At 47.0% G+C, this 143,644-nt stretch overlaps 2 protein-coding genes across 3 annotated transcripts; one reads left to right on the forward strand and one right to left on the reverse strand.

Moving 5' to 3' along the window:
* The first annotated feature begins 408 nt into the window (after positions 1-408).
* YWHAE (tyrosine 3-monooxygenase/tryptophan 5-monooxygenase activation protein epsilon) lies at positions 409-33,203 on the forward strand. 2 transcript variants are annotated; one of them, XM_060259467.1, is made up of 7 exons: positions 409-644; positions 4,625-4,824; positions 10,188-10,294; positions 26,961-27,167; positions 29,941-30,077; positions 30,829-30,871; positions 32,241-32,489. In XM_060259467.1, exons 1-6 carry the CDS (start codon positions 581-583, stop codon positions 30,834-30,836), a joined length of 723 nt encoding a protein of 240 aa, XP_060115450.1. In that variant the 5' UTR covers positions 409-580; the 3' UTR covers positions 30,837-30,871; positions 32,241-32,489. The 2 variants fall into 2 exon arrangements, with proteins under 2 accessions (XP_060115450.1, XP_060115448.1); XM_060259465.1 differs by lacking the exon at positions 30,829-30,871 and having other exon boundaries at positions 32,241-33,203.
* Positions 33,204-37,726: 4,523 nt separating this feature from the next.
* MYO1C (myosin IC) lies at positions 37,727-95,672 on the reverse strand. The gene is made up of 32 exons (XM_060259050.1): positions 95,528-95,672; positions 80,452-80,607; positions 78,232-78,347; positions 75,316-75,514; positions 71,610-71,690; positions 70,481-70,660; positions 67,844-67,942; positions 67,609-67,722; positions 65,276-65,347; positions 64,031-64,150; positions 63,778-63,863; positions 63,121-63,226; positions 62,127-62,207; positions 60,180-60,271; positions 59,315-59,409; positions 59,134-59,180; positions 58,130-58,210; positions 57,902-58,007; positions 56,802-56,919; positions 56,203-56,316; positions 55,757-55,833; positions 55,560-55,628; positions 52,695-52,779; positions 51,577-51,736; positions 48,416-48,499; positions 47,705-47,798; positions 46,716-46,771; positions 45,404-45,539; positions 44,675-44,745; positions 42,697-42,794; positions 41,260-41,359; positions 37,727-39,681 (listed from the first exon to the last, which is right to left on the reverse strand). Exons 1-32 carry the CDS (start codon positions 95,543-95,545, stop codon positions 39,655-39,657), a joined length of 3,138 nt encoding a protein of 1,045 aa, XP_060115033.1. The 5' UTR covers positions 95,546-95,672; the 3' UTR covers positions 37,727-39,654.
* Positions 95,673-143,644: the final 47,972 nt, after the last annotated feature.

Below are 143,644 nucleotides of genomic sequence, written 5' to 3' on the forward strand. Positions count from 1 at the left end.
CCTGGGCAGCGATCAAATGCAATAAATAAAATAGCTTAGGTCTGTGAGAGTTTACTGACCAGAGCAGGGCAAGGTGTCTCTTGGGAAAGCAGCAGCCACGCTTGTTTTAAGCATGCTTCTCGTGCGTGTTCTTCTCCCTGCATTTCAACTGGGCATTTCTGGCGTTTGCAGAAGCCTCCCTGCGAGCATTACATGAGCTCCTTCCTCTTTATATGAGCTCCTTCCGCGTCGGGCACAAGTAATGGAGCTGAGCCGCCTCCTCCCTTGGTTGGCAGGCAGTATGGTGACTCCCCGCCTTTCTTTCCCGGGCTGCGGGTGGGGGCGGAATTCGAACTCACGCCCTCGTCCAGGTCACTCGAGCGCGCTTTCCTCCGCACTGCTGGTTGCCAGGGGAGCCGCTGTTGCTACGGGGGCGTGGCGTGCGCATGCGCGCGCCGCCTAACCTACCCGGATGTAGCGGGACGAGGCGCTACCGCCATCTTTGCCCGGAGAGCAGTGAGCTGATCGTGGCTGAGCCCCCCCGCCAGACCCATCGGTCTCCATCCACCCGCGCAGCCCCCGCCGCCCTCACTCGCCGGACATGGACGATCGGGAGGACCTCGTCTATCAGGCCAAGCTAGCCGAGCAAGCTGAGCGCTACGATGGTGCGAGGGGGACGCGCGGACGGACCGAAGGCGGAGGGGGGGGGAAGGCGGAGGGGAGCGCCTACAAAATGGCGGCGGCCGGCCGGTCGGGGGCGGGGGGCGCACACAAAATGGCGGCGGCGGGGCCCAGCGGGAGGGTCAGAGGCGGGAGCTGGGAGAGGTTGAGCCCGAGACCACCGCGGCGGCCGGTCCGAGGGGAAGGGAGGACGGAGCGAGAGCTCGGGAACTGCCCTGGGTGAGGCCGCCACGAGCGAGGAGGGGTGTGGCGCTGAGGGAGGAGGCAGGGGGCCTGAAAAAGCAGGCCTCGGGGAGGCGCCCCCCTTGCTCGCCGCGCGCGGGAGGAGCTTCGGCCTCCGCATCCCCTTTCGCCGCAACCCATGGCGTCCCCGAGCGGCGGGAAGAGCTGGCTGCTGGGGCGCCTTCGAGGGAAGCCGTCGTTTCGCTCCCCCTCCCCCAGCAGCCCTCGCAGTCAAACCCGTGCGGCACCCGGTTTCCTTTTTTAGTGCAGGCGGGTCCGATGCGATCCGTAACCAGCTTACGCTTCCAGGTCCTTCAACGGCTGCCCTTGGAAGCAAGACCTAGGGATGGGTGGGAGTTAGTGTTTTCCCTTTAAGCTGAGTTCGCGCGAGCTAGCTCACAGGTTTTTAGCCTCCAGCTCACACATTTTTGTCTTAGCTCAGGAAAGATGACCCCAGAGCACGATGATTGATGCAGTAGCTCACAACTTGAAAGCCAGTAGCACACAAAGTAGAATTTTTTGCTTACAAGACCCACCCTGCAGCTTAGAGGGAACATTGGTGGGAGGCTGATCGGTGGACAAGGTGGCCACCCATGGAAAAGTTAGAAAGTGGGTTTTATATATTTTATATAACTGGGTGGTTTGTTTGTTTTTAAAGTAAAGCACCAAAAAGAATCTCGAGGTCAAGTGAACAGGCATTTGTAAGCCTCATGACTTATTGGAGGTTGCTGAAGAATAATTTTCACACCTTTGTAATACTACCAATTTAAATATTTTTTGTGTGGAGCCACAAAGCAAACCAGAGGTCGTTGAGAAGGGAAAATGCCAAATTTCCTTGGTGGAAAGGCTGTCATTAGCTCTCCAGTAGATTACAGGTGTCACTTGGTCCATGGAATTACCTGTACTATTTCCCCATGTTTGTAGCACATGTCTGTGTGGCTCTCAGTATAGCGCCGCTAGGATTATAGTAATATTGAGGTCTCTTGTGTTGGACTGCCCCATCTCAAGCAAGATGAGTCTGGCAGAAAGACCTTGGAAAAAATAGGATTATTATTTTTTTAACAGTAAGAGTAGTTCAGCAAGGGAATCAGCTGGCCTAGGGAGGTGGTGACTTCCCCCCACTGGTATTCTTCAAGCAGCGGATGGATGAACATTTGTCAGGGATTCTTCCGGGTGATCCTGCATACAGCAGAGGGTTGGACTAGATGGCTTATATGACCCCTTCCAAGTCTATGATTCTGTGGCATCTTTGGGGAGGCGCAGTGGTTTAGTGGTAGAGCATCTTTGCTTGGCATGCAGAAGATCCTGTGTTCAGTCCCCAGCACTTCCATTTAAAAGGATCAGGTGACGTTAAAGACCCCTATCAAAAATCCAGGAAAGCCCCTGCCACTCTCAGTACTGAGTTAGAAGGACCAGTGGTCCGATATCAGTACAAGACACCTTGTGTGATCCCTGAAGAAAGATCCCTGGCTTATGTTTAAACATTGATTCTTGAGATCTCTTCCTGAATGTCTGTGATTCCCCTGCATTTATTTTAAGGTACCTTTGCCCTGGTTGGGATAGTTTGGAATAGGATGCCTATTGGGAGTATTACAGTCCTTTTGTCCTAGCTTCCTTCTTGCAGTGTTGGTGTGAAGTGCTTGTTAGCATGAAAGTCCTAACTGCTTACTCCTGGGCCAGTGAAGCCACACTCCTTGGTTTTAGTTAGTTTTTAGCTGTAGAAATGTGTTCACCTTTGCCATGCTATTTTCAAAGTTGTGTTTGGCATGTACAGTTTTATCTTGGAGGGAAAAGATGAATTGGGTTTTCTGAAATCCTCTCACATGTTGTCTTCTCAAAAATTTCTCAAGAATGCTCCAGCATGTGCTTGGCTTGGCCTATTTCTGGTTCTCAATTGAATTGCTCAGAAAGACAAACCTTAGCAGGCACATCATATTTCCCTTGTGTATCACACAACAGATGCACAACAGATATATATGCTTCCTTATGGAAATTGCCTAAATAGACATCAGAAGCTGAACATCCTTAGTAAAAAATCAGATTTTCATATCCGAAATAAGATTTTTCCATGCCTATTGGCCTTACTGATTTGGGGAAGAAAATACAGGTGTATAAAGAAATGTCTGGGAATTCTCACACAGCAGTAGCTTTTCTTGACTTGGAAATCAAAATTTATAATTTTGAATTGGTTGGAGGGGGGAATCTGCTTCTCAGTGTGACAGGAGCACGGGATGTATTGAGTTGGTCCATGGGCATATTGCCAGACTGCAGACCAGATTATTAGCAGCAGCTGTTGTCTACCAGCACAACTCTGGTGTGTGGGACTTCTGTCATCTTGTACTCTGGTGGAGCTCTTCATCTGATAAAAAATACTTCATCGTAGGGCGTTTCCTTGTAGACTGGTAAACCTGTGATGACTGTATCCTTGGCGGATGGATAGGTTATCTTTGACTAACTGGTCAGCTTTATGCTGATTGCAGAGTAACAATCTGAGTATGCCCTTTGGGGATAAATCTATGCTTTCTGTTCATCAATGGAATTGACTCCCAGGCTTTAGTCAGTAACAAAATGTTAGCTTTTGTCACGCAGAGCAGTTTGTGGCTAGCATGTGGTAAAGAAGCAGAAACTGGATGGAGTCTAGGCAGGGCTGGCTTCACTTTTACCACATGAGGAGGTTTGATCTGTGGTTGCCACAGATCCTTATTTTTACCCTTATGCCTTCTTCTCTTTCCCTCCAAATTAAGAAGCCTGAATTTTGGAGGGACATAAAATTATACATGTGAGTGCAACCTAACAGATATTGGTACTGGATCTAATATTTTTGTTCTCAACTATTGCTCTGATTGTAACATGGAATGACTATATAGCATACTAGGTTTCCATGCAGTTGGCATCCATTGATAAATGAGTGGTTGTTCTTCCAGGGCAGGCAGGAATATGCCAAGATTGTGCTGGCAGCATAAGAGAGTGTCAAGTCTTCAACAGTGATGGATTCTCTGAGCTCCCTGTACCCTGTCTGGCATTGGGGATGTGTATCGGCATGACTTTTTTTGTAGCAGGAACTCCTTTGCATAGGCCACACAACCCTGATGTGTAGCCAGTTCTCCAAGAGGTTACAGTAGGCCCTATAAGAAGAGCCCTTTAAGCTCTTGGAGGATTGGCTACATCAGGGAGGTATGGCCTAATACGCAAAGAAGTTCTTGCTACAAAAAAAGCCTTGTGTATTGGTGGTGTTGTGACCCTTGTTGATGTGTTACAATGATGTAGATTACTCTCCCCATTGTCATAATTCCTCTGTGGTTCAGGTGTGTGCATGTTGAAGGTTGACACAAATATTTGATACAGACCTAATCCATCTAGTTGACTTGGAAACACAGTCCTGGCAATGTGTAGTTCAGCGTGGATGTGTTGCGGTTTTACTTTGAGTAGCACTGTTATGTTTTTTTGTGAAAAGAAGACCTATGCTCTTTTCTGGTTCTGCCTCCTGGAAATGTGAGGTGTGATTCCTTAAAATACAACCTATAAAATTGCTTTAGACAGTACTTCAGGGCTTTCACTTCCTGTGAAAATGCCTGTTAGATGTGGAACAAGCTAGTCTGATAAATTGGGTTCCAACTGAACTCAATTTGTATGGAAAGTAAGAAATTCTAGACTTGGATCACCAGTTCTTGTCTTAGTCTGTAAGACTGAAATGAACCCTGGGGTTGAGCCAACAGTACTCACATCTATATTTCTCCTTTAGAAATGGTTGAATCAATGAAAAAAGTGGCTGGAATGGATGTGGAGTTGACAGTTGAAGAACGAAATCTGCTGTCGGTTGCATACAAAAATGTGATTGGAGCTAGAAGAGCTTCTTGGAGAATAATCAGCAGCATTGAACAGAAAGAGGAAAACAAGGGTGGAGAAGACAAATTAAAGATGATCCGGGAGTATCGGCAAATGGTGAGTTCTACAGAAGATGTGGGTTACCTGTTCTAGTTAAGAGAAGGGTGTAGGCGGTTGCTTGTCCACTTCAAAAGAGCTATCATGTGGAAGGCTTTTAGGATGCCTACCAGGATATAAAGCTGCTTTGAGAATGAATGTTTGATTTTGGATTGCAGAATGTGAATTGGTAACTGCATAGTATGTATAGAGTGATGGTGTCCTTTGATAACTTTCTGCTGGTCAGAGTTGCTGGTGATTTTTTCCTATGCTGCTTCTCATTATTCCCTCTCTTGTCTGAAGGCATCCACAATGCCCTATTAAGTTATTTACCACGGAAGCTTTCAGGGTATTTGAATTGTACATTATTATTCCTTCAGTGATTGAACACTGTATTGATTGGAGCTGCTTCCTGGAGGGTTGCTGGTTTGTGAGGCAGGTTCTAAGCAATGTATTAACACCAAAGATGTAGAACTTGTGTAAGATGTAAAACCTTGAGGAAAAGTCAGAGTCTTCCTGGGTAACAATGGAAATTTGGGATAAAATTGAAATACACGCAATACTTAAATCTAAACTTACTTCAGTAATTTAATAACATGATACATAATTTATCACTTAGCACATAAAATGGTACTATATGTCATACTAATAGACTTAAAGGTACAGTTGCCCTAGTTTTCTTCTACTAGGAAAGCTGCAGAGATACCTGGTACCTGAGAGAGAGTTGCAAACCATTGCATCCTATGCTATTTTAGCACATGCACCGTAATTTATGGGATAGGGTAAAAAATGAAAGATGAAATTAGAAAATTTATGTGAAAATGTATTGTTTGGATGTAGAATTCATACAGTCACAAAAGATAGGATTACCAGCATTTTCAGCTATCAAGTTAAAATTTATAAGATTTGACTCGGCATATTGTTGCCAAAATATTCACATTTAGATAAAATATATCCCTTAAAATACAAACATCTACAGTGCGCATTGGAATTATTGTCTAATGTGTAGATTTACATAAACATTTTCATGCAACACATTTGGAGGGAATAAAACTTTATTTTGAAAAGCATTCTACCCCATTTCTAATTGTTTTCCCAAGTCTCAAATTTTTCCTATTGGAAACACTGGGGGAAAGTAATCAGGAAGACCTTTTTCCTAAATCTGCCCTGGCCTTCACATCTCTAATAGGTAAGATTACTACCCACAGCTATAGATTATATTACATAAAATGTCATACTACACATTTTGAATGTGTAAAATCTCATTTTAAAAAGCACTTCATTTCAAAAAGAGGAAGTTCCATAATTTATTTTTCCACTGCTCCCCTAAACTTTCCAATTTGGACAAATGTGGTGGTAGACCTCCCACCTCATCTGGTCAGTGGGACAAAGACTAAAATACCCCCGCCTTGCTTTCACATGTTCAGTTAGGAGCAAACCTGAAGGCAGGAATGAGGTGTTAGAAGTTAGATGGAGGTTTTGACCAAGGCTTGGGGGAGAGCTGTAGGCTTCTTCATCCCTGTTCTCAGTTCATCTTTTACTTCTTAGGTATCGTGCACACTTCCTCTTCTCTGCAATAAAGCAGTTTGGTTGTTTGAGGTTATGTCCACCTAAAGTTCAGTTGGTCACTGGATAAGACCAACCCTGATGGTGAAACTTCTCTGTTTACACAGGTGGCCATTGGATTTTTAAGAACGGAATATAAAATAAAATAAAAAAAATTTATGTTAGGTGCTTACCAAGAATATGTTAGGTGCTTACCAAGAATCGAAATTACATCATGATACAGAAACCAGTAGAGCGAAGATCAAATTCACAAGCATTTTTGTTAGAGCGAAAAGTGTCCATGGGAGAACTCATAGGGAACATTTGGGGTTTTCAAATTTAATCTGAGGTTATTTGAAGTATGAATTATATGAATGAATTTATTCTGAAAGTACAGTATTATATTTGTTTATGCTTGCAATATGGCTCAGAGAATGTTCCACGCAGGATTTGTCCATGCAGATCTCATGCTTCCAAATGTACCTTTCGGGTAGTCAAAGAGGAAACTTCTTCCCTTTTTGACCAGCTGGAAAAATTGATTGCATACAGCTCTTTGTACTTCCACTGAAATTGGCTGGAAGATACTACCAAAAAAAATTGTTTCTGAAAATACTAGAAAATTCCAAAAAGTTAGAAAACCATTAAAGCTTCCTCTCCAGAGGAACCGTCTCAAGGCAGCTTGCAAATGAAACATAATTTTAAAAAATTAGGCTCCACAATGAGAATTGTAGGCACCACGATGACTTGCAGCATAGGATTTGTTGAGTCATAAGATCATTTATAAGCATGTAAAATTGTACTAATTGGAATATTAGTGATCATTAAATTACACAGTTCTGCTCAGATGCAGAGTTACTCCAGTCTAAACCTGTGGATTTCAGTGGGTTCAGACCGGAGTACACATCCCCATGTGGTTATGCACAAGTGGATAGACCTTAGAAGTCTGCTTCAGATTGCACTGTTAGTTTTCTGCAAGCAATATATATATATGCCTAGTGTAACAGGGAGAGCAAGAACTGTAAACTTGTATGCCCTGTATTACCTTAGTGCACACATCTTAATTCTTTCTATCTGAGCAATAGGAAAAAGTAAAATAGAAAGCATAGATATTATGCACAGGAATTGCTATTGCCTAGTGGTGTAGCTTCTTATATAAAAATATTCACACAACACATTTTCACTGAGTAAACCTATTGGGAAAAACTTGGGGGGGGGGGGGAACAGTCCTGGGGTGTGGCTGAGGGATCCTTTCCTGAATTTCCTGATTTCTTTTATGGGCCTCCTTTAGGTATTACAACACTCTGCTTTTGGGAGAGAAGGTGTCATTTGGGTTTGCCCTTATTTCCCTCTTTCAGCTTTATGTTATCCTATTTGAAGAGGACTATAGTATAAATCTAAATGAAGGCATGATATTTGTATTTTTCTTTCCTGTCCATTTCCTAATTTTATTTTTCACTGTCAAATTGACGTTTTAATTGAGCTATCCACAACTCCATGATCTCTTCCCCAGGTAATTGCAGCTCATACAAAAACTTTTGTTAAGCCTTTCCTTATATTTTGGTCACTCTCATTGTGCACAAAACTTCAACTAGAATAATGCTTATCTGTGGGGTATGAATTGTATCCAAAGACTTTCAGTGTTTGTTTTACATGCTAAATGTGCTCTTCATAGGAATATATATAAGGCTCCTGGTCTGTTGAATGGCGACCTGTTGCTTTCAGTCAGTCCTTGAGGGAAAGTCCTGGACTGCTCATGAAATCTGTGCAGTTGAGGGCTGCAACCTCAAGTTAATCTGCACTGCTTTCCAGTTAAAAAAAACATGTTGGGTGTCTTCTCAACATTGAAAAGTATTACCTTTTGACACAAAACTATGTTAAAGGCATTTGGAGTGAGTCTCCTGGGAATCTAGAAGTAGAAGGGATCATTGGATGGGGTGTGGGTCAGTGGTAGAGCATTTGCTTGGTATGCAGAAGGTCCCAGGTTCAATCCCCAGTATCTGACAATAGGTGATGTGAAAGACCTCTGTTGGAGACCTTGGAGAGCCACTTCCAGTCTGAATAGACAATACTGACTTGGATGGACCAAGGGTCTGATTCAGTATAAAACAGTTCCATGTGTTCATTGTATTGCACAGTCAATTGAACCAGCTGTAACATATACAGAATAATGGATTTTTGAGATTGGAACTGGTTTCAGAACTCAAAACAGTTTAGGGTCTTTTGCTTGGGCTTAGTGAGTTATTCTAACATATAAATAAAGTGAAGATAATGTGGATGTTGACCCTAACTTTTCATCCAGTAGTTGGTTTCTGAGTCACTTGCTCCAGTTAAAAATCAATACAAATATCAGTTAGAGCTGTGCATCCACAAGTATGGGAAGACCTGTCTCCTCCCCACCCACCCCGGCCTTGCTACTGTTAAAGGGTTGCCAGAAAAACTGGCAAAAGTAGACAGCCTTGTATGTTTAGCTACGTGAAGCACATGATAAAGATTGTACCCAGGCATAAAGCATTGCTAAACTGCCTTTGGTGCTGAATTATGAAATAATAGCCCAGCTTGGGCTCAGAAGAGTCTTGAGTAGGTCCATTGATACCTCTAGTGTGTGAAACGTTCTGCTACTAGCAGAGAAATGCAGTTTCTAAACATTTTGATGCTTCAGGAGGCATCTTTTGAGAGAACTGGTGCTTATTTTCCCCCTGAAACCTAAACTTACTTTAGTGACTTGATAACATAAAGTTAATCATCTATAAGTATCTGAAACTACAGTTTGGCATATTTATGAAATGTAAAAGTGTAACTGCTGTAGTTTTATGGAAGTAAAATCGTGAGTATACCCAGTGCTAAAGAGTGACAACTGTAAACTGCTGCACTCCATGCTACCTTAGCACATCTTTTTTTTTTTTTTTGCCATCTGAAAGGTCAGGGGGGAAACATGAAAGTTGGAATTAGTGCATTTAATAGTAAACAAAATGTCCTAAGTTGAACATAACTTGGGCCAGTCATAATGAGCCTATCAGCATATTTGGGTATTATCAGCATATTTGGTATTGCTGAACTTGAAGACATTGAAAAATAGTGCATTGGCATACTCTGGACAAACTTAGTAAAATTTAACAAATAAATACATCTTTGTTAATACTGTTTGTCTACAGTGTATACATGATTACCTAGTGCTATAATTGTTTTACATGAAACATTTCACACTATAGCTCTGAAGAGAGCAAAACCTTGTTTGACAAATTTCACTCATTTCAAAAGATAAAATACTTCGTAGGGTTTTCTTTTCAGTGCTCTCAAAAAAATTCCCCTTTTCCTTCAAAAAATTGAACAAAGTCTTCAGAGAAAAACTGTCCCTTCAATTTTCCTAGTATCCCTCCCCCCCCCCCCCCCCCCCCAGCCTTCACATTTAACTACCAGAAGCTTTGGGGGGGTAATTGCACTTGGAAAAGAGCAGCCCAGTCAATGATTCACCGTCTACCATTACTAAGAAATGTGAAGGCTAAAACTGAGCCACCAATTTTTTTGACCAGACCTCCCGATTTAATATGTAAATCTACATATTAGACAAAAATTGTCTAGTTACAGAGAAAAATGCTGCAAGTGCATGAGGGGCAGGTAGAGGGAAGTCAGGTGGGGTGTATACTTATTCATAGTTGGAGTGAGGAAGCAGCTGCCATCCCAGATAGTCAAGGATGCCTGTGAAGGGATACTTTGTACTTGCAGAGTATGATGAATTTGGAAATGTGATGTAATGTGATGCAATTTGTGTGTGTGTGTTAAAAGCTAATGTTTATTCACTAACAGCTCTCTTGAATTTGCCATTCCTCTTCCCTCAAAAGGTTGAGACTGAATTGAAACTAATCTGTTGTGACATTCTGGATGTACTGGACAAACACCTCATTCCAGCAGCCAACACTGGCGAATCCAAGGTTTTCTATTATAAAATGTAGGTTGCTACTGGTGTGTGCTGTATGAAACAGTGGAAGGCGTCTTACTTTGATATTTACCAGTATAATAGATGGGCTCTTAACTGCATTGTCTGGTCTGTGGGAGTGGAGTGGGAAGCCATGTTAGTTTTTAACCAAAGCAAGTCTTGTGTCCCCACTAAAAGGCATAACAATTTATTGTGGGACAAGCTTATGGGAGAGTCTGAACTTCCTTTGAGACCAGCCACTGAGTGTAATGCTTCACACATCTGGCACAATGGACTTAGGCTCATAAAATCTGATGCCGTGATACATTAGGCAATCTTTCAAGGCGTCTCTACTTGCAGTCTGGCTCAGAAAACAGTTTAAATTCAGGCAAATGGCAAGAAAAGCATTCATGAGACAAAAATGCTGTGGAAGATGTTCTCCATCACCTCCTGGAGTACTCCTGTTTTGTGCTTTTTCACTCTTCTTGAGAAACAGCCAGAAGCTGTGTGAAATAGCAGAATCCATGCTTCAAGCTTGAGCTGGGACTTGCGTACAATTCAAGATATACTGTGGCCAGAATAAGTTTGAGATTTCATTTTTAAAAACTGTTGAGTGTTGATATTTTCTCATGGAATGGTCTTAGATATAATGGGTTGAGTATAATTTTAAGTACATGTGGGTGTATAGTGTGTAACTCCTCTTTAAACTCTAAGAATTTGGGTTTCTTGATGCATATTCCCATTGCCTATTCTTCCGGCTTTCTTAAGCCTGCAACGGGGTTATAGGTGGAGAGGGGCTAGCTTCCACTCCACAATACTGGAGAGCATGTAGAATATGTGGCCAGATAGGGTGTGACTTTCTCCATCCTCCCATCAACTTCAGATGTGGTAGAGGCTTCTCAGGGGAATGGGAGAAAAACGCCTTGGGTCTGCTAGGAGAAAGGTCAGTTAAACATTACAGCCAGAAGCTGTGTGAAATAGCAGAATCAAGCTTGAGCTGGGACTTGCGTACAATTCAAGATATACTGTGGCCAGAATAAGTTGAGATTTCATTTTTAGAAACTGTTGTGTTGATATTTTCTCATGGAATGGTCTTCGATATAATGGGTTGAGTATACTTTTAAGTACGTGTGGGTGTATAGTATGTTATTCTAACTTCTCTACAGAAAGCGAAAACTTGCATCCTATACATTGTATTTAGGAAAAAAGGTATATAATTTCATTGCTGTATTAATGCTGATACTGACGTCCCTTTGTGACTAGATCTGTTCGGCAGAGTGTACAGAGTTTATTTCACACCTAAGTGGATATATCTCTTCCACAATCATGTTAATGTCTTACAAGCATACTTGTGGGGAACATACTTTCTGTAGTCATCATTGTGATTATCCTTGTCACTTTCTTACTAGGAATATTTTATTTGATCAGTTAGCTACTTGCCACTTGCTACAAAGACAAGTACAGTAGAGAGCTGACTTGCTGTAATAACATTTATTGTGTTTTGCATGGTTAACTACTTGTTGCATTTAAACTGAAAACGCTCTTAGGACTTAAAGGTGGAGGAATAAAAAAATAGTCTGAATAGCCTGAGGTAGGGTGGGTGGGAAGCTGGCTCTGATCCGGCCTCCTGACTCTTGATTATAGTATTCCAGGAACCACCTGTATTCAGCAGTCTCAGGCACCATGACTTGCAGTATTGCTTTGCGTTTGCAGCGAGTGGCTTTCTGAAGACTCTCTAATAGTGATTCTGAGACTATTTCAGGCCCACAAGCGTTCCCATTTTAAAATTACATTTAAAAGAATAGCGTGCCATAGTTTTAGTGTTACTATGTGCACCGTTCCAATTAGGAACTATTGAGACAATCAAAATGGCATAATAATACAAACAGCCCATCCTGCTAAAGCAATTATTTCAAGCAGTCTTTAAAATCCAATAAGGTTTTATTTTGGCCTGTCAATAAGCCCTGCGAGATCAGAACATACAGAAAGGGCCTTAGAACACAAATGGCCTTAGAAATAAACAAGGTTTTTGTTTGTTTGTTTTGGCTTGGCTTAACAGGCTTGGTGTCAGACAGATGGTTGTGCAGAGAGTTGGGGCAGTCAAGGTGCCACAACAGAAAGGCCCCATCCCTAATGCTCACCACTCACCTGTGAAGCTGATCTTTAGCCCATTCATTAAGGCAGGGTGTCAAGACCTCCAGCAGTTCAAGGATCACAAATAATGCAGTTCATAAAAGGTTGTTTATTTGATTCCTGACAGGCATGTATAGACAAGACGATCTTTGCAAAGACTGTTGTGGTGGGCTTTCTGCCCCCTTATATAGATTCACCTTAAACCATTACATTTTCAAAGGAAAGCGGGAAGCAGCAATCCCTCCCCCCAAGACATTCCCAGGCTCCTTTTTGCAGATGCTCCTAATCTGGAAAAGCAACCTTGGTTCCCCTAGTAACCCTTCAGATCAGTGTGGAAGACTTGATAACTAGTTACAAGGATAGACGCAGCAAAGCAGACAGTAAAAATGAAAGCACTTAGGAAACAAATAAAAATGGCAGGGCACTTGACACAGGGGTCCCAAAAGCTTTTGAGCCTGAGGATGCATTTGGAATTCCCACGTGGCATAGTGAATGCAGCAACAAAATGGCTGCCACAGGAGGTGGAGCCTGCCACAAAATGATTGCCACAGCTTAACTTCAGCCACATGCTAAAGATCCATGTGCTGTGATGGCAGCTGCTGCCAAAGGAGCATTTTACAAAATCTGCACAGCCAAGCAAATCTCCAGCAGTCAGTCAGTCAGTCAAGCTTTGCTCGGCAAAAACTCTACCCTGGCCTCACCCACTTCCTAAGAGCATTTGGTGGGTGCAAGAAGAGTTATTGGGGGGGACTTCTGCATTATGGTGTCACTTAGCATCGCTGCTGATTCATACTTTGTAAGAGCATTTGCACATGATGGTACCAAAGAGTTGACGTTAGCTGTCTGGCTCATTTTGAGGTTGCTGCCTACTTCTGTGAAATCGCAGACAATTCTTTTTATTGCTAGAGTTGTAAATTTGAATTGTATTTTGCTCTGCAGCCTTCATTGTTCTTCTAGTAACAAGTAACTAGTTGGCATAGAAGATAAACTGGTTTTGCAGAAGATTCTTTATTTTTGAACTGTAGAGTTAAACATCAATAGAAAGGAAAAATGCATAATACTGCAGCCCCAAAATGCATGGGCCAAAAATGTGATTGCACAAATATTCCGAAGCATACCTCATTATTCATCTATTTGTTGGAAACTTTTGTATGGAATTCACTATTTCATGGGCTTGATTTACTTGTAGTGGATAGGCTAGTGTGAGATCATTTGTTCAAATATCCTTGTCCTGTGGCTTCAAACGTACTGATCAGCATTTTTGGACACTCTTCAGTATTGCAGCAATCTAATTTTGAAGTGAGAGCAGTAGTACTCATTTTGCAGAGAGCCATGTAGGCAGTTGCTGTCAATTAAAAGAGCCAGATTACTACTGCATGCAACCTCACAAAGCCCATGCATAAAGTAATATGGTATAACAATATTTAATATGTAGCTTAAGTTTTCTAGAGTTGCCGGAGTGTGTGTAGGTTGGTCTCTGCCCTGCTGCTGTTGAATGCTAACCAGGCCTTGTGTATCTAAATACACAAGGTGTATATCTACCTTTCTCCTTTATAGTCCCATCCTTGGTACAAGGCCTGGAGCTCTGGGAGGCTGAGAGTTTCAGTCCCTACAACAGCAACTGTTTCAAGCTGCAAAGCACCTTCTCATCTGCAATCCCAAGAGGCCCAGTGGCCTTTCCTCCTTTTGTGGAACAGGTGGCAGATGCAACATTATCACTGGATTAGAGTATGGATAACTTGGACATGATCTTGCTTCTTGTCAGGGAAAGGCTAGTAGCTGGCACACCAGCCGTAGTTGGGCAGAGGGATAGGCAAACCCCCTGCCATGTGTGTCTAGAATGGAACACTGAGCCATTCTGCTTGGTATTAAATGCCAGGTCTCCACCCAGGCAACCAAGGCAGTATTACAAGCAATATTCCCTCGAAGTCTTATGAGCAAAAATTCTGTTTCATGAGCTACTGCATAAATTCATTTGCTCTGGATCTGTTTTTCCTGAGCTGTCAAAAAATGCGTGAGCTGAAGGCTAAAAACTGTGAGCTAACTCAGCTTACAGCCAGGAGAAGACAACAGGCATGGTTTATGCCAGAACTGAATGCAAGACAAATCTCTGAGATGCTAGCTGTTCTGCTGGGACTTGGTTTGTCCCAACTGTACCCTACCCCATTTTGCTTGCTGGTACATCTTTTATGCCATCATGTCTCATGAAGACATTTATTCATACCTTCTTTTCTCCCCAGTGGGGACACAGAGTGGCTTGCATGTAATAGCCAACCACCAACAATAACATAAGAACATTCTGTTGGTCCTGTTTGTCATGTTTTGGGTGGCATGAAGGGCATACAGTAGTCATGTGGCTCTTTTGGTTGTTGGGAATTGTGAAGGCGGCTTTCCATGATTCACAGTGAATGCTCTGCTCTAGTCCTTCTTGACTATCTGCCACCCACACATTGCTCATTTGTGGCACATTTTAGTCTTTAGCAAGTTTTGCTGTGTAGCATTTATATCTGGCAGTCTGGCATTGATTAAAAGCCCTTACAGTTTCTTGTAACTTGGTCATGTTTCTGTCACTTTTCTTCAGAATTCTCACAGTGGCAGAACAGGCCTGCTGCAGCTTGAAGACCCTGTTCTGCCCTGCCCTGCAAGGTCTTTGTAACACCTGGAGAGGCCTTTTTCTCTCTCAGTAACCCACCGCCGCCACCTGACCTTTGAAGGAATTACCCACTGGGGGGAGGATCAGGGCTCCCAGCTTCCCTTCCAAGTTCTGAGGCCTTTTCTCTGTAATCTCCTGCCGCCTGGTCACCACAGGGTGGGCTCAGCACCTGGTCACCCCGGCCACTGTTCACTGCCTTGTGCACCTCTGGAGGAATAGCCGCTTGCCAATTGCCAGCCTCCCCCCCCCCCCCCGGAGGTCTGTGTGATACAGAGAACTGTTATAAAATATTTATTAAGAAGAAAATGTTCACTAGCCTACTTTTTGTACAGCACCGGATTGAGCAAGGGATTCAGAAGTAATGGGGAAAACGCAAATCCTCTGTCTCTCTGTTTATGTGCCTTGATGTTAAAATATAGAACAGGTGCCTAAAGCTTAGGGAGTTACAATTCTTTATAGAGTTTGCATTACCTTGAAGCTTTTTGTAGCTTTCCAGGACAGCACATGGTTATAGGGCTGCCTCCTCCAGACCCCAGTTAAAAGTTCTGTCTGCTCTGATGGACTCAGCACAAAAGAGAGCTTCCTGCTTGTGCCTCTGAGTTTTATCACCTCTCTTTTCTCCACCCACTGACAAGGTTAGGCAGGGTCAAAGAGGCTTTTCCTGGTGATCTTCTGAAGTCTCTCTAGTCTTCAATTCTTCCCAATCTCCTGCTTGGAGGGGGAGGAGGAGACTAGACCAGGGGTGTCAATCATGCAGTCCAGGGGCTGAATCAGGCCCTTGGAGAGCTATCAGGCCCCCAAGCAACTGCTCTTTTCTGCTTCCTTCTGCATCTCAGTTTGCTTTACAAGACTTGCTCAATTGCACAGGAGCTACAGAGCAAAACCTCGATTTTCTCCATTGGTTGAGGCTTCTCCTCCTCCAGGTCCCCTGGGGAAGGAGGGAAAGAGACAGAGCTTCCTTTGCCCAGTTCCCTGGATCCCATGGAAGAAATACAAAGAAAGCACCTTTAAGACCAACAAGTGCTAATGTTTTCGGGATGTTTTATTTTAAGGTATTTTTAAAAATTCCCAACAAGGTCTCAGGTCCTCATAACAAATGAGTTGGACACCCCTGGACTAGACCCTCCTATTGTCTCTAGCTAGACCTATTAGCATTTATTAAGAGGTAGCTGAGGTGAGCCTGGAAAGCCATTGACTGATTTCCTCCATGCCTGTAGTCTGCCCAGAGAGGGGAAAAAACCCTTTAAAATACAGTTAAGGTTTTGCTTGTTTCAGACCTCTGAAGAAGGAAAGGTCTTTCTTCTCAAGCAGGTATTCTGTAACAGCTCAGGGAACAAACCAGTCCAAAATGTGTGAGAGGGAAAACCTTTAGGCAGGCATCCGCAGAGTTGTATGTGGACTGCTTCTTCATTTGTTGAAAGTGAATCATACTATCATAAACCAAATGTGGCAAAGAAAGAGACCAATTTCGCACTAAACATTTAATCCTGGTTTAACTCTGTCCCCAAGCTGACATTCTACCTGAAAATCATAGAGTCATAGGAGTTGATTTCTCTGATTCTAGTGTAGAATATCAGTTTGGCGACAGAGTTAAATCAGGATTAAAGGTCTAGTGCGAAATTGGTCAGAGTGTTACTTAATTTAGCGTTCAAGGATAGATATCAGTTTTCTTTCAGATTTATGCTGTGTTTCAGAACACTAACCAGGGAGCCTTACTACTTTGTGTCCCTTATTGCACTTAACTGCATCTCCCCAGACCAGCTTAATTTCTAATTTTAAGTAGCCGTGAAGCCTGCCGTAGTAAATGTATGTTCCACTCAGAGTCATTGGTTGTTAACAAAGGCAAATTTGCTTGATATTTACTCTGATCACGTTTTATTTAATATATAGTCCACCATTCTCTCTGAGAATTAAGGTGGATTACATAACATAAGCAACATTTGCAGCAGTAAATCAGTTTCAGGTTCTCTTTGCTGTTGCAATGTCATGAGAAAGGCAGATTTTAAAAAAAAAAAAAACAGGTGCGATTATTAAAGAATTTTCATTGTGTGAAAGTAATGACCTATTTGGTTTGCAACAAATATTATGAGATCTCCTGGAGAAAGCTGTGGCATGTAATGACTTCAGTCCATAGCAACAGGTTTTCATACGGCACTTCTCAGGACATTATGATAGGGTGAGCAGAAACCTATGTGCATTCAAAGACTGGTCAAGGATTTTTCATCCCCATTGATGATGACCTTGTACAGCAAGCACCCTCTGCACTATAGCTGTAAAAGGGCTAGTAGGTTTGGAGTGAAGGCTGCAGAAGGAAGGGGGAGGACTTTCTGTCACTGGCCAGTGTCAAGGAGTCAGAGATTAGATTAATCTCCATCCAAGGACCAGCACCAGCAAAAGATAAACTCTTGTCAATGAGGTGTTCCCTCCTCTGCCTTTTCTGTCCACTCCAGTTACCTTTTGTGTGTTGTCTTGGAAGCCTGTGGGAGGATTTGTCTCTGATCATTGTAAGTTGCTTTGAGAGACAGTGGTCTGAAAAACCTCTGACAGTTTGGTGCTGGTGCCATTTCATGACCTCAAATGGAATTGCCGGAGGTCCCAGTTTTCCAAGACTTGGAATGCTGCTTGGTGGTTTCGCCCTCCATCCCTCAAAGCTAGACACATCACTGAATCAGTGACTTAAATGTGCTGCTGAAGCAGCAAAGGTTCCATGGAGCTGATTGTCGTAAGGCTTAATGTTAATGAAAAATAAAAATAATATTTTTAAAAAATTATCATAAGGCATTGTGTGTAGTATGGCCAGAAGATCCTAAGATTGTTTGGCAGTCTGCATTCTAGCTCTTTAATGTTATACACCACTAGGTGGTGACCTATACTTATTTTTCAGGATTGTGGAATTAAATCCAGTTCTCCAAATTAAGAGTCTGTTGCTCTTAAGCATTTCACCACACTGGCTCTTCCTTTAGATATAGGACATACAAACCAACCAGGTGGAGGTTTTCTAATCTGACATTCAGATTGGATTCCCTCACAGCTACAGGATGAAACTGGTCCATTAGCTATATAGGTCGCTATCCTGTTCTCATGTAGGGGACACGCATAACTTTCCCTACCTCGGGTGCCAGTGCAACAAGCAATACATGGTTGTTCTGCATTCCTCTGATTTAGGCATGAGAATGATCAGAGGATGAATTTCACGTTTCAGACAATCCTAATAAACTTTTCTGCTTGGAACTTTGTCTTCTGTTCCTAGCTAAGTGTTCTCAGTTCTTTTAACTTTCCGGTGCATGCCAGAAAAGGATGCAGGAACCCATTGCCAAACTCAGAGAGGATTTTCCCAAGTCTTCTTCCAGTCCCCAGTTACTCCTTACTAGGTATCCTTTGAGGAAGTAATTTATTCTGGCCAGCAGGAATATGCTGAACCAGGGGATCCTCAACTTTGTTGAGTCTGTAGGCACTTCTGGAAATTTGAGAACTTCCAGAAACTCTTCTTCTTCTTGTCTGTAACCTTATGGAACAGGGAGATATAAAAAGTATTGGTTTTGGCTATAGCTAGATCTGTTATTTATATTTTTAGTTGTCTATTTTTTTTGTAGTAAGTTTGTTTAAATCTGATTCTGGGGAGCAGCAGGTGAGAATGCTCTAAATAAATACATTTTGCCTTGTGTAAGATTAGTGATGCTGATGCCTTAAGCTTTTTCTCTTGAGCAATAACTTAGTGAGCAGAGCAGCTGCTTCAGGACTTTTATCCTGACTCGCCAAGACTGATGTAATCTGTTCTCCGAAGCTGCTGCCTTCACTGCAGATTTCAGCTTGAATAGCATGCAACACACTGCACAGTCTGTGGCTCTCAACATTCTTATAAGGAGAAACCTTTGGCTAAAACTAACATGAATAATGCTTCCAAGTAGGGATGTGCAAAAAAAAAAAAATTCGGTAGTACATGGATTTGGAAATATACGGGGGGGATACGGAATCCCGTATATTTCTGAATTACGTAGTTTGAATAGCCGCATATACGGTAGATGCGCGGCTATTTCCGAATATACGGCCCCATTATACCCTATGGGCCATTGAGATCAATGGCAAATACGGTATATTTGAAGCCGCCTGGAGAAGAAGATGATGATATTGGATTTATATCCCGCCCTCCACTCTGAAGAGTCTCAGAGCGGCTCACAATCTCCTTTACCTTCCTCCCCCACAACAGACACCCTGTGAGGTGGGTGGGGCTGGAGAGGGCTCTCACAGCAGCTGCCCTTTCAAGGACAACCTTTGCCAGAGCTATGGCTGACCCAAGGCCATGCTAGCAGATGCAAGTGGAGGAGTGGGGAATCAAACCCGGTTCTCCCAGATAAGAGGCCGCACACTTAACCACTACACCAAACTGGCTCTCCAGGGGAGAGGAGGAGGTTTGAGGGAGAGCCCCCAAATTTGCAGGGGCCTCTCCCCTACAAACCCCCCAAGTCCCAAAAAGACTGGGCCAGGGGTCCAATTCCTGGGGCACCCAAAGCCAAACCTAACTTCACACCAGAGAATCTCTATAGGACCCAAATGCACTATATACATCTATCTACTCTATGAACCCTGCCACACAAAACACAATCTGCTCAAGGTCTGCTCTGCAGACCTGGCTGCAGCAAACCCAGATGCCAGCTCTCCAGCCCTGCCCCAAAGAACGCAGGGAGAGCTGGCTAAGCACAAGCCTGCTGGCTCTGGGTCTCTCACCCAGGTGCCAGCTTCCCTGCCACAGAACACACAATCTACAGATGCCAGCTCTCCAGCCCTGCCCCAAACAACATGGGGAAAGCTGGCCAAGCACAACAAGCCTTCTGGTTCTGGGTCTCTCACACAGTTGCCAGCTCCCCCCCCCCAAAAAAACCAGAACCAGAAAAAGGGACAACAGGAGAAGGCCAAGAAACTCAACTGTTAAAAAAGTGGCCTTTTCACCAATAAGAAACCTCAGGCCAAATCAGTCAACAACACCCCCCCCCCAAAAAAACCCCCCCAGAACCAGGAAAAGGGGGACAACAGGACAGGAGGATGCAAAACCTACAGCAATAGAGAATAGATCCAAACAGAAGGCCAACACAAACTCAACTGTTAAAAAGTGAAATGAAAATTAGGCCAAACAGCACCCCACCCCCACCCCCCAAGAACCAGAACCAGAAGAGAAAAGGAACAACAGCAGCACAACACAGCAGCAACAAATCAAACACAGAATCCTTTTAAAACACTAAAAAACTTAACTTTTAACAATACAGGAACTTTACCAACCCCTCCCCCCCCCCAAAAAAAACCCCTTCACCCTAACCCCAAGAAATCCAAGCCACGCAAATCAGGAAAAGTAAAAGGACACTGCACTTTTAAAAGTCCGCTCACTAAAGTAAGATATGAGCAAATTGGCAAAAAAAAAAACCCCACCCCACCCCTCCCCCAGCAGAACCCCCTAACCCCAAATAAGCTACCCACCACCCAAATCTGGATAAGTAAAGGGACTCTGAGTCTTAAAAAGTCCTTTTACCAACTAAAATAAAAACAAAAACCCCAAGACTATCTTACCTTAGACGTCTTCTCTACTCCAGGCAAGTCTGGTAAGGCTGACAGAGAGCAGCAGCAGCTGAGGCCAAGGGCCAGCACAGCACAATCTCTATCTCACACCAACACAGCAGCAATGGAGGAGTCCAGCCAGGCAGACTCCTTAAAAAGGTTCTCTGGCCCTACAGAGAGCAGTTTCAAAAAATAGCACTGCTCTGTGATTGGCTAGACAACAGTGCTTACTTGGATACCCAAGTAAGCAAAAGATCAAAAGAACAACAATGTTGCTGATGGCTGGGGATCAGCTACACAACAGCCCTGCAAAGCATGCATTTGGATTGGCTGCTGGGGCTTCTCTTCCCCCTCCCCCCCTCACTGATCCCACGGAGGCTATGGGAGAGGCGGGAAAAGGCTACCAAAGGCGGGAAAGGAGGCAAGCAGCTCCCCTGAGGCTGCAGAAGCCCCTTTCCCCCCTTTTACATTGAATTCCATATACTTCCGAATATCTATACGAAAGTATACGGGGAGCCATACTCAGCTCCCGCATAATGGGCCCCCAATTGGATTCGGCTGTATGTGATTCCGTATACAGCCGAATCGGGTGATTCGGCGGTTGATTCGGTTCGGTCGAAACGAATGCACATCCCTACTTTCAAGGCGAACATCTCTTCATCCCTTTTCCGTGGAGGGTTTTTGCAGATGCTGCACTGGCTAAAACAAGACCAGCATGCCATCCAAAGCCAAGATGGATGAAAGTAAAATGGGCAGGCCAGGGGCTTTCTCCTTTTTACCCCTTCATGTCCATTTTCAAGGCTTGGGACTTGAGAGACAGCAAGTCCTTAAAGTCCTCGTAGAACAGGGCTTTAAGTCTGTGTGTCTCTTCCTGTCTGTGTAGTAGTAGAACTGAACAGAAGCCCTTCAAGCATGTCATCCAACCTCCATTTTGGGGAGGGGAATGCTCAAGCAATTGAGCATGATGACAAGAACTGCCTGATTCACAGCTTTCTAGATAGCTGCGTGGCCTTTCCACACATCTGGACACCAGAGAATGTAACATTAGAAAGTTTTCCTAACTTATCTTGGTCCTGAAGTAATAGAGCAAATTCTTGAGATGCAAACATTCTAAGGTCATGGCTAAGAAACACACAGAATAGAGGGTGATACTGCCTTGTTGGAGAAGAGGAAAGTCCAAGTGGAGACCTTGCAAGTTGTGTATGATAAGGACTTCCTAAACTTTGCCCATTCTACTGGAATATTTGTATTCCTATTATTCCACAGCACAGATAATGCCTCAAGTTCTCATATAACTGGTTGCAGCAGTAGTACAAGATTCTCTTTGGACTCTCCTCAACCCATAACTCTTCATAAAGGTCATAGTTGCCCTTAGTCACATAATTTCACCTTCACTGAAGTCATATTTACCCATACTAGGTGATCTGTGCCCTCCTTCCAGTCAAGAGCGTTCTCATGTCTATGTATTGTATTCATGGCTAGGAATATATTCCTACTCAACTACAAGCAAAAATTGTCTCAAACCATAGTCATTAATACATCAGGGCAGTTGCATAAAATTAAAGCAGCCAGATTGTTATCTTCTGCCTGACAGGATAAACAAGTTACAAGATGCTATCCTACAAGCACACAAAAAGGCCACAGTGGGCCATACGATCATTGAAAAATCCATGATCTCATGATTGCATGCATTAGCATAGTATCATGGACCCAGCTGTGCTCCTGATTGGATATTTCAAAATAATACATATCCCAAAGATACCAAATCATTCTATGTGCCTCCAGAGATTCATCATAATCTCCGTTGGTGGCACCAAATTCAGAACCTTCAGCTGGTCAAGGCCATTCAGGGATTCAGTCTTAATTGAAATTATCCTCATATTAACAGAACACCAGGACAAAGGCATGTGTCAACTACCAGGAGAGACTAGGCCCTGCTCTCTCCAACAGGAGATCATTCTGCTGGTGCATTGAGTAGCACAGCATTTATTTTGGGGGGAATTTCTGTGCTGCCTCTCCAGGGCACTTGTCCCAGGCAACTTTAAACTGAGCAAAAACACACCCAGAGCACAAAATATCTAATCTTAAAATGCATTTAAACATTCTTTAGGCTAAAAACAGACTGCAAAGTGATACTTCTTTTTTTAAAAAAAATCCCCTTAATTAAAAACCTTCTGTAAACAGAATTGTTTTTGGTCTGCCACCCACAAGAAGATAGTATACATATCAGGTGAGCCTCAAAGGGAAGGACATTCCATATGTTAAGTGCCACCACTTAAAGAGCCCTGCCTCTAGTCCAGGGGTGGCCAAACTTAGATGAAGATGAAGATAAATATATTGGATTTATATCCCGCCCTTCACTCCGAAGAGTCTCAGAGCGGCTCACAATTTCCTTTACCTTCCTCCCCCACAACAGACATCCTGTGAGGTGGGTGGGGCTGGAGAGGGCTCTCACAGCAGCTGCCCTTTCAAGGACAACCTCTGCCAGAGCTATGGCTGACCCAAGGCCATGCCAGCAGGTGCAAGTGGAGGAGTGGGGAATCAAACCCGGTTCTCACAGATAAGAGTCCGCACACTTAACCACAACACCAAACTGGCTCTCCTAGTTAGTTAACATAAGAGCCACACATAATAAACGTCAGATGTTTGAGGGCCACAAGACGTGAGCGTCAGATGTTTGAGGGCCACAAGACGTGAGCGTCAGATGTTTGAGAGCTGCAAGATAGGGAGGCAGGCAGGCAAATAGATGGGGAGGTTGAGGTGGAAAGAAAGCAACTTTAACTTTACGTTTTTCAAGCCGCTGGCTTGGCTTGGAGAAGTGATTTAAAGAGAGAAATGTCTTCTCCAAGCTGGTTGATGGGGCAGTGGGGGCTTTGAGAGCCACACAGTATGAGTAAGAGCCACATGTGGCTCCTGAGCCACAGTTTAGCCACCCCTGTTCTAGTCACTACCCATCTCATCTACAAAAGTAGGGGCACACATAGTAGGATTTGTGAAGAGGATCTTGGCTAGCTGGACAGTATGAGAGGAAATGGTCCTTTAGGTACTCTGACTCCAAGCCATTTATAACCTTGAGCCAGCAGTTTGGATTGTGCACAGAAACAGATGGGCAGATAGTGCAGATCTTTTAGTCCATCCCAGTATTCAGCAACTGACAGCAGCTTGGCTGCCATGTTTTGGACCAGCTGAAGTTGTTCGCAGAGGCATCGCCTTGTAGCTCACACCAGTAATGTAGCCTGGTTCTCAACAGAGCATGAATAGCTGTCCAGATCATGCCTTTTGAGGAAGGGACATAGCTGCTGTTATTAGTGAAAGCTAATAAAAGGTGCTACGTGCAGCAGAGGAGAACTAAGCCTGGAGGCATAGGCCAGGATCCAGCAGCACCCCGTGAGCTATCTCCACTGACCTTGAGCAGATTCTTTGTTGGCCAACCATACGCCAGTTTTCTCTGGATTGAGCTTTGGTTTATTGGCCCTCATCCATCCCATTATTGTCTCAAGGCATCTATGTTCAGGACTTCCACAGACTCACTTGACTCCGCTGACAGGAAAAGTAGAGGTAGATGTCATCTGCACGTTGGTAGTGCTTTACTCCAACTCCTCTGATGATTTGTTCCAGCAGTTTCATGTAGATACAAATAGCATGGAGATTACAGGATGGATCTCCCAGTATAAATGCCACAGACCTAGCAGCTGTCCCACAGCAGCACTTTGTGGAATCAGTTCACAGCAGAACCAGTGACGTGGTGCTCCCCACTCCCAACCTTAACCAGCCTCTCCAGAAGGTCAGTGGCATCAAAGACTGCTGTGAAAGGTGCAGGAGAGCCAGCTTGCCCTGTCACTGTCCCAATGAAGATTGTAAGTCATGGTGACTACTCAAGCATGGTTGGAAGGGCCTTTGTTCCAGCACACCACCTCAGTATTGGCTGAGCTGCTGGCTCCAGAAGAGTGAAGCCTTAAGTCAAAAGATTTTTCAGGTAATACCTAGACTGAGGGTTCAGTTATTGGACCTCTTTCCCTCAGTTTCCATGGCAGAGGCACACTTTATCACACTCACTCTTTACACAAGAAAGCCTCTTGTGTATCTTCTACAGGTACTCTGTGGCATGACAAACCAACTCCGCCTTTATTGTTAGAGTGGGTAAACTCTTTCCTGGAAACTGTTAGTTTAGTGCCCCCGTCATTTTGCTTTTGCCAGAACCACTCTCACAAAAGGGCAAGACATAGATTGCACAGAGCAATCAAAACTTACATCAGATGTACAGGAGTATTCTGATCCTTCCTTCATCACTCATCCATCAGAAGAAGGGTCTCGAGAACTAAAATTGGCAGATGGATAAACAATGTATGTTTCCCTGATAAGTGAGATGCTTCCTATCTGCCTTTTTCAAGGGGTTACATAGCCAGGGAAACAGCAACCTCCACAGCCCTTTCTGCAGACTTTTCCTGAAGGGGATTTGGGAGCAGCCCCCCAGGCCCACCTCTTCCATTGTCTGCAGACTCTGCAGTCCGGACACTCGTATCTCAGTCAAAGCTGAATTCAGCAGAAGAATGCTTCCGCAGGTTCTTCATTATTAGACTCCTTGGACCTTTCCCACCCAGGATAACACAGCTTCCCAGCATTAGTTGCAAGGATGTCCTTCTTTGCTGATGGAAAACACAACACTGGGCTTACCCATGAGAGTTTTGTCTCATTGCTTCATTTGAGGAGGTCACTTTCCACCCAGGTATGACCAAAAGTCTGTCGATGAACCAGGACCTGTTTGTCTAAAATATGCATTGTAAACCAAAGCAGTAGAGGATGTTGTTCTGTTGATAGTTGAGTCTGTCATCTGTACATGCTAAGTATTGCTCAGTTTCTTCTGTACTTATACAAGACATACTCTGGTGATCCATCTCCTAGAAGCAGGAGGAGATCTTCAAGAAGAATATTGGATTTATATCCCGCCCTATACTATGAATCTCAGAGTGGTCACAATCTCCTTTACCTCCCCCCGCCCACACACACAACAGACACCCTGTGAGGTAGGTGAAGCTAAGAGAGCTCTTACAGCAGCTGTCCTTTCAAGGACAACTCCTACTAAAGCTATGGCTGACCCAAGGCCATTCCAGCAGGTGTAAGTGGAGGAATGGGGAATCAAACCCGGTTCTCCCAGATAAGAGTCTGCACACTTAACCACTACACCAAACTGGTTTAGCTGTGAAGCGTAGTACAGGGATACTCCCCAGTCCACCAATGAAAAGAAAGTCTCGTTTAGTCCCAGTGTTTTAATCTTTACCTGCTTGAATAATGGAACTTCTCCATGTACTTGAAATAACATGCAATCTTAGAATTCTGCCTTTAACTCCTTGAAGCAATTAGAGATTTGCACTTTTGTATCATTGTCAGCTCCATTTCAGTATTGATCTAAACAAAAAAAGTGGCCTCAGTATAAATCTGTTGTGCAGTTTTAATATTAAACTATGTGGAATATAATATTTTGCACATTTTTTTTTATCCCAGCTTTTCTCCAGGGAGTTCAGGGTAGCATACATTGTCCTCCAGCCTCAAGTCAAGCTGAGAGAGAATGACTGGCGCAGGGTCACACATTGAACTTCATTACTAGCGGGGATTTGAACTCGGGTCTCTCCAGTCCTAGTTCAGCACTCAGCCCAATGTTCTTAACTGTGACACTACAGGACTCAAAATGCATAAGAATGTAAAGTTAATTGGGGGGGGGGGAGTCACTAATAGGTCAGACTACATTTTGTATGCTGAAATGTGCCCACAGTGTACTTGACAAATAGAATCTAAAACCATTCCATGAGAAGACTGGGGTTCAAAGGTTGATTTTAATAGTTTAAGAAAGACTTCAGTGTGTCCAGGTTAGATCGCAACTTGAAAACTGTATGTCGTTCCTGATTTCTGTGTTTGAGTTAGAAGCTGTTCTCTTTCCGAACATTTTAAATTCTTAAGTATTTTGCTAAAATTTGTTGTATATAGCAAGAGGGGGGGTGGGATGAACGGGGCCGAGGAAGGTCTGGAGGTGATCTCAGAAGACTCAGTGGTGTGAAATGGAGCCCATCTTCCTCAAGCATGCTTCTGTTTTAGGCTGTTGTTTCTTGAGTTGTACCTCCTCCTCTGTTTGTGTTTATAGGAGTTAGCAGAGTAACAAAGATATTTTACTCAACTGCTAAGTAGGTTTTCTGGTAGCTCCCAGAATTGGCATTGGGCCTTATTAACCAAAGATCTTCTTATCTGATAGAAGTTATCCATGTCATTATTAATATAGCTCCTGGTCTCTATTGGGGTAATATATTTGTATCAGAAGTAGTTGCTGGCAGAAGCAGTGTTTCAATCCTTTTTTCTGCCCCTTCCCCTCCCCAGGAAAGGGGACTACCACAGGTATCTTGCTGAGTTTGCCACAGGAAATGACAGAAAGGAAGCTGCTGAGAACAGCCTGGTGGCTTATAAAGCTGCTAGTGATATTGCAATGACAGAACTTCCACCAACACATCCCATCCGCCTAGGTCTTGCCCTCAACTTCTCTGTTTTCTACTATGAAATTCTTAATTCTCCTGACCGTGCCTGCAGGTGAGTGCTTCGAACACGGGAGAGCATGTCGGGGTGTGGGCATCAGCTACCTGAGTAATATCTTTCCTCCCTTTTCCATGAATACTGGAAGGCTTAGATAGCACTCTAGAGCTATTGATTTGTTTCTGAGGCCATCACTTCAGGCCTCTGAAACTTATGTCCGTATACATCTGTGCTCTTTATTAATGAGTTGTTAGAAGCTTCTTTCGTTGTATTATATTTATACCTTGCCTTCCTCTTGTGACTCAAAGCACCTCACAGTTCCAAGGTTAAAACCATACAAAATGCAGTAAAAAAAAACCCCTCCCCTTACCCCCGGGGAAATCCCTCCATGAAAAGCCCACAGCACATAGGTCAAACTCTCCCCCCCCCCTCCCCCGGTGAGGTTTTCTTCATAATCTCTAGGACAGAATTTGCCCTTTTCACTATGTATTTAGACTGTTACTATGCCAACTTGCTACCCAATTCAGAGTCCCCAAGGCAGGAAGTATTAAAACATGTCAAATATTTAAAGTGGCATTTAAAATACAAATACATGAGTATTTTAAACCATTAAACACAGGAATGGGGAGGAGAGCTAGTAAGAGTTAGTGAGTGAACACTAAACCAAACAAAGTCTTCGTCTTCTGGTGGAAGACAACCCATAGAGGGAAACAGATGAACTTCCCTGGGGAAGGCGTTCCAGAGTTTTTAGCACCACAACTGAGAATTGGATTACGCCATTAGGCAGCTGTGTTCGATAGTGTGAACCAAGCTGCTGTTAGAAACAGATTAAAACTATATAATATGGCCAGCGAACAATACAGCATGATGATCCAGGAGCAGAAGACGAAAGAAAAGTGCCTTCCCAGTATTTATACAGAAGAATTAAAAACTACAAGCCAACCTTATTCTAGATATAAAAAGTACCCCCCATTAATCGTTTTACCCACATTCTTGTTCCTTTTGTGAAAAGGCCATCCGGAACAGTTCTGCCATTTAACTGACTTGGGGCATTGACATCGGCGTCAGGCACTCCAGACAAAAGAAATCCAGAGCTGAATGACATCAGCCTACTGGTGACAGTCAACTCAGAAATAACAAATGATGTCTTCCAAAGGCTTTCCATTGAGACCGAACTGCACTGAAGAGACAATCAGCCTTTATTATTTATTTGAAATATTTATATCTCACTGTGATGGCCAGGTGTTTTCTCAGCTCCTCACCCACCCCATCACACCTTCCAGTAGCAATGATTGAGTTGACTTTAATTATGACATGAATTGTGAGTGGTAATTTTAACAAATATCTGTGCTGGATTATGTGCTGCTATTACAGAAGAAGCCTGAGGGAGGTAGAATAGCAACCTGAGGTAATTTCTGGTACTTTCCCCCTTCCCTTCCCGTCGTCATTTTTTCACAGTATAAATCATAAGTTTATCTCTTCTTTAAAAGAGCTCAGTTGGTTAGTGCAATAAGGGACAACAGGACTCTGCTTTAAAACAGTTACACTTTCACGTACCCAAGGCTTTGCTGAAACGACAGAGAGAAAGAATGATTTCATTTGGAGCTCCTCCTTAAACTCAAAGAATTTGGGTTTCTTCATGCATACTCCCATTGCTTACGCTTCCGGCTTTCTTAAGCCTGCAACGGGGTTATAGGTGGAGAGGGGCCAGTTTCCACTCCGCAATACTGGAGAGCATGTAGAATATGTGGCTAGATAGGGTGTGACTTTCTCCATCCTCCCATCGACTTCAGATGTGGTAGAGGCTTCTCAGGGGAATGGGAGAAAAACGCCTTGGGTCTGCTAGGAGAAAGGTCAGTTAAACTTATCTTTAAAACATATCTTTAAATGGTGGTGTACATTTGCTGGCAGGCGCTGGATGGCAAAGTTCTACTTCTCAGATCTCTATTTGAATGTGCCGAGCTGTCTTACCTACATGGTGTGAGGTGTCTGTTTCTTAACACCAGCTCTTGACCAACTCCCAGAGTTAAATGTTTGGCTTTAATCTTTAAGGACGAAGCCCATAGATTTCCAAAACGCTTGGGTAGCTACAGCTGCTTTCAGCAGAAGGGGTCCCTCCTCAAGGGGGCTGCCTAAGTACAGCCTTCTGACTTTGTGATGCAGTACACCTTTAAATTGCTTCTTGAGCTAGAGCTGGGTAGAGCATAGCACTCTCACTCTTTTCTGAACCTGCACCCATACATGCTTCGGGTCTAGCTTTCTAGTCTGTGCTAATCTGTATAGAAACTGCAAAGTACAAACCTGTTGCTTACCTGTGCATTCACATGACCCCATCCACCGTATCTGCAACCAGTGTTTTCCTCTTGTTGCATTGGCCCCTTCTCGAAGGAATTAAATTCTGCGCAAGCCTACCCATTATCCCCTTAGATTGGGCTTGGAGCAAGCTGTCTTGTCTCCATTGCTCTTCTCTCACTCACAATAATTGTACCCACCCACTGCTTGGGTATTACAGTTATCCATGCCAGCTAAAGAATGCAGACACAAAATCCTACACACACACACACCCCCAGCCCCGTTCTCAAGTAGCGTAGCTGTTCACCAATGGGACATTGTCCCTGATGTAATCTACATTGCTGTGGCAGGAGGAACAGGAGGAGCTCCACTGCGGGGAAGTGCTCATCCCAGACCACTCTGAAATGGAACAGATAGTCTCTTCCAGGGCCGGGTGCAGGCCCTTTTCGATCTCCCTCAAGGTGTTTCGCTCACCGCCCAGCTTCTGGTGCGCTGAGGAGTTTTGCCGCTGTGTAATGATGCGTTGTATTTATTGCAGGTTGGCAAAAGCAGCTTTTGATGATGCTATTGCAGAACTGGATACACTGAGTGAAGAAAGCTATAAGGATTCTACACTTATCATGCAGTTGTTACGTGATAATCTGACACTATGGACTTCAGACATGCAGGGTGATGGTGAGTAACCAGTTGAGGCTCTTGCTTAATCTGAGGTTGGAGTTTCTAGCTAGATCGCAGAATGAGGACAGCACAACATGAGAGTTAATTGTGCCCTTTTTTCGAAGTTCCCTACTGCAAACCTAACAGGGAGTCTTGTTTCTGTCGAGATAATCAGCCCGCCTGCCTTTTCTTTCTCTGCCTGCAAGTACTTGCAGGAAGTCTTTTTGCCTTTAATGCAAGCCCTCCTGTCCAGAGACTAAATGATGCTTGGGCAGGTTGCCATATCCCACCAGTGACTTTTCTTGTGCATCATTAGTTCCATGCTAAGAATGGGGCCTAGACATGAAAAGTTGGAAGTCTGGCCATACTTTCCACAAGATAATATTTCAGGAAGGTAGGGAAATCACTGTCAGGAGTAATAGTCACCCTAATTGCTCCTACTTAGGAAAGACAGTGTACTGGTTCATAATTGCAAATTCCCTTGGAGGTTTGGTGTGTGTGTGTCCTATCTCCAAGTTACTGGAGAGGAGTTTCTTTTGACAGTATTTCTAGTAATGACCAAACAACTGTGTGAAACGACTGAGGTGGTCTTAGCTAGGCATACTTATGAGCTTCCCGTTTTCTGGTCTGTTTGCCATCTGATGCCTGCAGAAGCAGAACTACATTTCCCTCCCTCCCCATTTCACGCCACTCAAATACTCATGTTCGTCATTTCTTACGTTTGTATCTTCTCTGTAATTCCTGGTTTTTCCCCTTTTCTGTTGTGTAGATTCCTAAAGGATTTCACCTGTTCATTTTCTAAATCCTACTTTGTAAGTCTTCAATGATGACTCTGTGAACCTCTCAGTTTTCATCTCGGTCACTAATCCTGCTTGTGTCTTGGGTCCATTCTGGGGTTGAGTGCACTCCAGCCTCCTTGTAATTAAAGACCAGTAGCCCAGGGTAGCTCAACCTCATCAGATCTGGTTGGTGCTTGTATGCGAGACCACCAAGGAAGAGGTAGCTGACCATTGCCTGCCTCTGCATAGCAATCTTGGTCTTCCTTGGTGGTCTCCTATCCAAATACCAACCATGGCTGACCATTTCAATGCTCTGATGAGCTTGGTCTAAACTGGGTTATTCTAGCTGCTAGGACTATGGGCATTCAGGAATGTTTGGTTGTTCACCTAGTATTCTGGTGATGGGACACTAGAGCATGCTTGGATTTTCTATTCATCCCCTAACAGTAAACATTAAATTCTGGTTTATAGATTTCTCCTGGGCTTGCCCTTTCATGGGCTCCAGTAACAGTCCTGATGGTCACATTCTCTGCAGTGACAAGCTCCTTGTAACTGTTGAGAGGACTGCCTTGGAGTGCCGACTGTGGTACTTCTGCATGACTTGGGCTTGTCTCAAGCAACATTTGATGTGTGTTCACTGGTATTAGGGAACTGTGTGTGTGTGGCAAGAGTGTGTGTGTGCGCGCGCGTTTGGCCGGGCATGACTTTGTCCTTGACAGAGCACAGCAGAATAAGCTGGTTTTTTTTTTTCATTGCATGCTCCAGTCTGGTCAGGTGACTCCAAATTAATAGGAAGCACATGAGGATGACAGTAACCGTACATGTCCTTGGGCCCCGGGTTCCTTGGCTGCCCTCCCATGCGTGGGGCTTGCTTGCAAAGTTGCAGGTTTGTAGGCTTGACTAACATTGTATTGCTTCCAAGACACAAGTCACCAAAACTGTGTTTTTCTTCTCTCATTGCAAGTGGTTTCTTTTGATGATGGAAGCAAGGTGACTTGGGGGAAAAAAACTTCAGTGGCTTGCAAGCTTTTCCAAGACAAAAAAGCTGGGGCTTTGTACCTTGTATTCTTCCCTTGACTGTTCATTGCATTCCCACGGGGTCGTTTCTTTGTCCACATATCAGTTACTACAGCGCTGAATATCCTGTCCACATCTGTGGCAGGCTTTCTCTGGAAAATGTCATGAACCAGCAGGAAAGCAGAGCTTACCCACAATTTGCACAATACCTTTTGTTAGGAGCAACTGGAAAGTTTACTGGGGTTGGTCACAATAAAAGGTATTTTGTGGATTGTGGTCTGGGTTTTTGTTTTTTTATTTTGGACAGGCATGGCTGCTAACATTCTTTCTCCGTTTATCTTCTCCTACAAGCGTTTGGATTTGACGATTTTTTTTTCCTTTCCAGGTGAAGAACAGAGTAAAGAAGCGCTGCAGGATGTGGAAGATGAGAACCAGTGAGACATAAAGGCCAATAAGAGATCCCCCCATCTCTGTCCCCTGTCACCTCTCCCCCCCCCCCCGCCCTCCCCAGCCCCTCAGTGTCACTGGGAACCATCCAATCGATTGTTTGCGATGCCTCCCAGAATTTAGGTTCCTGCCCTTGTTGGTTTAATTTTTTTTTTTTTTACACAATTGAAAATTTCTTTAAAGGCAAGAGTGAATGTCTGTGGATTTGACTGGTGCCAGCGTCCAGTTTCTTTAAGACACTAACCAGACTGGCTGCATAGAGGCTTTTTTTCTCCCTTGTCACTCTGTGGTCTTCTGTCAGGGGTCGAAGGTGACATCTGGAAGCCGTTAGAAATCCTAGAGAGGGAGGCTTGTTGCGCTGTGCAAAGGGTGCACGCAGTGGCAATTTTTTTCCTTTTTTTTATAATTGTTTAAACAATTTTATACCAGTGTTTAAAATTAATTGGGTGTTTAGCTTGAAGTTACAGGTTGCATTGAAACAGTTCTTTGTAATGGTTTTGCTGTAAAAGAGAACAACACCAACAAACACACACACACACACACAGACAAAAAAAAAACCAAACTGTGCTGAGATCTTGCTACAAGAAGACAGTGCTGGTAACAGTTCAGCAATCCGTGGCTGCTCATTCTTGCCTTCTCATTTTCCCTCCAAGCAGGTTAGCATTGAAGGTGGCGTTTAAAAAAAAAAAAAACAGCCTGCATGTGTGTTCAATATTTTTCTCTCCCCTCCCCCCCCCCCCTCGCTAGCTCAACCTCTTTTGTTCAGTATGTGTAACTTGAAGCTAATTTGTACTACTGGATATCTGACTGGAGCCACAGATACAGGATCTGTATTGTTCTTACTGAAACACAGCATGGAATTAACATTAAACTTAAATAAAACAACCCTAAATTAAAACGATGCCAAATACTACCACTGCTTTTCCCGGGTAGCAGCCGTTTTAGAGATGCAGGTAGAACAAAGGAGCAGGGGAAAAGAGAAAAAGAGATTTCAGGGAGAGCCGCTGCCAGGAACTTAATCAGAACGTCCCAGATGAGAGTGTGCAGATCTAAATGTGTAGCCGTATGTCACGCACAAACCTGGGCACTGAACTCACCTCAGGCGGCTCGCCTGCTTAAGCGTTGCAACCCAAGGGAATACTGTCCCAGGGAAGCACAGAGGCGTACCCCCCTCCCCCAAGGCCACTTGTCAGAGCTTGCATTCAGGTTGAGCTAGATCACGCCCTCGAAAACCCGCCTTCTCTGATTTACGCCAGCTCTTTCCGTTCAAAAGTTCTCCGCTGTAAGCAGTGTTCAGTCCCCTTTAGCCATGGGCTGGCAAGACCCTGCAGGGATTGTGGGGAAAATCCTACGTAACACCCCCCCCCCCTGGAAAGTGTTTTCTTGTGTCGCTTTATTCTTCTTTCCTGGTAATCCCTTGCACCGTCCACCTTGTCTGAACTATCTCCTTGCCTTTTAGTTTCCTCTGGGCTTTCCCCTTGAACTGAGCGGTGAGAGTGTTGGATAAATAAAAATGCTGTGTAAAGATTCTGCACCTCTGACTCTCTTCCGAACCGGGAAAAGGCTTCCACTGCTGGCCAGCCCCCTTTCCTAATAGCGCTTGGCGTCCATCTGGGTCAAACCAAGGGTGAAGCTGTGGAAGAGCTCCAGCACCAGATGCTATGCCAGCATCTTCTAGTGAAGAGAGCTCCTGGCTCTCAGGGCTTTGGAACTGCCCATCCTCTCCCTGGGATTCGGGGGACAGGCTTGTGTGCATGTAGGGCTCATATACATTTGGTAACCCTTTCCTTTGGTGGAGATGCTTCAAATGTCGTTTCCCTCTTTGAGACGCTATGGTCATGTGGGTCAGTGCTGCACGGTCCAGTTTGCTGTCTCTCAGCAGCTTCAGTGTGTTCGGTGTTCCCAGGCCACATTTTGTAAAGAAGATGCCCTCCTTGATCTTTGCCTGGCAAACTTTTCCCGACCCTCTTGGCCCCCATCCTTGACTGGCTTGTCTCCAGCTTAAGGGCCGGACGTGGAGCAGAAAGACGGAGAGTGAGTAAGCCTTTGGGCACAGGTTGCTTGAATTCCAGATGATACCTGGGCAGAACCGCGAGAGTGATGCAGCAGCAAAGTGGCCCGATCAGGTCCAAATCCATAAGAGGCCCGAGTCAGGTGGGAGGTAGCGGCAGCGTTGCATTTTTGTGGCGGTGGAGGGAGGCTTTTGCAAGAAGTACCCGCGAAAAAAGGGGGCGCCCTGGTTCCTTGATGCTTCCCCATTGTGCAGGGTGACAGCTGCCCTCCCTCTCAGAAGCAGCAGCTGCACTCCTAAGCTAACGAGCCAAGTGGGCTTGAGCCTTAATAGCCCTTTCTCTCCTTCACAGCAAACATTTCTCAATCCAGCCAGGTTGCTAAACTGGTTTAAGGCTGCTTGCTTTCACTTTACTGCACTGTCCCTCTCCTTGTACTTGTTTCTAAGACCCCTTTTAGCTATTTTTATGTGACACTTGCGTTTCAGATGGCTGTTAGTGTGTTGGTATCTGTCCCCCCCCCCCCAGACAAACTTACTACTTCATGCGCTCAGCTTTTGTTCCCATAGGCACAGGATAGGAAATAGCTGGTGCTTCCTTACTCTGAGGATGACACCGCACAGGTTCAACAAGAAGGTTTAAGAATAAAACATTTTCCATACATTTTTCCCTGGGGGGGGGGGGGGGGACCTGAAACTTCTGCTGCATCAACATAACATGCATTATCTAAACCACACAAGAATTGTACTGTTCAGTTATATTTATGAAATTTTAAGCTTCGTTTTTCAAGAAATAATTTCAAATATTTGTGGTGTCACAGGTGAAGCAAATATCTTAGTGCAGTTGGAAAAATAAAAAAAAAATTAAAAATGGAAACGTCAACAGTTGGGGCATTTTTATTACTTGGGCTTAGAAACAGGCTCCTTGCCCTGCAGTCAGAGTTACCTAGAACATCAGGGAAACCTGCAGTCTCTCTCTTCCAGAGGTGACAGTGTGAAACAAGGAGCAAATGCACAAGCAATGCACTCTTTCAAATGGCTTCCAATTCTTGGAGCAGAAAGCAGACAAAATGGTAGCATCGGCCTGCCTTCTGCCTAAATAGGGGTGCCCTGTGGTGCAGAGTGGTAAAGCTGCGGTACTGCAGTCGGAGCCCTCCGCTCACGACCTGAGTTCGATCCCGGCGGATGCTGGATTCAGGTAGCCAGCTCCAGGTTGACTCAGCCTTCCATCCTTCTGAGGTCGGTAAAACGAGTACCCAGCTTGCTAGGCGGGAGGTGGGGGGAGTGTAGATGACTGGGGAAGGCAGTGGCAAACCACCCCGTAAAAAGTCTGCTGTGAAAACGTGAAAATCTCTGGCCTAAAGGGATGGAAGGGACAGCTTGCATGGTTTGAAATAAGCTCAGATTGGGGGGGGGGGGATCTCCCCACAGGGGGGGCTCAGAAAGAATTTTTCCTCAGCCTTTCCATTTGTCCAGCTGCAAAATCATTGTGTTAATAAGAGCTAGATGGCCTTAGGTTTGCCTGATCTCGTGAGATCTCAGAAGCTCATCGGGGTCAGCCCTGGTTAGTATTTGGATGGGGGACCGTCACCAAGGAATATGCAGAGGCAGGGAACGGCAAACAACCTCAAGAACATCTCTTGACTTGAAAACCCTGCAGGGCCGGCAGAAGCTGGCGGAGATCTGATGGCACTTGACACGCACACAAGAGCAGAAAGACCACTACAGAATTCCCGGGGAAGTGCTATATCACCTTATCTATGTGGCCAGCATCCATGCCCTTGCTATTTGTGTTGTTTACCTGCTCGATGAGCAAGTCAACATTGGGGTGGTCTAGAGTTGCTTTTGTGCAAGTTGTGGCTGCTGTTTGTCCATTTACGTAATTTTATACCTTGCCTTTATCGCCAGTGGGTGGTTTTTAATCCATATATCTTGAAACAATCATCTGAGAAGTTTCATTTGTGGGAGAATACAGGAATCCTTGGAACGTATGGAGACAAGAAACCTGCCGCCAGACTGTAACATACGGGGCTGCTTTGTGGCAGGAGATGGGCAGCCTTGATATGCACAGAGGACTTCATGTGGGACTTCGGAAAGCAGCCCCAGGAGGACATAATCTATGCTGGGATAACTATAAGGAAGAAGATGGCTGCAGATTTATACTCCGCCTTTCTCTCTGAATCAGTCTCAGAGCAGTTTACAATCTCCTCTATCTTCTCCCCCCCCACAACAGACACCCTGTTAGGTGGGTGGGCTAAGGGCTCTCACAGCAGCTGCCCTTTCAAGGACAATGTCTGCAAGAGCTCTGGCTAACCCAAGGCCATTCCAGCAGCTGCAAGTGAAGGAGTGGGGAATCAAACCGGTTCTCCCAGATAAGAGTCCACACACTTAACCACTACACCAAACTGGCTCTAAAGCAGCTTTCTTAGCCATGCCCTACAATTAGTCAAGAGTGGAAAGGCTGCTTCTGTTCAGGTGGGCACCTAATTAACAAATCCAGTAAACATGGGTGGGTCTTACTGGGACTAAAATACAGGTTAGAACCTTGTCCATCAGCCTTTGAATCCTCTAGATCTAGGGCAGGTTTAGAAACTTGCAAATAGGTTCCATGCGCATTTTTGAAATAGCATGTGGGAGAGTTTCACTCCCTCATCATACGTAAAAACTTTTTCTTGTGATTGCTTAATCTGATTTGATGCCCATCTAATTAATTAGGGGATGCCATAATACATAGCACTAAATGTATTCTTTTTGTAGGGGGCCAAATAGGCTCTTCTGCAAAATGAACATCTGATTTTCCTTCATAATATCACTCACTCAGCTAGTATTTGTTTATAAATTCTTACAATTTATGGAGCGTTGTCCAACCTCCCTCCCCCCTCATTTTTTTGGTTTAATAAAAACAAGTGTGATAGTAGTAGAAGAAAAGTTTGGATTTTTACCCCAACCTTCACACAGAATATCAAGAGCAGCTTAGAATCTCCCTTTGCCCACAAAAGACACCCTGTGGAGATAAGGTGGGACTGAGAGAACTCTGGCTGACCCAAGATAACCCCAACACGTGCATGTGTAGAAGTGAGGAATCAAACTTGTTTTGCCCAGATTATAGAGTCCTTGCACTTAACTACTACACCAAACTGCCTTAGTAGAGCTAAGAACAGTCTCATAATAGGACTAGCACACCTGGGGGTGTTGAGCAGAATTCCTGGTTTCCCTTGTGTTCCTTACAAACGCAAAGCGTTTGTGTTTGTGGAAAGGCCAAACTTGATGGGCCCACAGGACGGCTATTTCAGTGGTGTCTGGCTTGAGCAGAAGGTGGCATTTGAGTGTGCAAAAAGACAATTGTTGATACAGTTTTCTGCATGTGCCAATTAAAGCAGGATACTTTTAAATCAGTCACTGTTAACACCCAACCAAAATTTTAGTAAAAATTTATTTGGCAAGTAATAATCTTGATTTACCTAGCACAGTGCATAGAGCATTATATCTTATATACACGACACCATAAAACAGCATTTATCCCCAAAAAGGAAAAGAAAACCCACTGGGCCTTTGGAGAGACCACTGGCACTAGTCGGGGGCTTCAGCAGAGAAACAAGAATGATACATCATGCACAAGCTTTCTAGCTGGTGATGCAACTCGACCTGCCTTAAAGAAACCTCTTGCAGGTGGGACCGTGGAAGAAGCTTGTTTCCAGGTTTTTGTACCAAAGTTGTTTCCTGCCCAATGAAGGATGGATGAACACGGCGAGGGGGGCGGGACAGCTGAACCAAAAAAAAAAAAATCACAACCCTCGGTTGTCTTAACGGGATGTGGCAGCGAAAACTTCATTATTCTCTGGCTAATTGTCCTATGAAAAAAGTTAGAATGAATCAAGCGCAAACAGGCGATTAAAAAGGCAGAACGTCTGAATCCATCAGCATTGTGTGCATCGATCGCGTGCGCCAAAAGAACTATTTGACATAAAAGTGCTAGTAAATAAAGGGGGGGGGGAGAAATAATCGGTGAATGACATCCGTCGTCTTAAAACGGAGATTAGTGTTGTAGCAGCAATAATGTTGCTTTTAAAAAAAATTATCTTTGAAGCACTTGTGACTGGAAGGTGGGGCTCCACCGGCAACAGCTAAGCACTACTATTTGGGGAGTGGCGTTTTGCAGAGGCGTTCCTGAAGTGAACTGAGAATGGGGTTTAAGAAAGGGCAGGCTGGCCTGGAGAAATGCTGGCCCCTGGGTTCCCAACTTTTGCAATCCTGTCGGGGCGCCTTTGGAATTGAGGTCGAGTATGGCTCCCAAATGACTAGCTTAGAATGGCTGCTGGGGGAAGTGGAGTCAAATGTAAGACTTCTCATGTTCCAAGTATGCCACAGAAGGAATAAAAGGGAACGAAGGAAGGTCCAGCGGGGAGGAAGGGAGAAAGAGAAGGAATGAAAAGGAGAGCCTGAAGGGGGAGGCTGGAACCACAAATTAATGAAAGAACATCCAGGTGCTCGCTTACCACTTCTTTCAGCGGCTGCTGCTGCTGCTATTGCAACTGTGGAAAACCCTTTCATTCGAACGAGGGCAGCCAATAGCAAGCCCCTGCATCGCAACAGTCTCACCCGCTTTCTGAAAAGCTCAGCGGGCACCAAGGGAAGCCTCAGTGAGCATCATGATGCCCGTGGACGCCACGCTGGGGAACCCTGAACTAGATCGGGACAGGATTGCAGAGCGCAGGTACGCAGCCAAGCCATTCGAGCAAAAGGCTCCGGAGGTGTGGGAAAGAAATGGGCGATGGAGACGTTGCAGCTGGCAGAGCCCCCGTGAACCTAGGAAAGGCAACAAAAACATGGGAGCGCCGCGACCCTCCCAATCCCAAATAATGACCTCCGTAGTGCAAACATCCCATACTGTGAGCTAAATGGACATTATTTACAAAATGTACTAATTTATACATTATGGCTTTTAGTATTTTCATACGAAGCATCAAAAATCTTTAAAAGAAAAAAAAAAATTCTTCATAGAATATTTTGTAGTATAAAGTTTGGCATTTTGCTCAGTTGGCTGATCCAACTCTGCAGATTCCCCCCCTCTCGCTGGCTGATGTGCAAACAGGAGTCAGTGGGGCCGCACAGGCCACACGCGCTACAAGGAAGGAGGCGGGCGGCTTTTGCCTCGTGGGATGTAAACCAAGGATATGATTAAAAGGTGGATTCTTTGGATGTGCAGGTCTTTGGTAGCGATCAAGGATTTCAGTAAAGCAGCCCCGCATCTCCTCCGGGAAGGGTGGCGGCGGCAGGGGAAAAGTCCAGCCAGAGATCACAGGAAGTAGTCAAGAGGGAAGTCCATCCAAACGGGCAGCTTTCGTCATCGAGAATTCAAACGAGGGGCCACCTGAGGAAGAGACGCAGGTAACAGAAGTGATGGCAGGTTTTATGACCGCTCTCAACCATTAGTCCAAAGCACGTCACCTCCCGGGATGGCTTTCCCTTATCCTAGCTAACAGGAAGCTCTGCTCCGTTAAAATCAGTAATCTGGGTTCATAAGCCAGGAAGACAACTAAATATTGAAGACAGCAGTTTGGGGAAATTTTCTTTAAAATAGATAAACCAGTTTATTGGGCAATAAATGAGTTACATCAAAACGCATATTGAAGCATAAATATAGCCACAGAAATGCCTACTGAGCCTGCTTCGGTGGGGAGGGCGGGATACAAATCAAATTAACTAACTACTCAATACATAAAGGGGGTGCATTACAAAATAAATAAATAATCAAACAGGAAACAGATTTGAGTGGTTGAGACCATTTAAGCAACAGGAAAGAAAAGTTACCAAGTTTCATTAGATACGTTCTAGTCTTATGATGATGATATTGGATTTATATCCCGCCCTCCACTCCGAAGAGTCTCAGAGCGGCTCACAATCTCCTTTCCCTTCCTCCCCCACAACAGATGCCCTGTGAGGTGGGTGAGGCTGAGAGGACTCTCACAGCAGCTGCCCTTTCAAGGACAACCTCTGCCAGAGCTACGGCTGACCCAAGGCCATTCCAGCAGGTGCAAGTGGAGGAGTGGGGAATCAAACCCGGATCTCCCAGATAAGAGTCCGCGCACTTAACCATTACGCCAAACTGGCTCTTAAGACAACCTAGCATAAGACTAACAATGAGAGGTATTTTTCATGGGTTAGTGAGGATGAGGCACAGGAGGGACTGAATTTCCAATTCACGGAGGGCTTCCACTTTCGTAGTATTGATTTTCTTCTCCTGAGATGTATGGAAGAACTATGGGAACTTGCTACTTTGTCTAGGAGGAAATATTCCCACAGTTTCAATGCCCAAGTCTGTACGGATGGAGATTCAGCAGTTTTCCATTTTAGCGGATTAATTGGGGGAGAGAATGGTACTACCTGTCCAGTGAGTCTTGCAATTCGAGAGAGAACGGATCGCCAGAATGCAGCGATAATTGTGCACAGCCACCAACTTTGTAAGTAAGAACCTACCGCACCGCAGCCTTTCCAGCAATCTAAGGAGCCTCCAGGAGATAAATGTTACAGGCGGATAGGGGTTAAATACCATCGTGAGGCTACCTTATATTCTTGAAGTATAATATTTAGGGACTTAGATAAGAGATTTGGCGGGGGGGGGGAGAAGGAATTTTGGTAGGATGGGACTCTCCTTGGTGGCTACACATTCCAGGTCACGGTGGAATAAGCATTTTGCTGATCCACAGACAACAGAATAGACACAAGGCAAAGGAAGTTAGTGACAAACCAAAAGGGGTAAGTTTTGGACTTGGGAGGAGGGGGCAGGGTCTTTCCTGTTGTCAGCACAGGTGCACCAGATGGGGGAAACAGAACAGGAACTGCACATGCTGGCCAAGAGAATGAAGCAATCTATCGAAAGCGGCTCAAGATGAGGTGGAATGGCCCTCCTTTCGACATACAAACAGGCGCCGAGCAACTCGACACTCACCACAGCAAGATGGCCATTCTTGGCTTTGGCTATGAGTAGTTCAGATCCTGATGTGAAGTCAATGATGCCTTCTTTGCCTTGCCCAACTGTGAATTTTATGCTGCGGAGAAGGAAGAAGAGTTCACAGCTACTCCCCAACGAAGGCGTTCCAACTCTGCCTTAGCTAAGTTTTGCAATATTTGGAAGATGCCACAGTGTGGGCAGCTACTGCGTCAATGGGCACAACCTCCAGTCCTTGCACAATCGACACAGCTCTGGCAAGCTGAGATGAGAATGATGAAATGAACGCACTGCGGAGTGCTTCCCTTCCCTGTCCCCGCAATTCCCAAAGTGCTTCATCTACATCAGGGGTGGCCAGACTTGCTTAATGGAACAGCCACATAGAATAAACATCAGATGTCTGAGAGGTGAAAGACATGAATGTCAGATGTTTGGCCACAAGGAAGGAAGGAAGGAAGGAAGGAGTTGACTGCAGATTTACCCCCCGCTCTTCTCTCTGAATCAGACTCAGAGCGGCTTACAATCTCCTCTATCTTCTCCCCCCACAACAGACACCCTGTGAGATGGGTGGGGCTGAGAGGGCTCTCACAACAGCTGCCCTTTCAAGGACAACTCCTACGAGAGCTATGGCTAACCCAAGGCCATCCCAGCAGCTACAAGTGGAGGAGTGGGGAACTGAACCCGGTTCTTCCAGATAAGAGTCCACACACTTAATCACTACATCAAACTGGCTCAAGGAAGGAAGGAAGGCAAATAGAATTGAGGAGGAAGAAGGGAAGGGAAGCAAAGAAAGCAAAGTTAATTTTAAATGCATTCTCCACGCCGCTGGCTGGCTTGGCTTAGAAGTGATTTAAAGAGACAAGCACCTTCTCCAAGCTGGCCAATGGGGTGGTGAGGGCTTTGAGAGCCACGCAATATGTGTGATGGAGCCAGATGTGGCTCCTGAGCTGCAGTTTGGCCACCCCTGTTCTACACCGTCGCCCTGTAGATTAGGTCACTGCCGTTAATGCAACATTACAGACACGAGAGTGAGTTACATCCCAGAACTCGGAACTTTCAGTTAACAGCAGCCTTTGACTCACGATGATAATGAGGATTCAGAAAAGACACGAAAGTACAGTCGAGTCACAACAGACCCTGGCAACTCCATTCATGTGGTGTTCCAGGCAAGAGGTGAGCAGTGGTGGTTCGCCGTTGCCTTCCTCCCAAGTACCAACCACAGGCCCACCTAATCCTGCTTAGGTCCCAAGCTCGAGCTAAACTGGTCTCTTTGGGCTCTTATTATGATACAGAGCCAAATGCTGAACCGCAGCCAGAGAAATCCACAAGCCTCAGGCACCGGGTTTTCTTAGTTGTAAAAGCAGCAAGCAGACACGGCCAAGAAATGCCTAGCCCCGAGAGCTCCCGCAGGCTCCTCCCTGGCCACGGGCAACTCACCTGCCCTGGTTGATGTTGACATTATTCACTTTGTTGGCACAGATGGCAACCTTGGTCAGCGTCTCAATTACAAAATCGCTCTGCAGCACAACATCTCCCTGAAAGGCAAACCCGACAGGTCTTTCCAGGTAGGTTCAGGGACTGCCAAAAAGTACAGGAAGGAGCCACTGCCAGTTCCCCATCCCCAAATCAAACACCCGCCCCCAAGTTGTAGACACAATGGTTGCAGGGGTCATTCTGTAGGAAAAGAGGGGCTGGGCCTCATTAGCACAACTCATTTGCATATGTCACACAACCCCTGCCATCACCGGAAGGCGTACTAAATTATATCAGCTCAGCATCTCCCTTAAAATGCTTCTGGAATTATAGTTGTCAAAATGAAACCTTACTCCTATCCAATGTTCCCTCTAAGCTGCAGAGTCCTGTGAGCAAAAATTCTGCTTTGTGAGCTGCTGGCATTAAAGTTGTGAGCTGCTGCATAAACTAGTGTGCTCTGGGGTCATCCTTCCTGAGCTAAGGCAAAAAGGTGTGAGCTGGAGGCTAAAAATCTGTGAGCTAGCTCACGCTAACTCAGCTTAGAGGGAACACGGCTCCCATCATACTTCTAGAATGACTTTCTCCTATGTGGCCACAGTGGCATGAGGAAGATTTCCATCTCTCTGCTTTATATGTTTTGGGTTATTTTCCCATTTTTTGTGAGGGCAAATATTAGAAAGTTTGTCAGATCTTAAGAGATCAGCAAAATTCTCACAGGGGGGTTTGAACAATGGTGCCCAGAAGCAAGATTTTCTGGGGGGAGGGGGTAGGAACAGAAAGAGCACAATGACATTCAGAACTTCCGGAGCTCCTGTGAGCTCCTGCCCCAAATGAGGCCTGGTTGAAGAAGACGACGACATTGGATTTATATCCTGCCCTCCACTCCGAATTTCAGAGTCTCAGAGTGGCTCACAATCTCCTTTATCTTCCTCCCCGACAACAGACACCCTGTGAAGTGGGTGGGGCTGAGAGAGCTCTTGCAGCAGCTGCCCTTTCAAGGACAACTCCTACAAAAGCCATGGCTGACTCAAGGCTAAGCTAGCAGGTGCAAGTGGAGGAGTAGGGAATCAAATCTGGTTCTCCCAGATAAGAGTCCGCACACTTAACCACTACACCAAACTGGTTGCACATCACAAAGTGCAGGCCCAGCGTGTGGGGTTCTGCCATCCGAGGCAGAACCCCAACACATGTCCACCCCCAAGGAAAACATTATCATGCGCGGCATGGTGATGTCACCCAGAGGTGACGTCATCATGCTGGGCACTCAGTGCTTCCTCTCACCAGCGCTCTCCAAGTTTATATAAGGGATGGGGATTCTAAGGGCCCTCACTTGACACCCGGGCCTCCCTTTCTCAGGTGCCGGTTCACATAAGCCCTTCTGGCTTTCTTCCAATCGCCCTTTCCTTGAGAAAGACCAAGATCGTCACTACATTTCACCTCTCCTATAGGGCCCTCTGCACTGCACCTGTGACCGCAGCATCTTATGCTGGCTTGAAGGAACTAATGACAGTGGCGTTCGGCTGAGAAATGTTTGAATTAAAATGCTCGATATCCCCAATAGACATTTGGAGTGTTTATCATATACAACCAACAATAACTTCAGGTTTAAAGGCATACACGGGGAATTCCTCCGACCCCTCAGCGCCCAGAAAGAACACGCAGCGCTTCCCCTCCCAGGTGCTCTCTGAGTTCAGAGGGCACTGAGGATGGGAAGCACTGTTCTTTCCGGCCGCTGAGGAGTTCCTCTGATCCCTCAGAGCCCAGTCAGAGGTTCAGGGACGGTGCGAGCGGGCAGGGGGCACCCGACACTCGCCCCTGCTGGGAGCTGGCGCCCTAGGTAATCGCCTAGGTCTCTGACTCCCACGCGCCGGCCCTGACAAGATGCCAAGTCAGAGTTCAACATGCAATGTCCCGGCTGTTTTCCGAGCATGCAAACTGTTACCTTCTGCTTGTTATCTTGCTGGACGACGTGAAGAACAAAGAGGTTGTCGCTCAGGCTGCTGAGCGAGATGCCTGCAAAGCAAAGGAAGGGTCGTGTGACTCAGAGAAGCTCTCCTGCGGGGCAAGGCCAGCTGCCTGTTTCTGCCCCTATGTTGCCAAAGGGTGCGCAAGAACCACCCCGTAAGACAGCACGTACGGCTACATGATTACTGAACCAGAAAAGCATCCCAAGTCGAGGAGGCAGACAAAAGCCAGGGCAGAGGCCAGTGGATACGGACAGACAGCCATCTCACCTGCCCAATGCCACCAGGGACGGTGAGGGACGGACAGTGGCTCAGTGGTAGAGCATCTGCTTGGGAAGCAGAAAGTCCCAGGTTCAATCCCTGGCATCTCCAAAAAAGGGTCCAGCCAAATAGGTGTGAAAAACCTCAGCTTGTGACCCTGGAGAGCCGCTGCCAGTCTGAGAAGACAATACTGACTTTGATGGACCAAGGGTCTGATTCAGTATAAGGCAGCTTCATATGTTCATATGCACCAGCAAATCAGATGGAGGTTATTCTTAACATCTCAGAAGCAAACAAACAAAGACTATCTGGGGTGAGAGGGCAGGGTGCCACAAACAGCCAACCTTGTTTTATGCAAGGATAACAGAGAAAGCAGAAGAGGAGTACAGCCAAGAGGTTACACCCCAGCCTCCCAGCTAGCCAACCCGCCACCCCTCTTTGCTCACCCGTCAGGTTGGCATAGTCGATCCGCTGCTTGATTTTGGACTCTTCGACGAGCACAACTGCATTCTGGGTGAGCAGCAGCTGGCGAGCTCTGGCCTTGTAGCCTTTCCGGTCGTACTTGATCACAGGAACTGCATACTGAAAAAGCACGGTCGGTTTTATTTTTAAAAAGTCTTTTTGGTGCAACGAAACAGCAGCAGCTAACCCTTAACCAACAGCCAGGCTATGAGGGATGGGGATTCTAAGGGCCCTCACTTGTTACCCAGACCTCCCTTTCTCAAGCGCCAGTTCACGCAAGCCCTTCTGGCTTTTTTCGAATTACCCTTTCCTTGATAAAGACCAAGACTGTCACTACATCTGACCTATGCTATAGGGCCCTCTAAGCAGCCCCGTGGCGCAGAGTGGTAAAGCTGCAGTACTGCAGTCGGAGCCCTCTGCTCATGACCTGAGTTCGATCCCAGCGGAAGCTGGTTCAGGTAGCCGGCTCCAGGCTGACTTAGCCTTCCATCCTTCCGAAGTCGGTCAAATGAGGGCCCAGCTTGCTGGGGGGAAAGTGTAGATGACTGGGGAAGGCAATGGCAAACCACCCCGTAAAAAGTCTGCCGTGAAAACGCTGTGATGTGATGCCACCCCAGAGTCAAAAACGACTGGTGCTTGCAAAGGGGACTGCCTTTACCTTTTTATAGGGCCCTCTGCACTGCACCTGTGACCACAGCATCTTATGCTGGCTTGAAGGAAATAATGACAGTGGCGTTCGGCTGAAAAATGTTTGAAAGTGCTCGATATCCCCAGTAGATATTTGGAGTGTTTATCATATACAACCAAGAATAACTTCGGGTTTAAAAGCATACACAGGAAGTAAATGCGCTCATGGAATGATAACGGCACAGCTTTGTTGGAACTGATCCCTGGAAGGATTCAATCCAAAATGGATACGAAAGACCAGTAATCCGTTGGATATAAACAATTAATTTTGTAAGCCAGCCACTATTTAGGATACGGACGATCATCGTGAAAAACCATTTACTGTGCTATTTGTGTGGACATGTGAAGCATTGTTGGATACCGTCAGTAGTAGTATATGAGAAGGAATATATTTATATAACTGGGTGTAGAGATTGATAGTGTAATATATGGATAGAAAATGCAATGGGTTTTTTTTTTGGGTAAAATTGTAGTATTTGTGATGCCTAAACACATTTTATATTTGAGTATCTGTCACTGGGAGATTTGTCAGGTATTTGGCTAGCTGTTTTCCTCCGTGGTCCCAGTTTGTATCTGGAGAAATTACTCCACCAGGGTCCAAAGGCTCACCTTCAGCGGCTCGTTCCCCAGCACCTGGAGGACTTTGGCGTTTAAATCTTCACTCCCTACCAAGAGAAACGAGGAGGAGGAGGTTAGGAGAAGCTCACCAGCAGTCGTAAGAACATAAGAGAAGCCATGTTGGATCAGGCCAATGGCCCATTCAGTCCAACACTCTGTGTCACACAGTGGCCAAAAAGCCCAGGTTCCATCAGGAGGTCCATAAGAACATAAGAGAAGCCATGTTGGATCAGGCCAATGGCCCATTCAGTCCAACACTCTGTGTCACACAGTGGCCAAAAAGCCCAGGTGCCATCAGGAGGTCCATAAGAACATAAGAGAAGCCATGTTGGATCAGGCCAATGGCCCATTCAGTCCAACACTCTGTGTCACACAGTGGCCAAAAAGCCCAGGTGCCATCAGGAGGTCCATAAGAACATAAGAGAAGCCATGTTGGATCAGGCCAGTGGCCCATTCAGTCCAACACTCTGTGTCACACAGTGGCCAAAAAGCACAGGTGCCATCAGGAGGTCCATAAGAACATAAGAGAAGCCATGTTGGATCAGGCCAATGGCCCATTCAGTCCAACACTCTGTGTCACACAGTGCCCAAAAAACCCAGGTGCCATCAGGAGGTCCATCAGTGGGGCCAGGAGACTAGAAGCCCTTCCACTGCTGCCCCCCCCCACCCAAGCACCGAGAATACAGAGCATCACTTGCCCCAGACAGAGAGTTCCGACAATATGCTGTGGCTAATAGCCACTGATGGACCTCTGCTCCATATGTTTATCAAATCAACTCTTGAAGCTGTCTATGCTGGCAGCCTCCACCACCTCCTGTGGCAGTGAATTCCATGTGTTAATCACCCTTTGGGTGAAGAAAGTACCTCCTTTTATCCGTTCTAACCCGACTGCTCAGCAATTTCATTGCGTGCCCACGAGTTCTTGTATTGTGAGAAAGGGAGAAAAGTCCACAAACATGGCCAGCCTTAGCAGCACTTACCAAGGCGTGTGTTCAGGAAGAGCCTGGGGACACTCTGAGGATAATTGTCCTTTTTGTCCTTGAAGATCTCACTGGCCACCACTTTCTGCTCCAGCTGCAGGGGGGGGGGGGGAGCCGCGGGGAGAGAAGCAGGCAGAAGGGCCAGGGTCAGTGCAGCTGAGACATGGTAGCTTCACTGGCTAACCAAAAGGTGACTGGACAGCCATGATTACATGGCCGTGTCCAAAGGGAAAATCATTTAACGTGGAGGTGTGCTAAGAGCTGCCCACTCAACACAACAGCAGTGGGCCACAAAGAAATAACATCCAATGACAACTGTCCATAGAAGAAGATGATGATGATGATATTTGATTTATATCCTACCCTCCACTCTGAGTCTCAGAGCAGCTCACAATCTCCTTCCTCCCCCACAACAGACACCCTGTGAGGTAGGTAAGGCTGGGAGAGCTCTCCCAGAAGCTGCCCTTTCAAGAACAACTTTTGTGAGAGCTATGGCTGACCCAAGGCCATTCCAGCAGCTGCAAGCGGGGAATCAAACCCGTTTTCTCCCAGGTAAGTGTCGCACACTTAACCACTACACCAAACTGGCTTTCAGCTAACTACCCCATGATGAGGTCCCAAACCCGATGATTCGTATAAAAGCCATGTTGCCCAAAGCCCTGACATCAGGTAGGCAGGGTGTTTGTCAGGGGAGCTCCTACGGCTTCTTACCTGCAGCTTCCACTCTGGGCTGATTCTCTTGCAGTAAGTCCAGACCATATTCTGCATGCAGAGTTCTCTCAACAGCTGAGATGCCTGGAGAGGAAAAGCAGAAGTGTGCGACATGAGAGGGAAGCCGGCAGGAGCTGCAGCGGAAAGGGAATGCCCTCTGTCAAAGCAGCCCCCTCTTCCCTCCACAGGCAGCCATAATAGGGAGGGACGGTGGCTCAGTGGTAGAGCATCTGCTTGGGAAGCAGAAGGTCCCAGGTTCAATCCCCGGCATCTCCAAAAAAAGGGTCCAGGCAAATAGGTGTGAAAAACCTCAGCTTGAGACCCTGGAGAGCCGCTGCCAGTCTGAGAAGACAATACTGACTTTGATGGACCGAGGGTCTGATTCAGTATAAGGCAGCTTCATATGTTCAATAAAACAAGAATCAAGCTGGGAGTGGGGTGCAGTGCAGGCGACACAACCCTCCAAGACTTCTTGCTTGAATACTGCTTGTGTCCCCTGCTGAAAACACTCTTAGAATCATAGAGTTGGAAGGGACCTCCAGGGTCATCTAATCCAACCCCCCTGCACAATGCAGGAAACTCACAAACGCCTCCCCCCAAATTCACAAGATCCTCCCTGCTGTCAGATAGCCATCTAGCCTCTGTTTCAAAACCTCCAAGGAAGGAGAGCCCACCACCTCCCGAGGAAGCCTGTTCCACGGAGGAACCGCTCGCTCTAACGGTCAGGAAGTTCTTCCTAATGTTGAGCCGGAAACTCTTCTGATTTAATTTCAACCCACTGGTTCTGGTCCGACCTTCTGGGGCCACAGAAAACAATTCTGCACCATCCTCTACATCCCATCACTTCTGTGAGGAAAGCCGCAGGGGTGGTGTCCCAGCCTTGGGGAAGAGAGACTTGGAACGTCTTCTCATACCCATTACTTCCTGCCCTCCTACACACCCTATTGTCTTCAGCGCCAACCTGAGGGCACGTGATGGCCCAGGCAGGCTCCCTAAAGAGATCGTAGGAGGAGAGTTCACTCCCCCTCCTTCCCGGAAGTGAGGGGGAGCGAAGTTGCCTCTCGCAGGCTCTTCAAAGAACTAGAAACCAAGCCAGCCGCATCGAAGCCGGTAAGGACGGAACATGGCGCTGCGACGGTGACAGAGCCTTGCTGCGCTGCGAAGGAAGGGAGGGCTGCAGCGGTGGCAGAGGAGGGAGGCAGGCAGACAAACCAGGCGTTTGCCATGGGTACCGGGGGGGGGGGAAGCCCAATTCGGCGCCCCCCCGGCTCCTGGCTTCGTAGGCAACTGCCTAGTTTGCCTAGTGTAAGAAAAATAAAAAACTTATAAACAAGTGATGAATACAGCGTCCAAATTGTTTATAAAGATACCTCATACAAATATACAGAAAGTTTCTATAAGGGGACGGATTCCACATTAATTTTCAAAAAATGCAAAGAGTCTATTCAAAAAGGCTTCCCCTGGAACATTCAAACGCAAACAGTTTCCATAAACTGTGGTTGATCCAATCTCCCAAAATAAAGGCTCCAAAAGGTTCTCTATTCCCTTTATGTGTCTGTCGACTTTGTATACCATGTTTCGAACGAAAGCGTCATCCAAGAGCCATCCTGTAACCATATATAACTGACGTCAAACTAAGACATATTCAATCTGCAAAAGGCATAAGCCATAGCTATCGCAAGAGCTGTCCTTGAAAGGGCAGCTGCTGTAAGAGCCCTCTCAGCCCCACCCACCTCGCAGGGTGTCTGTTGTTGTGGGAAGAAGATAAAGGAGATTGTAAGATGCTCTGAGACTCTGATTCAAAGAGAAAAGCAGGGTATAAATCTACGGTCTTCTTCCTTACTTAGTTTGTCATTTACACTTTATTACACTTTTGTTTTATCTTCACTGCATGTGAGACAGGCCTCTGCAATCATCCATAAACCAAGTAAGCAGGTCAGGTTTCCCCACAGAGAACCTTGCCTGTTTATACTAAACCTCAGCTCAACTCTCCCCTCTTTCCCCCTGCCCTTCTGTAATATTCTGTATAAATGAGGTAAATGAATTTCTTCCATCCTGAGAGAGCTCTGTCCCACAAAAGCACATACTGGAATAAATATTGCTAAGTCTTTAAGGTGTCTCTGGACTTCTATTTCATTTTTCTGGTTTCCTCCTCTGATCTCTTTCCAGGTTTTTCCTGCTCCTCTCTTTTGGAATATGAGCTCCAAAGACATGGAAAACATGGATTGGAATAATTCTTTCAATGCTGCCACATTTGCATAAGTTTTGAGCAAGACTAATCCCAAGAAATGGCATTGGCTGGGTCGCCCATGAATCAAGGCTGGAGAAAAGTTGAGTTCTCCAGCAAGGAAGGTTCTCTGCCCGTCAGTTCTCAGAGGCCATGGCGAAGAAGCCAACAAGGTCTCTTTCAAGCCAGGAAACAGCAGCCCTAAGCTGTTTTACTTTCGTCAGTGGGAGGTGGGAAGGGCTGTGGCTCAGTGGAAGAGCATCTGCTTGGCATGCAGATGGTTCCAGGTTCAATCCCCGGCCTCTCCAGTTAAAAGGATCAAGAAGAAGAAGAAATTGGATTTCTATCCTGCCCTCCACTCCGAATCTCAGTCTCAGAGCGGCTCACAATCTCCTTTATCTTCCTCCCCAACAGACACCCTGTAAGGTGGGTGGGGCTGGAGAGGGCTCTCACAGCAGCTGCCCTTTTAAGGACAACCTCTGCCAGAGCTATGGCTGACCCAAGGCCATTCCAGCAGGTGCAAGTGGAGGAGGGGAGAATCAAACCCGGTTCTCCCAGATTAAGAGTCCATGCACTTAAGCACTACACCAAACTGGCTCAAGGTAGTTAGTGATGTGAAAGACCTCTGTTTGAGATCCCAGACAGCTGCTGCCAGCCTGAGCAGACCATACTGACCTCGATGAGCCCACTGTCTGATTCAGTAGAAGGCAACTTCATATGTGTTCACAAGGATTGGCCTTCGCTTGATCCTACCATCCAAAACCCTAACTCCATGCAAGTGCACACATTCCATCCAAACACATTTGACAGCATGTGTTTGAAAAGGATCTTGGGCTGGAGCCAACAGAAGCAGGCGGATTGTAGGTAGATGGAAGAAAAGGATGAAAAGCCCTTCTGTGGCTTCCAAGGCCTGTGGGGTGTCCCCTGGAACTACCTCTTGCAGTGACGGTGGGGGGGTTGGCCAAGACTTGTCCAGAACGTTCTTTGGTAGTTTGCGCTTCAGGGTCATCAGGAAGGAGTAGCGGATGTAATCGAGGAAGTATTCGTTCTCAGGGCAGCGAGGGTGGCTCCGGTAAATGAAGCCCTTGATGAATCTGAAGGGAGTGGAGGGAACAGAAGAACATGAGAGAAGCCATGTTGGATCAGGTCAGTGGCCCATCCAGTCCAACACTCTGGGTCACACAGTGGCCAAAAAAAACCCCAGGTGCCATCAGGAGGTCCACCAGTGGAGCCAGGACACTAGAAGCCCTTCCACTGTCCCCCCCTGCCCCCAACCACCAAGAATACACAGAATCACTGCCCCAGACAGAGAGTTCCAACAATACGCTGTGGCTAATAGCCACTGATGGACCTCTGCTCCAGATATATATCCAATCCCCTCTTGAAGCTGGTTATGCCTGTAGCCACGACCACCTTCTGTGGCAGTGAATCCCACGTGTTCATCACCCTTTGGGTGAAAAAGTCCTTCCTTTTATCCGTTCTAACCTGACTGCTCAGCAATTTCATTGAGTGCCCACGAGTTCTTGTATTGTGAGAAAAGGAGTTCTTTCTCTATCTTCTCTATCCCGTGCATAATCTTGTAAACCTCTGTCATGTCACCCCGCAGTCGACGTTTCTCCAAGCTAAAGAGCCCCAAGCGTTTTAACCTTTCTTCATAGGGAAAGTGTCCCAACCTTTAATCATTCTAGTTGCCCTTTTCTGCACTTTTCCCAATGCCAGGGATATTTCTGGTTGGCTCCTTTTCGGCACTTTTTCCAATGCTATATCTTTTTTGAGGTGCCGCGACCAGAACTGTACACAGGGGAGTGTCAGGGGGAAAGATGCAGGAGGAGGCTTGGTTAGGAGGGAACTGCAGGGCTCCTGACCTGACCAGCACCTCCCGTCTCCCCACAATCTTGCAAAGAAGTAAGAGCATTAAAGGCGGCACAGAGAAATCTGCACGATCAAGGGGCCCAACACCAGACCAACGTTTGGGGGTGGTAGGGGATTCTTGCTGTGGTTCACCCCCAAGAGCAAGGACAATGGATTTTACTTTTTTTTTTTTTTACCCACCGTCGAATGATCCCGACAGCCCATTTCCTTCTGGCAGCCTTGCGGCGTCCCAAGGTCCCACGCCACCAGGACTGAATAGCGGTGGCTGGAAATAATGAAGAAGATGAAGATACTGGATTTATATCCCACCCTATACTCTGAATCTCAGCGCAGTCACAATCTCCTTTACCTTCCTACTCCCACAACATACAACCTGTGAGGTAGGTGGGGCTGAGAGAGCTCTGACAGAAGCTGCCCTTTCAAGGACAACTCCTACTAGAGCTATGGGTGACCCAAGGCCATTCCAGCAGCTGCAAGTGGAGGAGTGGAAAATCAAACCTGGTTCTCCCAGATAAGAGTCCGCACACTTAACCACTACACCAAACTGGCTGTATTCAGAACGCCTCCCCCAACAGTCCTCTGAAAACACTGAGATTCTCCCGGCAGCCAGTCATGCTTTCCTGTCTTTGCCTTTGCTTGCTGCAGAGCCCATATCAGCACTTAAAACTGCTGGGCAAATTTCATACCATGGCCCCTCCGTGAACACAGAGCAGGGATATTTCTGATTGGCTCCACCCATTCCGGAATGCACTCCCAGAAATCCCCACACTCCTGGCAGCTTTGACTTTGGAAACTCTTTGGAAGCTGCAAGTGGAGGAGTGGAAAATCAAACCTGGTTCTCCCAGATAAGAGTCCGCACACTTAACCACTACACCAAACTGGCTGTATTCAGAACGCCTCCCCCAACAGTCCTCTGAAAACACTGAGATTCTCCCGGCAGCCAGTCATGCTTTCCTGTCTTTGCCTTTGCTTGCTGCAGAGCCCATATCAGCACTTAAAACTGCTGGGCAAATTTCATACCATGGCCCCTCCGTGAACACAGAGCAGGGATATTTCTGATTGGCTCCACCCATTCCGGAATGCACTCCCAGAAATCCCCACACTCCTGGCAGCTTTGACTTTGGAAACTCTACGTGTCTGGTGCTTTATTTAACAGTTTTCATTTTGGTACCAGTTAAATCAGAGAGTGACTTGTCCCTTTCTAAGCCTGCGAGCACCTTTGGAACTCTGACACAGGGCAGTCACCACAAAGACAAAATGGCTGCCGGAGAGGGGTGCCAGTCTCCAGATGGTGGCTGGAGATCTCCCAGAATTACAGCTGGTCTCCAGATGACAGAGACCAGCTCCCCTAGATGAAATGTGCTGCTTGAAGGGCACTTGGTGTAATTAGTAGACTGATCAAAGCCACCAGGTAATACACCGTCTTACAGTTTGCAAAAATATATTACAAGGATTGTGTACAACACATAATAAACAATACAATAATGATAGAGGCCAGTGGTGCTAAGGCCTTTTAAAGTAACAGAAACTCCAAGGGGGCCAAAAAAACCCATCCCCAAATGAATAGATATGTCCAAACTTGGAAATGGCCCAACTGAAATTCACAAGGTGAGTGCTCCTAAGGAACATAGATTCAACGCAGTCGCTTTCTTAAAAAGATGTCTCTCTAGATTTTGATGATGTTTCAATTCCTTCAGTTTTAATGGCTCAATTATTTAGGAACCCTGTTCTAGATTCTCTAATCACAGCATTAAGCTTCTCATTTTCAGTGTGAACATTGGGCTCAATGTTCACAGTGAAAATGAGAAGGATTTGAAACTGAAGAAGGAATTGAAACGTCATCAAAATCTAGAGTGACGTCTTTTTAAGAAAGCGGCTGTGTTGAAGCTACGTTCCTTAGGAGCACCCACCTTGTGAATTTCAGTTGGACTATTTCCAAGTTTGGACTTATATCTATTCATTTGGGGATGGGGTTTTTTGGCCCCTTGGGGTTTCTGTTACTTCAAAAGGCCTTAGCACCGCTGGCCTCTATCAATATTGTATTGTTTATTATGTGTTGTACACAATCCTTGTAATATATTGTTGCAGACTGTAAGATGGTGTATTACTTGGTGGCTTTGATCAGCCCCTGGAGGAAATGGTTGCCTTGGAAGGTGGACTCATTATACCCCGTTGTGGTCCCTCCCCTCTCTAAACCCCGTCCTTCTCAGGCTCCACCCCCAAAATCTCCAGGTACTTCTCAACCCCACAGCTGGCAACCCTACTGCCGGGAAAGGCGGGGCCAGCCACAAAACAGCTGCTGCAGGAGGCAGAGGGGACCACAAAATGACCGGGAGTCAGCTATGCATACATCTAACAGCAACTCTTCAACATTTCAGGAAGAAGCTGTGGTTCACAGGGCAGAGCCGTGACAAGGGCGAGGCAAGCAAGGCACTTGCCTTGGGCACACAAAGCTGAGCGTGCAGAAAAAGCATATTGTGATGAAAATAAACATGGTGTCATTATATTCTTGCCTTGAGTACAAAATGAGCTAGTTATGTATAATCAGGGGTGGAATTCTAGCAGGAGCTCCTTTGCATATCAGGCCACACACCCCTGATGTAGCCAATCCTCCAAGAGCTTACAAGGTTCTCTTTTTTTGTAAGCTCTTGAAGGATTGGCTACATCAGGGGTGTGTGGCCTAATATGCAAAGGAGCCCCTGCTAGAATTCCACCCTGTGTATAATTATTTGTAACATGATGACTTTTAATTTGCATAGCCTATGAAATGCACTTCTGAGCAAAAGCCCCACCTAACCCCACTCATAAAAGCATGGTCCAAAGTCACCATGGCACCCAAAGCCACCATGTTGGGACCCGTAATGCAGATGGCTGTATACTGCTTCCCTCACTGACAGGGATGAATCAATTCACAAACGAGGAGAGGGGGAACTAGAATCACAGAGTTGGAAGGCACCTCCAGGGTCATCTAGTCCAACCCCCTGCACAATGCAGGAGACTCACAAATACCTCCCCCTAAGCTACCTGGAGTCCCCGCCTTCTTACCTGAATTCTTCATCTTCTGGAATTTCTTCCACTGGTGGTAGCCTCTCCAGTTTGCCTGGATCTTTGTGGCTAAAGAAGCAAAAAAAAAAAAACAATGTGGGTTTTCAAAGACAGCAAAAGCAGAGCGTGACCCGGAGCAGGTGCTTAACAGGCCCATACAAATCTAAACACAATTTGGCAGAAACCTCTTTGCTCACCCAGGCTCTGCTTCCGGATTTCCAGGGCATCTTCTGTGGCAAAGAGTGTCTTAGGGAAACGGATAAAGATTTTTGTCCTGGAAAGAAAAGGCATCAAAGGAGAAGCGACTGGATTTATACCCTGCCAACTGCTACTTGAAGGAGTCTCAGAGCGGCTTACGATCTCCCTTCCCCCTCTCCACAACAGACATCCCGTGAGGTGGGTGGGGCCGAGAGAGCTCTCCCAGAACTGCTCTTCAGCAGACCAGCTCTGACGGAACTTGTGGCTGACCCAAGGTCCCATCAGCAGGTGCACGCGGAGGAGCGGGGGAATCAAAACCCGGTTCACCCAGATTAGAGTCCATGCACTTAACCACTACGCCAAACTGGCTCTCAGTTAAGACGCCAAAGAATCTGTCCTGCTCCCACGAGAGAGAGACAGCCAGGCTCTCTCTAGAAACACCAACCTGCCCATCTTAAACTCCTCCGGCTTGTAACCCAGATGTTTCAACAGCACGGACACTCCATCGTGGGGCCTCCCGTCCCAGGTGGGCCACGTTTCGGGACACAGCGATTTGTACCTGGCAAGCAGAGAAAAGCCACAAAATGAAAAGGAAAAACCAGATCTGGTTTCAGGTTTGTGGGGGGCCCTAGGCAGAGAGTGCTCAGGGTCCTCCTCCTCTCTTCAGCCTACCAGCCCCCACCATTGTCTTCCCTTCCACCCTCTGACCCACATGCCTGAGCATCCTTCCCCCATCCCCTCATGAGCCCTTTCACCTCCTGCAGTCACAGATGCCTGCACCACTCCCGTCCCCCTTCCCTGACAGTACTGAGCAACGCATACAGCTGGGAGCTTGGATGGCAGAGCGCTTGCAAGCCGATAGTTGTGAAAAAGGCATATGGGCAGCAGGGGAGGGGTGTGGTCGCTGGCAGCGGGCCCAGCCAGAAGTCCTGGGCCCTGACAGCTGCCCCTCTTCAGGGTATGCTGACCCCAGCCCTGGGAACAACTACCTGCAAGCCTGGTAACTTATGCTGCTGAGACAGCCACTGCCCGCCTGTCTCCTACCTCTGGAGGAAGACTTCGTATTTCCGCCGATAAGCAAAGCCAGCCCTTCGCACCCTCAAGTTCTCCATCAAGCCCAAATATTTGACCTGATGCCGGATCAAAACTTCATCAAAACGGCCTAGAAGCGATCGGAAGAAAGGGAGAATGACCACGGGAACAAGTCTCCCTGGACCACCAAGGAGCACAGAAAGGGGTGGGCATTCTGGGTGAGGAGGGACTCAAGGGGCCAATACAGTGACCAGCTCCAGAGCAGAGGAAGTCCAGCCAGCAATCAGCCTTCCCTTGAAACCCTGCGACTGGCTGAGCTGCCAGAGGTCCATCAGGGGCTATTAGTCACAGCGTATTGTTGGAACTCTCTGTCTGGGGCAAGTGATGCTCTGTATTCTTGGTGCTTGGGGGTGGGGAACAGTGGGAGGGCTTCTGATGTCCTGGCCCCACTGATGGACCTTCTGATGGCACCTGTGGGTTTTTGGCCACTGTGTGACCCAGAGTGTTGGACTGGATGGACCATTGGCCTTATCCAACACAGCTTCTCTTATGTTCTTATGAACCTTTGGTTCTGCCACAATTTCAGGAAGCGCTTTATAGTTATAAAATTATAAGGGAGACATGATTGCTCTCTTGAAGTATTTGAAGGGCTGTCACGTAAGAGGAGGGCAGGGAGCTGTTCCTGTTGGCAGCTGAGGATGGGATTCCCAATAATGGGTTTGTATTAAGGGCAGGAAAGTACTGGCTGGTTGTTAGGGGAACTTATTTGCAGTGAAATTTGTTCAACAGTGGGATCAGCAACCTAGGGAGGTGGTAAGCTCCCCCTTCTCTGAGAGTCTTTAAGCTGCGGCTGGACAAACGTTCGTCAGGGATGCTCTAGGCTGATCCTGCACTGAGCAGGGGGCTGGACTAGAGGGCCTGTGATCAACTCTGTGATTCTCTGATTCTAAGTGAACCAGCATTCAGAATTTGGCAAGAGCAGAGTGAGCTAAATGGGGCAGCTCAGCCCTCTTTCGTGACCCAGGCGCAGCCAGACTCTGAATGCCCCTGGACATTTCCTGGAATCTGGGATAAAATCAAAGCCTCAAAGAAGGTCTCCGACTCAGACATACCGGCCTGTTTGGCATCATTGGGCTTAATGCAGCGAATGTAAGACGGCTCCTTAGACATCAGGATTTCCATCAGCTTTGCAAGGCTGTTCTTAAACTGAGTCACCGCCTGCAAGAAAGGAGGAGTGAGGGGGAAGGGCCAGTCTGCTTGAGGGGACATGAGTCAGGCAGGTGGACTAGCCTGCAAGACCAGACTCAGCTACCCAAGGCACACCCATCTGGGGAACTTACCGTCTCTGGCCTCTTCTTGTCCGTCAGCTCTGACCTCTCAAAGCACTGGTTGATGATGGGATTCTCTGAGTTGCACATGGCCTGGGAGGGGAGTAAGAGAACCCACAGGTAATCACACCTGATCTGCTTGGGCAGCACAGTCCTTGGGGAACACAGGGCTTTTTTTGTAGCAGGAACTCCTTTGCATATTGGGCCACACACTCCTTCTACTTCAAACAATTTTATTAGTAACATATGGTAATAAATTTCAATTTCTTACATCATTAATAATTACTTTTTTATCTATCCCATATATTACTTTCTACCCACACCTCCCCCCGTTACTTGACCCCTGCTGGTGTTATATACTTAAAATCTTAATATTAAAGGTACCCTTAATAAGAACCAAAATTAATATCCTCCTCCCTCTTATACTTAGTCATTATCAAAAATTGTCCAATGTCCTTTTATTTTCCACTCTTTTTCTACGCATCTTCTGAACTTTTTCCACCCCATCTTAAATACTTCTAAATCATAGTCTCTTAAGGTTCAGGGCATTTTTGTAGCAGGAACTCCTTTGCATATTGGGCCACACGCTCCTGATGTAGCCAGTCCTCCTGGAGCTTACAAAATCCTCCTGTAAGAATGGGCCTGTAAGCTCTTGGAGGATTGGCTACATCAGGAACACAAAATAATAATTCACATAATAGGGAACAATAATCAAACACTTAATGGGGAACACATAATAATCATTCACAAGTTTCTGCCCACCTGCGTTCGGATGGATAAATCCAGGGCCTTTTTTGTAGCAGGAACTCCTTTGCATATTAGGCCACACACCCCATATGTAGCCAATCCTTCTGGAGCTTACAGTAGGCCCTCGAATAAGAGCCCTGTAAGCTCCTGGAGGATTGGCTGCATCAGGAGCGAGTGGCCTAATATGCAAAGGAGCTCCTGCTACAAAAAAAGCCCTGAATAAATCCAACCCCTTAATATTGTTCTGCTGTCTCTTAATTAGCACTCACCTCCTTCAGGTTCCTGAAAAGAAGGTCGTTGTTCTTATCCAGAAAACCTTGGAAGGAAAACAGGCAATCAAGAACTTGAGCGAAGAAAAAAGAAAGCTTGCAGGGGAGCTGGTTTCAAGACATAGGTGCAAGGGGACATAACTGGCCAGGACAGAAGCACTCATCCACAGAAGACATTTACCTGAGACGCTGTAGGTAACCTCCCCAGCATAATGCAGGAGGCGGAATTCTTCCCGGCCCAAAGACTTCCGGGTCTTTGCATCCGCCAGCTTGTGCCTGTGGAGAAAGCAAACTCAGGCTTGGTGATGGGGTGGGAGGGAGAACTGGACTGGTCTTCACAAGGAAGGCCAAAAAAAGAAGCAGGAGTCTGGAACCAGACAGACTGAGTCAGTGAAGAAGCATTTGAGAGAGATACTGGTCAAAGGAATTGGGGGGCCAATGGAAACCACTGGGTTGGGGCACAAAAGACAGGATGCCGAGAAGGGCAGCCCAGCAGGTCCCAGCCATGTTCCGAGAAGCATCTGCACACTGTGGCAGATGCTTAAAAAAAGATAACAGTAGTCCCCTACACAAGCACCAGCCATTTCCAACTCTGGTGTGACGTCGCATCATGATGTTTTCACAGCAGACTTTTTACGGCAGACTTTTTATGGGGTGGTTTGCCATTGCCTTCCCCAGTCAAGCTGGGTACTCGTTTTACCGACTCGGAAGGATGGAAGGCTGAGTCAACCTGGAGCCGGCTACCTGAACCCAGCTTCTGCCTGGATTGAACTCAGGCTGTGAGCAGAGCGCTCAGACTGCAGAACTGCAGCTTCACCACTTTGCGCCACGGGGCTGCTTGTGGCAGATGCTGGGCTTCACAAAAATCAACTTTGCACTCCCCCGATGTGGTTGCAATGGAGACATTTTGTGTCAGTTGTGCTGAGCCTTCAGGGTAGGCGGGTCGCTTTAAAATGCCGGGTGGGAAATAATGCCACCAAGCCCCTGAGCCCCATCAGCTGGACTAGGCTGGCCTCCAAGGACCCCCCCCCCTCCAGGAAACTCACGTCAGGAAGTGAGGGTGGTTCTTGATCGTCTCCTCCAGCTTCTCCAAGAAGGTCATGTCCGTGGCTTCTCCTGGCCTCAGACACTCCTCGTCCTGCAGAGAGGAAATGAGGACATGGAAGTCCAGCAGTGCACTGGGAAGCCGTCTTCGGCATTCGCACCCCCCAAACAATGTCAATTCACTGACTGTAGCCTCGGCCAATGGACAGAACCCTTATTGCCTCCTCTCTAAGCAGACAGTTTCAGGGGGGCGGCTGTGTTGTTCTGCAGAAGAAGAGCAAGATTCGAGCCCAGCGGAACCTTGAGCACCAACAAGGTTTATAGGCAGGGGGTTTTTTTGTAGCAGGAACTCCTTTGCATAGTGGGCCACACACACCCTGCATATTAGGCCACACCCCCCCGATGCAGCCAATCCTCCAAGAGTTTACAAAAAAAGAGCCTTGTAAGCTCTTGGCGGATTGGCTACATCAGGGGTGTGTGGCCTCATATGCAAATAAGTTCCTGCTACAAAAAAAAAGCGTTTATAGGGTTGAAGCTTTCAAGAGTCAGCTCTTGTATCTGATGAAGGGAGCTTTGACTCTCATACCCTGGGAGATCTTATTGGTCTTCAAGGTGCTACAGGGCTCAGATTCTGCTCTGGAAGGTAGGGTTGCCGATCCCCAGGTGGAGGCAGGGGATCACCTGGTTCAGAGGCCCTTCCCCGGCTTCAGGGTCATCAAAAAGCAGGGGGGTGGAATGTCTGCTGGCCACTCCATTATTCCCTATGGAGACTGATTTTCATAGGGTATAATGGAGAATTGATCTGTGGATATCTGGGGCTCAGGGGAGGGGGGGCTGTTTTTGAGGTAGAGGGACCAAACTTTCAGCATAGCATACGGTGCCTCTCCTCAAAAAAACCCTCCATGTTTCAAAAAAGATTGGACCAGGGCGTCCAAGTCTATGAACCCCCAAAGAAGATGCTCCTATTCTTCATTATTTCGAATGAAGGAAAGGCATTTAAAAGGTATGTGGTCCCTTTAAATGTGATAGCCAGCACTCCCTTTGGAGTTCAGTTGTGCTTCTCACAACCTTGCTCTTGGCTCCACCGCCAAAGTTCCCAGATATTTCTTGAATTGGACCTGGCAACCCTACTGGAAGGAGATGTTTCTGAAAATGGAGGGGGCAGCTGTGCAGCAGCAGCTGAAAGCCCCCAGGACTGAAGTGTACGAAGAGGCTCCTTGTTCTGTGGAATGAGAAAAACATACTGGTAAGGGCCATTGTGAGGATGCCTGGTATGGAAAAGTTGGGAGCTGACCTACAAACCAGAGAAAAAGGGAGAAGGGAAAGGTCTGGAGTCAGCGACCGCTTGGCAGCCTTTGTTGGGCAAAGGCCTGGCCGCTATGCTGCTGCAGCACGACAGATTTCCCTGGTAGAAGACGACTGCAGATTTATACCCCGCCCTTCTCTCTGAATCGGAAACTCAGAGTGGCTTACAATCACCTATATCTTCTCCCCCAACAACAGACACCCTGTGAGGTGGGCGGAGCTGAGAGGACTCTCACAGCAGCTGCCTTTTCAAGGACAACTCCTGCAATAAGCTAAGGCTGACCCAAGGCCATTCCAGCAGCTGTAAGTGGAGGAGTGCAGAATCAAACCCAGTTCTCCCAGATAAGAGTCGGCGCACTTAACCACTACACCAAACTGGCTCACCAAACCAAGCCACCAACCATTTACACTGCTGCCCCTGCCCCCCCCCCCCCAAAACAGGGACGGGAACCTTGTTGGTACCACTGCAAAACACAGGAACAAATTTTGTGTCTGGCATATCCACATGTGTCTGCCATCTGGCCTAAGTTTCATTTCCAAAGCTAGGGCAACGAGTTCCTGGATCTCGCGTGAAGGTGAGAGGAGCCCCCCACGTCCTCCAATTCTTCCCTTTCCTACTCTTCCAAATGTTCTTGATGACTTACCAGGATCGAAATGATGCCTTTGAATTTCTCTTCCACCAAGTCACAGATGATCTTGTTGTTAAAATACTGGACCGGCTCCCACTGACGTTCACAAAGGGAAGCAAACAAAAACAGGGGTTGAGAGAGGCCTCAGATACAACCCAGGACACAAATAAATGAAGAGTTCCAAAGCAGAGGGGAGCAAGCCAAGAGGCTGCCCTGGGCAGAGGCAGGCCAGGGGAGAAACCTCCAAATCTGGGCCCTTCGTCAGCCTCAGCCTCAACAGAGCCGCAATAGAGCTGCTAGCAGCAAATTAGAGCATACGTGGATCCATGTTGTAAAAAGTAGAGCTGTGCCTCCATGAAACGTTGGGAGAAAGAGGCTGAGGAAGAACTGTTGAAACCGTGAGGAGTCCTTTTAAAAGCAGTTCCTTATTCTCTCTGTACCATCACGAGTGGAACACTAAGAATTTAAAGACTTCACCCACGTCTTCATTAAGTCCTTCTTTGTGACTGTTGAGAGACTTTGTGGGGAAAATTTCAAGGATGTTCAGTGTTCCTTAGTTTTGTTTTTGTCTTACTTCACTAAAAACGCATATTTATACGCTTTGCGTGAAAGTTTTATTGCTTCCGGTAGTTATCTTATATTGCTCGGCCTCAACAGAGGCTGACTTTTGCAGCAGCGTTCCTTTCAAAAGGCGGAATCTGACCCCCAAATACAACGCAAATAGAATACACCAATTAAAATTCCAATCACGATGGCGTGAAGACAAAATTTATAACTGAAATCTGCACAACCAATTCCCAGCAGGTCTCCATCAGACTGTTACACAGCCGGCAGGAGAAGAACACTTCCAGCCCTTCCTCAAACCAGAGACAGAAAACAACACTGGACATCCCCCATGACCGTGGGGCGGGAGATACAGCCGGTGCGCCACCAATGCCAAGTCAACCTCTGCTGCCTGCAGAGCAGGTAATGCAAGCAAGCCCCTGGCTGTTGAGAGGCCGGCTCTTACCGCGATGCCCTCTGCCTCATACTCCTCTTGCTCGGACTTCAACGTGAGCTCGATGAAGAGCTGCTGCAGTTTCTCGTTGCAATAGTTGATACAGAACTGCTCGAAGCTGCAAAAAAAAAGCAAGACAATCATGCCGCCAAGGTAAGGGCAGCCTTTACAGAGAGATAGAGAGACAGAGAGGTTTAGCTCTGTTCAGAACACTCCCCAGCCCAAGGGGCGCAGGAGGTCTTTCGGTTGCAGCATTAAGGAAGTCCAGGGCTTTTTTTGTAGGAAAAAACCCAGCAGGGACTCATTTACATGTTTGGCCACACCTCTGACGCCGAGCCAGCCAGGACTGCGTTCCTGCTCCTAAACAACCCTGTTAGTACTATTTCCAGCTGGATCACGATCAAGAGATAACAGTAAACTTTAAATTGCAATGGGTCATCTCTCCATGTGCGGCTCCTTGGCCGTGCTCTCCAGTGTTTATCGTGATGCCATTAATGCAGGCACAGGAAGGAGGACTCCTGGCAGTCCCTAATCCCCCTGAAAGGTTTGCAACCTCCTCTGGGGCCGGACACTCTTCTGCAAAGGTTCTAAGGCCAATGCATGACTCTCCTCCCTCTCAGCTGTCAGGGGAGAGGGCAGAGCAGCAGCCGAGGGTGCTGGGAAACCCACCTGTTGTGCTGGAACACTTCAAATCCATAGATGTCCAGCAACCCAAGGACGGTGGAGCTTCTTCTCCAGCCCGGATTCTCCATTTCCTGTCAAAAGAGACAGAGATAGCCACGGAGGCAGGAACCACCCTCCACTCATCTGAAGGCCTCCCTTATATAATGTTCCAGCATCTTTGGTTTGCTCCAGGACTCGCCACCTGGGAGCACGCCACCAAGCAGTCATATGGTCCCACCGCCTATTACAGGGAGCTCACCTTGTACGCAAGTGACGTGTTGATCTTATTCACGAGCCAGGAGAAGGTGCGACCGTACACTGCCTTGGCGAGAGCATCTCGGGCATACACTGCCTGCTCCAGATTGAGGGGGCTGATCAGCTGCAGAGAAGGGGATAAAAAGCCAATCGCTGCAAGCGCGCCTTCCCTGCAAGGATACCTTCCCAACAGCCACAGCTGTGCCTGCCTCAGGGATCGGCGATAAAACAAGGGACACAGGTGTGCAGAATAGCCCAAGAATTTCCCTCGGCCCTTGTCCAGCACCAGAAACAAACAGGAAGCTGCCTTAGACTTAATCAGACCACTGGACCATCAAGGTTTGGGGAGGGACGGTGGCTCAGTGGTAGAGCATCTGCTTGGGAAGCAGAAGGTCCCAGGTTCAATCCCTGGCATCTCCAAAAAAAGGGTCCAGGCAAATAGGTGTGAAAAGCCTCAGCTTGAGACCCTGGAGAGCCGCTGCCAGTCTGAAAAGACAATACTGACTTTGATGGACCAAGGATCTGATTCAGTATAAGGCAGCTTCATATGTTCATATGTTAATTCTGTGTACTAAAACAGGCAAAGTCTCTCCAAGGTCTCCAGCAGAGGTCTTTCACAACACCTACTGACTAGTCGATAGCAAGAGGGGAATAGAAAAACATAGGCAGCAGGAGTCCATCAGTGGCTATACACTGCAAAGTATAGATGGAACATTCTGTCTGAGGCAGTGATGCTCTAGATGCTTGGCGCCTGGTGGGGCAACAGTGGGAGCACTTCTGGAGTTCTGGCCCTGCTGGTCCACCTGGGTTTTATTCACTGTGTGATATGGAATGCTGGACCGGATGGACAATCGGCCTGATCCAACATGGCTTCTCTTATGGTCACTTTTAAAATGGAGATGCCAGGGATTGAACCAGGGACCTTCTGCATGCCAAGCAGATGTTCTACCACTGAGCCACAGCCTCTGCCCTAAAAGGAATAGTTGAACACATGAGGCTGCTTGATACTGAATCAGACCATCAGTCCATCAAGATCAATGTTATCGACTCAGACTGGCAGCAGCTCTCCAGGGTCTCAGGCAGAGGTCCTTTATGTTCTTTCAACTAACTGCAAATGTGGGGACTGTACGTGGGACTTTCCGCACGCCCAGGTGTTCTGCTGCTGAGCCACAGCCTTTCCCAGAAAGCATGCTGGGCAGACGTAGCTTCCACACAGCTGCAACCTTTCCGTCTTCCGTCTTTCTCTCACCTCTTCCCCCTTTGCAATGATCTTCTTGTGAGTCAGAGCTTCCCGGAGCAGAGAGCCTTCAACACCCAAGAGCTACAAGCAGAAAAAAAAAAGAAACCCGGTTACCATCAGCTGCGCTAGAAAACAGTCTCCAGCAGTACTTTCAAGATTGGAAGCCGTGCTAGTTTGTCTCTAGCAGTAAAAAAAGAGCAAGAGACCAGAAGCACCTGAAAGATTAACATTTGTGGCACAGTAGTACAAGCTTTCGTGGGTCACCGATCACTTCTTTGGATACTTCAGGCAGAATTATAAGAGCCCCATGGTGCAGAGTGGTAAAGCCGCAGTATTGCAGTCCTATACTCTGCTCACGACCTGAGTTCAATCCCAGCGGAAGCTGGGTTCAGGTAGCCAGTTCGAGGTTGACTCAGCCTTCCGAGGTCGGTAAAATGAGTACCCAGCTTGCTGGGGGGAAAGTGTAAATGACTGGGGAAGGCAATGGCAAACCACCCCGTAAAAAGTCTGCCGTGAAAACGTTGTGAAAGCAACATCACCCCAGAGTCGGAAACGACTGGTGCTTGCACAGAGGGCTACCTTTACCTTTTCCTTTTTCAGGCAGAATTGAGCAAGAGTCCCGGGAGCACCTTAACAACTAACACAATCTGTGACAGGGGATGAGCTTTCGTGAGTCACTGCTCACTTCCTCACATGCTTCTTCGGGTAGAAAAGAGCAAAAATCCAGTAGCCCCACAGAGACTAACAGGATCTGCGGCAGGGCAGGAGCTTTCGTGAGTCTCTGCTCACTTCCAAGATGGGCAGCCGTGTCAGTCTGTCTGTAGCAGCGGAAAAGAGCAAGCGTCCAGCAGCAGCTTGAAAGACTTAACAGAACTTGTGGCCGGGGGTGGGGGGGTAGGGCTTTTGTGAGTCCCTGCTCACTTCTTCAGATACTGAAGCAGCACCATGAAATGTACTTTAATTGCTATTTTATCTTTTAAAATTATAATCATAAGCTGTTTTTGAACTGACTGTCAGCCGCCCCGAGTCCGCTAGCAGAGAGGGCGGGATAGAAAACTAAAGTAATAAATAAAATAAACTACCTTATCTGGAGGAGTGAGCAGTACTGTGTTAAGACTTAAACAAAATGTATTTCAGCACAAGTTTTTAAAGTGGGTCAGAGCTCTCCTCATCAAATGCTCTGAGGTGTACACCCAGCAGGCCGATCCGTCAATAAACCTGACAGAAAGGCAGGTGGTGGGGGAGATGTTCCTATCAAAAGTGGCCTCTCTGTATAGCATCTCCCCCCACTCCACCCTTCTATTGTGCATATAAATGGATCGACCTCATGGAGGTATACTTCAGTGCTTGTAATGAAATGAGGCCTGACTCAAGAACGTGTACGATAGAATACGTTTTGTTGGTCTCTAAGGTGCCCCTAGACGCCTGTTTTCTTTTGCTATTAGAAACTAACATGGCTATCCTTCCTCTCCCCACAACAAGCACCTTGTGGGGGTAGGTGGGGCTGAGAGAGCTCTCTGACTGGTCCAAGGTCACCCAGCTAGCTTCATGTAGGGGAGTGGGGAATCAAACCGGGTTCTCCAGATTAGAGTCTGCTGCTCTTAACCACTACACCACACTGGCTCTCAAGAGATGCCCAAGAGCTTGGCACCAGGAGGTGTGGCCTAAGATGCAAATGAGTCCACGCTGGGCCTTTCCCACAAAAAGGTCCTGTGTGGAACAATGGTGATGTCAGGGGGTGTGGCCTAATATGCCTTTTCAGCCCTGGCCCCTGCCTGGTGGAATCAGCTCCCTGCGGAGATCCGGGCCCTACCTGAATTACTGCCATTTCGTAGGGCCTGCAAGACGGAGCTGTTCCTCCGGGCCTATGGTTGAGGCAGCGGGTGTCCTATTATTCCATCATTTGGCCTCCCTTGTGGTGACATCATGCTTATTACAGTGCAACTGGTTACTGATATGCTGTGCCCTGTTTGCCGGTGGTGCATTTTATTTATTGTTTTTTACTGTTAATTTTAAATTGTTTTAACTTTGATATGTAGGTTTTTAAAGCTAGTTTTATATGTTTTGATCCGCCTTGAGCCCATTTACGGGAAAAGGCGGAGTATAGGCCTACTAAATAAATAAACGAGTTCCAGCTGGGCTATTTCTACCAAAAAAAGCCCTGGTGTCACCCCACGAGACAGATGTTCACTGGGTGGCCTTGGAGTCGCATCAGCCAGAGAAAACAGTGGCCATTTCCCTTGCTGGGGATGCTAGGAGAACCAGCCCAGAGGCTCCAAGGAGGACTCATCAGGGTTGCCTGGCCATCCCAACAGCTCACCCTGCCAGCTCCCCACACTCACCCTGGCCAGGTATTTGATCTGGTTTTCCGTGATCACTTGAGCGTTGCTCTGTTCATCGGCCGAAAACTGCACGTTTCCCAAGTGCAACACGCTTGCGACAATGCTGAGCAAATTCTGTGGGAGAAGAGCATCGAGATGGAGGCTAAGAACCAACTCCCACCCCCCTCCCCACAGGAGGAGGGTAGGAAGAAGCAAGTCTCTCCCTCCCCACAAAGGAACAGCCCCTGCCTCTTACCTCCACTTCGTTGTCGTTGAAGTTAATGACTGACAGGGCCTTCCGCACCACCTTCCAGTCATTCTTATCATTGATGGAGCTGACTTTCGCACACTGGCCCTGGAAGTGAAAATGAAAAAGGCACCGGGGGTGAGGCGGGGGGACCCATAGATGAGAAGCAATATTCCAGCAGCAGTTCTGCCAAGACACTCGCTTTCCTAAAGGAAGACAATCGTCTTCTCAGCCTTCAGGAAGACTGATGCACTCAGAATAGCGGCAGCACGAAGATTGCTAAGTCTTGCGTGCATGAGTTGCTATGCCATAACTGATACCCAACACAATACACACCTCCAGCCAAGACAGCAACACCCCACACTAAGAACCTGTAGGCACAGAGGGCATTTTACGCCCTAGAGTTGCCCAGCACACCACAAGAGTGCCTCTAAAAGGTAGAGCAAGAAAAGGCAAAGTTAAACTGACAACCAACCCCAAAACCAAAAAAAGGAAAAAAAAATAGAAATGAAGAATAGATCTATTTAGAAACCAGTAAGATTCCAAGCAAACAGCTATCCTAAATACAGGTGATTTGCATCTGTCCAAAGTAACTGTGACAAATGACTTATACTTATTGTTAATTGCAGAACAAGAGACCAGACACAGTTTGCTTTCACCGCCTTCATCAGTACTCAGTGTTCAAACTTCAAGCTGCTCCTATGCCAGTGGCAAATGTGTAGAAGCCATGAGTCTTGTGGCACCTTTAAGACCAACAGTTTTATTCTGGGTACAAGACCAACAGTTTTATTTGGGGTATATGCATATTGGAAGATGAAGATGATACTGGATTTATATCCTGCCCTCCACTCCGAAGAGTCTCAGAGCGGCTCACAATCTCCTTTACCTTCCTCCCCCACAACAGACACCCTGTGAGGTGGGTGGGGCTGAGAGAGCTCTCACAGCAGCTGCCCTTTCAAGGATAACCCCTGTGATAGCTATAGCTGACCCAAGGCCATTCCAGCAGCTGCAAGTGGAGGAGTGGGGAATCAAACCCGGTTCTCCCAGATAAGACTCCGCACGCTTAACCGCTACACCAAACTGGCTCTCCTTATATCCCAAATAAAAGCTTCATTGGCCTTAAAGGTGCCGCTGGACTCATACTTTGTTCTGCTGCTTCAGACCGACGTGGCTACCCACCTGAGTGCATAAGCCATGTAAAGGGATCTCATACATACAGCAAAAATACAGTAAGTGCTATAACAGTCAGAAATAATAAACTGTGAATGTCCAAATGCACCAAGTCCAATTTGCGTTCCCCCCCCAAAGATCTGCTTTCAATAACCTAAATATACAAATAAAAAAGAAACCTAATTAGCCAATAAAAATAGTAAAAAAGTTTACTGCCTTTCTATGGTCAACCAATTTAACGGATAACCCAATAAGGACGCTCACAGTTGCAAGTCAGCAAAAAAGGATAAGACCTCTTGGCAAAGTTAAAAACCAATAAAACCTGATTGTGTTTTTAATGCATCAGTGCACCAGCAAAGCTTTAAGCGGGTTAGCGAGTTTTAATAAATCATAAGTAATTTATCAATCTGGTAAATAATTAAAAGGAGATACGCTTAAAGTTGCAAAAAAACAAAATCCATATATGTACAATCTCACAGGGTTAAAAAAAACCCCACTAATTGTTGAAATCCTTATATAAATACCTGTCAATTCAGACTGCCTTACTGAACCAGACCTTCAGTCCATCTAGGTCAATACTGTCTACTCAGACTGGCAGTGGCTCTTTAGGGTTTCAAATAGAGCAGGGGTGGCCAACGGTAGCTTATCAGATGTTTTTTGCCTACAACTCCCATCAGCCCCAGCCACTGGCCATGCTGGCTGGGGCTGATGGGAGTTGTAGGCAAAAAAAAATCCGAAGAGTTACTGTTGGCCACCCCTGAAATAGAGGTTTCCCCTACTGGTGGCTGGGGGGATTGCCATGTCCCCCCAGCCACCAGTAGGGGATGGGGGTGGTAGGGCTGCCAGATCCAGGTTGGGAAACTCCTGGAGATTTGGGGATGGAGTCTGGGAAGGACAGGGACCTCAGTGGGGTACAGTGCTATAGAGTGCCCCCCCCAAGTATCCATATTCTCCAGGGGAACTGATCTCTATAGTCTGGAGATGAGCTGTAATTCCGGGGGATTCCCAGGTCCCACCTGCAGGCTGGCATCCCTACCTACCACCTGACCTTTTGACTGGAGATGCTGGGGATTGAACCTGGGACCTTCTGCATCCCAAACAAAGGCTCTACCACTGAGCCACAACCCCTTCGAAGCAATGCCAACCAAGACATGTTCACTACAAGATCTCAATGCAGACTTCATGAGTGAAAAAAGGCTCCAGGGCTCTTACGCAGGTTTGGCATGACCATGTTTTGTTCGCCTTGGCTTAGTTCATATATAAATAACAATGACATCAAAAAACATTTGATCTCTTGTTCTATGGAGTGTTTCAGATGTTGCAATGAAATTTTCTGCAAATTCATTAAAGGATATTTATTTGGTTTGGATCTTCTTGGTTTCCAAAAGGTTTGCAAATCTTCTTTTCTAAATATTTTCTTCAACCATTTCTGCTTGTATTTTAAAAAATGGCAGCGTGCCAATCAAACTCCCATACCTTCACTAGGAAATGGTACTGATGGGGGCTCTTCTCAAGCCCCAGCCTCCGGAGCAGCTCTTCCTCCCCTCCCTCCAGCAGTTGGTAGAATATATGGAAATTCCTCTCTCCATGATTCTGGTGCACAACACGGGACTTCTCCAGAAGGTAGTTCAGGATGTGGCCCCCGATGGGAGCTCCCTAAACCAAAACAAGGAAGCCAACATCAATGAGAAGAAGTGGAAAGGGGCGCAAGCATGAGCAGGGGAGAAAAGGGGTCCAGGGGAGCAAAGACCTTACTGGCCACAGCATTTGCCAGGTGCTTGAGAAAGGAAGAAGATACTGATCGGAATGGCAGGGTTTGCTTTAGGCTCACACAGGGAACATCCCTGCGACTGGTTCCAATACTGAGACGGAGCACCGTACTGATGAAGAAAGACTGAAGCTCTAACGAAGCAACACACAAAATTAGTCCCACTCTGACACCACCACCCCGCTCACTTTCCTGGGGGAAGGAGCAGCAGCCACTGACTTGAGCTTTTCGTACAAAAGGGGCACTCCACGAGGCTTATGTCACGTCAACTGCTTGTTTCATTGTCCACATGAACAAGGAAAAATAGCAGTGTGGAGAGTCCATGGATGGAAATGGGAGGTTCACGGATGGAAATAGGGGATCGCTCCCCCCCCCCCCCACGGGTGCTGCTACAGGCAACATTTGGACCCAAAAAAGAAAAAGAGCAGAAATTTGATGCTTACGTCTCCCAGAAAGTTTCAGTCTTTGCCCTTGCAGCACAGAAAATCCGTGCCAAGGTGGCAATGCGAAGGGATGATTTGTAGATTTATGTGTCTCTATTCTTATTGCTATTGTATTGCATTTGTCGTTATACCCTTTTGCTTTACATGATACTTTGTATGTTCATTAACCTCTAGTTCACTGTGTTGTTCCTTGAGATTTTTGTAGACTTGTAACAGCTAATGGCTAATTACAATACACGAACTAGAACTAGAACCAAAGCCAGCTTGTGCGCTCGCGCTCTCTCTCTCTCTCTCTCTCAGATGCACTAGAATAGCCTTTTATTTCTTCACAGCTCCAGATGCCTAAGAGGTCCCAAAGAGTTCCTCCAAAGGGAAGCAGTTTCGAAACACTCACCTTGTAATCAAACTGGACGTCCATGTATTTCCCAAAGCGGCTGGAATTGTCATTGCGCAGAGTTTTGGCATTTCCAAATGCCTGATGGGAAAGAGAGACAGAAAAAGCGATCAACCTCTGCTCGCTTGACCACTCCCAAACTACCTCCCTCCCAAGACACAGCTGTCAAGTCTGTGCCTATTCCACAGGCACCGTTTGCAGCTCCTAATGGCACCAGGCTGCCCTACTTCCTCTCTGCTTTCCAAGAGATGATGAAGCGGGAAGTGGGGTGGAGGAGGAAGGAGGGTAACTGGCTGGGGATGGGCCATGGCCATAGAATCATAGAGTTGGAAGGGGCCACAGAGGCCACCTAGTCCAGCCCCCTGCTCAGTGCAGGATCAGCCATAGCATCCCTGACAAGCGTTTGTCCATCCGCTGCTTCAAAGACTGCCAGATCTTTCCCCCCCCCTTTGATTCACCTTTCCCTTTTCTACTCTACTTTTTTTTTTTTTGGCCTTACTTGTTCTTCCCTCTCGTTTCACTCTTCCAATCCCTCTCATTTTATACCTTTCAGTTTATTTTCCCCTCTCCCAGTATTGGTACCAATTGAGAATTCTCAGCAAAGTTGGAAAGTAAGACTTGTGCTATTTAAACTTTGAACAAATACGTCTTTACTTTACTTGTATGCATGTTTCAATTGATATTAATATTTCCTTGTCTATTTTCGCGGGTGGACAATAATCAAACTGAGTAGGATGGTTTATCGGCTTATGGAAGAAACAAAGTATTGGCAGGATCTCTTTTTTTTAAGTCTGTCCTTGATTTTATACTAAATTTAAATGTTTATAGTGTTAAACAGCATTTTCTTTTATAATATAATTGTACTGCCTCCTACTTCCTTTTACTTATGAACGTATGAACATATGAAGCTGCCTTATACCGAATCAGACACCCTCAGTCCATCCAAGTCAGTACTGTCTACTCAGACTGGCAGCGGCTCTCCAGGGTGTCAAGTGGAGGTTTTCCACACCTTTTTGCCTGGGCCCTTTTTAGTTGGAGATGCCGGGGATTGAACCTGGGACCTTCTGCTTACCAAGCAGATGCTCTACCACTGAGCCACCGTCCCTCCCTAAGAACCAATGCCGAATAAAGGTTTCAGCATCAATATCAGTCTGCCAGATCTGGCTGTCATTAGATGCAAGCTCTCTAAAGCTGTGCCAAAGTGTGTCGCCAGAAAAAGCTTTGTTTTTCTCAATCACTGCTTAATAGGTCCCCTTTCTGCTGAGGTCAGACTGGCTAGTAACCACGGACCTTCCAAGCACTGTCATAGTGTGTAGCTCCAAAGCTCCAAATTTTTTGAGCCTGCAGGCATCTTTGGAATTCTGACAAAGGGTGGTGGGCATCAGCAAAATGGCCACCACAGGAGGTGGAGCCAACCACAAAATGTCAGGGAGTGAGATTAGGCATAACTAACAGCAACTCTTCAACATTACAGGTGAAATCTCTGCTTTAACAGGACGCCTTTTTAAATGGGCACACTGTTTTAAATCGTTTTCTTGCCTAGAAACACATCTGACATGGTCACTCAACAAAGAGCCTTTCGCTTTAGTGGCAGATGCCCCCAAAGCAACGTTTTTAAAAATCTGCTCAGTCAATCAGATCTCCAGTGAACGATCCAAAGGCCTCACAGGCAAAAGCCTCATCTGTCCCCACCCATTTTGAAAAAATGCTTGGTGGGTACCAGGAAAAGTATTGGTGGGCACACCGATCGGTGGGCATCACACTGAGTATAACTTATTGAACTGCATTATCCAGAGCTATCTCTTCATCCTTCACACAATGTGGACCAAACTACTCTTCACCTGCCCCTGTTGCTCTTACCAAGAGACATATGGAAACATGGGTTGATCTCACTTGTTCTGGAGTCTCTGGACAATGCCCTTCCATTGCCCAGGTCTTTAAATCTGACAGCCCAAAAAGCTTTTTTTGCTTGAGAAGCACAAGCCATAGAGCCAGTTTGGTGCAGTGGTTAAGTGCGTGGACTGTTATCTGGGAGGACCGAGTTTGATTCCCCACTCCTCCACCTGCACCTGCTGGAATGGCCTTGGGTCAGCCATAGCTCCCACAGGAGTTGTCCTTGAAAGGGCAGCTTCTGGGAGAGCTCTCTCAGCTCCACCTACCTCACAGGGCATCTGTTTGTGGGGGGGGGGGGGGAGGTAAAGGAGATTGTGGCTGCTCTGAGATTCAGAGTATAGGGCAGGATAGAAATCCAGTATCATCTTCTTCCCCTTGCCCAGATTGCCTGAGGTTTCAATTTGGGTTGTCACCAGTATGCTGATGGCACCCAGCTCTATCTATTGATGGATGGCAGACTGTCTTCTGCCCCTGAGCACCTGTCCGAGGCATTAGGGGCTGTAGCGGGATGGCTACAGAAGGGCTGACTGAAGCTAAATCCAATTAAGACGGAGGTCCTGTGCCTGAGTCGAGGGGGGGTGGTTTGTGTACCCAGCTCCCACCCTTGGAGGGCACGGTTTAAGTGCCAACCCAACAGGCGAAGAGTTTGGGAGTGATCCTGGATGCCTCACTTTCTATGGAGGCCCAGGTCACGGTGGCTGCCAGGTCTGCCTTCTACCATCTACGGCAGAACAGGCAGCTAGCACCATATCTATCCCCCCGAGACCCGGCCACAGTTACCCATGCAATGGTCACTTCCAGACTAGATTACTGTAACTTGCTCTACGCTGGCTTGCCCTTGAAACTGATCCGGAAACTGCAGCGGGTGCAGAATGCAGCAGCTCACCTGCTGACTGCATCACCTATATGGGTGAGCATGCGGCCGGTGCTCCGTGGCCTGCGTTGGCTGCCCATAGAGTATCGGATCCATTTCAAGGTATTAGTTCTGACTTTCAAAAGCTTACACGGCCTGGGACCAACATACCTGCGGGACCGTCTCTTCCCGTATATGCCCCGGAGGTTGCTTCATTCGGCCTCCCAAGAAAGGCTGACTGTCCCCGGCCCAAGAGATGCCCATCTTGCCTCAACCAGGGCCAGGTCTTTCTTGGGCCCGGCCCCAACCTGGTGGAATCAGCTCCCTATAGAGATCCGGGCCCTACCTGGCTTGCTAGCCTCTCCTGGGGTCTGTAAAATGGAGCTGTTCCGCCAGGTCTTCGGGTGAGGCAGCAGGCATCTATCCATTACATTGGTCAGCCTCCCCTACTGTACTGTCTTACTGTGCTTATTTGCTGCACTGTCCTGCTGCACCATCTCATCATATTGTTCTGCCGGACTATTTTGTTCTATTGAATACTGTAATTGGCTTTTTATTGTTATATGGTTTTATTGTGTTTTTATTATTTATATTGTGCTCCGCCCTGAGCCCCTACGGAGGAATGGGCAGAATATAAACAAACAAATAATAACAATAATAACAAGAAGAAGAAGAAGAAGGAAGAACGAAGGAGGAGGAAGAGGAGGAGGAAGAGGAGGAGGAAGAGGAAGAAGAAGAGGAAGAAGAAGAGGAGGAAGAAGAAGAGGAAGAAGAAGAGGAAGAAGAAGAGGAAGAAGAAGAGGAAGAAGAAGAAGAAGAAGAAGAAGAAGAAGAGGAAGAGGAAGAGGAAGAGGAAGAGGAAGAAGAAGAAGAAGAAGAAGAAGAAGAAGTAGTAGTAGTAGTAGTAGTAGTAGTAGTAGTAGTAGTAGTAGTAGTAGTAGTAGTAGTAGTAGTAGTTACCTCAAGGACCGGATTGCACTGCAGGAGTCTGTCCTTCACAGTTTCCACCTGGTCACTGGCTGGGCACGTCACAGCGTAGTACTGCAGGATCTTCTTGGTGGCCTCAGTCTTGCCGGCTCCACTCTCCCCGGATATCAGAATGCACTGGTTCTTCCGCTCCGTGCGCAGAGCACGATAGGCGTTGTCGGCAATGGCATAGCTAAGGAGTAAGGGCAACGAGTGTCACATTTGTAACAGCATCACCTCCAGGACGCCTTCCCACCCCCCAATCAGAATCAGGTCTGCTTGCCGGGAGAAGGAACCAGAGCAGGCTTCAAGATCAAACACGAGGATGAGCCAGGAGGTTTGCCGCTTTGACTCATTCCTAGGAGAGGCGGTTTGGACCATGAATTTAAAAATAAGTCATCTCCACAGCTAACAATTTCAGGAATGCAAAATCTCTCCCAGGGGGATGCCTGATAGAGTCTAAATTCCAGAAGATGTACAGCGGTTGGATCTCCCCATCCCGTTTTCAAAGCAGAGAAAGGAAGGAGCTAAAAACAGGGCCCATGCTTTGCCCATCCACTTCTCAGTTGCTCCTCTTTTCTTTGAGAAAGGGGAATAGAGATGGAGAATAAAGTTTGGTAATGGCCCAGCTCTAGAGGACCTGATATTTGACCCTGTACTTTTTAGTTCATGTTTATTTCAACATGAAAACACCCTCCACAATGCATTGGCTACAATAACTTTTTTTAAAAAAAGAGTAAAGCTCAACAATGTAGTCTTTTTAAATGAGAGCTGGGGAAGATTGACCCAGCTATGCAAACAAAGCTTTCTGGTCTGGTCTCTTAGCAACATGGGAAATATCAGGCTGGAGGAACAGGAAAAATCTCCTCCCCTTCTTCCTCCCTCCCACACTCCCGCCATTTGCCTTACCCAAGCAGAATCAAGACAACTAAATCCAAAGCAACCCAGCAGAAATGTTTCTCTGACTATGGCAACGCTCCAATCCCCTTTTTCACGGAATGCTCTTAAAGATCCTTCCCTCCCAGCCGTGCCACACCTTACCACTTCACTGTGGCTCGCTGGCAAAGCATCTGCCTTGCTTGCAGAAAGTCCCAGGTTCAATTCCTAGCATCTCCAGTTAAAGAAAGGATAAGGTACTAGACTGTGTGTGAAAACTCTGAAGAGGGGCTGCCAGTCAGACCGGGGGTGGGAAGTGCTATCACGTTGCAGCCGATTCGTGGCAACTCCGAAGGGTTATCGAGGCAAGAGACTAACAGAAGGGGTTTGCCATTGCCGGCTCCTTGTAGCAACCAGGGGGCCTTATTAATCCAAGTACTAACCAGTCCTGACCCTGTATAGCAGAGGTGGCCAAACTGTGGCTCTTTCACACCTATTGTGCGGCTCTCAAAGCCCCCATCACCCTGTTGGCCAGCTTGGAAAAGGCATTTCTCTCTTTAAATCACTTCTCTAAGCCAAGCCAGCCAACAGCCTGGAGAATGCATTTAAAGTTGCTTTCTTTCCACCTCTCCCTCCATCTTCCTTCCTTCCTCTCTCCCTCACAACTCTCGCACATCTGACATTCGTGTCTTGCGGCTCTCAAACATCTGACATTTATTCTATGTGGCTCTTATAGTAAACAAGTTTGGTCACCCCTGCTGTATAGCTTCCAAGATCTGATGAGATCAGTCTAGCCTGGGTCTTCCAGATAAGGACACCAGCCACAGCAGACCTTGATAAGCCAACTCTCTGATTTGTATAAAGCAGCTTCATGTATTCGTCTAAACAAGGAGCCTTCTCCAGACATCTCAGAGATGTGCAGCTTCCTGCTTTTGCCTGACTTGAGTTTCTTCATGGTGGACTAGTCAGGAGACATTACAGTTCAAAAGGGATTTCCCAGGGTATGTGACTCACAGAATCATAGAGTTGGAAGGGACCTCCAGAGTCATCTAGTCCAACCCCCTGCACAATGCAGGAAACTCACAAACACCTCCCCCTAAATTCACAGGATCTGCATTGCTGTCAGATGGCCATCTAGCCTCTGTTGAAAAACCTCCAAGGAAGGGGAGCCCACCACCTCCCAAGGAAGCCTGTTCCACTGAGGAACCGCTCTGACTAGAATCATAGAATCACAGAGTTGGTAGGACCTCTAGGGTCATCTAGTCCAACCTTCTGCACAATGCAGGAAACTCACAAACATCTCCCCCTAAATTCACAGGATCTTCATTGCTGTCAGATGGCCATCTAGCCTCTGTTTAAAAACCTCCAAGGAAGGAGAGCCCACCTGAGGAAGCCTGTTCCACTGAGGAACCGCTCTAACCGTCAGGACATTCTTCCTGATGTTGAGACAGAAACTCTTTTGATTTCATTTCAACCCATTGGTTCTGGTCGGACTTTCTGGGGCCACACAAAACAATTCCGCATCATCCTCTATAGGACAGCCCTTCAAATACTTGAAGAAGGGGTAGGGGAGGTAACCAGTGTTCCATCTAAGCTGAGTTAATGTGAGCTAGCGCACAGGTTTTTTAGCCTCCAGCTCACACATTTTTGTCTTCGCTCAGGAAAAAGGGCCCCAGAGCAAACCAATTTATGCAGGAGCTCACAACTTTAATGCCAGTAGCTCACAAAGCAGAGTTTTTGCTCACAAAACTCCACGGTTTAGAGGGACTACAGGAAGCAACTCTCAGCACACGGCAGGGTATGCTGCATTTCTTCTGCTCTCCACAAGCAGGCACTCAAGCCTGGACTTCAGGGGCTTCAGGCCTACTCGGTACTGGGCAAAGGGAACCGTCTTCCCATCAAAATGGTTCCACTGTGGGGAGGCAGCTGGCTGTGCTGCAGAGGCCAGGAAGGGTGAGATGGCTGTCTATGGATCTGTGAGAGCCAAAATCAATGACATCTGCAAAGCGACCCTCCCCACCCCCGGCTACTCACAGATGAGGAGAGACTTCATAGAAGCTGACGCCACGGTAGCGGTCCATGTGCTGCTTGCTGTAGATTTCCAGGTCCTTGTATGGATTCACCGAGACCAGGACAGAGCCGATGTAGGTCTGAGGAGGGAGAAGGTAAAGAGTCAGGCAGGCCTCGGAGCACGAGCAGCAAGGCTTTTTTGTAGCAGGAACTCCTTTGCATATCAGGTCAACTCCCCCCCCCGATGTAGCCAATCCTCCTGGAGCTTACAGTAGGCCCTGTACTAAGAGTTCTGCAAGCTTTTGGGGGATTGGCTACATCAGGGGCGTGTGACCAAATATGCAAAGGTGTTCCTGCTACAAAAAAAAACCCTGATGAGCAGTATCAACAAAATGAACAGAGCAGTAGAAACCCAGATCTGGATGGGGGTCCCGAGGGTCATCTAGTCCCTGCACATTATAGAATATTCACAACTACCTGCCCTCCACCACCACCACCCAGTGACAAGTGTTCCCTTGAAGCTGAGTTAGTGTGAGGTAGCTCAAAGTTTGTTAGCCTCCGGCTCACACATTTTTTCTCTTAGCTCAGGAAAAATGGCCCCAGAGCAAACAAATTTGTGCTGTAGCTCACAACTTAAATGCCAGTAGCTCATGAAGCAGAATTTTTGCTCACAAGACTCTGCATCTGAGAGAGTATTGCCAGTGACCCCTACTCCGGGTCCAGAAACATAGAGTTGTGGAAGGGACCTCCAGGGTCATCTAGTCCAACCCCCTGCACAATGCAGGAAACTCACAAATACCTCCCCCGCCATTCAAAGGATCCTCATTGCTGTCAGATGGCCGTCTAGCCTCTGTTTAAAAACCTCCAAGGAAGGAGAGCCCACCACCTCCTGAGGAAGCCTGTTCCACTGAGGAACTGCTCTAACAGTCAGGAAGTTCTTCCTCATGTTGAGCCGGAAACTCTTTCGATTTAATTTCAACCCAGTAGTTCTGGTCGGACCTTCCAGGGCCACAGAAAACAATTCCACACCATCGTCTATAGGACAGCCCTTCAAGTACTTGAAGATGGTGATCATATCACCTCTCAGCCACCTCCTCTCAAGGCTAAACATGCCCAGCTCCTTCAACCCTTCTTCATAGGACGTGGTCTCTAGAAGATGGCAAAAAACCACTCCAGGATCCTTGGGCAAATCTGGCCTGGAGGGAAATTCCTTCCTGACTCCAAAATGGTGATCAGCATGATGTTGGGCATGGAAATGAGTACCGGCTCATCCCATCCTGCCCTCCCTCTCACAAACTGCCAAAATTCACAGTGAGTCACACAATCAGCGTTGCTATCAGACAGCCATCTAGTTTCTGCTCAAAAACCTCCAGAGCCCACCACATCCTGAGGAAGTCTGTTCATCAGTAGAGAGCCGCAGGCTTCTGGTCAACTTTTACGCTTCAGAATATTCTTGATTTTGGCTCTCTTTAAATCTTATGCAGCACGATCATAGAGACATCCTTGAAAAAAGCAGTTTTCAGCTCACAATGTGTCTGGAGTGAAAAAAACCCTTTGAGAAACCAGCTGGCATTTTAAAAGGTCTGGGATATCCTTGAACCTTATAATTGCACACTCTTATCTGGGAGAACCGGGTTTGATTCCCCAGTCCTCCACTTGCGGCTGCTGGAATGGCCTTGGGTCAGCCATAGCTCTTGCAGAGCTGTCCTTGAAAGGGCAGCTTCTTGAGAGCTCTCTCAACCCCACCTATATCACAGGGTGTCTGTTGTGGGAGAGGAAGGTAAAAGAGACTGTGAGCTGCTCTGAGACTCAGAGATTCAGAGTGGAGGGCAGGGTATAAATCCAATATCATCATCATCTTCTTTTCTTAGAAAAGGGACGCTGTTGGCGATTACGTCCTGCAGGCTTGTCACCTGGAAATTCTAACACTGCATTGCTGGCCTCTGCTTTCTATACGACACAGAGGAGAGTGCTGCTCAAGGACACTGGTTGGGAAAAACCAAATGAAGAGGGAAATGAGTCATCTGCGGATCAGGATGTGCCAGACGCTGGCATCTATAATCCTCTGCTCCAGAGTGGGGTGGGAGTGGGGGACAGGTGCACCCGACAACCAGAGAGATGTTTTTTTTATGAAAAAGCAAATGCTGGGAGTTCGGGCTGGCCCCTGAGGCATATAAGGATATCCCATTGCTGGCTAAAAGGAGGAGCTGAGTTGCTAACAAGTCCCTCCGTTCCACTACTCACATAGATCAAGTTTTCCTTGAATCGTTTCCGCAGGTTTTCAATAAAAGCTGCTTCGCTGGTGAAATTTTCGAGGAGGACGAAGTCCTGCACTCCCACCCGATCCCGGGCCGTCAGAGCGCTCTCCATGGCTAGCTGCACTCCACCACTGCCAACAGCCTGCAAGCAAACACACACAAAACGTGTAAGGTGGGAGCAAAAAAACCATCAGCAACACCAAGAAGACGAAGAAGATCATGGAGAAGAAATCCAGTACGGTCGACATCTGTACCGCCTCGCCAAAAGACGATTCCTGACATGCCAGTTGGCTAGCAAACGGAGCTCAAGCAACTGTTGTAAGAACAAAGCAAAATCCACTCCTCCAAGGGCCCCACATGTGGGGCGCTCTGCCTCCTTCCTGGCACCCATACTGCAGGCAGGCTGCGTTTATTTTCACACAAGCACATAAATCCATGAACTACAGCTGTCAACAGCCTGCACTGGGGAGCACTACGAAGAGTATGAAATTCTGCTGCCGTTTACCACTGTTTTTGTGCTCCTTGACTGCACTGACCGGCCTTGGCCTGGCCAATTAGCGATCCGAAGGTACAGTGGAAGCCAGAGTGGAGCAATAGTTTCCATGGCAGTGGAATCCTCCAGCACCACTTGGGTCTTTAAAAGAGCAGCATGGAAGGACCTGGCATAAGGGCATAAGGGATGCCTTCCCAACCACTCCCATTTTTGGTGGCACCCATCCATCTCAGCACGGAGGAAAGCCAGGTGTTTGTTCCTTGCTCTTTGCCAACCACCACACAGTCCACATGAGACATGAACATATGAAGCTGCCTTATACTGAATCAGACCCTCGGTCCATCAAAGTCAGTATTGTCTACTCAGACTGGCAGCGGCTCTCCAGGGTCTCAAGCTGAGGTTTTTCACGCCTATTTGCCTGGACCCTTTTTAGTTGGAGATGCTGGGGATTGAACCTGGGTCCTTCTGCTTACCAAGCAGATGCTCTACCACTGAGCCACCGTCCCTCCCCTGCTGCTCCCTCCTGCGCTCACCTCCTTTTGTTCATGCTGGGGCAGGTGGTACCCAGCAGGGATCAGAGACCTCTTCTGCTGAATCTGCGTCCACAGGCCCTCCACTTTCATGGCTTGCATTATGAGACAACTGTGTAGGGTAGCGTCCCCAACTCTTTGCTGGCTGCACTGAGGAGTGAGAAATAAGCCTGCCTCGCTAGAACTGCACAGAGCCCCTTGGAGAAAACCTTACCGATAAGAACATCACCTCCCCTTTGCCATTCCCATGAGAAGGGAGAGAGGTTCACAGATCTGCACCTGCCTCTCCCAGGGATGTTTTTCATTTCGCTCTCTCTCTTTGCCACTTTCCCTCCACAGAAAGTAGAGCGCAAGTTTGGCTTCCCCCACCGATGAGCTCTCAAGCTTTGGTCACATCATGAGAAGACATAAGAATGTAAGAGAAGCCATGTTGGATCAGGCCAGTGGCCCATCCAGTCCAATGCTCTGTGTCACACAGTGGTCAAAACCCGGGTGCCATGAGGAAGTCCACCAGTGGGGCCAGGACACTAGAAGCCCTTCCACTGTTGCCCCCCCAAGCACCAAGAATACAGAGCATCACTGCCCCGGACAGAGAATTCCATCCATACCTCGTGGCTAATAGCCACTGATGGACCTCTGCTCCAGATGTTGATCCAATCCCCTCTTGAAACTGTCTACACTTGTAGCCGCCACCTCCTGTGGCAGTGAATTCCATGTGTTAATCACCCTTTGGGTGAAGAAGTACTGCCTTTTATCCGTTCTAGCCCGACTGCTCAGCAATTTCATTGAATGCCCACGAGTTCTTGCATTGTGAGAAAGGGAGAAAAGGACTTCTTCCTCTTCTATCCTGTGCCTTCTCTATCCTGTGCACAATCTTGTAAACCTCTATCACGTCACCCCTCAGTCGACGTTTGTCTAAGCTAAAGAGCCCCAAGCGCTTTAATCATTCTTCTAGACCAGGGGTGTAAAAAATGCAGCCTGGGGGCCAAATCAGGCCCCCAAGCAACTGACTGTCATCTGCTTCCTTCTCCCTTTCTCTTCCTTCCTTCTGCATAACAACTTGCTTTGCCAGCCAGGCTTGCTAAATAGCACAGGAGCTACAGAGCAAAACCTCTATTTTCTCCATAGGCAGAGGCTCCTCCCTTGGGGACAAAGAGGGGGAGGGAGAGCTTGCTTTGCCAGGCACAGCACAGCTACTGAGCCAAGCCTCTCTTCCTTCTATTGGCTGAGGCTCCTCCCCCTCCTGGTCCACTGGGGAAGGAAGGAAAGAACCAGAGCTTCCTTTGCCCGGTTTCCTGGGCCCCATGGGAGAAATACAAAGAAAGCACCTTTAAGACCAATGAGTGCTAAGATTTTAAGGATGTTTTAAGTTTTGTTTTTTTAAAAAAAAATCGTTGTGTTTGTCTGTGTCCTTGATAAAGTTTATATCTCTGCTACCTAATCATAAATATGTACACACGTGGCTCCGCCCAACCTGACGTGGCTCGGCCTGACAAGGTCTCATTTATGTCAGATTTAGCCCTCATAACAAATGAGTTTGACACCCCTGGTCTAGACGCACTGGAGAAGACAACAATGCTAGGAGAAGCTGAAGTCAGCAGGGAAAGAGGACGACCTAATATGAGATGGATGGACTCCATCAAGGAAGCCACCGCCTTCAGTTTGCAAGACCTGAGCAGGGCTGTCAATGACAAGACATTCCAGAGATCATTTCATGGGTCAACTGCAGCTGCCAGAAATTGACTTGATGGCCCACACAGCACTGGGCTTCCCTGATGTGGTGTGAGATTATCTACAGGTCATAAAGCAAAGCTTAATCTGAATTTGGACTGCAGAAGAACAAGGGTGGGATCAGTCTAGGAGTCACTTCTGAACTGGAAGTCAGCGGTCTTAAAAGAGAAGGGCTTCCCCATGGCAAATTCTAGCTAGAGGGCTACGCATGTTCGGCACAGCAGTCCCATAACACAATGCTTTGTACTGGGAGACGTGGTCTCTCTCTGGATCAGACTACTAACAGGGATGGACACAGGCAGGGGTCCTTTTGTAGAAAAATAGATGGTGGAGCTCATCAGCATAAATCATTAGCATATGCCCCTCCCAGCCAAAAGCAATGCGATGCAAGAAAGGAGAGCCCCGGGAGAGTGAGGCCTGATTGGGCTGGCTAGAGATCCTGGGGCTTGCCTGGGACTCTCCTGGGCTGCCCCTCCCCTAGTCAAAAGGCCAGCAAGCCACCTGCCACCCAAAATCACATAAGAAGTGGAGAAAGGGGTTAATAAGGGCTGCTGGGGGCATGGCAAAGCTCCTGGTGGCTGGCTGGCTGCCCATTCTCCTAATTCAGGGATTGTTATGCAGCTGCACCTACTATTCAATGGCCAATGTAGGTGGGGAGGAAGAGGGGGAACCCTCAGAAAGGCTCAGGAGCAGTGCTCCTGTGAGCTCCAGCTGAATCTGAGGCCTGGACGCAGGTTTAATAACAGCAATAGCAGCCGATGTCTTTGCCTCTGGAGCATTCCAAGGCTAAGAGCCAATCAGGAGAGACTCTCGAGGCAGCTGGACCACAGCCAGAGCAAAATGCTTGGGGCTCAGCAAGAAGCAGCAGCCAAACTGGAGGGATCCATCTGAGTATACCATCCAGCCCTCTTTCCAAGCAAAGACCTCGTACTTCTTGCCAGAAGCTGGTGTTTCTGCACCGCAGGGTTCTGCATCTGCTTGACATCCACATATTAGCCTGCTGCTAAAGGCGGGAGGGGAAGAAATGCAACTTCACAGCAGCTTCTAGCGCTATCGTCACTTGAATCACGCGGAGGGCCGGCATCAGCATCCCACGAGGTGGCGCAGCTGCCAGGGCCGGGGGCTCTGGGTGGGGCCCACTGCTGCTCACCCACCTCCCTTGCCACCTGACTGCAAGCCGTTCCCCCTCTGTTTGCTTGAAGAATTCCGCCACCCATGGTCCCTGCTGTTTGGTGTCACTGGGAGAAAGCATGTGGGACATACACAGGGGGTGGGATTTTAGCAGGAGCTCCTTTGCATATTAGGCCACACCCCCATGATGTAACCAATCCTTCAAGAGCTTACAAATAAGAGCTTTGTAAGCTCTTGGAGGATTGGCTACATCAGGGGTGTGTGGCCTAATATACAAAGGAGCTTCTGCTAGAATTCCACCCCTGGGCATACAGGTGGTGCTGCCAGCAGCGGTGGCAGCACTACTCCCAGCTGCATGCTAGGGAAAGAGGTGCAGGTAACTCAGCAGGGGCAGTGGGAGAGCTCAGGAATGGGAGAAGGTGGGGGCACACAAGTGTGACCGGGGTCAGGTGCTGAGGGCCTGGTAGTCAGCAAACAGGGGCCCATAGGCATGTCTGCCCAGAGCATCTCGAAGCATGGAACTGGGTCTCATTCCTGTAAATAAGGAGATCTCATAGAGCTCAGAGCAGGAGGAAAATGCACTGAGTAGCAAACCCCAGGATAAAAAAGGTAAAGGTAGTCCCCTGTGCAAGCACCAGTCATTTTTGACTCTGGGGTGATGTTGCTTTCACAATGTTTAAGCCCAGCCAAAAAAAAAAAAAACCTCCTCAAACACCTCCCTGAAAATCAAGGAGGGTGCCTGTTAATAGTATCCCCATATGTTATATAGGGAGAAAATAGTGAAGGAGAAGGAGAAGAAGGAGAAGAAGGAGAAGAAGGAGAAGGAGAAGAAGGAGAAGGAGGAGGAGAAGGAGAAGAAGAAGGAGGAGGAGGAGGAGAAGGAGGAGAAGGAGGAGGAGGAGGAGGAGAAGGAGGAGGAGGAGAAGAAGAAGAAGAAGAAGAAGAAGAAGAAGAAGAAGAAGAAGGAGGAGGAGGAGGAGGAGGAGGAGGAGGAGAAGGAGAAGAAGGAGAAGAAGGAGAAGAAGGAGAAGGAGAAGGAGAAGGAGGAGAAGAAGAAGAAGGAGAAGGAGAAGGAGAAGAAGGAGAAGGAGAAGAAGGAGAAGAAGGAGAAGAAGGAGAAGAAGGAGAAGAAGGAGAAGAAGGAGAAGAAGGAGAAGGAGAAGAAGAAGAAGGAGAAGGAGAAGAAGGAGAAGGAGAAGAAGGAGAAGGAGAAGAAGAAGGAGGAGAAGAAGAAGAAGAAGAAGAAGAAGAAGAAGAAGAAGGAGGAGGAGGAGAAGAAGAAGAAGGAGGAGGAGGAGGAGGAGGAGGAGGAGGAGGAGGAGGAGGAGGAGGAGAGAGAAGAAGAAGAAGAAGAAGAAGAAGAAGAAGAAGAAGAAGAAGAAGAAGAAGAAGAAGAAGAAGAAGAAGAAGAAGAAGAAGAAGAAGAAGAAGAAGAAGAAGAAGAAGAAGAAGAAGAAGAAGAAGAAGAAGAAGAAGAAGAAGAAGAAGAAGAAGAAGAAGAAGAAGAAGAAGAAGAAGAAGAAGAAGAAGAAGAAGAAGAAGAAGAAGAAGAAGAAGAAGAAGAAGAAGAAGAAGAAGAAGAAGAAGAAGAAGAAGAAGAAGAAGAAGAAGAAGAAGAAGAAGAAGAAGAAGAAGAAGAAGAAGAAGAAGAAGCAGCAGCAGCAGCAGCAGCAGCAGCAAAAGCTCAGTAACCAATGCAGTAGGATTTTAAAAGTCTGGAACCACCAGAAAGAATGGAAACACAGCATAAGTATCCACATGACACATTCAGCCGTACAGAAATTACATAAATAGGATCCTGTCTACAATAAACTATACACCGCAGTATAGACCACACAATCCCTAAGCATTTATCCAAGCAAGTTTGTAAAATCGTTGTATACAGTGCAACGCTATTACTTGCCCAGAAAAGCCCTCTTAAATAGTTCAGTTTTGCATAGTTTGCAGAAAAGCAGGAGTGCGTATATAGAATAAAACCTTCCCCACCTCTCATTTATCCTTTGACTCTCTCTGGAATATTTTCCATCAGAGCCTGCTGCTCAAGTGTACCCTGCCTACTAAAGGGAGAAAGTGGGGACGATCCTCCCCCTCAACACTCACACAGACGACAACCAAGAAGAGAACTATAGGCTGTTTTAGAGCTGCCTTTTCCTATACTTAACACAACTGAATTGTCGCAGAAACCACCAAAGGGCATGCTTGGGTTGGGTGTAGGCAGCCCATCTGAGACCTCCTATGTGCATAACTCAGCAGCTATCCAGAGGACTGTTTCCATAACAGCATTCACTAGGGAAAAGAAAGCATAACTGGCATAACACGCTGGGCTTGCATTCCACAAAGGCAGCATCAGCTGTTAGACCACTCCCCCCCCTTTTGATACATCTGGCTTCTGCCTGGGCTAATCTTAGGGAACCGGCAGGGGGTAGGAACACAGACCAGCACCAACAAATAATCAACAACGCAGATGGCTTTTTGAGTATGTCATACTTCGTTGGGTTAAACCCAATGGAGTCGGGCTCCTTCCAAGGAAGCCTCCTCAACACAACCAACCCTTAAGTCTCTATCCTTGTGAGATCTTGAACTCAAGGCAGGACATAAGGCAGGATAGCAACTTTTAAATATATGCTTTGTATTTAATTTTTTTTTTTAAGGTAAAGGTAGTCCCCTGTGCAAGCACCAGTCGTTTCTGACTCTGAGGTGACGTTGCTTTCACAATGTTTTCACGGCAGACTTTTTACCGGGTGGTTTGCCATTGCCTTCCCCAGCCATCTACACTTTCCCCCCAGCAAGCTGGGTACTCATTTTACCGATTTCAGAAGGATGGAAGGCTGAGTCAACCTCAAGCTGGCTACCTGAACCCAGAAACCCGGGATTGAACTCAGGTTGTGAGCAGAGGGCTCCGACTGCAGTAGAGCAGCTTTACCACTCTGCGTATTTAATTTATCCCTCCCAAAAGTGCTGTCAAGCTGCAACTGACTTACAGCAACCCCTCATGGGGTTTTCAAGACGAGAGAAGAGCAGAGGTGCTTTGCCATTGCTTGCCTCTGCATAGCAACCTTGGTATTCCTTGGCGGTTGCCCATCCAAATACTAATCATGGCTTAGCTTTCAGGTTTTGACAGGCTCAGAAAAGATAGTCCACATTTTAAGGCAAGGTTCTGAAGCAGCTCATCCTGAGAGCCAGTTTGGTGTAGTGGTTCAGTGCGCTGACTCTTATCTGGGATAACCGGATTTGATTCCCTGCTCCTGCACTTGCAGCTGCTGGAACGGCCTTGGGTCAGCCATAGCTCTTGTAGGAGATGTCCTTGAAAGAGCAGCTTCTGTCAGAGCTCTCTCAGCCCCACCCACTTCACAGGGTGTCTGTTGTGGGGGAGGAAGGTAAAGGAGATCGTGAGCCACTCTGAGATTCAGAGTGGAGGGCGGGATATAAATCCAGTATCTTCTTCTTAAGTTCTCCCTTAGATCTATGTATAAACCTCTGGCTGATGCATCCAGTGAGGAGGGGGCAGGGCTCTTTCTCACCCACCACCGAGACTTTTGTGCACCATAATAATAATAATTATTGTGCCACCTTCTGTACAGAATGGTCAGAAGATCCTAAAATTGTCTGGCAGGCAGAAGTTCTAGTTCTTTAGCCTTATGCACCACTAGATAGAGAGCTAGCCTTGTTTTCAAGGTAAGAGATGTTTCAGAGGTGATTTTCCATTGTTTGCCTCAGTGTCACGCCCAATGTTCCCTCTAAGCTGTTAGTGTGAGCTAGCTCACAGTTTTTTAGCTTACAGCTCACACATTTTTGTCTCAGCTCAGGAAAAGCAGCCCCAGAGCAAACTAATTCATGCAGTAGCTCACAACTTTCATGCTAGTAGCTCACAAAGCAGAGTTTTTGCTCACAAGACTCCACTGCTTAGAGGGAGTATTGGTCACACCCCTGCCATTCCTTGGAGGTTGTGCTTCCAAATACTAACCAAGACTGACCGTGCTTCGCTTCTGAGATCTGTTGGGATTGGGCTAACCTAGGCTGTCCAGGTCAGGGTTGTGCACCCCAGACAATCAGTGGAAAAGCCCATGCCACGGAAAGCTTTGGTTTGTAGTAGGAAGCTCACATGCCATCCAAGCTTCCCTCACTTGTGGCCTCCACCAGCCTGCTTATCAGAGAGTCTGGGCTTAGAACAGAAAATGTACCACAGAGTACCACACACACTTCCCTGTCCAAGATGCCACCACATTAAAGGTCACTTTTTGGACAAACAAGGGAAGCTGTATCTTCCACCAGCTTCAGCTACTGAGCCAGCAACGGCCTTTCTTGGGTCATTATGGTACTTGCCCTGGTAGTATCTAGATCAGATCACTGCAATGCACTATATATGCGGCTCCCCTTGAAGGCTATCCAGAAGCTACAACTGGTACAGAGCGCAGCAGTAACAAACAAGGTAAAAGGAGGGGAAAGAAAACTCAGTCCGGCTAAACAGGTCAAGTAACCAAAAAGGTTGAGAAGAAAGACAATAAACGACTGAAGGAGAATATAAATTTAATAAATCCATTAGAAACACCAACAAAATATAGTGCATTATCAAAATCTCCTTAACCAGTTAAAGATAACAGTGCACTAAACTATCGTACAACTAGCCACCAAATGTATCTCGGCAAGAAGTTGCCAGTGGGAAAAAAATATCAGGAGAACTCTGTGTACGATCATATAAAATGCCTGTATAAACCATGTATCCTGCTTATCACGTAAAGCACATTAGCGCACCACCGACTGTAGACTTGATATGGTCCTATAAATCACAGTCTTCACAATGACTCCACCCACTTCATACTAAATCTGATCAACCATACAACTCTCTCACAAGTGTAGGTAACTGTTCATAAGTGCTCCAGGACCCTATATAGAGAGAGCACTGCGATCAGGATCTCAAAATCTTTTGGTTGTCCCCGGGCCAAAGGAAGCCCGCTTGAAGACCACAAGGGACCGGGCCTTCTCTGTAATGGCTCCATTTTGGTGGAACCAGCTGCCGAAGGAGGTAAGGGCCCTGCGGGATCTTACTCAATTCCGCAGGGCCTGTAAGACAACCCTCTTCCGGATGGCCCACAACTAACCGGCCCTGTATCCCTGTATCCCTGTATACTGACTACTGAATATTGAATATGGAACACCGGAATGCTGAAGACGGTATACCGAATCAGTATTTGAATTTGAATAGAGTGTAGCTTCACGACCGCTGTCTGATTTTTAACGGTATGTATATTTATAACAAATGTTGGATTTTAATTATTTAATATGAAATGTCAATTTTAAAGTGTAATTTATTTTTATGTTAGTTTTACATATGTTGTAAGCCGCCCTGAGCCACTCGGTGGGAAGGGCGGGATATAAATCCCAGATAAATAAATAAATATAGCAGGGGTGTCAAACATGCAGTTTGGGGGCCAAATCAGGCCCCCAGAGGGTTCCTATAATGCCCCTGAGAAACTGGCGGTCATCTGCTTCCTTCTCCTTCTCTCTTGCTTCCTTCTGCATCACAGCCTGCTTTGCAAGGCTTGCTCAATTGCACAGGAGCTACAGAACAAAACCTCTATTTTCTCCATTGGCTGAGGCTCCTTCCTTGGGGAGGAATAGCTTGCTTTGCCAGGCTCTCTCAGTCGCACAGCAGAGCTACTGAGAATGGGAGAAATACAAAGAAAGCACCTTTAAGACCAATGACTGCTAACGTTTTAAGGATATTTTAAGTTTTTAAAATATATATACATATTTGTTTGTCTGTGGTGTTTATAAAATGTATATCTCTGCTACCTAATCTTAAATAGGTACGCACATGGCCTGGCCCGACATGGCTTGGCACAACAAGGTCTCTTTTATTTCAGATCCAGCCCTCATAACAAATGAGATCGACGCCCCTGCTATATAGCTTGCAGTCAGCATACGTTAAGAACTACTAACTCCCACCAAATGAACCTCTCTGGCCATCTTCAAGGGTCCTGTTTTGGGTGCCCCTGATATCTGAGGCTAGATGGGTGGCAAATGGTGAAAGGAACTTCTCGGTTGTGGTGCTGGCACCATGGAATTCCTTCCCCAGGGAGATCTGTCACAGAGCCCCTCTGTCACTGTCTTCCACCAGCGGATGAAGACATTTCTGTTTCGTTTGGCAATTCCTCAACCATACCTCCTTCCTGTTTATATATTTTGTTAACTTGTTGCTTTTTATTATTAGTTTCAGTGTCTGCACTCATTTAGACATCACTTCTCTATTTTGCGTTCCCCCGCCCCCCACAGCCCCCTACTCACCTATACACCCTCTAAGCTGTGGAGTCTTGTGAGCAAAAATTCTACTTTGTGAGCTACTGGCATTCAAGTTGTGAGCTACGGCAAAAATTATTTTGCTCTGGGGCCATTTGTTCTGAGCTAAGACAAAAATGTGTGAGCCAGAGGCTAAAAAACCCTGTGAGCTAGCTCACACTAACTCAGCCTAGAGGAAACACTGGTTCTCACTGCGTTTTTTTTTTGCTTTGATGATTTACCTGCAAAGTGGATGGGGGGGGGGCGGTCTCATGTTTCTGGACCTGTCCCTTTCATGCAGATTTTTGATCCAGACTCTGAATTAGATTTATGACAAGTAGGGACCCCCAAGAAGCTCGAGGGAAAGAAAAACCCACCCTCTCCAAAAGCCCATTTCCTTCTGCTTCTTCTCCCTCTGCCACCACTGCATCCTCCATTTCTTCTCCACAATGCCCCACCCACTGCCTTTCTTCCCCTTGCCATCTCTTTCTTTACCTGCCCTCCTGCTGTGGGCTCCTTGCCCTCAATCTTTCTCCCTTTCCAAATGCCTCCCACGCCACTTACCCTGCTCCTACTGCTTCCTCCTTTGCCACCTCTGCCTTACTTGTCCTTCCCCCCTCCTGGCAGCTCCTGGCTTCATGTTTATGGGGATGCTAGGCAACCACCCCAAATGGTGGCTGACATTCCACAACACAGCGTTGCAAGTTCTTATTCGTTTCTTTAACTTGGAAAAAATAATCTGGCTCACTGTTTTTTTAATATGTCAATTTTTCTACAAACCTGGGGCTCTTCCCCCAGATTGGTAGGGAAATCCCCCCTATCTGTACACAGCTCCCTCTTGCGGATTTTTTGATCCGCTCCCTAAGGCTATGCTTAGAATTTAGGTATAAAGATGCTGCATTATGAAGCTCCTTCTTTGATGTTGCTTTGTTATCTTGCAGTACCTTGTAAACCTAACTGGCCATCACTGCGACCCATTAAACTATTTGATCTGGTTGGCTTGGAAGACATTCTTCTACGTGTAAAGGCTGGCTGTACAAGAGGGCCAGTTTGGTGTAGTGGTTAAGTGTGCAGACTCTTATCTGGGAGAACCGGGTTTGATTCCCCACTCCTCCACTTGCAGATGCTGGAATGGCCTTGGGTTAGCCAGAGCTCTTGGAGGAGTTGTCCTTGAAAGGGCAGCTGCTGTGAGAGCCCTCTCAGCCTCACCCACCTCACAGGGTGTCTGTTGTGGGGGGAGAAGATATAGGAGATTGTAAACTGCTCTGAGTCTCTGATTCAGAGAGAAGGGCAGGGTATAAATCTGCAGTCTTCTTCTTCTACTACTACAATAGGCTCAGTCACCATGAGTCATAGGTCATTCTGTACAATCGCTTTGCTTAGACGTTGCAATTTCTGTATTCCCCTCTGCTATTGGTGCACTAGGGAGCCATTGCTTGCACTTCTTGCAGCAACGGCTGCCAGTAAGATCTGCTGGTGATGAGCCAATCTAGGACAGAGGTGATGGGTGAGGAGCTAAGTTGGTTCCTGTCCCCCTTTGCCTTGCTTGTTGCTGCCAGCATGGTCTAAGCTGGTTGAGGTTCAATGTTCCAAACTGGCTGGCTCGTTGTTTTCCAGGGACACAAAGACAGACTACAGGATCATGGGGGCAAAGCGAAGTATTTTGGGGTAATGAAAAGACAGGACCTCAAAACTGCTTCCAGCATTCATGAAAAAACCCTCAAGAATGGTTATTAATGTGTTCAAACCTACTTCAAGTGCCCCTTCAGATGTGAAGTTTGTGGCAGTGAGGGATGGTAGTCCTGACAGAAGTGCACAGAAATGACATTCCACATTTTTATTTTATCGCTGCTACTGAATGCAACTTTAAATTGCTAGTGTGTTTACACCTTCAAATGCCCCCATTGAGGGCACTGTTGTGATGCCCTGAATGCAGCTTTCCCTCCTGCTTGCTATTTCTACAAGGGAACCCCCTCCCAAATGGCACCGTGCAATCACCTCCCAGTAGCGGGCACTGCAGCTTTCCCAATCAAGTCCCTTGCCAAATCATGTGAGGGAGAGAGGCACAAATATCAGTCTTTAACAACGGTTGCCCTGAATTTTACCACGGAAAGGAGAGGCAATCAAACTCTTAGGCATTATTGCAGAACACATGAATTTTCCCAGGACAAAATAGATAGGCCAACATATCAGCGTTCACTAACTGCTAACTGGAGGCAAGAACTTCATTGATTCCTTCTGAGGACCAAGCAGGGACCCCCAGCACAGGCCAGGCCAAGTAGGCAGTGGAAGGGAAAGAGGGAGGGCTGTGGCTTAGTGGTAGAGCCTCCGTTCGGCATGCAGGAGGTCCCAGGTTCAATCCTCACCACCTCCACTTTAAAAAGTCTAGGCGGTGATGTAAAAGACCTCTGCTTGGAACCCTGGAGAGCTGCTACCAGTCTCAGTAGACAACACTGACCTGGATGGACCAATAATCTGATTCAGTATAAGCCAGTTCTCTCCTCACTACAGCAATAATTTGCACTGTGAGCGCATCATCCCACAGCGTGCGAAAGCAGCCGAGAAGTCAACAAACCAAAGGAAAAATAACTGTTGAAAGAAGAGAAACCAGGAGAGCGAGAGAGATGGCTCTCCTTAGGCAAGCAGTCCTGCCCTGGACTCCACCATCCCTACACCCCATGGCCAGTTCACTGCTCTCTCAACATCACCAGCAAAGGACCTGAGTCCTGCATGTGTGCTTCCTTCCACAGGGCCCCATCTCAGCACCGTGCTCTCCCTCTGGAGCAAACTCCCAGTGAATACCATCGCGTTCTCCCTCCAACCTCCCTTCAGTGGGCCCTGCAAGCCCCCTAGGACAAATCTGATGGCTGGAAAACTTCCCAAAGGTTTTCACCTCTGCAAAGGAAGAACTGGAACAAGGATCCCTGGACTGAGGCTGAGCCAGTTCACTCTCAAAGTTGACCCATCCTGGATTGGAAGGGTCAACCATCAAAATGAGATATATGTACAGACATTCAGATGAGCTCGGTTCAAGTCCAGTAGCACCTTAGAGACCATCAGAGACGAGAGAGCGAGACAGGCAGAGACAGAAAGAGAGAGGAGAGACAGAGAAAGAGAGACAGAGAGAAATATTCAAACAAAATATGATAATGGGTTCTCAAGCCAATCCTGGGCCTGCCTCCCTAGCTGCCAGAATAATGAAACAAATAAATACATGAAGGATACTGGAGCAGCTCCCACAAGGCTCTTTTGCCCACCTGGGGACCTTGACATCACCAGACAGCTCACAGTTAGGGATGCCAGACTCCAGGTGGGACCGGGGGATCCCCTCCAGACTATAGAGATCAGTTCCCTTGGAGCAAACGGATGCTCTGGAGGATGAACTTTAGGGCACTGCACCCCACTGAGGTCCCCGTCCTCCCCAGGCTCCATCCCCAAATCTTCAGGAGTTTCCCAGCCTAGATCTGGCAACCTTACCTGGCCATTCCTTCCTGGTGGCCGGGGGGGGGGGGGGGGGACTTGGTATTCCTACTCAGTGGGTTTTAGAGCTTGGCCTGCATCAAGGTTTTGCCCACCACACAGTTGGGGATGCCGCAGCCATCTGTGTCTGAACAATGCCAACTTCTGAAATCTCGAGAGGTAGGAGGGAGAACATAAGAGAAGCCATGTTGGATCAGGCCAATGGCCCATCCAGTCCAACACTCTGTGTCACACAGTGGCAAAAAATTTTATACATACACACACACTGTGGCTAATAGCCACTGATGGACCTCTGCTCCATATTTTTATCTAAACCCCTCTTGAAGGTGGCTATGCTTGTGGCCGCCACCACCTCCTGTGGCAATGAATTCCACATGTTAATCACCCTTTGGGTGAAGAAGTACTTCCTTTTATCCATTTTAATCCAACTGCTCAGCAATTTCATCAAATGCCCACGAGTTCTTGTATTGTGAGAAAGGGAGAAAAGTACTTCTTCCTCTACTTTCTCCGTCCCATGCATTATCTTGTAAACCTCTATCATGTCACCACGCAGTCGTTTCTCCAAGCTAAAGAGTCCCAAGCGTTTCAACCTTTCTTCATAGGGAAAGTGTTCCCTATGAGCCCCCCGTCCAGCTCTGGTCTCCCCCCCACAGCTCACAGCAGCCAGCTAACAAGCCACTTTGCCAACCTGGGGGCTACCTGGCTACACACTGCTCTCCCTGTGCCAGCTGCCAACACCTTCTGCTCCATTCCCAGCCCTCTCGCTATCTCCTGGCCTTGGCACCGTGAACAAAACTGCCTTAGTTTCACCACGATGGCTCACAAGGCACCAACCTAGGCCTGGCCCACTTCACAGCTGTCATAACCACAGCCCCGCAGGGAGGGAGGGGGGGGCACCAGCAACCAGTGTTCCCTCTAAGCTGAGCTAGTGTGAGCCAGCTCACAGTTTTTTAGCCTCCAGTTCACTCATTTTTGTCTCAGAGCAGGAAAAAATCGCCCCAGAGCAAGCTAATTCGTGCGGCAGCTCACAACTTTAATGCCAGTAGCTCACAAACTAGGAATTTTGCTCACAAGACTCCACAGCTTAGAGGGAATATTGTCAGCTACTACAGGGCTCTCCGACGGGCTGCTCTAGCCTGGAAATCAGAATCTACCCCAAGAGAGGAAGAAGGAGCCTCCCAAAGGAAATTCCTGTCCGCGGCAGATTCACCGTTCCCTCTGAGCAAAATACCCAGCCAGTCACACGCAGCACAGAACCGCAGCCCTGCCCCTCCTGAGCCGCTCAGCCTCCGGCTCCCTTCCCTTCCCTTCCACCCAACTTTCCATTTTTCCAGCACACAGGCTGCAAATGTTTTGCATCCGAAAGCCTCGGAGTTCCTTTCTCATCCCTCCGCCCATGCCAAGCTCGGGAGGCAACTCACCACAGCCCTGAACTTCATTGCCGCCCCTTGCTAGGCCGAGTTGCAGAGTTGCCAGATGCCTCTTCCGAGAGCAGGAAACTAGTTTCTCGCCACTGTCAAGTTGCCGCTCTGTCCTCGCATGGCATTTTCTGGGCCCTAGGGAACGGCTCCCTCCATCCCAGGGAATGGCGTTCGACAGCAGAGAGGGAGCGGGGAGGGAGGGCGAGAGGCGGAGGGCAACACACCAGGATCACAAGGGGGGAAGCAGCCGCTGCGCTCTGCCCACAGCCTGCCTGCTGCCGTGGATGTCTCTCTCCCCCCGCAGCCAGGGACGGAGAGCAAAGGAATCCAGGCGGCTGGACGAGCTGGGCACAGCCCAAAGCTCATAAAAACCACAGAAGGGAGGCGGCCCCCAGGCATCGCGCATGGAAGAGCCCAGGCCGGAGCCGAGCCAAGCGGCTCTCCTCGGATAGCCAGGCATCCACTCCACCCCAAAGCCGTGAGAGGCACTGAAGAGCCACACAACTGAGGGAGGGGGGACCTCCAACTGCTCTGGCTCAGCACCACCTCCAGATAAGCTTTAACTCAACTGTGATGGATCCTGGTCGCCAGTTTTTAACATATGCCTTCTAGCCACTACCCGTAAATTAATGAATAGGGAGAGGTTGCTATATCACAGGGGTGGCCAAACTGTGGCTCAAGAGCCACATGTGGCTCTTTCATACATACTGTGTGGCTCTTGAAGCCCCCACCGCCCCATCGGCCAGCTTGGAAAATGCATTTAAAGTTGCTTTCCTTCTACCTCTCTCTCCCATCTATTTTCCTTCCTCCCTCCCTCCCTCCCTCCTTCCCTCCCATCTTGCAGCTCTCAAACATCTGATGTTTATTCTATGTGGCTCTTATGTTAAGCGGGTTTGGCCATGCCTGCTATATCACTTCTGGATTTCATTTTTTAATGGGAAAGTGGATTGGATTCTATTCTATTGTTATTTAAAGGTATTTGGTTTTAAATGTACTGTTGTGAGCAGCCTCAAGTTATTCTCTCCCAGAAAAGAGGCATATAAATCCTCAAAACAAATGTGTGCGTGGAAGGTGCTGTCAAAGCTGACTTACGGTGACCCCAGCAAGGGGCTCTCAGGCAAGTAACAATCAGAGGTGGTGGCCATCACCTTCCTCCGCAGCATCTTCTGCAAAGGTGCCCTGACCTGGATAGCCCAGGCTGGCCCAATCTTGTCAGATCTCGGAAGCTAAGCAGCGTCGGCCCTGGCTAATTTGGATGGGAAGGAATACCAGGGACGTGACGCAGAGACAGGCAATGGCAAAACCACCTCTGAAATGTCTCTTGCCTTAAAAACAAGTCTAGCTCGCCACCTAGTGGTGCATAATGCTGAAACAGCTAGAACATCTAGCTTCCAAACAATCTTAGGATCTCCTGGCTATACTACACACTCTGCCATACGATAATAATTATAACCACCACTACCACCACCACCCTTAGAAGTCTCCTTTCCAAGTGCTGACCCTGCTTAGGCTCTGAGATCTGACAAGGCTGGGCTACACCATGCTACCTTCCCTCCTTCAAAATAAAGATATCTATTAACCATCTTTCAGATAGTCACAACACCCTGTAATCAGTGTTCCCTCTGAGCTGAGTTAGTGTGAGCTAGCTCACAGATTTTCAGCCTCCAGCTCACACATTTTTGTCTTAGCTCAGGAAGGATGACCCCAGAGCACACTAATTGATGCAGTAGCTCACAACTTTAATACCAGTAGCTCACAAAGTAGAATTTTTGCTCACAAGACTCTGCGGCTTAGAGGGAACACAGCCTGTAACATGCGCCTTTATTTTCCTATGATTATCTCCCTATGACATATTGGGGTGGGGGCTAAAAGAATGTGACTGGCTTGCAGTCACTCATGGAATTCATAGCCAAGTTGAGGTTTGAAGGGGGGGCCTTCAGCCTTGCTATTTATAACTGCAGGGGATGGGAGGGCCCACAGCTAAGCCTGGCATACAGGAAGTTCCATCCACACCACCACCGGGTCAATTATTTCAGTAGCAGATGTTGGGAAAGAATTTCCACTGGCGAAAAGCAGACAATCATGAGCTAGTTTGATGTAGTGGTTAAGTGCGCACTCTTATCTGGGAGAACCGGGTTTGATTCCCCACTCCTCCACTTGCACCTGCTGGAATGGCCTTGGGTCAGCCACAGCTTTCCTAGGAGTTGTCCTTGAAAGGGCAGCTGCTGTAAAAGCTCTCTCAGCCCCACCCACCTCACAGGGTGTCTGTTGTGGGGGGCGGGGTGGAAGGTAAAGGAGATTGTGACCGCTCTGAGACTCTGAGATTCAGAGTATAGGATGGGATATAAAACCAATATCATCATCTTCTTATATAGCCTACTTCCCTAACAAAGTCCAACCTAGTGAGGGTGTTATCTTCATGTCCAGTGGATGATGGGAATGGTCTGACAGTTAATCACAGCAATAACACAAAGAGATACCACTAGGCCACTTGTCTCCCAGTTCTCCCAAAAGGAGTGGCTTCAAAGGTTTGATTCATTCTCACAGAAATCCTGAGGCCTAGGCTGTTTCAACATAATCTTATGTCTACCCTAACCTAGATAGCTCAGGCTAGCCCAAGCTCATCAGATCTCAGAAGTTCAGCAGGGCTGGCTCTGGCTAGTACTTGGATGGGAGACCAGAATCATTATGCAGAGGCAGGCAACAGCAATTCATCTCTCAAAGTCTCTTGCTTCCAAAAGTTTGCAGGGTTGCCATTAAGTTGGCTGCAACCTGAATGCATGTTCCACCTCAATCCCATGTCTGCTGAGTGCCTCCTAAAGTGATGTGTGCTACATTACAGGTCTTTGAAATCCATGTAAGCCTCAGGAAGTTTCTGATTGGCTGCAGCGCTCTGTAGAGCACACCCCATTTGGAATCCTTAGATATTCTGACTGGCTGCAGTTCTCCGTAGAGCACACCCCATCTGGAATCCTTATAGATTCCTCAGGTATTAAAGGGATCTGAACCTGATTGCCTCATCACCACCAAGCCTACACACGTGAGCTGCCCAATGACATGCCAATTCTGGAGTACAAAGCAGGAAAGCTTGGTAGCGCCACGACGTGGCAGGAAAGCTTGGTAGCACCATTAGGGCATCTAATTGCCAATGGTGTGAGAAAAAGCATCGCTCAGAAAGAAAGCGAGAGTGTTCCTCCAAGGCAGGATCGACATCTGCAGTACAGGCTCTCAAAGGGACCAGGTTGAGCCTGAAATCCCCAACCACATTTCTGAGGACAGGAGTTCAATCATGTCTAGAAAGGGGTCCTTCCTGCAAGGTGAACAAGGAGAGAAGGGACTCATACAGCACAAGCAACCGCAAACTCAAGGCGCTCTTAGCAGATTCTCATTGATCACTTGTCTTGTGCATGCTGTCGGGCTGCCATACGCTTTGCCAGAGATCTTGTTTGGGCTTTCCAAGTTCCACCGTCAGCCTCATACAAAACCAGGGGAACTGCTGATAAGCAGCAGTTTACCATCCAGCATAGAAATTCTCATACCAGGAAAGAAAATGGCTGGAAACTCCCTGAACGCACAGAGATGCCTCGAGCCGAGGCCACAGCCTGTCAAGCTGGTCAAAACCAGACCAGACAAAGCCACAGAATATTCATCTTCCCTAGAAGCATCTGTTTTTGCTGGGAACTAAATTGATATTCTTGGATACTGATGAGTTTTTCAGTAATTTTCTGAATTATATCTATTTTTCCTTCTTTTGGGGAGGATACAGACCATGGTTCCAGCAATAAAATCCGACCAACTGGCTCATCTCCGGCAACTGCCTCATGAAATCCAGAATGGGATGTATCTTATTGTGGGTTACGTGCCCATCAAAGTCGCTTTCAACTTCTGGCGATCCTATGAATTAATGACCTCATTAACAGCCTTGCTCAGGTCTCGCAAACGGAAGGCTGTGGCTGCTGTTATGGACTCAATCCGTCTCCTCCTGGAGCTTCTTCTTTTCCTACTCCTTTCAGTTTTATTGGTGCATCCTAAATCACAGTTATCGCCCTGAAAGTCATCACACTTCGTGCTGAAGCTCTCAGAAGCTGCCAAGCGGATAGTCGTCTGCCTGCACGATCAGTTTTGGTACCTTGCCTTACGAGTGGAAGAACTGCAGAGGCTTTTAAATGCCACTGCCTGGAAGTACAAGCTAGAAAAGCCATCCCCATCTCTCCTGGAACGACTGAGAACTTACATACTTAACCCATTTTCATTATATTTTATTGTATTCTTTTTTTTCTAATGGCAGACTAGAATATTGTTTACATGTTAAAAAGTAAATCAGGCCGACAAGAACATACTATCCAATGTATTTCTCTTTTAGCTGTACTGACATACTCAAATAAGGATATTGGCTGTTTCTTTCATTACGTATACTAAGCCCATCTTCCACTATATTTTAATGTATTTTTCTTCTAATGGCAACCTATATGTATGTTACATGTTAAAAGGTAAATTAGCTGGACGGGAAAAACTTCTGAGAAAGGAATGCCCTCAATTTGGCCCAGGCTTGCTTATAACAATAGAGCGATTGACATTCTCACATTTTTGACATGTTACTGTTTTATTGGTTTCTCACGCTCACGTTACTCAGATCGAAGGTTTGCTCAATTTGTTAATTTTACTATGCTGTTAATTTTACTATTCTGTCGCTGGATCTTAAATGTGTACCATTTTGCATTCTGCTCACTGTACCTGACTCCTCATCTGATGAAGTGTGCTTAGAGCACACGAAAGCTTACGTTCTGAATAAAACTTGGTTGGTCTTAAAGGTGCACCTTGACTCCTACTTAGTTCTGTATATCGTATACTCTTGGACTGAAGAATGGTACAGTCCTTCTATCTGGGATGGTTGTCCTCTTTCACCGAGCGTGCAGCTTCGGGAGGGATGCAGATGGAGCGGTGAGGGAGGGGACACTCGCCTAGCCAGCCAGATCAGCCCAATCAACCCTGGCGATCAGCGGGGTGACAGATGTCGCAGCCAGATCATCCGCAGTTCTGTATATAAATAAAATCTCTTGCCCTATGCACTAAAGAAAAATGAAAGTCGGGGGACTGGCCAATGTATTGAGGATGAGTACAGCAAGGCAGGGCAGAATCCAGAGACAACAACAAAAGCAACAATGAAACACAAATAGGGCTTTTTTTGTAGCAGGAACTCCTTTGAATATTAGGCCACACCCCCTGATGTAGCCAATCCTCCTGGAGCTTACAGTAGTCCCTGTACTAAGAGCCCTGTAAGCTCTTGGAGGATTGGCTACATCAGAGGGGTGTGGCCTAAAATGCAAAGGAGTTCCTGCTACAAAAAAGCCCTGAACACAACCACACCACTTGAGCCCAGAAAAGCGCCATGGCCACTCCCTACCAGAGAAGGCAGAGGTGGAGCCTGGGATTCCTGCAACACCAGTTTCAATTATCATTACTTTGACCAGGTTCTGTGCTGAGACCCCACAGTTCATTCCTCTATCTGGAGAATGACACGGACACTCAACATCCACCTCATCTTGAAGCACTCGCTTGGGGTAGCCCCACAGTCTCCAAAATCTGGCACAAAGAAGTTATGCAAGGGTGGTTTTGTGTGTGTGTGTGTGTGTTTGCAGCATCTGAGTCAGCTCAGCTCAGCCGGGACACATTCTTCCTTCCAGCAGTCCCTCCCAGCAGCCAAGCCATCATTTTCCTTTTAAGGAGAAAAAATGTTTTCACAGGAAAAGCAAAGTGTCCCGAGTCTTTGGTTGCTGGAACCGTTCCTCGGTGGAAACATATTCTCCCAACGCTTCGACTCAGAAGGAAAAATACACACAGAAACAGACTCCATCAACCGGTCAAAAAACCAAAGGGGGCGTTCTCAGCCAAGGGAGGAGCCTCCCACAATTACCACGCCCGCTCCTCAGCCAGCAGGGCAGAGGCACCCTTCCCACCCCCAGGGGGGCCAGCAGGGAATTACCTACTTGGATAGCGCGGAGGTACACCTTTCACTGGCTCCTGCACAAAAATGAACTCAGCCAGTGGTCTCCAGTTAGGGTTGCCATCTCCAGTTTTGGGAATCAGTAAACTAAAATGGCCAGAAATGGGTGAATTTAACTCAGAGGATCACTACATCTATTATTGTGGCCAAGAGTCCCGTAGAAGAAATGGTGTGGCCTTTATAGTTAACAAGAGAGCGAGGAAGGCAGTAATGGGATACAATCTCAAAAATGACAGAATGATCTTGTGCAAAGATGGCCATGATAAAGGACAAAAATGGTAGGGACCTAACAGAAGCAGAAGAGATCAGGAAGAAGTGGCAAGAATACACAGAAGAATTATACAAGAAGGATCTCAATGTCCCGGACAACCATGACAGTGAAATCGATGACCTTGAGCCGGACATCCTGGAGTATGAAGTCAAATGGGCTTTAGAAAGCATTACTAACGCTTTCTAAAGCCCATTTGACTTCATACTCCAGGATGTCTGGCTCAAGGTCATCGATTTCACTGTCATGGTTGTCCGGACACCGGTGGGGGTCAAGTAACGGGGGGAGGGGTGGGTAGAAAGTAATATATGGGGTAGATAAAAGAAGTTTTTAAAGATGTAAGAAACAGATTTATTACCATATGTTACCAATAAAATTGTTTATCCCAGAAAGCATTACTAACAACAAAGCAAGCGGAGTTGATGATATCCCAGTTGAGCTATTCAAAGTCCTAAAAGATGATGCTGTTAAAGTGATGCACACATTATGTCAACAAATTTGGAAAACACAACAGTGGCCACAGGATTGGAAAAGATCAGTTTATATTCCAGTCCCAAAGAAGGATAATGCCAAGGAATGTTCAAACTATCGCACCATTTCACTCATTTCACATGCCAGCAAGGTCATGTTAAAGATCCTACAAGTTAGGCTTCAGCAGTATGTAGATCGGGAACTACCAGAAGTTCAAGCTGGGCTTTGGAGAGGTAGAGGAACTAGAGATCAAATTGCCAACATTCGATGGATTATGGAGAAAGCACGGGAGTATCAGAAAAAGTCCATTTCTGCTTCATTGACTATGCTAAAGCCTTTGATTGTGTGCATCACAACAAGCTGTGGCAAGTCCTTAAAGAGATGGGAGTACCAAACCACCTCACATGTCTCCTGAGAAACCTGTATAAGGGTCAAGAAGCAACTGTCAGAACGGGATATGGAACAACTGATTGGTTTAGAATAGGAAAAGGAGTTCGACAAAGATGTATATTGTCACCCTGCTTACTTAATTTATATGTAGAGTACATCATGTGGAATGCTGGCCTGGATGAAGCACAAGCTAGAATTAAGATTGCCGGGAAAAACATCAACAACCTCAGATATGCAGATGACACTACTCTAATGGCAAAAAATGAGTAGGACCTAAACAACCTCTTGTTGAGGGTGAAAGAGGAGAGCACAAAAGTAGGTTTGAAACTCAACATCAAAAAAACTAAGATCATGGCATCTGGCGCCATCACACCTTGGCAAATAGAAGGGGAAGACATGGAAGTAGTGACAGACTTCACATTTCTGGGATCCAAGATCACTGCAGATGGTGACTGTAGCCATGAAATCAAAAGATGTTTGCTCCTTGGGAGGACAGCTATGGTGAACCTGGGCAGTATAATAAAAAGTAGAGACATCACCCAGTCAACAAGTCCGTATAGTCAAAGCAATGGTATTCCCAGTAGTAATGTATGCTTGTGAGAGCTGGACCATAAGGAAGGCTGAGCGCAAAACAATAGATGCTTTTGAGCTGTGGTGCTGGAGAAGACTCTTGAGAGTCCCTTGGACTGCAAGAAGATCAAATCAATCAGTCCTGAGGGAAATCAACCCAGACTGTTCACTGGAAGGTCAGATGCTGAAGCTGAAGTGCAAATATTCTGGCCACCAAATGAGAAGGGAGCACTCCCTGGAGAAGATCCTGATGCTGGGAAAGACAGAAGGCAAAAGAAGAAGGGGACGGCAAAAGATGAGATGGCTGCACAGTGTTACTGATGTAACAAAAACATCAGATGGAAAAGATGGCGGCGGTGCAAGGAGCCTAGCGTTAGAGCTCCTGAGAAACAACTTTCACCGCCACACAAGCTAAACCAAGTTACTCGTTCCTACCTTCGACCGAGTGATAAACAGCTGAGAGAGGGAGGTGAGGAAATTTTGAAGTCCATCAACCCGTCTTCCCTCCCTGAAAACAACAAACGTGCTTGTGGTGCTGGGCCAAGTCACGCCGGGCCGGGCCGCGGAGTTGAGTGGAAAAGCGGCGGCGACGGGACCTGCTGTGGGCGGTGTGCTTGCAGGAGAAGATAGGAGCTGAGTCGGCCGGGGCCGTGGTCGGGCGTAACTGAGGCGAACGTGGAGGTTGAGGAGCCGAGCCGGCCGGGACCGTAACGGGACGTTTTGAGGCGGTCGCGGAGGCTGAGGAGTGGAGTCGGGGGTTCGAGGAGCCGAGTTTGAACTGGGAGCCGAGGAGATAGCAACAACGCTGGGCGAGCTGTGCGTTTATCCCCCTTACCCCCCCCCTCTTTCCTACACGGGAGTGGGCTTGATCGGGGAGAGTACGGCATTGACTGATGACCGAAGGGTCTGGAAGAACACTGGAAGGGGCCGAATTGAGTTGCTGACGGGCAGATTAGGGCGGAGGCTGTGTGACGAAAGGGACGCGGGGGGCTTATACCCCCCGAGCTCCCCGAGTCTGCACGGGGCGTTGTCCGAGTCTGCCGGTCGGCCAGTCGGCCATACAAGTACTATAAGAACATTTCAATTACCCTTACCCAACTATCCACCTCTCGGCATTCCCCCCCCCCCCATCACCCTACAAGAAGCAAGCTCCACATGGATATCAGTACGCCAGAAGATAAAGATAAGGACATGGCAAAAATGAGAACATTGCACCCATAGGCACTAGCACTTTAAAAATCATAGCACTTTACTCAACTGTTTACATCCCCTGTCTTATCCCCCGCCCATCTGATCTAGCTGCCAATTGAGTGACATTTATTTATTATTGGTTGTGATTTATAGGCTATTTAAATTAATTAGAGATTGTTACTGGCTAAAGTGAGAGTTGGAATTATAGCAAATTAATTAAGGAAGAAGTTATTGGGAGGGTTTTTTATGATTAATGAGCTTTTGAATTAATAATTGACTTGTGGCAAATTAACTAAGGAGGGATAATTATTGGGAGGGTTTTATAGTTAATAAGCTTTTAGATTATACTAATTTAAATTTAGCTAACAATTGGTGGGAAGCTTGGAAGAGATTTAGTTAAATAGCTGATTGGTAAATTGGCAGATTGGATTAAAATAGATAGATCAGCTGGGAGGAGGGGGTGGAGGAGGGGGTAGATCTGACGGCTCCATCAAATTGAGGTGGCATTAACAGGAGATGATCGGCCTGGGGATTCCAGTGCTCCTGGGGAGGGGAAGATATGACGGTGGGACGAGGCAGAATTATAAGGGAAGGAGGTTGAGACATAATAGTGCTCGACCCCCTTCCAGCCTTCGCCCCATCCCGAAGGTGACAGGTAGCGGGGCCAGGTTGAATCACCCGCCTCCGTCACTGGTGTTATGCAATGCCAGGTCCATTAATAATAAGACCTCTGTCCTACAGGAGTTCCTGACCGAACAGGACATGGACCTGGCTTGCGTGACCGAGACCTGGGTGCGTGAAGGGGAGACGGTAGCTCTCTCTCAGACCGCCCCCCCAGGATACTCGGTCTTTCATCAGTCACGGACTAGCGGGCGGGGGGGTGGGGTGGCACTTTTCATACGAGAGGCTTACTCCTTTAGGGCTCTTCCGGCTCCAGAGATTCCGGGCGTTGAATGTGTTGGCCTGATGTGGGATGTTGGGGAGGGGTTGGCGATCTGGCTGGTGTACCGACCGCCTAACGCACCGGCCGGCGCCTTACCATCCCTGGTGGAGGCCGCGGCGGGCTGGGCGCTGGAGCACCCAAGGCTTTTGGTCTTGGGTGACTTCAATGTCCATGCCGACGACGCGGCGTCCAGCCAGGCGATGGACCTGGTGTCATCCATGGCGACACTAGGACTCTCCCAGGTTGTTACAACACCCACCCATCAGGCGGGACACATGTTAGACCTGGTCTTTGTGGCCGGAATATCAGTGACTGATATTGCAACGGAAGCAGTGCCATGGTCAGATCACTTTGCCCTTAAGGTCCGTATGGAGGTGTCACCCAAAACCTGTTTAGGCGGAGAGCGTATTTTAGCTCACCCGCGGAGCCTGATGGACCCGGAACGGTTCCTAACGGCTCTACGGGATACCTGGCCCGCTGGCGATTCCCTGGATGATCTGGTAGAGTCCTGGAACGATGGGCTCTCCAGGGCCATTGAGGAGATCGCACCCAGGCGCCCTCTGCGCCCCCGCCCGAAACCGTCGCCCTGGTTTAACCGGGAGCTGCGGCAACAAAAGCGGGAGCTCAGACGACTAGAGAGGCAATGGCGGCGTACTCGAGACGAAGTGACCCGAACATCTTATAGAGAGAGTTTGAAGGCCTATGAGATGGCAATCAAATCCGCAAAGAGAGTATTCTTTGCGGCTAAGATTGCGTCCGCAACCTCGCGCCCGGCACAATTATTTGATATAATTAGAGGACTTACAACGCTGCCACAAGGCAGGTTAAATTCTATTGAATTGGAAATCGGCTGTGAGGCTTTTGCGAAATTTTTTGCGGATAAAATCGCGTCACTTCGCCCCGACCCCCCTGCCAGTTTGGAGACAGTTAGCGAACCTGAGGCCCCGAGCCTGTCTTCGGACTATACTCTGGATGGCTTTAGACCCCTCAGCCTGGAGGAAGTTGACAGGATTCTCTTATTGGCTCGCCCAACAACTTGTAAATTGGACCCATGCCCTTCCTGGCTTATTAAATCTTGCCAGGGGGATCTTAGATATCCTGTGCGGGATATCATAAATAGATCCCTAACGGAAGGGCACTTTCCAACGCCACTCAAAGAGGCTGTGGTCCGTCCCCTCCTAAAAAAACCATCTTTAGATCCGGCCCAATTGGCACATTATCGGCCGGTTTCTAATTTGCCCTTTTTGGGTAAACTTATTGAGAGGGCAGTGGCGATACAATTACAGAATTTCCTGGAGGACGCTTCCATCCTTGACCCATTTCAGTCCGGCTTCCGCCCGGGACACGGGACGGAGACAGTGTTGGTCGCCCTAGTAGATGACCTTCAACGGCATCTGGATCGGGGTGGCTCGGCGGTGCTGATGCTGTTAGACCTGTCGGCGGCGTTCGACACGGTCGACCATCGGCTACTGACGTGCCGCCTCGCCGACGCAGGGATTCAGGGGTTGGCCTTACAGTGGCTTTCCTCTTTCCTGGAAGGTCGGGGACAAAAGGTCGCAGTAGGGGGGGAGCTATCCCAGAGGCGCACACTTGATTGTGGTGTGCCCCAGGGGGCGGTTCTCTCCCCGATGTTATTCAATATCTATATGCGGCCTCTTGCCCAGATAGCCCGAAGGTATGGGCTGGGGTGTCACCAGTATGCTGATGACACCCAGCTCTATCTACTGATGGACGGCCGGCCGGTCTGCGCCCCGGAAAATCTGGACCGGGCATTACAGGCCGTGGCTGAGTGGCTCAGACTGAGTGGGCTGAAGCTAAATCCTACGAAGACAGAGGTCCTTTGCTTGGGTCGCCGCGGCCCGGGGGGGGGGATCCCCCTGCCAGCTTTTGACGGTGCACCGCTGATGGCGGCGGACAGAGTCAGGAGCTTGGGGGTGCTGTTGGAGCCTTCCTTAAAGATGGAGGCTCAGATAGCAGCCGCTGCCAAGTCCGCATTTTTTCATCTTAGGCGGGCAAGGCAGCTGGCCCCCTTCCTGGAGCGCGACGACCTAGCAACAGTGATCCATGCTACGGTCACCTCGAGGTTGGACTACTGCAATGCCCTCTACATGGGGCTGCCCCTGTCCCGGACTCGAAAGCTGCAGCTGGTGCAGAATGCCGCGGCCCGGCTGTTATTGGGTCTCCCAAAGTGGGGACACATTCGGCCGGGTCTTCGGACTCTGCACTGGCTTCCAGTGATGTATCGAGTCCGGTACAAGGTGCTGGTTATTACCTTTAAAGCCCTATATGGCCTGGGACCTGCCTACCTGAGGGACCGTCTCTCCCCATACGTTCCCCAGAGAGCACTGAGGTCAGGAACACAAAATCTCCTCTCTATCCCCGGGCCAAAAGAAGCCCGCCTGAAAGTCACTCGAGATAGGGCTTTCTCCGTTATGGCCCCCACTTGGTGGAATCAGCTGCCGGAAGAGGTGAGGGCCCTGCGGGACTTGGTTCAATTCCGCAGGGCCTGTAAGACGACCCTCTTCCGGCTAGCTTACACCTAGCCGGGATGGAACTTGACGTAACTGGCCTGCCATCTGTTTATATAAAATGATATGTTATTGGTTTTAAGCTGCATTGTTTTTATGAATTGAAATGTATTGGTTTTAATGTTTAAATGTGAAGTATTTAATTGTTCTATTTAAATTGTTAAATTGTTATTGTTGGAAGCCGCCCTGAGCCACTCCTGGGAAGGGCGGGATATAAATCCCGAATAAATAAATAAATAAATAAATAAATAATAATAATAATAATAAACTTTTATTTATATCCCGCCCTTCCCGCCGGAGCAGGCTCAGGGCGGCTAACATGACATGGTATACCATGATTTATAAAACAATTTTAAAATACAATTAATACATACAGTTAAAACAGTTACATTAAATTACAGCTAAAATTAAGTTAAGGTGCTATATTCAGTTGACGTATTTCGATGGCGAGATATCGCTTCCAGGGTTCCTCATATGCTTGCAGAAAGAGAGTGGTTTTGCAAGTGGTTTTGCAAAAACATGAATTTGAGCAGACTTCCGAGGACGGTGGAAGACAGGAGGGCCTGGCGTGACTTTGTCCATGGGGTCGAAAAGAGTCGGACTCGACTGTGCGACTGAACAACAACAACAGAGATTTGAGGGTGCAGGGTGGGGTTTGAGGAGTGGAAGGACCTTGGCAAGGTGTAATGCCGTACACTCTCCGTTCCAAAGCAGCAATTTTCTCCAGAAGTGGAACAGATATTTTAAATAGCAATCTCTGTAGTTTGGAGATCAGCCGCAATTCTGGGAGATCTCCAGCCCCCACCTGGAGGTTGGCAATCTTATCTCCAGTCATCGAGGCTGCTGAGAGAAGCTGGGAAATGCACAGGGCCGAGTCTGCAAGGAGATGAGGGTCCAGCGTCTCTCAGCCACAATATTCAGCATTTCGCAAAAAGAAAAGGCATCGCCCAAGGCAGCTGTGCGGAACCTGTTTGTGCAAAACTTCCAGTTTCTCACTGATGGATTGGTAGAGCATCACAATGTACTTACTGTTTGCAAAATGAGTTGCTATCGGTGTTGTTTTAAAGAGGCCTGTTAAAAGACAGATGTGCTGTTGGCATTCCTTTCCACCTCCCTGACAACGTGCCCCTCCACCCCCAATCCTTCACCCACAAGTCAGGAGAGGTGCCCAGAGGCATTAGCTATCCAGCGAGTGCCTGCATTTCTCAGTGGAGGAAACAGGATTTCCTCTGACTACACCCCCAACACAATCCCAGGGAAAAGCTTCCACGAATAGGAAATGACTGTATAAGGGCAGATCTGCACTAAACTCCTTTCAGGTTGGAACGGGGGAGAGGGAGAAAGTGGAGAAGCAGATCTGAGCTGCATTCAGTCATCCGATGTAATCCTACTTAAAACAAGCATTGTCCCTCTTCTCCCCTCCCTTCTTGCCTAGAGTATAACGAAGCGCAGGTTACCCAAGAGGTATAAATACAGATATGCGGCTCCTCACCCCCCCACCCTTGCAAGCAGGAATCCTTAAGCCAGACAGATTTTCAAATAATGGAATGTGGCTTGGAGACTGGACACATGATTGTGTAAATAGTACCCTGGTGGGAGTAGGGGATCCCCCGATTTTGAAGGCTTGTGTCCAGTGCCAGCTAGCCCACCACTGGCCAGCTGGGGTAGCCACACCCGCAACAGCCAACAGCTGGTGGGACATACCTGATGTGATGACATCACATGGAAGTGATGTCATCCCAGCAAGGACATTGTGCGCAACAACATTGTCCCACTCTGCACACTCCTGGAGAACTCCCACCAACCTCAGCCCAGTCCAACGCTCTATGTCACACAGTGGTCAAAACCCTGGAGCCATCAGGAGGTCCACTCGCAAAGACAGAACCCCAGATGCCTTCCCACTGTTGCCCCCCACAAGCACCAAGAATACAGACCATCACTGCCCCAAACACAGTGTTCAATCCGTACCTTGTGGCTCAGAGTCACTGATGGACCTCTGCTCCATCTGTTTACCCAGTCCCCTCTTGAAGTTGTCTATGCTTGTAGCCACCACCACTTCCTGTAGCAGTGAATTCCATAGGTTACGTAATTATTGTGAGTCCCTTTGCCTCCATGTTAAACCTGTGATTTGAACACCAGGTCAGAGAGGGCAACCAACAGAGAACTCAAGTGAGCAGCGAACAAGCAGAAAGTCTACTCTATCCCTCGATTTCAGTACAAGGAACAAACACGCAATGCTACTAATACTCTGCACTGCTGATCTGAGAAAGGGGAAAGAGGAGAAGGATAGCCCACACAGGTTCCCTTCCTGGCCTCTGGTCCAGATAATAACAACAACATGATGATGATGATTACGGTGATGATGATGATATAACAACAACAACAACTTCATTTATAGTCTGCCTTTCTCACTGGGACTCAAGATGGATTATGCATCAGGGACATCCCACCGGCTGTTGGGGGTGGGGTTTCCCCAGCTGGCCAGTGGTGGGCAGGCTGGTGGAGGGCACCAGCCCTCAAAATCAGGGGATCCCTTGTTCCCACCTGGGGGCTATACTTTCAATCAGTAAACAAATTACAAAATGTGAGACCATCAGGCAAATCGGTGGGTGGATTACAGGATATGAAAATAGTGGAATTCAGCAACAAAGTTCCTAGTAAGACTAAATAATGCAGTTTGGCTAGACCCAAACAATGCATGAAAGCATGTGTGTTTCAGCCAGCAAGACAATAAGCATAGGAAAGAATTTATCCCTAATCAAAGCCACCTCCTGACCTGGACCATTACACTGCAGTTGTGTCCTTCTACAAGGCTGCCATCCTGAACAATTCTGTTTTGCACATTTTGAGAAATGACAAAGGACACATAACAAAGACATATGGATACCGATTTCAATTTTTATTACAGTGGTTCCCAATGTGGTGGTGTTTTTATAAAGTGGGTGGAGCCAGGTAGGGCTTTCGCCCTGTGTAGCTTCTGATTGGCCACTGGAGATTTGATTGGTTGTGCAGATTTTTTAAAAATGGCGCTTTGGCAGGAGCTGTCAGTACAGCACAAGGATCTACACTGTGTTACCAAAAGTTAAGCTGCGGCAATTATTTTGTGCCTGGTTCCACCTGCTGCAGCATCCATTTTGTCACTGTGCCCAACACGTCATGTTAGAATTCCAAATGTCCCATAGGCTCAAAAAGGTTGGGGATCCCTATTTTGTAACACTGAAAACAATGAACTCATCAACAGCATAAACATTATACACATTATAACCAGTGTTCCCTCTGAGTTAGTGTGAGCTAGCTCACAGATTTTTAGCCTCCAGCTCACACATTTTAGTCTTCGCTCAGGAAAGATGACCCCAGAGCACACTAGTTTATGCAGTAGCTCACAACTTTAATGCCAGCAGCTCACAACTTTAATGCCAGTAGCTCACAAAGAAGAATTTTTGCTCACAAGACTTTGCAGCTTAGAGGGAACATTGATCATAACGTTAAGTGATGATGGACAAAGTCACGCTTAAACAACAAACACACCTCTGAAAGTGTGTTTTATATTTACGTCTACAGTATACACAGGAATTCTCATTATCTAATGCTGTAGATGGACTTACATTAAAAAAATCTCTGTGCTACACATTTTAAATAACATCCTGTCGTTAAAAGCAGTTCACTAACTCAGCAAAGAAAACACGTTTAATTTATTTTTAAGAGCTCCTCCAAACTTCCCATTTTTTTTACTAGAAAAACTGAAGAAAAGCACTCAGGGAGGAAAAACTCAGAGGTGGCATTTTTGACCCCTGAATTTTTCCCAGGCCTTCACATCTCTAGCTAAACACCTGGAGCTATCTAGCATTGAGGGGAGGGGATGGATAACCAGGGGAGATATTTTATTGACACTCCACAACAGTAAAAGCGTGACCACGCAGCTTCTCTCTGGTCTGGGTCACACCAATCCCTGGCTTGTGCTCAGTCACGCAAAGCCGTGCAAAACGGGTATTTCAGGGCGATGTCGCTCACAGCCATTCATTGGAGCACGCTAATTAATTTTTTTTTTTCTTAAACAACCATCTTGGGACACAGACAATGAACAGAGAGAGCAGAGAAGCAGTCCCTTGTGTCTCCCTCCCAGGTTGGCATGAAGTCCCCATTCTCAGCCCAGCCTCTGAACACATTGTCTGCCTGTTGGGTAACTGCAGCCCAGTCCCACGAGATGGTTAATGGCTTGTTTGTTCGCTTTGTGATACAGGCCTTTTCCCGGCAAGGAGGAGAGCAGCTGATATCACAGCCTTGTGCCCAGAGGGTACGAGGAGAACACCAGAGAGAGCAGCCATTTCTGTAGGGAGCCCAATGCCGGGCAGCTGCGGCAGGAGTGGCTTCGCACTTGTGCCGCAAAACATCTTCCACTTCTCTCTTTGCAAGAAACTCTGCCAAGATTAACCAAGAGTCCATGATATTCTTGACTTGACTCTACCTCCTCCTTCAGATGGCTTTGGAAGACTCAAAGAACATACAGGATGAGCGCATGCGCTGTTGAAGGAAGAGATACAACCTTGTTTAGAAACTAGCTAGAAAAACAATGAACGCTGGGCTTGGGTGACACATGTCACATTACATCACCATAGTCAATCTTCTGATTCTCTGATTTCTATAAATGCTTTCGGCAAGAAACTGGTCTCTCCTTTTGTTCTGTGGAGTTCCAAAGGGCTTGATCTTATCCACCCTGCTATTTAACCTCTATGTAAAGCTCTTAGAAGAAATCATTAGTGGCTTTGGGGTTAGGTAGATGGGTAGCCATGTTCGTCTGTAGAAAGAGCAAGAGTTCAAGAGCACAATTTGTGGCAGGGTAGGAGCTTTCACAAGAGCCCCGTGGTGCAGAGTGGTAAAGCTGCAGTACTGCAGTCGGGGCCCTCTGCTCAGGACCTGAGTTCGATCCCAGCGGAAGCTGGTTCAGGTAGCCGGCTCCAAGTTGACTCCACCTTCCATCCTTCCGAGGTCGGCAAAATGAGTACCCAGCTTGCTGGGGCAAAAGTACAGATAACTGGGGAAGGCAATGACAAAGTCTGCCGTGAAAATGTTGTGAAAGCAACGTCACCCCAGAGTCGAAAATGACTGGTGCTTGCACAGGGGACTACCTTTACCTTTAGGAGCTTTCATCACTGCTTACTTCTACAGATACCTGAAGAAGTGATCGGTGACCCAAGAAAGCTCATCCCCTGCCACAAATTCTGTTCTAATGTGGATGTCACCCAGCTCTATATCCCTTTGTCCATACAGCTCGGCACCACTGTACCTTTGCCAGAGCCTGGCTGCAGAGGTTAAATGGTTAAAAGGTGAAACACACAAATTCCAGGACTTCAGCCTGGCCCAGCACTAGTTCAGTTAGTCACACAGCTTGGCTCCACAGGCTGGAGGCCAGGCCCCACTCTATCATATGGACTGTCTGATAGCAACCTGCCATCGACAGTCGCTCCACTGGTTACCACGTAGTTCCTAGGTTCGATCCAAGGGATTGACTATCGCCAGGGCCAGCCCCAGACTGTCTGGCAGCCTAGGCAAGGCTAACTTCTGGCACGCCCCCATGCACTGATAACATCACCAAGTCACATGTGAACACTCAATTCGGCACCCCCAGACGGCTGGCACCCTAGGCAATTGTCTAGTTTTCCTAGTGGCAGGGCCAGCCCTGACTACCACCTACAAGACCCTTCAGGGGCTGGTACCCACAGGGGCTGGTAAAGGACTGCCTCTCCCAATATGTCCCAATGCAGCAGCTTTGCCCTTCTGAGTAAAGCCTTCTGAAGGTGCCACCCTGCCAGTGGGTAAGATCAGAAGCTGCCCATACCCAAACCTTCTCTGTTGTGGCTCCCACCTTGCAGAGTGGCTTGCCTGAGGAGTTGTAGAAGGCTCCCACATTTCTATCCCGCTGCAGAGCACGTAATGCAGAATTGTTCCAAGGTAGTGTTTTTATGAAGCATGAAAGGGCTGTAGTAAAACTGGAGTTGTTCAGGAGAAGTGTCAGACATATGGCCTGCGAGCTGGAACTGTCCCACCCAGGATTCTTATCTGGTTCGCAAGCAATAGGTGACCTTTTATTGCCAGATGTCAGAGGCTGCCAGATGTGCGTTATGTCCCTGTACACTGTCCCAGTGCTAACGAGTAACAGGCGGTGGAAGTGAGAGGGTGGGCATCAGGGAAATACTTTAAGGAAATACTGGAAGACTGTTAATGCTCTAAGCATGTTTGTATTTGGACTGTAAAATAATACTGTTGATTGTGTTTGCCTCTGTCCTTTATAAAGTTAATATTTCCCATACCTGGCATTACATTTTATGGCACACGTGACCTGGCCCAACAAAGTGACATTTATGTCAGATCCGCCCTCTGACAGATCCGTAACACCCCTGCGATAAGGGCTATAGTCAATGGCACTACTTGGACACATTTCTTGTGTTTATGGCAATGTTTATAATTTCTGTAATCCCGTTTTTGCATTTCTGATGTTTTACACTGTTTCTATTGCGTTGTTTTCTAGGTTATAGTCCAAGAGTGTTTATTAAATGTTTCTAACACTGCTCCTGCTGAATTTCTAGGCAGGCTACAACGTAACTAATTAAATAAATAAAATAAATAAATAATATACCCAACCGGGAATGATGCCACTGGGTTCGAATCCTCACTTCTACCATGGAAGCTCCCTGGGTGACCTTGGGTCCATCACAGACTCTCAGCCTGACCTACCTTACAGGGTTGTTGTTGAGAGAAAATGGAGGAGGGGAGATTGATGTTGTAAAGCCAATTTGAACCCTCCAACAGGGGAGAAAAGTGGTGTATAAGTAAATAAATAATACAAATAAAGTTGTGATAACGGCCCTTGCAGCAGGCAACTGCCCCCCGCACCGTTTTCCTCCCAAATCATCATAATCAAGCAGAATATGTTGACATTTATACTCTCTGGGAGACAAGTAACTAAGAAGAGAGAGATTAGGGCTGTGGTCACATGAGCAGTTTGTGCTGATATCATCGACGTGCCTTTGAGGATTTAAAGAAGATGATCAGACAACTACATCTGCCTTCTGTGCCCCAGTCATGGCCACCCCATTTTGCCCCGCTTTGGAAGCAGAGTAATCGGTGTGGACAGTCTGGTCTTTATGGATGCCAGTGTTTCCACTCTGTTTTTCCAGATGTCTGAACTCTCCTGTCACAAACTGAGGCCAGATGAGACATCTGAACCATCAGATCTGTTTCTGCTTTTTAAAAAGTTGTTGCCAATATGTGCATAAGCACATATATGCAAACACCTGCACTTTAAAAAAAAAGCTGACTGGACAGCACACTCTGTGCTTGAGGCACCGCAGTAATGTGGACACCTGAGCATGGGCCCAGAGGGCAGGAAAACCACCTCAGGGTGTGCTGTCTGGTCAGACCTTCCCATGAAAATTTAAACTGCTGAAATGATAGGTGCGCCAGGACCGCGCCAAGCCTCTGGTGTGACTGCAGCCTAGATGAAGGAAATCCATCCTGGCTGCCACTGCCTTCACCATCGGCAGTAAACTGGGTGTGAAACTTCTGAAGCAAAGCAGCCATCCCTTCCAGAAGCAGGGATCACATTAGCTAGACTTCGCTGCAGGATAGAATCATTTCTGAAGTCACACCCCAGCGCAGTAGGCAGAAGAGAATTCCTGAAGGCATATAACTTGGAAGACTGTAATAAGCAGAGGAAGTTCTTGAAAGAATCCAGGGTCACTTGGCCGTCACTTGCATGTTAAATAAGAACTTGTATTTCTTCTCATCAGAAATGTTTCACTCTGCTTGCAAGCTCCTTGAACAGCTTCCAAAGCTGAGTTTCTACAGTGTCCTCCGATAAGTCAAAATCCCATTCATCCTCTATAACAGGAGCATCAAACTCATTTGTTATGAGGGCCAGATCTGACATAAATGAGATCTTGTTGGGCTGGGCCATGTTGGGTTGGGCCGAGCCATGCTGGGCCGGGCCGTGTGTGTACCTATTTAAGATTAGGTAGCAGAGATATAAATTTTATAAAGAACACAGACAAACAAATTTTTAAAAAAACTTAAAATATGCTTAAAACGTTAGCAGTCATTGGTTTTAAAGAAGCTTTCTTTTTATTTCTCCCATGGGATCCCGGGAACTGGGCAAAGGAAGCTCTGGCTCTTTCTTTCCCCAGGGGACTGGGGGGGGGAACCTCAGCCAATAGAAGGAAGAGACGCTTGGCTCAGTAGCTCTGCTGTGCAACTGAGAGAGCCTGGCAAAGCAAGCTATTCTTCCCCCCTTCCTCCCCAAGGGAGGAGCCTCACCCAGTGGAGAAGACAGGTTTTGCTCTAGTAGCTCCTGTGCAATTGAGCAAGCCTTGCAAAGCAAGCTGTGATGCAGAAGGAAGAAAGATATAAGGGGAAGGAAACAGATGACAGCCAGTTGCTCAGGGGCCTGATAGGAGCTCTCTGGGGAGCCTGATTTGGCCCCCAGGCCAGATGTTTGACATCCCTGCTCTATAAGCTCTTCCCATTATTGTTCCAGATAGTTACTCTACTGATTATAAAGTCCGAGCTGTAAATCTTAAAAGGTGCCATCTTGTTCTCCTGCTACCAGCTTGTCTCTAGACAACAGCACTCATCGCCTCCTCTGTGTCAATTTGCACTGGCTCCATTTCATGTTCTACAAAGTGTAGGAGCAAAAACTGCCATCTTCTCTCACACTTTCCCCCTAAAAATTCTATTTCGATACATCCAGGGGTGGAATCCTAGCAGGAGCTCCTTTGCATATTAAGCCACACCCCTCTGATGTAGCCAATCCTCCAAGAGCTTACAGTGTTCTTTTTTGTGAGCTCTTGGAGGATTGGCTACATCAGGGGTGTGTGGCCTAATATGCAAAGGAGCTCCTGCTAGAATTCCACCCCTGGATACATCTGTATGTATGTGTGTGTGCATACACATGAACATGCACATAAGGAAGTGGCAGTTCCTGAACCTGGAGGAAAAGAAGGACCCTGCTCTGACACCCAGACCTTGTCAAATTGCATACAAGTTTTCTGAACTTTCACAGCGACTCTGGCATGGCTCCTAATGTCTATTATTTGAACACAGCAGCAGCCCTATAAGAACGCATCAGAAGAGCCCTGCTGGACCAGACAAGTCGCAGGCACAGAGGCCAAGCCTCCCCGCCCCCCCCCCCCAATGTTTCCTTCTGGCACTGGTAACCAGAGGTTTACTGCCTCTTTAGCCACCGTGGCTGAGCAGAAGATGTTAGGAGGTGAAATCTGGAACAGATGAAGCTCGGGCTGCACTGCAGGAAGAGCTTGGCAGCTGTGCTTCCAGCTTATTTTAGCAAGTTACTCCTGAAGTCAAGCCTGTGGAATGCATGGAATGTGGCCTCATGCACAGAAAGCTTGTGAAGGAGAGGGCGAGGGCGAGAGAGACAAAGAGAGAGCGATCCTTTCAGTCATTTCTTTTTCCACACTGGAGAAGGAGGGAAGCGATGCCAGCTAGACGATGGGGCTTGCAATTCCCCTGTTGCGCTTTACTAAGTGGGGAGAGAGTGACAGGGCTGAAGGTTTCAATCCAGTAGCTGGCTTAGAGACCAAGAAGTGTTTCAGGGTATAAGCTTTCCAGAGTCAAAGCTCCGTTCATCAGCAACAAGTAGGAACGGAAGGGGAGGAAGGGGCATCCACAGTGCCGGCAATTAGACAAGAACAGAAAGCTCAGAGGGAGAAAACGTTGCAAGAGAGTCTTTTGCAAGGGCACGATTCATAAAGCCTATGACTGGCAAGGCCATGCAAAGGATGCAACGGCTGTACAAACAGAAGGGGGAAAGGTGACTTGTTAAAGCAGGCAAGAGCTGCTGTCACATTAAAAAAAAAAAGGTAAAGGTGGTCCTCTGTGCAAGCACCAGTCGTTTTCGACTATGGGGTGACGTTTTCACAACGTTTTCACGGGGTGGTTTGCCATTGCTTTCCCCAGTCATCTATACTTTCCCCCCAGCAAGCTGGGTACTCATTTTACCGACCTCGGAAGGATGGAAGGCTGAGTCAACCTTGATCCAGCTACCTGAACCAGCTTCCGCTGGGATCGAACTCAAGTCGTGAGCAGAGGGCTCCGACTGCAGTACTGCGGCTTTACCACTCTGCGCCACGGGGCTGTCACATTACAGGCACCAGAAATATAGCCACGCCCATAGCCATGCACCATGCTTTCGCTATGGCTTCAACCATGTGCCACAAACACAAGGATGCTCCAGACATATGTCCTCCTTTCCCCCTATATACAACCACACAAGAACCATGTACTATGAGGAACGTGGTGTGCAACCCACCAAGAGATAGCTGCTAGCATCAACCCATGTGAATAGCAACCAGCTGAAACAGTGGGAGTCTTTACATCCAACTGTCTCATTGAGCTCTAGGATATACCACCTCCTAGCCGAGAGACGTCCCCTAATAGATGGCACACATAACCAATCCATTAAAAAAAGGTAAAGGCATGGTAAAGGCCAGATGTGCAAGCCAGATGTGCAAGCACCAGATGTTTCTGACTCTGGGGTGACGTCGCATCATGACGTTTTCACGGTGTGGTTTGCCATTGCCTTCCCCAGCCATCTACACTTTCCCCCCAGCAAGCTGGGTACTCATTTTACCGACCTCGGAAGGATGGAAGGCTGAGTCAACCTTGAGCCGGCTACCTAAACCCAGCTTCCTCCGGGATTGAACTCAGGTCGTGAGCAGTACTGCAGCTTACCACTCTGCGCCACGGGGCTCTCATCATCATCACCAATCCATAGGCAAAACAAAATGCAAAGTAGGAACCCAGCTTATTATAACCACGTGGTCCAATGGTTAAAGAACCATTATAACGGATGATCCCCCCACAGACATCGCGTAATAGATGGCACACCTAAACAATTCACAGGCAAAACAAAATGCAAAACAGAAATCAAGCTGATTATAACTTTGTGATCCTGGGGCTAAAAAGCCATTATACTGGTGATCCCCTATAGACCTCACCTAATAGACAGTACAGGTAACCAGACGGTACAGATAACCAATCCGCAGGCAAAGCAGAATGCAAAACAGGAATCAAGCTTATTATAACTTGGTGAACATTGGTGATCCGGGTTCAAGGCTTACTCAGTTCAAGACCTTAGCCAGGTTACTCACGCTCATCCTTGGTCAAATGGACGCAACAGAGACCCAGTTCAGAGGTATTGCATCAAAAGGGCTGAAAGAATTCACAGGCAACAGGATATTTCCAGGCATTATTCAGGCATGGAAGAGAGCAGGATTCTTAGGTGCCAGGAATGTTTCAACGATATGCATTAGCAGCAGCTTCCAGTCATGAACTTTTGTTTCTGCAGCAGTCTTTAAGGTGGTTCCAGCACACTTGCTTCTGGAATTCATAGCAAACAATCCCGCCCACCAATGTGGGCCAAGCTGCACCCAAAGGGAGCTTCTCAGAGAACAAATTCCCTCTCTGGCCAGCAGTCTTGTTCAGCTAAGGGCTCTTGCCACAGCAGTCTCATGGGCACATTCCACATTCTTTTCCCACCAGTACCAGGCATGGCCGTGGAGGACAAGGAAGGGGCTCTGCCAGAACATGAAAGAACGGATCCAAGAAGTCCAGCAAGGAAGGCTGCCCTTTCCCCTCTCCATGTGCCACAGATGCAAGAGCTGGAGATCTGGTTCTTGCATAGTGCCATCTAGAGAAGCTGTCTGACTGCTGGACCCCTATGGGTGAAACTCTTTAGACCATGGGTGTCAAACATGCGGCCCAGGGGCCAAATCAGGCCCCTGGAGGGCTCTTATCAGGCCCACGAGCAATTCACTGTCATCTGCTTCCTTTTCTCGTCTTGCTTCCTTCTGTATCACAACTTGCTTTGCCAGACTTGCTCAATCATGCAGGAGCAACGGAGCAAAGCTCCTCCCTTGGGGAGGAAGTGAGGGAAGAAGAGCTTGCTTTGCCAGGCTCTCTCAACTGCACAGCAGAGCTACTGAGCTAAGCCTCTCTTCCTTCTGTTGGCTGAGGCTCACCAAATCAGTGAGCTGGATTAGGCTGAGTGTGTGTGCTCGTCTGTGTCCTTTTTAGTTTATATCTCCCTGACCTGGCATTACATTTTACGACACACATGGTCCGGCCCAACAAGGTCAAGATCTGGTCCTCATAGCAAATGAGTTCGACACCCCTGCTTTAGACACAAGGGAACAATCGTGCTTTCACCAGATAGTCAGGCCCTACTGATTTGCTCTAGGTCTGCAATGTTTGCAGTTTTCTTTTGCATTTTCTACAGCACTAACCCTTTCTATTTTCAGGTTTTATTTTTTATTACTTATTTGCATTATTTATATTCTACCTTTCTCAATGGGACTCAAGGTGAATTGCAAAGAGTGAGTCAATACAACCAACAGGATGGGAGACAATACAATCAACAGGATGATAAATCGTTAACATGATACATTGATTTATGCAAAATTACACAGCAGGATCCAACTCACGGCAAACTATACACAGTAGTATAGAATACAGTCCCTAATAATGTATCCAAGTAACCTTTGCAAATCATTTTGTATAGCACCATCGCTACCCTATTATCTCAATAGAAAAGCCCTCTTGAATAATTCAGTTTTGCATAGGTTCTGGAAATCCAGGACAGTGGGACCGATTCCCCACTAGCCTTGGTCTGGTCTCATTACACCTTTTCCCACCAGCGCTTCTGCTGGATATCGCACAAGCTGCCCCAGGGCAGCGAGTTGCCCCGCCTCTTTTCGAGTTCCCTCCGAGGCAGACAGGATCCTCTGAAAACCGGTTTCTACCTGCCATGGAGGGAACTTGAAAAGAGGCGGGGCAACTCACTGCCCCGGTGCAGCTTGTGCGAAATCGAGCAGAAGCACCATGGGAAAACAAGCAAGGAGACCGGAACAAGGCTAGTGGGGAATCGGTCTGGGAGTCTTCCTGACCTCCTCAGGCAGCTCATACCACAAGCCAAAAATTAGATAACTTCAGATGAAGCAATTTGAACTTCACTTTAATTCAAACAATAGTGTCAACCAATCCCAGTGAAATCAACAGTACGGTTTCCATCCCACCCCACCACCACCACCACCAATATACTAAACAATATTATTTTAAATGTTAACTGCTACATGCATTTCTGATATTTCCATTTCCCCCAAATTTTCCAGGGGAAACGGTGCTGGCATACACAACGTTTGAGTTACAACCTCCTGCAGAGGGCGACACAGAGAAAGCTAATCGGACAGCAATGTGAGTCTCCACTTTCTTCCTTCCGGTGAATGTCACTTCCTCACAAGTTCCCAGAATGCTATTCGCAGGCTGTTTTCCTGTTTCTTTCGTGAGACTTCTTCTCTTTTGTCCTGTGATTATTAGGATGTTGCTCCTTTCTCTCTCTCTGCTAATGGCAGTTCCTAAATAAACTATTCTATTTCCTTGCTCAGTTTTGTGTCACTCACCTTGAAAACTCGCTCTGCCAAAAGGTTAGTAACCCTAACAGCAGATGTTCTAAGAAGTGCTCAATGGCACAGCAGCGTTCCCTCTAAGCTGAGCTAGTTCACATTTTTTTTTAGCCTCTGGCTCACATATTTTTAGCTCAAGAAAAATAGCCCCAGAGCAAGCTAAATCATGCAATGGATCACAACTTTAATGCCAGTAGCTCACGAAGTAGAATTTTTGCTCACAACAGTCCACAGCTTAGAGGGAGTATTGGCTGTGTGCGTGAGGCATAACAACAGAAAGATGGCAATTGCGTGAACTGCGGATCGCAAACTAGGGGCAGAGACTAAATGAAGATATTGATGAGAAAGGGATATTATGGATGGAAACGTTAACATGATTTGTGAAAAATAACAGGCCAAGAGAGACCATCCGATGGTGCTAAAATTCAAGCCACACAGGACAAAAGGAAGGACGGTGGAAAGGCAGAAATCATGTATGCAATTGAAGACAGATAACTAATTAAAATCTACAAACAAGAAACCGCCTTTGGGAATGTGGGATCAATTAAAAGATCTGCACAGGAAAACTAGCCTTTAAAGCCAGATCTGTTTGCAGTTAAAGCTAAAACAGCTTGCAACTAAAGGAGCTGGAGAATCTGAGAAACTGCAAGGACAAATGCCTCAGCTGAGTAACTGAGGGCAGATGGGAAGGAAAGAGATCTGTAATGTCACAGCATTCATCCTTGTTAGACTCCCAGACTCTTATGAATCAATAATAAATCCTACAGAGGTGAAAGCCTTAAAAAGTGTTCCGATCCAACCAGAAAGGGAAGAATCTTGGACAGCCAACAATAAAGGGGAGCTAGCCCCTTCTGCCTTTGGTGACCACCATAAAGGTGAAAAGGGAAATTATTTATTATCTATTGAGAGTCAGTTTGGTGTAGTGGTTGTGTGCGGACTCTTATCTAGGAGAACCGGGATTGATTCCCCATTCCTCCACTTGCAGCTGCTGCATTGGGTCAGCCATAGCTCTCACAGAGCTGTCCTTGAAAGGGCAGCTTCTAGGAGAGCTCTCTCAGCCCCACCCATTTCACAGGGTATCTGTTGTGGGGGAGGAAAGTAAAGGAGATTGTGAGCTGCTCTGAGATTCAGAGTGGAGGGCGGGATATAAATCCAATATCTTCTTCTTCATCATCATCTATATGGAAACCCAGGTTACATAAAGCAGTCGTTCCCAACAGTCCATTCAAAGAGAGAGAAAGGGAAATCCCCTGCCATTTCAGATGGAAAGAAATTAGAAAAACGCATGTTCAAAATTGACAAGAGAACCAGGTTTTTAAAAACCAGTGGTACACAGATTCAGGGGCCATGACCCATATGGTCAACAATAAAAACTTCTTTGAAGAATGTGATGATGAGAAAAAGCAGAAACTTTTTCTTGCTGACAGCAAAATTATAGAAAGTTGTGTCCAGGAATTCGTACTGTCAAAGGCCAGCAGGTGGCATGAGAGAAATGCTTGTTAAAGTTGTCCTTTACATATCCCAGCCTGCAGTAAAGCTTATCAGTGGCAGAGTTCAACCATGAAGAATGATCAATGTACAATCCTTAATGGAAATGATATGATTGCAAGAGGAACTTTGTGCAATTACTTGCATATCAAAGGTTGCATTTCAAAAAGAAAAGAGCAAATGTTGTCACACAGTGAGTACACAGGGGATGCATTCATTTGGGCCACAGACGTCTCAGCTGTCAAGATCCACAGGCAATTTCTCAGCTTGAGAAAACGAACTGAGCTAAAGGCATGCTAATGACTGGGTGTGTTAATGCAGAAAAATGTATATGCAGTGTGAAGGCAAAGGGGACTTGACCTTCCTTCAACAGGCAAGAAGAACTTGCATTCCAGGCAAGAAATGAGCAGGGATGGTTTGCAGTTGCCGAACTCTGCATAGCGGCCTTGATCTTCCTTGGTGGTCTCCCATCCAAGTACTAATCGTGACCAACCCTCCTTAGTTTCCCAGCTACAACTACATTCAGGCTACTTCAATAGGCACAGATTGAGAGAAGCAAGTGCCTTCTTCATAGTGATGTATGTGGACCCAGGAAAATGGCAACTCCAAGTGGAAATAAATACATATTGAGCTTTATTGACGACTGCAAAGGGATCTGGTGGCGTACCTCCTGAGAGAGACAAGTTAGGCACTGGAAAATGTGCAAGCTTATGTAGCCATGGCCAACAACAAATTCCAGAGAAAAAACATTCATGATCTGACAGACAATAGAGGCTAATGCATGGGAATTTAAATGGCAAGTTATTTAAGCAAGGGACAGAGCACCAGACTACAGCGCCCTACAACCCAGAGAAAAATGGCCTAGCAAAAGGAAAGAATAGCTCCCTTACAAATGTCAAAACTGTGCTCCATGACACAGTGCAATCTGACAAATCCGACAAATCAATTATGACAGCTGTTTTCGCCATCAAGCTGCAGCCAACTTATGGCGACCTTGTTGGGTCATCAAGACAAGAGACCAACAGAGGTGGTTTGCTGTTGCCTGCCTCTGCATGGAAACCCTGGTCTTCCTTGGTGGTCTCCCATCCAAGTACCAATCAGGATCAAGAAGGAGCAGGAGGAGACTGCAGATTTATACCCCACCCTTCTCTCTGAATCAGAGATTCAAAGTGGCTTACAATCTATATCTTCTCCTCCCACAACAGACACCCTCTGAGGTGGGTGGGGCTGAGAGGGCTCTCACAGCAGCTGCCCTTTAAAGGACAACCTCTGCAAAAGCTATGGCTGACCCAAGGCCATTCCAGCAGCTGCAAGTGGAGGAGTGGGGAATCAAACCCAGTGCTCCCAGATAAGAGTCCGCACACTTAACCACTGCACCGGACTGGCTCTCCTAGCTACCTACCTGTCAAACAGACAGGATATCAAAGGCATAAGTACTGTGCCATTTGAACTGTTGACATGAGCCCAGTCTGCAACAGTTCAGTGATTAGATCAAAAGCCTACACTTGCATTCCAACGGGAAATGGACCAGACTGGGCTTCAGAGTCAAAGAAGGATTATTCACTGGATATGCACTGAGAGGTAAAGGCTGTGGAATCCTAGCTGTCCAGACAGGTGTAGTCAAGATATGTGACATGGTCTATCTTGATGAAAGTGGGAGGTCAAGCACAACAGAAGCACTGGAGGCAGAAGCTACACCAACAAGAGAAAGGTGAAACCAAATGGCAAACTGAAATGGATCTGGGGATGCTAACTGATACACTTGCAATGCCTGTTCAACCAGACCAAATTAAGAAGAGATTGGATTTATACCCTGTCCTTCACTTGGAGTCTCAGAGCAGCTTCCAATCTCCATCCCATCTTCTCTCCACAACAGACAACCTGTGAGGCAGGTGGGGCTGAGAGAGCTCTTAGAGAACTGCTTTTAAAAGAACAGCTCTGCGAGAATTGTGGCTGACCCAAAGTCACCCACATATGGAGGAGTGGGGAATCAAACCCGGTTCTCCGGATTAGAGTCCACCACTCTTAACCCCTGCACCAAACTGACCCAACCAAAAGTTTATTTATCATTTTGCATCAGAATGTATGGCAAAACAGTAAATGCGACTGAAGATCTGCCATTACATTACTTGTGCACAAGTAAACATAACTTTACACCAGTCAGAGGCAATGGATGAATTCATTTCTTAACTGCTTGATTCCTCTACTGGAATTGATGTTCAATTAAATCCAGCTTTTTAAAGCAATGATAAAATTATGACATACTGGAGAGAAGTCAGTTTTGTTGTAGCGATAACAAACTAGGCTTACCCCTGTTTTGATTATTTATATACTACTGCACTTGCATTATATTTGTAATGAAATTATAAGAAACTGCATTTTTTTGGCTGGCTGCAAGAGCCAAAGAAAATCTGTCAAGGCCTGGCAAGTGGTATAAGCGCACAGCCCCAGCATTTGAAAGGCAGTAAAGCAACTCAGCATAAAACCAACAATCCAATTCTCCAGGCAGAAATGAGCACCAGAGAGGGAGTGGCTTCCCCTCCCAGAAGGAGAGAGGCAGCATGGCCATGGTGTACTGCGAAGAGTGCTGGACTAGGATCCTGGAAGTCCTGGTTTTGAATCCCTGCTTCTAAGAAGACCGTAGATTTATACCCTGCCCTCTTCTCTGAATCAGAGTCTGAGTGGCTTTACAATCTCCTTTATCTTCTTCTCCCACAACAGACACCCTGTGGGGTAGGTGGGGCTGAGAGAGCTCTCCCAGAAGCTGCCCTTTCAAGGACAACCTTTGTGAGAGCTATGGCTGACCCAAGGCCATTCCAGCAGGTGCAAGTGGAGGAGTGGGGAATCAAACCCAGTTCTCCAAGGTAAGAGTCCATGCACTTAACCACTACACCAAACTGGCTCTCTACCACAGAAGCTTGTTTAGTCACCTTGGGCTTCAGTCGCCATGTCCCACCTTGCCACTGGTGGGGGATGAGGGGATAAGGTTGCCAAAACCAGGCTGGGAAATTCCTGGTGATTTGGGGATGGAGCCTGGGGAGGACAGGGACCTCAGTGGAATACAATGTCATAAGAATCTGCCCTCCAAGACAACCACATTCTCCAGAGGAAATAATAGTCTGAAAATGAACTGTAATTCTGGGTGATCCCCAGGTCCCACCTGGAGGCTGCCCTCCCTACCTTGGGCTTGTCACAAAGTCTCAGCCTAGCCCGTCTCGCAGGGTTGTTGTGAGAAAATGGAGGAGGGGAGAACAATGTTCTAAGCTGCTTTGAGTCCCAGCTGGGGAGAAATGTGAGATATAAATAAATGCCATCCTCCATAAACTGCATCAAACTGCAGGCAAGGGGGGGGGGGGGTAGGGGAAGATAATGGAACACAGGAGAATCCCATTATAATAAGGTCCCATGGAAATCATTTATTCATGAAGAATGTACATGATGACTTTCCTTTTTAGAAGCTTACTCAGGATGGGTGAAACCAAAGTCAACTGTGAAGAGGTGAAGGAGGATCAATCTAAATTGAATGAGTGAGCAACCATGAAGCAAATGAAGTTCAGTTTAGGTAAATTGAGAGCCCTGTGGCACAGTGTGGTAAAGCTGCAGTACTATAGTCGGAGCCCTCTGCTCACGACCTGAGTTCGATCTCAGCAGAAGCTGGTTCAGGTAGCCAGCTCCAGGTTGACTCAGCCTTCCATCCTTCCGAGGTCGGTCAAATGAGTACCCAGCTTGCTGGGAGGAAAGTGTAGATGACTGGGGAAGGCAATGGCAAACCACCCCGTAAAAAGTCTGCCATGAAAATGTTGTGAAAGCAACGTCACCCCAGAGTCGAAAACTACTGGTGCTTGCACAGGGGACTACCTTTACCTTTTATAGGTAAAGTGTAAAATGATCCATCCCGGAACAAAAAATCCTAACTTTAAATACATTCTGGTGAGTTCTGAACTAGCTGAGACTGAGGCTGAAAGAGATCTTTGGGGTTATAGCAGACAGCTCAATAAAAGACGCCTACTCAGTGTGAGACAGATGTGAAGGAGTCAAATTCCATGCTGGAGATGACTAGAAAAGGGACTGGGAATAAAACAGCCAATACTGTGATGTCCTTGCATAGAGAAATGGTTTTCCAGCATCTGGAACACAGTGGAATACTCTGGTTGCTGTTTTCTCAAGGTTAGCCAAACTGCAGCTTGGAAGCCACATGTGGCTCTTTCACACATATTGTAGTGGCTCTCAAAGCCCCCACCGCCACATCAGCTGGCTTGGAGAAGGCATTTCTCTCTTTAAATCACTTCTCCATGACAGCCGATGGCTTGACGAATACGTTTAAAGTTGCTTTCTTTCCCCCTCCCCCTCCCCCATCTTTTGCCAGCCTGCCTGCCTTCCTTCCCTTCCTCCTCTCAAATATCTGACATTCATGTCTTGCAGCTCTCAAACATCTGACATTTATTCCATGTGGCTCTTACACTAAGCAAGTTTGACCACCTCTACTATACCTTTAAAGCAATACTGCACAGCTGGGGGAAGTATAGGTTTTCTCATAGGATGGTTTCTGTGAGAAAAGGCTGGAGAATCTAGGAAGGCCTTGGCCTCTATGCTTTATTTCCTGGCCCTCCAGGACAACTGATTAGTCACTAAAAACACAGGATGCTGTACTGGATGGACCACTGGGGCTCTTTTTGTGTTCATTTGCATTACCCGCAATGAACCCTCAAAGCTTTAGCCACATAAGCCAATGAATGTGTCCAACACTGTGACTAAGCACTTTATCTCATTGTAGCTAGTGTTTTATTGAATGAAGCTGGCAGGGGAACAAAGACTTGGGAGGTGCATGAACGCATCGTTCTGATGGCACCATCTGACCGCTGAAACAGTTTTCCCTGTGTAAAGCACTGCTCAGGCATAAAAAAAAAAAGCCCAATATTATCTGCCCCAGTAGCTGCTAGCAAAGGAAGGCCACTTCAAGTGTGACACAAGTTCTCCAAACACTTGGAAGGAACACTGGTCTTTCTGGTCTAGCCATGTGTCCTTTCCCTTCTTGGAGTAGAATCTTCTAACTTACTCACAGTTTTATAAGGCTGCTGAATTGGTTACTTACTTTACTGAAGCTACGACCACAGCTCAGGCTATCCCACAAACATGCATTCTACTGCAGACTTTGGGAGGGGTAACGGTGTGAGGACTTCTAGTGCCCTGGCCCCACTGATGGACCTCCTGATGGCACTTGGGTTTTTTGGCCACTGTGTGACACAGAGTGTTGGACTGGATGGACCATTGGCCTCATCCAACATGGCTTCTCTTATGTTCTTATGGACTTTGGTTGTGGAAATGAAGGTCCCCAGATCCACTTTTTACATTGAACTGCTGCACAGAAAAGGGTTACTCCAAGCTTTGAAGTCCACAGGGGATCTAGTGAGAATCACAGACTAGGAAGGGACCTCCAGAATCATCTAGTCCAACCCCCTGCACAATGCAGGAAATGCACAAATGCCTCTCCCACACACATTTCCCCCCTCCCAAAAAAAACCCCTCCATGATGCCTGGCCAAACTGCCCTGGGGAAAACTGCTTCCTGACCCCAAAGCAGCAATCAGCATTTCCCTGGGCATGTAAGCAAAGGGCCAGGAGAACTAAGCACTGGTACAATCCTTCCTGCCCTCCTCTCACGATCTGCCTAACTTCAGAGATTCAGCATTGCTGCCAGACGGCCATCTAGCCCCTGCTTGAAAACCTCCAAAGAGGGAGAGCTCACCACCTCCCGAGGAACCCTACTCCAACTAGGAACTGCTCTGTCAGGAAGTTTTTCCTAAAGTTTGGATGTACATGAAACCACCTTCTTCTCAACCATGCTAAAGATATCAGAATGACATTGGTAAAGCATGAACTCAATAAATACACTTAAGAGATGTCGGGTGCTTTAAAAAATCAGGACTTTTTTCAGCGTTTCTGATGGAAAAACTAAAAATTTTAGGAGCCCAGGGAAAATGTCAATGTAATATTTTCTGTTTGAAATTGAGTTGAATGCTTTTTAAGCCAGTGTTTTACTCATAGATATGGAATATGAAAAAATTTATATAAGACAAGCTATACAATGATTTACTTCATTTAAAAACCACTTTTCTCCCTACTGGGGTTCTAAAGCAGCTTACATCATTCCACACATACCCCTACATTTTATCCTCTCAACAGCCCTATGAGGGAGGTTGAGACTAATATGTGTCTGGCCCAAAGTCATCTGGCAAGCTTCCATGGCAGAGTGAGGATTCGAACACAGATCTCCCAGATCCTAGTCTGCCAATCTAACCAGTACAGAACTCCGGCTCTCTGACTGCTCCTGTCTATATCTACACAATACACTACATATATTCAAAGATACGGTCTCTGTTTAAATACAGATAATTTTGTGCACAAATACTGATAATATATTATCAAAGTCCTTCACATTTTCAGCATTTGAAATTTAACTTGATATCCAAATATGCTGCCAGTTCTACTGTGAGACTCTTTCAGCACTAATAATATGGGTATTTACTGGGGGGAAAAAATGTATTTCCTATTTTGATCTTTTATGGTTTCCCTCTCCCTCCACAGATACGCCCCTGACGCTGGCATAATGCGATGCCAATATGAGCATAGTTCACAGAGGCCCGTTGTAGGGAAAACAAATTGCTTCCCCATCTCTGCTTGCCAGCTCCCAAGCCCCAGCACAGTTCAGGATGCTGAATTAATCTGCAGCCAATCACTTCCCTCCCCAACAGCTAATTGCAGCCCCCTACAAATCCCATGCAGGACGTGCAGAGCTCAGGCATTTAAGGGCATGCAGCTCTACCTCACTGGTCCATGCCATGCACAATTAGAGCACAGAGTCCTGCACTCTGGTCATGAGAAATACACCTGAGCACAGCCAGTGAAGGGTGGAAACAAGTGTTGCATCTACATAAATGTTATTGTCCTTAGAATCTTTTCAGGGATTGCATCTCAGGACGCAGTGACAAAAGGGGTCGAAAGGACAACGCGCCCAACACAGCAAAACAAGGGAGAGTGTCATGACCCCCTCCAACCAGATGTGTGACTCCCAGAGCCGTTTTCAAGGGAGGAATCTAAGGTTGGTGGCTGAGAAGGGCTGGAGGGCTCAGGAGGAGGAGGAGGAAGAAGAGGAAGAGGAAGAAGAACAACAACTTGGCTATTCCAAGGCATTCCAGCAGCTGTAAGTGAAGGAGTGGGGAATCAAACCCGGTTCTCCCAGATAAGAGTCTGCACACTTAACCATTACACCAAACTGGCTCTCAGATCCACCTCGTGTATAGAAATGAAGGCAGTTTCAGCCTGATTAATGTTTTTTTTTGCTTTCTCCTCCCTCACCCCCTTTATTTCGGTACCTCTAGAGCTTTCCTCACTTTTAAGGTGGCCTTTCATAACTACTGAGACTCTGGGACAAGGTAACTGGCACTGTGTTCTTTCAGAGCAAATGCTTCTCTTACCTCCCTCTCTACCCACAAGCTACTATAAGCAGGCCTTGAATTCAGCAGCTCACAGGAGCACAGCTTCTGAACCTTTCTGAGGGTTCCCCCTCTTCCTCCCCACCTACTTTATTCATTGAATAGTAGGTGCAGCTGCATAATAATCCCTGGAATAGGAGAGCGGAAACCAACCACCAGCTTTGCCACACCCCTAGCAGCCTTCATTAACCCCTGAAGAAGCCCACGCCACCCTTTCTCCACTCCTTATGTGATTTTGGGTGGCGGGTGGCTTGCTGGCCTTCTGACTGGGGGGGGGGGGGCGACGGCTAAGGAGAGCCCCAGGTGGGTGAGGCCTGCTTGGACTGGCTGGATCTCTAGCCAGCCCAAGCAGGCCTCGCTTGCCAGGGGATCTCCTTTCTTGCGTCAGGTTGGGGGGGGGGGGTGGCATATGCTAATGAGTTATGCTAATAAGTTCCACAACCTATTTTTCTACAAAACAACCCCTGACTATAAGGATCTTCTGGCCTAGAAACTGTCATCAATACAGGTAATTGTGGCAAAAATGGCCTTTTCAGCTGATTGGTAGAAAACAACATCAGGAGAAGCCCATGTGCAATTTGTGGATCTTCGATAAGGCGAACAATGCAGGCTCTTGAAGTGCACATTGCCTTGGGGGGGGGGGCGGGGATTAAACTTTCAAAGACACGTCCTCAGCCACAGAAAACCAGCAAGGAGAGCTATTGGAACTGGCAAAGGTGTGAGAGGATCACTGAAAGGAGATTGTGGATATGCTAAACAAATTCTTTGCATCCGATTCCACTCGGGAAGAGGGCTAGCAGTTAGCTTTTCCTGAACCAAACTGTTCAGGAAGGAGGTAGGAAGAACTGAGTCAGAGGTATCTAAAGCAGTTTGAGGGCTTAACTGACAAATGAAACATTAGCAAATCACCAGGTCTGGGCAGTAAACACTCAAGACTTCTTCGTGAACTCAAAAATGAATCTGCCGATCTTCAAACAAAAATATGTAAAGATCAGCCTCTGGGTCAAAAGACCAGCAAACAGCTAAGACTGTAAAAAAAAAATTAAAGGATGGGGGACAACCCAAGAAACTCACTTAAACTCCGTCCTTATGCACACCTTCTAAGCAAGTAAAACCACGCCTTTAAGAGCATTTCAATCATTCCCAAACAATGTATTTCATAGGTTTTTTTCCTGTAGGTCCCAACATTTCCAGTTTTTCACAGGAACATTTTTTTCAAGTCCTCAGGGGAAAAAAACTGGAGAAGGCACACCTTTTTGATCCAAAATTTGCCAGTTTTTACTGGGTCTTCGCACCATTATCCCAGGGTAAAAATATACAAAGTATTATGAAAGATGCAGAAGAATCAATATGGCTTCTTGAGGAGCCTGGCCTCGCCAACCTCTTAAAATTCTTTTCAAGGGTCAACAATGCTGCAAACAAGGTGAGCCAGGAAAACATTTGAAGAGCTAGATTTAAGTCCAAAAGCACCTTGGAGGCCGACAAGATTTTGGGGGTATAAGCTTAAGTGAGTCACAGCTCCCTTTGCTCTAGAAGCATATATACCATGGGTGGCCAAAACTTGCTTAACGTAAGAGCCACACAGAATAAATGTCAGATGTTTGAAAGCCGCAAGACGAGGGAGGGAGGAAAATAGATGGGGGAAGGGAAAGGTGGAAAGAAAGCAACTTTAACTTTAAATGCATTCTCCAAGCTGCCAGCTAGCTTGACTTGGAGAAGTGAGTTAAAGAGACAAATGCCTCCTTCAAGCTGGCCGATGGGGCGGTCGTGACTTCAAGAGCCACACACAATGTGTTAAAAGAGCCATATGTGGCTTCTGAGCAGCAGTTTGGCCACCCCTGGTATATACCATGTACATACCACAAAAATCTTGTTCTTCTCTATGAATCTTTTGGACTTGAATCTAGCTCTTCTCTCACAGACCAACAAAGCTACCTTCCTGAAACTATCCAGTAACCATTGTATACCTGGACTTCCAAGAACACTGGTAAGCTGCCTCACTAAAGGCTTCTGAATAAATTTAAGCCTCATAGGCTGAAAGCACGGGTCCCTTCGAGGACTGATAACTAGTTAAAAAAGAGGAAAGAAAAGGAAAGAACAAATGGACAGCATTCACAGTGGAAGGAACAGAACAAAGTTTAAGAGTCCAGTGGCATCTTTTAAGACCAACAAAGTTTTATTCAAGGTATAAGCTTTGGTGTGCATTCATACTTCTTCAGGTACATTGAAATGTAAGCTACCAGTCCATACATATAGGTAGAGGGTGAGCATCAAATTAGAACAAGCACAATAAAAGGCAGAAGACAGTGATTGGTGGGAAACCCCACCTGTGTTCACCAGAGCTATTTAATTAATTCGTCATTGGCCCGAAGCCAGAGGTGAACAAGGTTATTAGGTTGTGGATGACACCCAATTATTTGGGATGGTGAAAACACAAGGGACTATGAGGAGCTCCAGAAGGTCCTGTCCAAACTGGGCAGATGGGCATCAAAATGGCAGATGACATTCCGTGCCAGTAAATGCAAAGTGATTGACATCATGACAAAAAATCCTAATTTTGTATTTATTTATAAAAATATATATATATCCTTTTCTTCTGGTTCAAGTTGGTTTACAATAATAGTTAGAAACATTCCCAGTAAAAACCAGAATAAAATAATGGGCCCAAACCTCTTTCTTTGCCCCCGCTTTAAAAGATTCCTGCCATTCAATGTATACGCTGATAGGCCAAAAGAAACAGACCTTTGGGTTGTGGTGGAAAGCTTAGAGAAGAGGTCAACTTGTGGGCAGTGGTGATATTTTTGAAAGGCCAATTTGATGCTAGAGATCACCAGAAAAGGGAGGGATCAAGACTAAAACTGCCAGTAAAGTCATGCTCCGGTGTGGCACATTTGGAATACTGTATGCAATTCTGGTCGCTACATCGCAAAAAGTAGCACAGGAAAAGGCTATCAAAGTAAGAACGGGGTTGACCTAGAAGACTAAAGTAACTGCAGTTCTTTCCCTTTCTAAAAAAGCAACTTAGGGTGATGTGGCAGAAGTCTACTAGCATGGCAACTGGGGGGAGTCTCCAAAAGGAAGGGAAAGTGCAGCTATAGGGAGCCTCAAATGCAACTGAGCACAAAAAATCTGACTGTGCAATATCTACACTGCCCATGAGGCCCGGAAGTAAAGGCAGCAAGCTTGCTTACACCTTTCATGGGTTTCAAAGCATGGCCTTGATAGAACAAAATAGGAGTCAAGTTTAAGACCAGAAATGGTTTATTCAGAATGTAACTTTTGTGTGCTAGAAGCACACTTCATCAGACAATAGGATGGAATGTCATTAGGCTCTGCTATTCTGATTTATATTGCCCCCTGGTTGATGCAGCCCAGCTAACATAAACTAACAAACACCAGACCCCAAATTGTGCTTTTTTTAATCTGCTAACAAACATCTCTGTGATTTTGCATACTAATTCATTGCCCGCTTTCTCTATATTTAGGACTGTTTGCCATTCGATCCTATTGTCTGATGAAGTGTGCTTCTAGAACACAAAAGCTTACATTCTGAATAAAACTTTGTTGGTCTTAAAGGTGCAACGACTTCTATTTTGCTCTATTGCTTCAGACCAACACAGCTGCCCACTTGGATCTATCTACATGGGCTTGATAGTTCACTCGAGCTGAAAAGTTTAAAATTTAGCATAGCCACTTAATTCTGAAGAAAAACCACAGTCACCCACTCAATACACTTTTTATACAATAGCAGACACGCAGGTGTAAAAAGAGGAATAACTAAAACTGCCAGCATGATTCCTGGAATATACCTGCAGCGTGCCTAAGTCGTGGATCTGAAAACCAGCTTACCCAGAAGGAAATCTGACTCACTGCAAAGCTCAAGAAAGGTCCAAGAGAAGGACAAAGACAAACTAGTTCTTGGGAACAGCATACCTTTCTTTATGGCTGGATCTCAAAAGCCCGTGGAAGGGCACTAATGGCACCCTACCTCCACCTTTGGGCAATCCAATACAGCAACTAATGGAATGTGCCCTTGCATCCTGGTTGGCAATGCTGGCTGGCACAGTAAACAGATGCAGGCACATTCCCTCTTGCTATGGCAAATGGCATGGCTGTCCACTTTGCTCAAGTGCTCAGGTGGGAATGGGGGGTGAAATGGTGGAAAAGAGTGACTAGCTGGCTTTTTTAATTCAGGAGCTAGTAAACCCACCGTTGCCACTGCACCTCAGTTCCCCACCTGGAGAGCCACGTTTGAGGACTGGATAAGCATACGGAGCAGAGGTCCATCTGTGACTATTAGCCACAGCTTATCATTGAAACTCTCTGTCTGGGGGAGTGATGCTCTGTATTCTTGGTGCTTGGGGGAGCACAGTGGGAGGGCTTCTAGTGTCCTGGCCCCACTGGTGAACTTCCTGATGGCACCTGGGTTTTTTGGCCACTGTGTGACACAGAGTGTTGAACTGGATGGGCCATTGGCCTGATTCAACATGGCTTCTCTTATGTTCTAACGTTCCACACATACTGTGTGACTCTCAATGCCCCCACCACGTCGGCCGGCTTGGAGAAGGCATTTATCTCTTTAAACCGCTTCTGCAAGTCAAGTCAGCCAGCAGCTTGAAGAATGCATTTAAAGTTGCTTTCTTTCCATCTTTCCCTCCCTCATCTATTTGCCTTCCTTCCTTCTCTCCAATATCTGACAGTCGTGTCTCGCAGCTCTCAGAGATCTGACATTTATTCTATTCATTTCTTATGTTAAGGAAGTTTGGCCACCCCTGCTCTATGGTAACCTCTCTGCAAGGAAAACCATTGCCCTTTTTTAACTTGCCCTGAAATGAACTGGACTAATGAAGCAAGTACAAACGACGTGCCAACGCCTCCTTAGCAGGAGGCCCTTTCACTTACAGGGAAATTTCTCAATGGACCACTGCCCTAGTGGGCAACTGGTGGCCAGGAAGCAGCAGTCATACACGTCCCTGCAATTCCTCCAGCATTTCCAACTGACTCACACCCTTCATTGGCAAAGCCTATCCGCTGTCAGCCACCCACTCGCCTCCTCCTGCACTGCCTCCGGTTTGAAGAGGAAGCAACGGGTGAGCGAATGCCCACACACTGCTGGCAGGGCTGGACAGCCTTGCAAGGACTGCTCCAGGGCCATTTTAACTTTTCAATTCCTTCCCCCACCACCTTGGTCCTGACACCTCGCCAGGATAATAAGATAAAGGGCAGGGACTTCCCGGTCACCCCGACGTTCTCCTAGCACATTCTGAGGTATTTGGGCGACACAACAGGTGTGCCCCACCAGTAGGGTTGCCAAGGCCGACTCAAGAAATATCTGGGGACTTTGGGGGGGTGGAGCCAGGAGCAAGGGTGTGGCAAGCACAATTGCACTCCGAAGGGAGTTCTGGTTCTCACATTTAAAGGAACCACACTCCTTTTAAATGCCTTCCCTCCATTTGGAATAATGAAGGATAGGGGCACCTTCTTTGGGGACTCATAGAACTGGACTTCCTCGTCCAATCTTTTTGAAACTTGGACGGCGTTTTGAGGAGAGGCACCAGATGCTATGCTGAACGTTTGGTGCCTCTACCTCAAAAAACAGGCACCCCCAGAGCCCCAGATACCCACGCATCAATTTTCCATTATACCCTATGGGAATCGATCTCCATAGGGAATCATGGAGTGCCCAGCAGATATCCCCCCCCCCGCTTTCTGATGACCCTGAAGGGGGGGGAGGGCCTCCAATCTGGGGGATCCCCTGCCCCCTCCTGAAGATTGGCAACCCTGCCCACCAGCCCTCCTCTGCAGCTGCTTCCACGGGCCCTCTGTCCATGGGCAGAGGCCCACACGCCTCCTCCCTTTCTCCCCAGTTCGAGAGCGGCGCTAATCCCATTACTCTTCTTCCCTCCCCCCCCCCTCCATGCCGCGCAAAGCGCATCCCTTCCGCGCGTGCGCAGTCCCCTCCCCGCGGCGTGGCTGCCCTCGCCCCCTCCCCCACTCTCTGAGGGAGGTGAGGCGGGTGGAGCGACCCCTCCGTCCCTTACCTTCAGGGAGGAGGGTGCCGCCGTCCGTGTCCCGTCAGTCCGCCCAGCCACGCGACGCCGGCCGCTCCGTCCCGGTCCCGTCGGCGAGAGTCGCCCTCAGACTCAGCCACGACTCTCCCCTGGCGGGCAGGGCAGGGCAGGGCAAGGCGGGGCGGGGCCCAGTGCGCATGCGCGCTCTCGCCGGCCGGGCCGCGGCCGAGCTCCTCGAGGGAGGTGGCCGACCGGGGCGGGTGGGACAGGACGGAGAGCGAAGGTGGCGGGCCCGGCCCTCGCCTCGGGATCCCCGACCGCAGCTTCGGCTTCTTCAGGCCTTTCCTTTCAGCGGCCGTCAGCCGCGTCTCCCTTTGGCCGGGGGGGAAAAGAGGCACCCGCTGGCTTCTTGGTGCAGAAACTTGCCTCTGAGGGAGCGGGGAGCGCCGCCTGCTCCGCCCAGGTATGAGGCACGCAGGCCGTGGAGCGGGAGAGTGGGACGGCCGGGATCCCGTCTCCGCCTCAGATCCTAAACGGCCGCCCTTGGGGCGGGATGCCCGGCTCTCCCCTCCCTCGCAACAACCCTGCAAAGTAACAGACAGAAAGACCCGGCTGTGGCAGCCTGAAGGATTGAAGCAGAAGAAGAAGAAGAAGATACTGGATTTATATCCCGCCCTCCACTCCAAAGAGTCTCAGAGCGGCTCACAATCTCCTTTCCCTTCCTCCCCCACAACAGACACCCTGTGAGGTGGGTGGGGCTGACAGGGCTCTCACAGCAGCTGCCCTTTCAAGGACGACCTCTGCCAGAGCTATGGCTGACCCAAGGCCATCCCAGCAGCTGCAAGTGGAGGAGTGGGGAATCAAACCCGGTTCTCCCAGATAAGAGTCCGCGCACTTAACCACTACACCAAACTGGCTCCCCAGTTTGAACTGGGATAAGCAGTTGAACTGGGATAAACTGCAGAGTCCAGAGCAATATTCCCGCTAAGCTGCACCGCCCTGTGAGCAAAAATTCTGCTTTGTGAGCTGGCATTCAAGTTGTGAGGTATTGCAAAAATTAGTGTGCTCTGGGGTCATCCTTCCTGAGCTAAGACAAAAATGTGTGAGCTGGAGGCTAAAAATCTGTGAGATAGCACACACTTACTCAGCTTAGGGGGAACACTAGTCCAGAGAGGTGCCTGCAAGAATCAGTCCGACACGCACTCAAAGACCATATTCGTTCCTCTGGCCGTGGTTGGAACAGCCTCTCTGCCTGCCTGGGTGCAACAGAAAAGCGCAATGTAAGCGAAGGTCGTTCCTCTGACCTACAAGCCAATACAATTTTCTATGTAGGTAGAACAGTGAACAGTCAATTAACAGTGGATAAACTATGAGTTCTGGGTCTTGCTTACTCTTAAATTTGTGATAAGCCTGGCCCAACTTGAGCACATGAAGCCATTGCGGTGGGTAGCTGTGTTGGTCTGAAGCAATGTGATGAAGTTAAGAGTCCAATAACACAAAGTGAATAAAACTCTGTTGGTCATAAAGGTGCTATATTGGACTCTGTCACATGAAGTGGTCGGATTGTGAGTGACCAGCAGTCCATCAAAGGTCACTGCTCAGACTATTGCCCGCTCAGACTAGCAGCTCTCCAGGGTCTTAGACTCTAGAGGCCTTTTGCCATCAGCTATTATCTGATTCTTTTACCTGGAGATGCGGAAGATTGAACCTGGGCCCTTCTGCTAGCCATGCAGATGCTCTACCACTGAGTTCCAGCCTCAAGAGCTTTCCAATGTAGAAAGGAATAAACTGGATATCAGAGAGACTGGGGTAGTCTTCAGGTGGAGAAATGTAGCCCTGTAAAAATACTGATTGCAATAATAGCACCAGTTGCTGACCTAAAAGTAGCAATTGTCTTACAAAAGAATTTCAAAGGGAGATTAGAAAGACTGCTGAATAGCAACTGATCATGAAGCTCAAGACAATGTGTTCACCTGGTTTGAATCCACACCTAGATTTTCTCTCTCATTACCCATGCTGATTTCTCCACGCCTACTGCATATCACACCCAATCCAATCACGCCTGCTATTGTATTCACCTACTAATCTCATTCGCCATCTGAAATCACTCCACTTTCCAATATATAGGACAGATGGACTCACATTCTAGCTATATCTGAAGACATGAGCAGACGAACGCTCATACCCTGCCACAAATTTTGTTAGTCTTTAAAGTGATCTCTTGCTTTTTCTTTTCTTTTTTTAGAAAAGAAAAAAAAATCTTTAAAAATATCAAACATAATATTCAATAAAGATACCATTTGTTGATAATATTTGGAATTTTGCCTTGAGAGATTAAATAGTCGAGTATCGGAAACCAAACAGCTTCAAAATTTGTAGTTTGATTTGCATTTATCAAAGATTGTAAATTCACAGTAATTTTACTCATAACATAAATTCCAAAGTTTTTAATGCCAAATATCAGTAATAGGTTTTTGCTTGTTTTTCCATACTAAAGCTATTGTAGCCTTAGCCGCATAAATCAAAATTGCTATTGTGACTCACTTTTTTCTGATGATAACGCCAATCATACTAAATTTAATCAAAATCCACCCCACACACACACACACACAAAGTTTTCACATGCTAATTTTCAGTTACCTTAAGAGCCCAGGAAATCTCACCCACCCGGCTCCCCAGCAAACAGCCTCTCCCTCTGCTGCTAACCTCCATCTACAGACTCTGGCTCTCAAAAACTAAACACAGTAGTTCCCAGGGGTTACTCCAGCTTTGCTCCTGCACCGTCAATCTGGCCCAGAGATCCCTGCTACTGGGCATAGGTGCCAAGTCTTTATGCACATGTTCTTATCTAGCCAGGCCTGGCCAAGTGACGACAGTTTATGTCCACACCTCAGCTTTCCACATTTACAGACTTTTCAAGTGTAACCTTGCTGTTTTCCTCCAAGCAAATCTCTTGGGCATAATGTGAGGACAGCCTAGTACTTAGTCAGAACTTTCACTTGTTATGCAAAAGAGCCTGGGTTTACAGAGAAAATAGCAGGAAACATTGCTGGGCAGAAATGTCATCCCCCCCCCCCCCGCACTCCACTGTAGTCTTTGCTATGGAGGAGAGGGGAAAAGTTAAAGCTCTGAATGGAACATCTGATTTTCTGTAATCTAATACTAGCCAATTAGTACAAACAGTTGCTTTGATGTAATGTCTCAATGCCCTTTACCTACTTTGTGGTCCTGATAGGCATTAAAATGAGCAGAGAGCAGGACTACAAACACTGAACACTTGCATTTTATGACAAAGTAGGATGGAATTACAACAGAAATCACCATTCCAACTTCCCAGATGCTTGTGTCTATCCTTAAAAGGGTGATAATTTCCCAAACACTGTGCACAGTACTCCAATATAGCCTCCCATGTTTACAATTTTTCCATTGAGGAAAATGTGGAAGGATGGAATATGGGGGAAAGCAAGGTGCTACCCCACCCCACCCCTGGAATGAGCCCTCCCAACTATAACCAGTGCTGTTGGCCTTCAGTCATTCAAATGCAACTTGAGCAGCTGCTTGAACACATATGAAACTGCCTTATAGTGAGTTAGACTAGTCCATCAAGGTCAGTATTGTCTATTCAGACTGGCATGCTTTCTATCGTGTCAGGCAGAGAACTTCTACGTCACGTACAGCTTGATCCTTTTAACTGTAGACAATGGGGATTGAACCTGGGGCCTACTGCATGCAAAGCAGGAACTCATCTGCACAGATGGTGGGGCTGTAAAGCAGAGCTAGAACTTATATTTTGGCAAAGGGAGTTGAAATGGAGTCAGCCACGAGCAAAGGGCCATTCACGGTTTTGGTTTTCAGTGATGGCAAAGAACTCTGACAGCTGTCGGACTGAGCCTTACCTGCTCCTCAAAGGTGACTGTACTTCTTTGTTGATCACAACAACTTCTCAGGTCTATCAGTAGCTGGATATGAAAGTTGGATAATGAAGAAAGCTGACAGGAAGAGAACTGATTGATTTGAAATGCAGTGATGGAGGAGAGTTCTGCAAATACCATGGACCACCAAAGCAACAAGTAGGTTCTGGATCAAATCAGACCCGAATTCTCCCTAGAAGCTAAAAACAGTTAAACTGAGGCTATCATACTTTGGTCAAATCCTGAGAAGACAAGACTCCCAGGAAAAGACTAATGCTCCAAAAAGTTGAAAGCAGCAGGAAAAGAGGAAGACCCGACTACACAGATTGACTTGATGAATGAAAGCCACAGTCTTCAAATTGCAAGAGTGTTAATGGGACATTTTGGAGATAATTACTTCATAAGGTCACCAGAAGTCAAAAGCAACTTGGCAGCATGTGACACTCAAACAGAAGTCCAGCCTTTTCAGAGCAACACTTCTGCTCTGCAGCTGTAGGAAAGAGTAAGAGTCCAGTAGCAACTTAGGGACTAACAAAATTTGTGGTAGGGTATGATCTTTCGTGAGTTACAGCTCACTTAATTCACATTCTTCAAGAAGTGAGCAGTGCCCCACAAAAGCTCCTCTGCAACCAATTTTGTTAGTCTTTAATGTGCTGCTGGAGTCGTTTCTGCTGCTACAGATAGACGAACACGGCTACCCATCTTGATCTGCCTCTTCAGCTATGAGAGTTCATTGTTGGTAATCCAGTAAATCTTGATTATTTGACTGGTCACTGACACTTTTGCTAGTTTCTAAAAAAAACCCTAAACAAATACATACTTTCTTCCCTCCAGGTTAAGAAAGCTAACTGTTGTGAGATTTGCAGGAAACGCTGAGCCACTGTCATCACCCACAGCCACTCATTCTTGCAGGCAGGTGTATGGTTAACCCACCTCTGAAATACATTGCTTAGACAGCCTGGTTCCCTTTGACTCCTTCCACACATAAGAACATAAGAGAAGCTATGTTGGATCAGGCCAATGGCCCATCCAGTCCAACACTCTGTGTCACACAGTGGCCTAACAAATTTTATATATACACACACACACACACACACACATATATATATATATATATACACACAGTGGCTAATAGCCACTGATGGACCTCTGCTCCATATTTTTATCTAACCCCCTCTTGAAGCTGGCTATGCTTGTAGCCGCCACCATCTCCTGTGGCAGTGAATTCCACGTTAATCACCCTTTGGGTGAAGAAGTACCTTCTTTTATCCGTTCTAACCTGACTGCTCAGCAATTTCATCGAATGCCCACGAGTTCTTGTATTGTGAGAAAGGGAGAAAAGTACTTCTTTCTCTACCTTCTCCATCCCACGCATAATCTTGTAAACCTCTATCATGTCACCCCGCAGTCGACATTTCTCCAAGCTTAAGAGCCTCAAGCGTTTTAACCTTTCTTCATAGGGAAAGTGTTCCAAACCTTTAATCATTCTAGTTGCCCTTTTCTGCACTTTTTCCAATGCTATAATATCTTTTTTGAGGTGCAGTGACCAGAATTGCACACAGTATTCCAAATGAGACCGCACCATCGATTTATACAGGGGCATTATGATACTGGCTGATTTGTTTTCAGTTCCCTTCCTAATAATTCCCAGCATGGTGTTGGCCTTTTTTATTGCAATCACAAACTGTCTTGACATTTTCAGTGAGTTATCTACCATGACCCCAAGATCTTTCTCTTGATCAGTCTGCCAGTTCACACCCCATCAATTTGTATTTGTAGCTGGGATTCTTGGCCCCAATGTGCATTACTTTGCACTTGGCCACACTGAACATCATCTGCCACGTTGACGCCCACTCACCCAGCCTCAACAGATCCCTTTGGAGTGCCTCACAATCCTCTCTGGTTCTTATCACCCTGAACAGTTTAGTGTCTTCTGCAAACTTGGCCACTTCACTGCCTACTCTCAACTCCAAATCATTTATGAACAAGTTAAAGAGCATGGGACCCAGTACTGAGCCCTGCGGCACTCCACTTCTTACCGTCCTCCACTGCAAAGACTGCCCATTTATACTCACTCTCTGTTTCCTATTAATTAGCCAGTTTTTGATCCACAAGAGGACCTGTCCTTTTACTCCATGACTCTCAAGCTTACTAAGGAGCCTTTGATGAGGAACTTTATCAAAAGCTTTCTGGAAGTCAAGATAAACAATATCTATCGAGTCTCCTTTGTCCACATGTTTGTTCACCCCCTCAAAGAAATGTAACAGGTTAGTGAGGCAAGATCTTCCCTTACAGAACTCATGCTGAGACTTCCTCAATAACTTGTGTTCATCAATGTGCCTACTCATTCTGTCCTTGATAATGGTTTCTACCAACTTTCCCGGTATTGAAGTCAGACTGACTGGCCTGTAGTTACCCGGATCTCCTCTGGAACCCCTTTTTAAAGATGGGGGTGACATTTGCTACCTTCCAGTCCTCAGGAACGGAGGCAGATTTCAATGAAAGATTACAGATTTTTGTTAGAAGATCCACAAGTTCAACTTTGAGTTCTTTCAGAACTCTCGGATGTATGCCATCCGGACCCAGTGACTTATTCGTTTTTAATTCGTCTATCAGTTGTAGGACCTCTTCTTTTGTCACCTCAATCTGACTCATGTCTTTCAACACCCCTTCCAATATAAGTGGTTCTGGAGCAGGCAAACACTTCTCATCTTCCACAGTGAAGACGGAGGCAAAAAATGCATTCAGCTTCTCAGCCATTTCCCTATCCTCCTTCAGTAATTCTTTGACCCCTTGGTCATCCAAGGGCCCCACTGCCTCCCTGGCTGGTTTCCTGCTTCTAATATATTTGAAGAAATTTTTATTGTTGGTCTTTATTTTTTTTGCAATATGCTCCTCATAGTGCCTTTTTGCCTGCCTGATCAGTCTTGCATTTGATTTGCCACTGCCTGTGTTCCCTTTTATTAATTTCACTTGGACTAGCTTTCCACCACTTAAAGGAGTCCTTCTTACCTTTTACAGCTTCCATTACTTTGTTTGTTAACCATGCAGGCCTTCTCTTATACCTGTTTGTGCCTTTCCTAACTTGTGGTATATATTTTATCTGAGCTTCTATGATTGTAGTTTTAAATAGCCTCCAAGCTTCCCCAAGGGTTTTGACTGTATTTACCTTTCCTTTCAGTTTCCTCTTCACATGCCTCCTCATCTCAGAGAATTTACCCCTTTTAAAATTAAACATGGTTGTGCTGGTCTTTTGGAGCAACTCTCTATTTATACAAATGGTGAAATCAATAACGTTATGTTCACTGCTCCCAAGCGGTGCGGTCACTTTTACATCTCTCACCAAATCTTGGGCATTACTTAGGACCAAATCCAGGA

This window comes from Heteronotia binoei, chromosome 18, assembly GCF_032191835.1.
Source record: "Heteronotia binoei isolate CCM8104 ecotype False Entrance Well chromosome 18, APGP_CSIRO_Hbin_v1, whole genome shotgun sequence".
Taxonomy (NCBI): Eukaryota; Metazoa; Chordata; class Lepidosauria; order Squamata; family Gekkonidae; genus Heteronotia; species Heteronotia binoei.

Coding starts and splice junctions, on each gene's coding strand:
- MYO1C (XM_060259050.1), bottom strand. Junction 55,834..56,202: donor GAGGAGTTTAAGATGGGCAG/GTTGGTGTTTCT, acceptor TTTTCTTTCCAG/GACAAAAATCTTTATCCGTT. Junction 55,629..55,756: donor AATCCGGAAGCAGAGCCTGG/GTGAGCAAAGAG, acceptor TTGCTTCTTTAG/CCACAAAGATCCAGGCAAAC.
- YWHAE (XM_060259465.1), top strand. CDS start 581: ATGGACGATCGGGAGGACCTCGTCTATCAGGCCAAGCTAGCCGAGCAA. Junction 645..4,624: donor GCAAGCTGAGCGCTACGATG/GTGCGAGGGGGA, acceptor TTTCTCCTTTAG/AAATGGTTGAATCAATGAAA. Junction 30,078..32,240: donor TTCAGACATGCAGGGTGATG/GTGAGTAACCAG, acceptor TTTCCTTTCCAG/GTGAAGAACAGAGTAAAGAA.